The following is a 125,885-nucleotide window of genomic DNA, read 5'->3' on the forward strand; positions in this document are numbered from 1 at the left end:
AGGGAGGGGAGTGACCACCCTGTAAGCTGTAAGAATCCCCCAAGAAAATGTTTGAAGAAAATACATTTTAATTACTGCTCGGCTGGCTGTCTGTCCGTCTTTCTCGATGTCTGGCTGCTACGCTACGTGATGAAAAGTGATGAAAATTGCCCCAGCAATCGACTGCACCCGTGGCGATCATCCATCCATGCGCGCGCGTTAATCAATAAAATTGTGGAACCTCCAAACATCGACAGAAATGCAACCTCAAAGCCAAACCCTCCTCCTCGTCGTCGTCGTCGAGGCGGCTGCTGCTGCATCCAACGGTGCGTATGAAATTGAAAATCCGACCACCATACAAGGCGCCCCCATGGCGCGAGAGGGGAGAGCCACACTCCTGGATGGCCATGGAGATGCGAGATGGGAGATGGGAGATGGAGCCCCTGAACCTTTGATTTATCACTCATATTCGTGCAGGGCCAAGGCAAGGGGTACGCTGGGAGTCGATCACAGTCGGCACAGTCGGCGGAGGCAGGCACTCCACTTGTTTTCGAGTGGATTATTAACTGCGGCATTGATTGATGCCCCCCCCACACACACACGCACACGCACACACACACGCATACACTCCCCGGACACACCTTCGCCTTTGCCTTGGAAGAAGGTCTCTCGGTGTTGGTGTTGGTGTTGGTCTTAGCCTTAGCCTTTGCCACGGTCATGGCCTGTTAATTGAAATATGTTTTGTGTGGCTCTCAGTGGTCTCGCCGGCCTGTGGTCTGTTGTCTGTTGTCTGCTCAGATCAAAGGGGTATCTGCGCTGGCGTTCGAATGATGATTTGATTAATTCGAATCGGAATAGAAGATAAAGATGATGCAGATGGAGTTGCAGATGCAGATACAGATACTCGTACAGATGCTGTCGATGATGGGGATCTTTTTCCTCTGCTTATTTTCTGTAATTAAAACATTTTCGACAAAAACCCCCCAACACAAGCAACAAAATGTTCTGCAACTTTGATGAAGCCTGGACAAAAAAGTGAACAACTTTCGTTTCCTCCTGTGCTCCCCTCTGCTCCCCTCTGCTCCACTCTGCCTCCCTGTGACATTTCGGTTGTGTCAACTTTTTCTGTGTGACGGTGGAAAATAAAACATTAAACAATCATAAAAATAAATACATTTTCCCACACTGAGTGGAAGAGCAACAACAACAGCAACAGCAACAGCAACAACACCATCAACAAATAATAAAAACGAGAAGCAGTCGAGAAACTTTTGTACTACATGGAAATGTCATTCGCATAACAACAGCAGACAGCAGGCAGCAGACAGACAGACAGTGGGAAAGGGTAGAACTTTTGGGGAACAGTGGATACCCTTGAGGTTCCGATATATGATATGTAGTACCCCAATTATGTGTAAACTAACGATTTTCCTTATAAAATAAGCCCGAAATCAAACTATTTAGATGAGGGTTTGAAAAGCCCTAAGCATCTTGTAACTTTGAAGCATTTTTTCCTACAAAAGGCTTAGAAATATTTGGATTTGAATACCAAAAAGAACAATCTATGAGGAGATTTCTTTCAAATATCTTCCAATTAAATAGGTTTCTGGGTAGAAACATTTTTGGTTAAACAGTTTAGCGATCAGATCTTAGGAATTTCGTCTTGTCTATGCCTCAAAATAAAGATGTCTGGTGACTGTCCCTAGAAAAGAGTTCCAAAAAGAGTCCATTAAAGAGTATGCCCTGCTATATCCATTTCTGCATTTCATGAAACACCAGAAATACCCTGTAGAAAGGGTATAGCCGTACCTCCCAGCAGCAGCACCAGCAGCACCAGCAATGATGATGATGATGATGATGGTAATGGGTGATGTGGCGACAACAAACCAAACCAAACGAAACAACGCACAAAGTTTCAATTCTTCCACAGTTCCGTCCATGTGCCCTGCCCCCTGCCCTGCCCCTTTCCCTTTGGCACTTTGGGGTAAAGTTGGTGGCACCTTTTGTGGCAACTCTTTGTTGCTGTTGCTGTTTCTGTTGCTGCCTCTGAGATAACAGGCAACAAAATGTTTGATGTACTTGAAAGTTAATGTTTTGTGGTGTCAACTTTTGCCGGGGTCTCCGTCTCCGTCTCCATCGCCATCGCCGTCTCCATCGCCGTCTCCATCGCCGAGGCTTTTGCCAGCGACTTTTGCAATGGCATGAAGTTCCCTTCGACTTTAATGGAGGGATTTTCTCTAATTTGAGTCTACGAAAATTACCCTTCTTTTTTCCTCATTTTTTGGGCTAATTTTTGTTGTATTTTTTGAGCAAACTTTGACCTTTCACACGCTCCGCTATGCTCTGGCTCTGGCTCTGGCCTGGCTCTGGCGACAACAGATTGCCCCACCTATTACACACTTTTGCTTTCAAGGAATTACAGTGCCCCACAGTGTGCCCCAACAGCAATATCTTTATCAAAAGAACTTTTAGCCGCCACATTTTGGGCCACGAATATATATTTTCCCACGCAAATTAACACTTGACTTTGTTTCCATTTCCATACGATATGCGATGTGCGATATGCGAGGGGGGGCGGGTGCGGGGGGTAGGGGGTACGGAGTCTATTTGCACAAGATGACTTCATTTTCCTTTGGGGCTTTTTTCCTCCTCTCCCACTCCCTCCCCTTTCCCTCCCCTCTCCCCCTCTCTCTCTCTCTCTCTTTAAATATTTTATTATTGTTGACTTTTCTCCGCTCGACTTGTCACCTTCTGCCTTTTTCCCCCCGCCCACGCCCCCGTCCCCGACCCCCCTCTCCTTTTGAAAAAGTACAGAAATTGGTGTCTCATTTGTTTGTTGGAATTTCTGTGGCGGGGCCGTGCCACATGTGGTGTCTCGTGTCATTGTTTCAATTTTTATGTGCTACTACGAATATTGGGTAATACTCACGGCCCATGGGCCATTCAACAGTCACCGTTCATTGTAAGGCAAAGGGAGAGGTGTGATGTGTGGATGATTGGATGATTGGGCCCTGGGAATGCCCACATTCTATGGAGAGAAGAACCCCTCGAGGAGATCTGTTCAAGAGATGCTTGAATGCCTTCTGTCGAGGCAACCAACATTACGATACCCGATATTCGAGGTCTATATGTCATACTATATCCCGTATGTAACACCATGGAATCTCTATCTTTCTAGTCTTGGATCGCTGTGGAATGCACAATCTACTAAATCAACAGCAAGGGAAAGTGAAAATCAGGTAAGCAATGGATGGACGAGGGAGGGGGGAGGATAACACTTACTCATTCTATCTGCACGGCCATAAACAAGCTGCCTCTTGCCACCAATGATGCTGCACGGCAGATAAGCAAGTGCAGTGGCGCTAACAGGATCATAAATTCATGCGATATAAATCTGTGAGTAAATTCTGAACAGGAGAGAGAGGAGTGAGAGTCAGTTGTGAGCAGCAGAAGGAGTCGAAAGGTGTGCCAAGCCCCCTGTGTGCGTGTGTGTCCCTTTTTTGTGTCGTTTTCGAGGGCCAGGGCGAGTGGCTATAAACACACGTCGAAGAATTTTGAATTACTTTCGTTTTTATCGCCAGTTTTCATAATTTACACGCGAGCTGCCTAGAGAATGAGCCACCGCCTGCACAGTGCTCTCTCCCAGATTGAGTTGGACAAAAAGAAACGTAGATGACTTCATCATAAATTCACCTGTCGTTTTGGTCGATAGCCGGACGGACCTCTGCTTCCGTTGCCCAACATTGTCCCTTCCTCGGGTCCGGTCCGGTCCGATCCGGCCATGTATCTCTATCTAGAAGTAGGTGCTGACTGGTGGGAAAAATCCCTTACTTTACGATACACATATCCTATGGGTGTGTGTGTGTGTGTGTGTGTCCTCTCCCTCTCTCTCTCACTGTCTCTTGGGAGGAAATTTATGAATTTCGTTTGCGTGGCAAGTGCGCGAATATTTCGTGGAATTCCTCTCGAGAGTCGAGTCTGGAATCTCGAGTCTAGAGTCTCGCGTCCCGAGTGTGGGAGGGATACATTGTCGCGACATTCGAATTGAAATTTCATTAGTTTTACGATGCCTCATGCCCCTGGACAACCTTCGGGCTGGCATCGATGTACAGTACGTTCGTCTGGGGTTTACGACGCGTTCCGTGGAATTCTACGGCGGGAGAACTCTAGTCGGAATGAATTATGGAAAGCGATTTACATTGCTCTTGCTCATATTTTATTGTTGTTAATGTTTTCATTTGGTTTTCTCCTCTGGCGTTTTCTTATTTGGCGAATCCATGAATTATGGATTTGGTTGCACCAAAGGACAAAAAGAGGAGAGAAATTTGCTTCCATTGTTGAAATACTGTGTGTATTCTGGGCTGTCCATGGATTCAAATGGTTCGAATGAACCCTAGATGATTCCAGCAAGAAATGAATGGATTTTCTTGAGGGATTCTAAAGGAAAAAGCACTCGAATTTGTCTTTGATAAATCTATATGAAATCTAGTCCTGCCACTGCCAGAGGGCATCGTTTTATTGAACTACTTTTGACCTCTTCCGTGGAGCCATAAAAAAGCCAGGAATCTCCTTCGCCGCTCGAATGCAATAAAAATGTATCAAAAGCTGAACAGATGGAGAGAGGGGGAGAGAGCATGGGGCAAGTGACATTAGTGTGCTGGAGGAGAGAAGAGACACAGACACAGAGACAGAGACAGTGAGAGAGACAGCGAGAGAGATTGTTATATTCTTAACAATATTCCGGATATTTATGACCTTATGCCCCCGTCCTCGTCACCGTCCCCGTCCCCCTAGTGTCCAACGGGGCAAATGGAGCGTGTCCCGTGCCCCATTTTCCGAATGTTTGAATGCTTGAATGCTGAATGCTGAATGCGTGAAAAATGTTGCGAAAAATTTTAATGCGCTCGCTGCGGGGCGACAAATGGCAGGAATGGAAATGCGGGAAATGGAAATGGAGATGCAGTTGCAGATGCTCGCTGGGAAATGGAAATGGAAAATGGCAATGGAAAATGAACAAAATGGAAAAGATGACAAATGATTATGGAGCATAATAAATTTCAGCGCTGATTGAGCGAAATGCAGAGACTGCAGCTGCAAAATAAAATGCAGGAAAATGTGGCACCAGGCGATAGGTTGGGTTGCCTGCCCCACTGGGGCCGCCATCCGCATCCATTAATGAAGCTAATTTGCAGCACAAATCCTCGCTCGGTAGCTGCCTGAAGCCTCCAATCGTTCCTTCAAATCCAATTTCAAAAGTCGACAAAGCAAACAGACAAGTCGGAGACACAGACGGAGACGGAGACACAAACGGAGATGGAGACAGAGACAGAGAGAAATAGAGATTGAGGGTAAAGTTGATCCTGGTTCAGGGCACTGCTTATGGCCGACACGAGTGTCATCCACTGCTCCTATCATATCTCAATCCAGGAGGGAGGGCAGGGCAGGGCAGGGCATCTTCCTATCATATTTTCAAGCCAAGGGGAGGCTCGCCTCCTGGCAAATGGCTGAGAAATTGCCGAGAAAGCAACTTTATTGTCTCCTGCAGTCGAATCCCCATATCACATGCTTTCCCTCCCCCTCCCCCTCCACGTCCCCCTCTCTCGATGACCGAATCGAGTGTCTCATCTGTGCTCAAGAAGTTGGAATTTGTTTTCTTCGAGTGCTTTTGCCCCAGCCATTGGAAGTATGAGTGCCAGTCGAAGTGGCAGTGCAACTGCAGGTTGAGTCCTTCGTCTTTGCTCTTTTATTTGCCTCTGATTGGGTACAGTGCCCGACAAAAGTTTGTCATTTGTATTGGCTGAGCTCCATTTCCCCCTCTGTGCACTGTGCACTGGGGACTGGGGACTCTCTTTTGTCTACACTTTCCTCATATCGTTTCTGCTTTTGTCTCTTGTTGGTCTCCTTTTGTCTCGCTGTCTGACATCAGAGAAGCAATAAGCTCCGCTGGACATGAGGACTCGATTCGTTTATTGAAAATATTATATGATGTCCAAGGGAGAGAGGGAAACGGGTAGGTTTCGAGTAGAGAATATTCATATATTCTCAGAAGTTTACGCTTAAGGAAATCTATCAAAAGAAGCCTCATATTCCGCTTCCAGAGCCCTCTTCTAGGAATCTTTCCCTTTTTGGGCATTCTACTCTCAGGACTAAGTAGCTCTTAAATTTAAACCTACCATCTCCATGGATGTCTCTTGAACTTCAACCTTTCGTCACCTTTGTTCGCCTCCGTTCGCAAGTGCAACAGTAATTGAGGCCATTTTAATGATAGAAGCCCCATTGCCATTGCATGGCCATTGCATTTTCCAACAGGAAGACGCCACCCGCCCATCGAGCGCACTGTTTCCAACAGGAAAACAGCCATTCAACAGCCACCAAAGTATTTCGAAAAGGAAAAGCTTGCTGGGAAAACCTGCAAGGAAATGTACTGTGTTTTTTTTTTCCGGAAAGGAAAACCCACCCGCTACGAAATGTCACATTTAATATGCATTTTTATGCATTTCTTTCAATTAAATTGCACTTGATTCCCATTTAAAAGGGTGCCCGTGCAAACGGAAATGTGCATCGACACGCGATACGGTGATCAAAGCCCCCCCACTTTCCATACCCCCCCTGTCTATATACTCATGAGAAACCAGACAAGGACTCGCTCACTCGTTCTCGCTCTTTCTCTGGCGTCCCGCGCCCGTGTGTTGGCCTTTAAAGTCGTAATTAGGAGTACAGTGGGAGCCTGCCTCCTTTATTTGAAAAGTGCCTGGTGCTCATTGCGTGGGCGTGGCCCTGCAATTAGAATCCGCCAGCCCCACGCCCCACGCACCACGCCCCGCTCCCCACCCCACCACAATTGTTGGCATGTGCGAAATGCGGAATATAGAGATTCGTTTACCTTTCGCGGAGGCGTAGGAGACGGAGGCGGTTGCAAGTGCGGTTTAGCGTTTAGCTTTTCAGAGATACTAGATGCCACACAGAACACGGAACACACAGTGCCACACACGCAGTGATGCCGGTTGCAATCTGTACAGAGGATATAGGGATTCCGTAACTATTTCAATGTTATCCTGTAGCAACATACCACTGCACTGCACTGTGTGTGTGTGCATGCAAATTCCGCGTACTCATTGGCTCTTTGTGCCCCTTATCGCTGCACACACTCGCCACTCGCCACTCGAATCATTCCCTCTCGCTACACACACTCGTATCTCGTATCTCGTATCTCGCATCTCGCATCTCGTTTCTTTGCCCCGTTTTGTGGTTTAGAGCAAAGCGGAGCAGAGCGCTTTGTTCTCACCTCACACAACATTTCACATTTCGCATTCGCATTGTTCCGTCGCGTATCAGAGCTTTGTATCTTTAACAGAATTGCCAAGCCGCAGAGTGCGGAAAACGCTTGTAATCCGAGACGCGTTCGAGGCGAGGCGAGGCGCGGCGAGGCGGCTGATTAGACCCCGGAGCTGCCTCAAACAACCGCAGAGCCCCACTGAAAGTCCTCGACAATTGAATGGAAATTCGGGATTCGCAATCGCTTAAATATTTATTCAAGAGGAGAGGACGTGAGTGAGTCTTGCATTTGCATTTGGGCGTATTATTTTCTTACAATTTTCCACACAATTAGACGGCGAGCAAAATGCAAATCCTCCACACATGCAGCAGCAGGACCAGGACCAGGACCCCTAAGACTGCCTTAAGCCACACTGCCTGGAGTCGTTGAAGGAGAAGCTGTTGGAGATGGAGATGGAGAAGTGCCTTAATGCCTCTGTAAATTGTGCTTGCAGTTTGGAGTTTGAAAGGCAAAAGATACATTTGTATCTGTGGGGCTTAAGTAGCTCGACAGTTGCCTCTCGCACTCCCTCCGCAAACTCACTTGAGAATGAAAACCTATTTCACTTGCCAGAAACTTGTTACCGAAAGACATGCAGGAAGGCAGGAACGGATGGAACGGAAGGAAGGGAAGGAACGAGAGGAAGGCTGTCTGGCAGTCAGACGTGTGGAAAACTTTTCGCCGAATTTTATATTTATTTGCCCTACTTCTTGGGTGGGATCTTTCGACGTAGAGGAGGGGCTGGATGGATGGGGTGTAGGCGTGTAGGCGTGCCGCCTCCTGTGGAATAGGCATTTTCATCGAGGAGCGGCGAAGGCCTCATCATCATCATACTCGTAAAAAAAAACAGGAAGAGACGGCAAAAGTTTTTCAATTTTTGCAACAACTTTAGCCGGAGACAAGACCATCCAACGGAGTACGTACGCCTCCTGGTCCCGCCTCCTGTGTTGCATGCCTTTTAGAGGATACGATACGACAGGAGAGGATGGTAATAGGGATCCCATCCCCACTGTCCGGGGTAGGTGTAGGAGTTGTGTAAACATTTGTAGTTTACTTTCAGTTGGCAGGGCGGCTCGTAAAATCTGCACGCTTTCGAGGGGGGGACGCATTTCTGGCAACCCTCTCGTAACTCAGACCCAAAACCCCCAGACCCCACCCCCACACCGCCTCCGACACTGACACCGACTGCGACCTGATCTGATCTGACCCCCAGGTCGACATATCCTCCCAACTCTCGCTCCACGAAAGTTTGGGGTTTGTTTTCCCAATTGAATTAGAAAATTATACCAAAAGTTATTTGGGATTAAAGAAGGAAGAAGGTTAGGGCTAGGGATAGCGGAATTAGTTAATGTAGTAGAAAATTACTTGAAGGATAAAGTAGGATTCGGGAATAAACACACAGTTTATACCTTTTTGTCGAAATTAAAAGAAAACTTTGGCAATAACTTTGACAGAACCATTGAAATGAATGCGATTCGATCAGAAAGGGAATGAACGAAACGAGGAACAGAAAGAAGGAATGAAAGAGGAAGGAACAACCAGTCGGAGTGTTGTGTGTCAGGAGTCTCACGTGCCGCGACACCACGATACTCGGTACTCTCTCCCGAAGAGAGCTGGCGCCGGACAGAGAGCGAGAATAGTGGTGGTTCGCTTCATTAGCGTACAGCACTGAGGCGGAACCCACTCTTAACCGGTAAACCGCACTGGGAGAGAAACTATATAAAGATTATAAAGGCTATAAAGATATATATTCTTTTAGAGAGATCATCATAAATATTCCTCACATTCTACTCTTATATATACTCTTTTTCGGTTCATCGGAAACAGAACCAACACGATAATTATCAACACGATTATTATCGACACGATTATTATCCACATGCTTATCATCCACATGATTATTATCGACATGCTTATCATCAACATGCTTAGTATCCACATGCTTGATATGAACATGCTTGACATTAACATGCTTAGCATCCACATGCTTATCCTCAACATGCGTGGCATCAACATGCTTAGCATCCACATGCTTATCCTCAACATGCTTCATATCAACATGCTTAGCATCCACATGCTTAGCATCCACATGCTTGATATCAACATGCTTATCATCAACAAGATCATCATCATTATCATCGACAGCATCAGAAGAGTCTTCGGTCTCCGATACATCACTGTAGTCCCAGTACAGGCTCGGTGGATTGCACAGAATGCAGTGGCTATTCGAGTCGATGAAACACCTTTGGCAATAGACTCCTCTGCAATTGGGCGTCTCACAATAGATATGATCCATTCTGAAAGATCGAGAAGAAGGTCAGAATGATCGGAAAGATCACAGATGGATGGAATAAAAGACTTACGTGGTCAAGGCTTTGGTGCAGATAACGCATGTTTTGCAAATAAAAGACGAAGGACAACCGCTAAGGCACCTGAAAATGATTTCAAACTGCTAGCGAGAGCGATCAGAGATATTCTAGAGATGAAAACCCACCAGATCTTTAGAGAACTAAGCCAAGAGAGATACATAAATTGATTGCCGTCTGAATAGAGATACAAGGAACGAGCTCTGCGTCGGGAATTCTTAAGAAAAGTCACTGGGGATAAGAGATGATAGAAGATCTATGTATACTCGATAGACAGATGGATAGATCTCTGCACTCACTTCTCTCTTCCGTTATGCGATGATGCAAGTGCCTGACTCTTCGATATGCATCGATTGGATAAAAACGGGCCATGACCCAATGTCGCACTCGAAGGCTGTAGGGCTCCCAGATTAGGAGAAGCCAGGCCAGGACACAGAGCACCAATACCTCGTAGTAGCGGAATATATTCGGCTCTCCTGGCACTGGCAGACACTTTTCCGTCCCCACATCCAAGTTCTTGGCATAGGGCTCGAAGGCACGGACCAGGGATCGGAGTATATCTCCGATCAATCCACCCTTGGTGATCACAATTCTCGTGTAGGCAGGAGCTTAAGGGCATAGATATAGGAATGGTCAGTACATCTACGAATATCTTAGCCTAAACTCACGTTTGAGACCCGCCGTTTGGTGTGCGTGATGGGACATCATGGACAGCATTGTATAAAGACAGTAGTCCACGAAACATATCAGAAAAAGCTGCATGCCAGTGATAAACAAGAAGAGTATGGAACGTGTCATTATCTGGAGCTCTTCAGGCAGCAAACGGAGGGAAGTTATCTGCGGGAAAAATACTAACAGATAACCTTTGAATGGAAGCCAAGATGTGGAGCACACCTTCACAAATTTGATGTTTTCGACCGAACGCAGTGGAAGAACCCCGAATGGCTCACTCCTCCTGTCGTAGACGTAGAAGGCGTGCGTTATATACACGTTGTTGAAGTCGTGGTTTCCCAGATACAGCATTCGAAAGTAAATGGATCGCAGGATGACAGTAAACACGAGGATGAAAACCACCAGATCGAGGCACACAAAGAATAGGATAAACGCACGCCTCTGGGCCTCCAAGGTTCTGCCGATCTCGTGCTCGAGTATCACATCGCTGTCCCTTCCCAAGGAGTCATTCGTTCCATTTATCTTTTGCTTGCCTACGAAGGTAATGCTCACCTCAAAAATTTTTCGAATATTGATGAAACTCTGCTTCGAACCTGAGAGAAACGAGTAGGATGAATCATCACTCAAAGGAGGCCAGACCTACGTTGAAAGATCTCTTCAAAGATCTCGTGATGCAGCTGGACATTGCGCTCAAAAAAGCTGGCCATTGGCTTGAGATTCTCGCAGAACCAAACAAAACGATCTTTGACATTGCACTCCTTCCGCTTGGCCCCGAATTTGGTTTGGCAATCGTGGGTGCTGACGGATCCTGCCCCAAGGCAGCGATCATACGGTGTGCCCATCTGCTGCTCAAAGGTGCCCTGCTGTAGGCGCAACCACTCGCCACAGGACTTGAAATTGGCATCTGAAAAGTGATTACATTACATTACCATCGAAAAGCGTTGGAAGCAAGATTCACCTACGAATCTCAGCGATTGGTTCCTCCAGATGCTTCAAGACCTTATCCAGACTCTCCATGATCCTTCGCACCTCCGTGATGGTCCCCTGAACAGAGTGCTCTACGATATTGATGGGCTGCCCCATGATATCCTGCATGGGAGTGAGGGCCTGCCGCAAACGGCTCTGGCCGCAGGAGATACTGTGGCCCATGATGTCGATATTTCGAATGATGTTCATCACGGGTCCAGTGCCTGCCACAAAAAAGGCCAATGCTATGAGAAGAGCTCGTCCTCGATGGCTGCCCAAAGTGGGAAAGATCAATGCCACAACGCATCTGGGAAAGATATTGGAGATCGGGAGTAGCTTTGGGATAACGGATACCGTGGATAAATACCTCGCTGCTCGACTGTATCCAAGGATCATCATCAAAAGGAACAGGAGGACAATGAGCAGCCACTTCTCGGTGAGGTCCAGACTGGCTCGCCGCGGATGCTGATAGTACCAGATAAGCACCAGGAGAATGCCCAGCACATAGCCCGCAATCATATAGAGCGTAATTTTATCCCGACGATCCCAGCCAGAAACCGAAAAGCTGTCCCTTGAGGGATAGTGTTCGGGGACTTGTTCCTCCGACTCCGGATGCAGTTGATAGATGGCAGCCTCTCCGTCGGTGCTAGAAGTCCGTAGATTCCATTTTGTCTCCTGTTTTATGTCTTCATCGTTTTCCGGGTCTTCTCCTTCAACGTGCACTCTCTTTGAGGCCATACGCTCCCGATGCAGTGTCTTTCGAGGCATCGACTTGCTCGAGCCCCTATAGTAACTCCAATACTTCTTTCTCTCACGTGTGTCACGGCCGCGAGTGTCTCGAGTATCATCTTCAGAATTACTCATTATTAAGAGAGATAGAAAGAAATGTATATTTCTATGTGAGAAAAGAGACTTGAAAGTCACAGAAAGCTAAAGCTAAATGGGGAGGGGGGGAAAAAAATGAAGAAAGGTCTTTGGAAAACAGATTTTTTCATACAACGAATTGAGAATCGTCTAAGAAATTCGATTGTTCCAATTTCAAACTTAATTCAATAAATCAATAATTCCTTTAAGTCATCCAAAATGGGACTTGATTGGAATGAGTGTTGTTAACACATTTTTAGCTAGGTGTATTTCTATCTAAATTGAACCTATAGAATATACTTCGCTCACCTACGCCGGAGGGCGCACACTGCACGAGGAAGAGTGTGAGAGAGAGAATGATTAGGCGCGTGGAAAGGGGTAGGCGTAGCCACTGCAATTTCATTTGTTCCATCTGACTATAGTAATAATCGCATCGAATTCAGATTAGGCAATCTGGTAGATATGCTCATTCTCAATGATTCTGCGTTTTGTGTTGTCCAAATTTCCAAATTGCGGATGCCACAGATTTGCGTCTTTTGTGAGACGTGAGAGAGGTGTGATGTCCCTGTGATATCTGGGTACAAAAAGCGGAAAAAAAGAAACCTTTCACAGTTTCCCATACCGGGAATTGAACCCGGGCCTCCCGGGTGAGAGCCGGGTATCCTAACCACTAGACAATATGGGATATGGAAAGTGCTCACGTCAAATGCCTTGATAATTCCAGTGGAATATGGGGATCTGTCAGACATTCAAGCTGTGGGAGGAGGAGACTACAGTCATTAATATATATGTTTATATGTTTCTTCCGTTTCGTTAGTCTAAGAACAGATTTTTGGGTCCTTTTCCGACTCAAAAGTTATTTGATCTGATTAATCTGGATAAACTGGATCAACGAAGCGCAACGAATGTATAGTAATGGCTGTCAACATTCAATTTGCAGAGACCGACCCCCCCATCGCATATTCAGATTTACTATAATGATGGGGTCAACTTTATATAACCTTTTGTCGGAATTCGAAATTAATTAAAAACCATTCAACACTCGGCAACGCATCGGAGCGCAGAGCAATGCAACGCATCATTCGGGCAGCTGCAGGAGGCTCCACGCGGAGGAGTCGGACAGCTGCAGTGGCCTCTCGCCACCGAGAATGAAGGGGGAGCGGGTGGGGGAATGGAGCACCATAATCATCAATTATTCGCACAATTACCGCAAACAAATAAATATTCTTAATTTATTGTGTTTTTCGATTCGAACGAACGGCACTGGCAGTGGCAGTGGCAGCAGCAGCGCCAACAGACGAAAAATCGGCTACGAAAAATAATATTAAAAATAAATTTTCGGCAGCAGACGAGAACTTTGGGGGATACACTCGTACTGCTGTTGTTGTTGTTGTTGTTGTTGTTGTTGATTTGGGGGATACGATATATGTACTTATGAATGTATGTATGTCGGTAAACTGGCCTGAAAATCGTGTGAGGATTGAGTAGATTGATGTTTATAAATTCTGACTGTTGTCTGCTGGCTGCTATCCCCCCTGCCTGTCTGTTCGTCTGTCCGCCTGTCTCTATGTCTGTCTGTTGGTCGTCTGTGAGTGTCATGCAATAAATTTCATAGATGCATTTGGTAATTTCAATTTGTTTTAATGTGTCGCGTTGTCTATTCTATATATCGCGCTCTGGGTCTGATGTTTCGCCCGTGTAGACACATATAATTTGAGGTTTATTGGCCGTGCTGTGGATGGCTCTGGTTGGTGTTTGCTATTTTTGGCCCACGGCCTCGTGGGATGTGTCGCGGCTGATGGTGCTGATGCTGCCCCAAAAGCAATTGTCGCTGCTTATCAGACGGGGGGAGAGGAGCACCGTTTGCGGCACAGCTTTTGAACTTTTCCCCCAAGGGTGGTGGAAATGTATCCATCCTCTGCTGCAGAAGCAGCAGCAGCAGCAGCAGCTTGTTAAACATCCATAAACTTGCGTTTATAGTGAAAGTTTGAGGGAAACTTAAGGGAGGGAAAGTTTATTGGGAGCCTGCAAGAAGAACTTTTCCCTAAAAGAGACCATAAATCAATTTCGCTTTCGATGCCTCGAAATGGGGACAAACATTTCCTGCATTCCTCTGCACAGGAAGCCGTGGGCTTAGTCCCCGTGGCGCCACCATTCGTTTTCAGGGATTACCAAAGAGGATTACCCATCATCCGTCCATCCGTTCCATCATATGTAATTAATAAAGTGTCATACCATGGTGTCTGTATCTGTATCTGTATCTATGCCTTTCCCTAAGCTCTGCTCTTTCTTTCGTGTTTTTTGGGGACTTTATTTCAACATAAAACATACATTTCTGTGGCAATGTCTTCTTTTCTGGTAGGAGGGGAGGGGGGTCACAGTCACATGTACCAGCCATAAAATAATGTTATTTTCTGTTTCTGTTCCGCCTCTAACGATGTTGTCATCAGCCGGCAAAGCTCTCACCTTTCTTTCCACCGGTAATCGTCGTTTAGAGACCGCTTTTTCCCACCTCCTTTCGCTCATTCATTCTTTCTTTTGGATCTCCATGGGTGTCCCCAACGAAATTTGTCGTTTGAATGGTTTCCGCAATGAAGCGACAAAACTGACAGCCCCAGTGCAGCATTTCCACGAAAATTCCACGCTCATAAAGTGACCGCGCGCGCATGGCCATGGAATGGTGTATGGTCTATAGAGTAGGGTCTATGGTCTATGGTCTATGGTCTATGGTGTATGGTGGAAAAATCATCATTGTCGTCGTTGCCTAACCTTTTCACGTTTTTCGGCGGGAACTTCCTCCTCTTTCAGGCAGAGGGGGCAGGCAATGCAACTGGTTTTTCATTTTCGGTTCATTCTCGCCGCAGACTTCATTTCTTTTCATTAGCGGCCCCCCCCCCCCCCCCCATCTGGGGGGCAGGGGCAGGGGCAGGCCAAAGGCCATAAAAATGTAACCATTTACTAGGCTACGCGTAAAATGTTCTCCTCGTAACTCTCGCTCGCTCTCTCCCGTTCCCCGGTAGGGCTTAAAGTATGTGGACTACCTACCAACTTACTTGATTGCTCTTTTACTATGTAATATATGTGTTACTGGCACAGACCGACGGACAGACAGACAGACAGACAGACAGACAGTTGGACGGACATCGGCACTTTATTAATGAAAAGCGCAAAAGTTCTTTCTATTTTTTCCAACTCCTCCCCGCCCTCCCGCCGCTCCCTCGTTTCGGTTTCCCACATCGTGCGTGTGGCCCACATTGGGGTCATGCCACAGATGGAGAGACAGAAAGAGAGAGAGACAGAGATTTGTTAACTGAAAGTGAACGGTGGTAAGGTTTCTGCAATCTGCGCAAATTAAATGCTCTGGACATTGGGCATTACCCCGAGAGAGGGCACGACGGATATGAGGAAAGTTTTGGTCTGTCCCAAAAAAGTTCACTAATTAAAGAGGCTACTCTCGTGTCGAATGGTTTGAGATGTTTGAGATTGTTCTGGATGGGTCCACCAGTCCACCAGAGTATCACGAAAGCATCATCGAGAGTGCGCGAAGCGAGTGCTCAGGGGTCGGGCCCCCTAATAACCAGCTTAAGGCCTGAAACTGAAACTAAGCCCAGTTCAAAGGCTTTGAAATCGATTTCTATACTGCGGAAATGGTAGCCATATGTTAAAGCTTATTTGAAAAGATCACCCCTTGGGGAAAAGATGATGGGTGGAAGTCTCCATGGCAATATGTTGAAGCATATAGGGATTGATTGGATATAGCCTTGGAACAAATATAAGATCAAAGTTTAACTAGTTTTGACCTCTTAGAGGTAGGTCTACTCTAGTGCGAAAGGCTGAAGAGCAATCCTCCTTCTAAGAGAATGAATTTTCTCCTGTGGCACCAGATCCTCTTTTCTCCTATTGTATCCGTACCCTCCATCTACTGTTTGCTTATAGAGATTGCTCCCTCCTCCTTCTCCTTCTCCCTTCCTATTTCCACACAAATTCGAGTTAATTTTCCCGCTTTGTTTACACTGGCAGCATTGGGGCCCTCAGCCGAAGATAAACCCAACATAAAACTGCACAACTCATAAAAAAGAACTCGCCCCCGCACCGAGCCATAGATCGCACGGCCCCCCCGCCGAATGGGGCGGGGTGCCCCTTGAGGGGCGAATGCAATGAAAATTAGAAGCAGAAGAGAACGAAAATCATAACTGAAAATCAAAGAAACAAAAGAAACACACTCGGGAGACACCCACCAGAGGGAGAAGAGATAGATTTGTTGCTTCTCTGGCGACGGGGCTCTGACAAGTCGTTGGCATCGCATCTCTGTGGCGCATGTTAATTATGCTACCTATACACCCGATCCCCATCCCCGGTCGGGAGACAGCTGTCAAGATGTGGGCCGTGGCCAGCGATGGAAAGACCTTGACTCTTGCGCTTGGAAGATCTTTCGGATACGATTTATACAATTTTTTGATTCATGGCGTCTGCCCGCGACACTTTTTGTGGCTATCTTTGGCTCTCGATTCAGAAATTGAATTCATTTCGTAGGCAAAGCATGTTGCCATATATGTCGCCCCCGCCCCCGCCACACCTCCCCACCCCACCCTCTAACCCGTCAATGCCAGAATTTCGAATCGAACTTTGATGAAAAAAAGAGAGAAAAAAATTTAAATTCAATCAGCAATTTGCATAAATTTGTGCAGAGTTGCCAAGAAGCTGCTTAAACGCTTTATATGGTGGGATTAGCCATCAACCCACGACGACGCCGACGACGCCGACGACGACGACGACCCCAGAGAGCCCCAAAGTCCCAAGCGAAACCCAAGCGACGGCGAATCCGTTATGGATGGGGGGGCCGCTGACCCAAAGTGTGGCAGCTAATGGGACAGACAAGTGACAGAATGGCTAAGTGAGTGACTGACTGAGTGAATGAATGACTGAAAGACTGCTGCGTGGGCCACCTCCACCTCCACCTCCTCCCGACGATTGACTGACGATTGAACGAACGGCGCGTCGTCCAGCGATAGGCTACTATCGAATGACACAGCAACAGCAACAGCAACAGCAGACCCCAATGGTCCCCAGTGGTTCCCAAACATTTGCAAATTGTCCACTAAAATAGCTCGTCGAAAATCGTGGGGGGTGGGGGGTGCAGGTTGTGGAAACGTCAGAGGTGGGGCGCTAGGAATCGCATCTGTCTGTAAAAGATCGTACGATTTTGTATATCTAAAACAAGATTCCTTAGTGCATTATACAAGAGGGAACATTGAAAATACTCTATAGTCGGATTTGGATATTCTCAGAGTTACAAAATTCCATCATTAATTCAGAGTAAAGGACGGTAGGGGATACGAGACACTGGAGATCTAAGAATAAGACCTCTAAGATGGCAAGAGTACTTGGGAAAGCACCCTTCTGTACCCTGCCATCCCATCTCCTCTGTTGGGACTCCCTTTCGAAGCGAACAGCTGCTCGAAGCATCATGCCCCATTGTCCCATTGTCCAGGGTATCTCCTCATATAAATATCGCCAACTGTGGTGCCCACCGTCCGATGGCTTCTATTTTGGTTCTGATTCATTCACTCGACTCGTCGTTCAATGATCGGCTGATCCGCTGCCGTCGTCGTTCTTTTTGTTTTCCGCTAAATTTAAATGCCCCAAACATCCTTAACGACACTGCCCCACACTGCTCCCCACAAAGAAGCACCCCTTGGCACCTCCTTGCTCTCTCCTTTGAACTTTTCACAATTCTCGGAATTTATTTTGTATTAATTTTCGCAGCATTAGTTTGTTAATGTTTAAAAGCCGCCATAAAGCTGACAAATATTTTAAGGCAACCCGACAAATTAATGAATTTATGGGACACTTAATCGGTGGACACCGCCCCCGCCCCCGCCACCTGTCTGTGGAGGAGGCGGGAGGAAGGGGACTCTCCCTCCACCCGGTTTTTCCGCTTTCCAACGCCCGTTCTCCTCCGATGCTGCTGTGTGGGCGACATTTTCAATTTGTTTTCTTGAGCCAAAAAAACTAAAGAGCCTCCGCTCCGCTCCGCTCTGCTCTGCTCTGCTCTACCATACCATACTATATATTTTGAAAACAAATGCTCGTATGTTTCTTGGAATTTGTGTGTATTTTTGAATCGGCTGAGATTTGCAAAGTGTTTTGTTTGTTGTCACACATTGAGTGCATGATTTGGATACGGAATGGCGAAAACTATCCTTGGAACAAAAAGGTGCACAGAGCGGCATAGGGAGAGAGGGAGAGAGAGAGAGAGAGAGAGGGAGAGAGGGACTTCCCACGTGGCTAGACGCTGGGTGGCGTCTGCGGCCGACTCCAGCGGCATCCTGGGAAACCGTGTGGGCGTCCAAAGGTGTCTCTGTGTGTAGGGTCTAGGCTTGTCTAGGTCTAGGTTCCGGGCCATGGTCACAGGGGCAGGGTCTCGCCGCATCTCTGCGCCTCTTTCTGCGGCAACTAAATCAGATCCCAGAACCGGCCTGACGACCTGTCCTCCTTGCGAAACTCGTTCCCCCTTTGGGCGCCAGATGCAGTACTCCCTCTGCTCTAGCATTCTGCCATTCTGCCATTCCGCCATTCCGCCATTCGATGGGCAAATTAATTGACTTTAACAGAATGAAGTAAGGAAAACTCCTCCTTGGCTTGTTTTCCTGCTTGTTGCTGTTGTTGACCGCACGCGTTTCCATAAACAAAAACACCAAAAAAACTTGAGGGAAACCAAACCGAAAAACAAACAAAATCGCATGCTGCAGAGGCAGCAGCAGCAGCAGCAGCCGCGACGTGCAACGCGTGGCACCCGCAATGCGTGGCAGCAGCCGCAACTATTCGTGAGTACAGGTGCGGTTTTCCAAGCAGTTTCCTCTAGAGAATCAGGGAATTGGGCTAAAAAGATAGAAATTACTCGATGAATCGTCTGTTTCCTCCAAAGAATGTTCGAAACTCATAACCGCCTATCTGCCTTTCTGTATTGATTTGCAAGAATAAACGATGCCAAGTTCCCTGCTTGGGGGCTCACTCTTCCTTCCTAATTCCGCTCCTGTCCTTGGGCATATCTTTAGCCCCCCGTTCGGGAGAAGAACTCCACCAGCCGTCCGTCTATTTGTTTTCCAAACAAGACTCTCTCTCTCGCAGACAGGCAGGCGGGCAGATGCAGATCCTCCTGCTTTGCCTTGCCCCGTGCCTTCTCCCAGTTCAAGTGCGTTCAATTTTCAATAAATCCATAAAATTTACCCTCCCCCCCCCTCCCTTCACCGACCTGAAAAGCCACAGCGGCCGCCACACAGCCCCAGCACCAGCGACTCCTCCTCCTGCAATGCAATGCTCCATCGACGACCGCAGCCTGTCTGGGGCAACAGTCCATCCAGCATCCACCATCCACCAGTGCATCAGTGCACCATGGCTGCATATTTTGTTTTGGTCTGTGAGGAGTAAACAATGCCCCAATGGGGGCAGAGGCAGCAGCAGCAGCAGCATCTGAGCATGACTCATGCCACAGTGGTGCTGAAAGATACAAAAACTCTTTTATGCGTATTAACTTATCCCCATTTTAGCCGTTCCTTGCCACTGTACTCCGTAGTACTCTGTACTCGGTCGAAGATTGTTTTTGCTGTCGAAGTTGTTGAAGTTTTCTCCACGACTCTGTGCTTTCCCTTACCCCCCCACCAGCCTGTTGTAACCATCGAGAAGACCGTTGCATATTTCGCATCTGTTGATGGTGCTGCTGCTGCTGCTGCTGCTGGTGCTGGTGCTGCGGTTCCTTGTGGAATGACTGTGGCATCATCTGTAACTCATCATTTTCTGAAATATTGCTCTTTTGCATACCTGCAGCAGAACTTAATTCCGATTTATCAGAGAAACAGAAACAGAAACAGCCAACAGACAAGGGCGGAGATATGGGAAGTGGGGAATGGGGAGGGGGGAGTGGGGAGGGGGGAATGCGTGCACTCGTCGTTCGAGTGGGTTTCAATCAACTGACGGACGCCACCGCAGACGTAATTTATTGCCACTTTTCGCAACGATTTTCAATTTTTCGCATTGATGTTTTCCCCCTCCCCCCCCTCACTCTCTCTCTCTCTTGAGACACAAATATATAGAGAAAAAGGAAGATAAATATAGATAGAAGGCGTCACTAATTGATTCCCGGTGGCTGGCTGGCTGGCTGGCTGCCTGCCTGCCTGCCTTGGAACCCTGGGCAATTTGAAAGTTAATTGGTCTCTCGACCAGGTACTCTTTTGGGCACCTTTTTAGTTGCATTTCCCTGGGCCACTTAAGTGTATTTAATTAATGCAATGCCACCGAATCCCAGACCCAGAGAGAGAGGGAGGGAGAGTGGACTTTGTGCCGCATTAGATGCGCATCGAGGGGGAAACAAGCCAGGAGGCGCCTCGCTTTTTGCCGGCCAGCAAAAACCACTTAATCTGCAGCGTGGCTAAAACATTGTGTGTCGTCTGTGGTGGCTTTAGAATCGGAATCAGGCGGGGACCAGGGGCGAAATGGGATGTAGGAAATGGCTAAATGTTGTGCAATTTTCGCCTGTTTTTCCGCGTAGCTCTACAGAGCGAGGGTATGTGGATTCCTGTGCGAAAGAGGTCTGGGCACGTCTCCAAGTCAAAACCATCTTCCATTCCGCGCGAAAGCGCATCCAAGCTTCGTCTAGTGCTCCGTCTCCTGGAAGGGAATCCTGAAGCGTGGGCTGGTTACGCTCTGGAGCAATGTTCTGCCACGGGATGTGCCACAGATGACACCGTCAGTGACTGTGGCTGTGGCTGTGGCAGTGGCAGTGGCAGTGGGTGCAGCCAGGCGGAAGGGGGCTGGAAGTGGACACCTTTTGCTGCCTGGGATTATCCTTTGTTGCGAATCGACAAGCTGGAACATGGAACCGTGGCACCACGGCTGCTTCTTCTTCTTCATCTTCTTCATCTTCTGCTTCCCTGGGCGCTGGTTGTTTCTGCTGTGCTGCTCCACACCCGCACTCGGGTGGCATCACCACGCACTTTATTTCTGTGGCAGCAAACGCAGACTCTCCCGGTCCAGAGGCTTAATTGCAAACATTTCTGCGTTTCATGAGCGGTGTTCAAGTGAACTCTGATTGCTGGCTGGCTGGCTGGCTGGCTGCTTCTCAACGCTGCTGCTCCTGCTCCTGCTGGTCGCCCCCGAAAACTGTTTCCTGCCGCTGCTCCTGCTGCTGCTCCTTCGCCGTCGTGTGGCGTTAATTGGGCAGCAGCAGCAGCAGCAGGCGAAACATTTTTGCCTGCCACTTTGATGCCTTGCCGATGATACTCCAACAACAAGAGCTGCAGCTTCCCCGAAAATTTGCATTTCAAGCAGCCCGCGATTTATGACCCAAGCAGCCAGCCAGCTAAAGAGAGAGAGGAGCCGCTGCACCAGGAGTGGAGTGGAGTGGAGTGAGAGAGAGAGAGATCTGTGACGAATCCAATTATGAGGCGCGCCAGCTGCCAACGGGTGCAACGAGAAGGAGATGGAGAGGGGGAGGGGATTCTTGGGGGCATTCACGGGGTCCCGTCCTCGCTCTGGTGACGGCTGCCATGTGCCCTGATGCGATAATGCGCCATCAAATGGCCATAAATAAAGCGCACAAAGCGGATTAAGCGTTTTGTTAACAGATTTATATTGAACTGAATTATGAGCCCAGGAGTAGGAGCTCCCAGAGGAGCAGGAGCAGGCGAAGGAGCGGCAGAAGGAGCGGTAGATGGGCCCCACAGCTTGTGATTTAACGAGTCCCTTGATGGCAATGAGATCTCGGGATCAATCGAAATTAACGCGATGCCGGAACGGCTATAAGAGCTGCAATAACAGCTTGTTATCCCCTCATCGGGCGGGGAAATCGAGACCCCCAATCGAGACTTGCACTCTGCATTTTCCCCATTTTCCGCTACATTTCCTCGGTGGAAAACTGTCATCTGTCAAGACAAAGTATAGGATATTTCTTACGATTGGTGAGCAGCGAGTGGAGCAGTGGATGCTTAAAAGCTTTCCTTCAATGGAGTAGAAAGAGTTGAGGATGGTTTCTTATGGAGAACACCACTCATACGAGGTATTTCCTGCCTTTTCAAGGGATTTCGGGAGGACTGTGCATCATATCCTGGAAGCCCTGGCCCTACGGAATTTGTTTCATAATTTGCAAAACGAAACGAAAACATTTCTAGTTTACAGTCAATTATTTCTTAATTATGATGCATACACTCGTACGGATTTGTGTTTTACTTTGTTGCAACATTGCCATGCCCCACATGTAACATCATTTCGAACATTGCAAATACTTCGGGTGTCTTGTTGCAGCCCTCCTCCTGCTGCATCTTCATGCTTCAGTTGTTCCAGTGGAGAGCTTGCCACATGTGCCCCAAAGCTAGCCATAGAAATGTGGATTAGAATTGATGGCAGCACCCCCAAAAATATAGCAAATGTCCAACCAGAATTTATGTAGATTTTCCGTTGATAAATTCATGGGAGCGCAGGGGGGGCTGCCAATGCTGCCACTTGCCACAGCTTTTACCCATTCTCTGGACTGGACATGGACAACCGTCAATGCATCAATCGAATGAATATATGTTTCCCTTCCATTTGCTTATCGAATTTAAGTGCTCCCCAAAGGACGACTCTCCGGCGATTGTCCCATTCGGACTAGTGTTTTGTCTATGTTGCACGAGCGAGAGAGAGAGAGAGAGAGAGAGAGAGGATGTGGCAGCAAAGTGCTGCTGTAGTGGCAGGCTGAAACACTTACTTAAAGCCTGGCCAAAAAAAATTACAGCCACCGAAAAGTGAGGCGAATAAAAACAAAAATACTCGTACTCGTACCATCAAAAAAATGCTGTTCAAAATTGCCCCCGAGGGCACAGGCGAATGGCAAATTGAGGCGGCGCGCCGCTGAAGAAGCCGCCGCCGCCTTGCCACAGGAGGAGGATCATCCTCATCAGCAGTTGCCGCAGCAGCAGCAGCAGCGGCCGCAGCAGCAGCAGTCGATGCGATCGACGACGAGTGGCAGCCGCGTGCTCCGGATGGGGCACGAAGGGGGCAGCATCGAATTAAGCAAATTATGGTGGGGCTCCCAATGATCGATCCGAGCTGCATGCCCCCGCCCGCTCTGTCTCCCTGACAGATGCTGCAATTTGCCTTAATGCCCAGGATTATGTTTTGGAAGCAACTCCGAAAGCTGCAAACTGTTGACTCTTTTTTTTTCCTTCCCTTTTTCTGTGTCCACTCGGTCCACGGCGGCTCCACAAATTGGCGCATGTAAATTTTTGGGCTGTGTGCCCCCTGCCCGCATCCTCTCTGTGGATTGTTGGGCAGAGTAAGTGCTGTGTCCTGTTGGTGGGGCATGTGGACTTGTAAGAGGCGTTTGCTAAAGGATAAATAGCTGGAGACTAGAAGCTCTGAGACTCTGAAGGGATCTCCTTCAAGGAGAATAAACCTCTACAGATGGTAGCTCCCGTCAGTATTTGGACAGAGATCTGTTCTCCTTCAATGCAGGACACTTCTCTGGGATTCCTTCTAGGATCATGAGATACTTTCACGGAAGATACGTCCAGTGTCGTCCCTCTTCTTTGCCGATGAAGATCAGATGATCAGAAGATACTTTCTCAGTGGTCTAAAAAGATACTTCCTCTTTACTTTACGCGTTTTGGCAAAACTCCAAGAAAAGATGCCACTTTCGCAGGATTTATTCCCGTTTCCAGGACTTGTATCATCCCATCCGGAAGACACTTTTTCTTTAGGCTCTTCCTCTCCTTCGTAGGGCATTGCCCGTGTCCCTTAAACCTTAAATTCCTTCTCCTGCTTCTGCTTCTGGTTTTGTCATCCCTCCTTCCCCCCCCCCCTCCCCCCTCGCATCCTCGCTTTTTTGCTGTTTCTTTTGCTTTTGCTGACATTTGTGCGCAAAAGCGCTGAAATATTTTTTGAATGCAGATTTTTCACTTAAAATTATTTCAATTACGCCAAAGTGCAGGAGGCAGGCCGCGAAGAAGGAGCCCAGGGATTGACTTTTTTCTGTCTCTCAATGGCAGCTGCTGTGTTGGAAACTGAATTCTGAAGTCCTGAAGTCCGAAGCCAAGTCGATGCCTGATGCCTGATGCTGAGAGGCTGAGAGGATGAGAGGCTGAGAGGCTGACGCTGTTGCAGTTGTCGCTGCTGCTGTCGGAAGGGATCTCTGAACTTCAGCTGCAAGTAGATTAAATGCTGCCACAACCGCAAACAGACAAACTTGGTCAATTATTTTCAACGGCGAACACAAATTATTGATGCAGGAGGCCCATGGACATGGACATGGACATGGACATGGAGCAGTGGACGTGGACCCCTTCGAGGAGCAGTGGGAGAGGCCGAAACCGCAGCCATGGAACCGAAGCGAACCAAAGCGAAGCTCATCAATCTGACGGACGACGTTGTCGTTGAGAAGGAGAGACAATGGGGCTGGCTCTCTGCTCCTCTGGCAAAAGGTCTTCATTAAATTAGTGAAATGAGCATCGTGGTAGAGCAGCAGCAGCAGTGGCAGCGGCAGCAGCGGCAGGAGGATGATGATTCCATGGGCATGAAGCTGCAGCAGAGGCAGCAACAGCAGCCGCATTTAATGTCACAAATATTTGTGTTGTCAACCTGTCAATGGGGGACTTCCATTCGAGATCCATTCGATGATCCGCATCTCTGATTCTGATTCCCCGAAGAATCCAGCAGCTCCAGACCCACAGAGATTTGTGCTAAATTGGATCAACTTTATGGGTGGCTACCGATTGTTGTCGATTGAACCATCAATGTCTCATCAAAATGCCCTGCCCTCCCCTGCCCTGCCCTCACCCTGCCATCCCCTGTCACTCGACAAGTTTTTGGGTGGCTTTTGTCGAATGGGTTGGCTGCGGCAGGGCAGGTATTGCCACCAGCTATTATATTACAGCAACAGCACCAAAAAAAGTTTACAATTTCAGTTTTCGTTGGTCACAAACGAAATCCAAAACCGAAAAACACTGCACTAATTAGGCCACGACACCAACAACAGCACCCAGCACCCAGAACCCATTCGATGGGGCAATACCTCGAACCCAAAACAGAACCGGCACAACCAGAGAAACAATGTCCAAAACCATGGTCTAATTTTCACTGTTTCACTTTGTTCGTAATTCATTTTTGGCGTTGACCAATTCCGCATTTTGCCATTGAAAATGTGCTGGATTATTGCACAAAACCTCGTGCCGGACGGATGTTTTGTGGGCGCTCAAACAAATTCATGGACTGGACTTTTTGGCGCAGTTTCGGCCACAAGGCAGCAAAAGCAGTTGACTTTTTGGCCTGCCACAATTTCTATGGCACTCAAATCGATGCAAGCGTTTGAATACTTACCCTGGCAGCCCTGCTATGGCTTTAGAATTATAATAAAGTACCTGCATTCGTGTAAATGTATGTACTAGAGTCCAGGGTCCTGCTTGAATCCACAGCTATACAGCTCATGCCTCTCGCATAGCATTTGTGTGCTACTTTCTCGCACTCTCTGCCCGCAAATCAAATACAAAAGTGAGCGAGAAAAAAATCCGAAATTTTCGGATCTGACCCCTGCTTCGTTCAGTCCGTTTTGCGCGAGAATGCTAAGACCGAACGAAGCGAATACCGAATCGGTGTAAGTATATACCAAGCAAAAGAGGGCACTTCCCAGCTCATATAAATATATTATTGATCAACATCAAGAGGCAGACTCCTAGCGAAAATCTTAATGTCGAGCCACGTGGGCGTCGACAACTCGGCTCAATCTGGCAGAGAAAAAGGTTCAAAGTTATGTAGCTTAGCAATTTATTGAAGATTTCATTACTGTGTAGTTCATTTGGATATCTTTAGTACATTCTTTCAGTTCTTTCCTCATAAGTTCTTTCGTTAGATAGTATCTATATATCTCCAGCACATTATTTCGATGTATTTAGTTCTTCATTTGTTCATACTTACTACTGGGATATCTCTAGTTCTTCCTTCTGAAATCTTGAAGTTCTTTATTGCTTAACGTTTACCGTCTTTCAAGCTCTGGTTGTCTTTTGGCATTATAACTAAATAGGCAATCGGATGGATGGATGGATGGATGGGATCCACCATCCCAAAATAGAGAGCAAAACCTTCATGCGATCCTTTGGTTTTTCTTTTGGAAAGTCTCTGATGTGAGCCTGGCTCTCCACTCCTTTGGCATTGGCATAAGATACACATGTAAATGTTGTTGTTGTTTTGTTTTCCTTTCGAGGGTCTTAAGTTTAAAGAGTACTTTGAGCAGATATCCGAGAGATACTTAAGGTTCTTTTTGAGCACACACTGTCCTGGGGGAGGGGGAGAGTCTTACCATCTAGTGACTAGAGACTAAAGCATAAGATATGATGTGATGAAGTCTTTTAACCCATTCCCAGGTCGTGGAGCAGGTGCTGCTTGAGCACCTCTCCCTCCTGCTCGGCCAGGAGCTGGGCGGTCACCGTGTTGATCAGATTGAAGGCTATGCCAAAGACACTGAATGCCGACCACACGCCCAGTGCCAGCCAGCGCAGCAGCCGCGGACGCAGGCCCCCGTCCAGCTGCCGGAGGAGCAGCAGACCCACACTCAAGCCGGCCAGGGCGCCCGTCATGTGGGCGATGTAGGAGACAGTGGGGCGCGCCTGCAGCTCCTCGAGGTCTCTGGAATACAGAGCGTAGCCCAGGTCGCAGAAAACTAAAAGAAGCATTAGCCATTGTCAGGGAAAGACCGAAGAAATCTCTTGGAATACTCACCAAACAGAATCACAGCCATCAGCTGCAGGATTCCATGACGCATCTGCTCCAGGTTCAGCAGCACGCTGGCCACCTGGGCAGCCAAGAGAGCATAGACCCCCCCACTGGCGCCCACCAGGTACACCTCAGAGTCGACGACACTGGTGCCCAGGGATCCGGCCAGAACGCCCGCCATGTAGATCACTCCCGTCCGGGCAGAGCCATGCACCATCTCCAGGGGCAGGCCGAAGAGCAGTTGTGTGAGCACATTGAAGCCCAGGTGGAGCCAGCTGGCGTGGAGCAGGGCGTAGCTGAGGAAGCGCCACAGCTGGAGGCGCAGGTCGGGGCGATAGATGAGCACAGAGTCCTCCGGAGGGACCTGACCCACGCACACGAATACAAAAATCTGTAAAGGAGAAAAACGGCACGTTAACTGGTTCATTTCGGGTATCCCGGCTATCCGGGAGCATCTCTATCTGCGGAACCGGAACCAGCAATAAACCCATCAACAAAAACCCACACAGAGAAGAGACACAGAGACACAGAGAGATGGAGAGATGGCGAGGGGGACAGCAACCCCCAAAGGGGCCATGGCACAGACTGCCGCCAGACAGCGACGAGACGTCGCCATCGAATTCCCCTTTTTCCTTGGCTTTCCTTTCCTTTCCATCCACTCCCTGTCTCGGGCTCTGGCTCTGGCTCTGGCTGTGGCTCTCTGGTGGCGGCGACGGCGTCCAGTCGTCTGTGGGCCCTGCCAGACGCGGAAAACAAATCGTAGACGTGTTGGGGTTTTTCGCACGCACACTCGCCCTATCCCTGGCAATCCCTTGCTATCCCCTTTCAGAGTGTCCCCGTCGCCCTTCGCCCGCTCTGGTGCTTCTCGTATATCCTTTAACCGGAAGCCAACTTCCATTTCATTCCCATTCCAACAGAGAAGGGGGCACTCTCCGTGAAGCGTGTGTGTGTGTGGGCCAGTCGGCAATTTGTTTGCCTCAAAAGTCAATTGCTCGACTAGAGCTCTTGGACGTGCGAGCGGAAAAGGGGGACTCCCAGATGGGACACATGATCCAGCAACAGCAGCAGCATCTTTGCTCTGGGGGGGAAGCAACCCTCCTCGTGTAAGCACACGACGTGAGACGTGAGACGTGACTGCGCAAATACCGACCACCGACCACCGACCCGACCCGACCCGACCAGCCATCCATACGCTGACCAGAGTGGACTTCCACTTGCGGAACTTCTTTGCTTCTGGTAAGGAAAGCCCACACCAAACTGATGTTGGATAATGGAAAAATAAATAAACTACCATGGAAGGATGGCTTCTTGCGGCCTAAGCCTTGAAAATGCATGCAAAACATTCTAGTTTCTATATAAATTGGAATGTTGTGGAACACAACACACACAATTTGAAACATTTCAACCCAAGACTGCATCTAAAAATGGGCCTTAAGAAACTTCTGTGGACTTCTGTAGGCAAACACGTGTCGCGCATAATGCAGTAGCACCCCTCGGCTGGTGCCGAGAACCTTTTACAATGATTTGAAACCCCCCCAGAGAACAAGTGCTTGTACACGAAAACATAAGTTGTAATTCAACAAAGGATGTACGAGTAGTATGCCTTTTCCAAGCAATATGTTGGCTATCCCAAGGGTTGCCTCTGCCACACCACAGTGGGTGGGTGAGTGTGTGTGTGTGTGGCAGCAATTAAAGCAAACCACACTCTCCAGAGGAGGGTCCCCCAGTACCCCACTCCCCAGTCCCCAGTCCCCAGTCACGAGTGTGTGTGGCCACAGCAATGTCATGGATTGTGGGGATGCCATGGCAACCTTCCGTCACCCGAAATCGCCCCAAAAAAAGTTACGGCTTTTTATGAGCGGTGCGGCCCTCAATCAACCCTCGGGTCGAGAGTTTAATCGCATTAAAAGCGGCAACAGTGGAGAAATGGTACAGTACGCCCCGCCCGACCCCGCCCGACCCCTCCCGACCCCGCACTCACCTCCAGCAGCGATGCAAGGACAATGAAGCAGGGCGGCGGCCATTTGGTGGCAAGAAGCTGCCTCTCCTTCTGCCTCTCCCTCTCCAGCAATGGTGGCTTCTTTGTTGCTGAAACTGGAACTGGAACTGGGCCTGGGCCTGGGCCTGGGACTGCTGTCGTTGTGCGATGCACTGGATATGGGTGTGGATGTGGATGTGGATGCTGTGGCATCAGCTGGTCACAACAGACGCCCAGCACCAGGCCAGACGAATGCGATGTGGAGGAGGCGGAGGCAGAGGCACAGCCCGTCGGCATCGGCGGCGGCATCTGCACTACGGTGCTGCTGGGCAGCAGCAGCATCTCTCCTCTCCGTTTATTCGAGTGTCTATTTTTGGGGCGTCTGCCTTGTGACGGTGCCCCACTTAGCAGCAGCAGCAGCAGCAGCAGCACCAGCACCGACTGTGGCAGTGGCAGTGGCAGCAGCAGCAGCGGTGGCGGCGTTTGCTGTCATCATGAGATGGTCTCGGAATGCTGTCTGGGCCCCCGGTTTTGGCCTCCTGGAAAGAAATAAAGACACGACACACATGAGTCAGAGTATCAGCAATGGGGCTTACAGTGGGCCAAATTAGCTCAAGGTTGTCTCCTCCGTCGGGCGGTCGGTCCGTCGGTCCGTCGGTCGTTGTGTCCCACTGTCTCGAGGGCCCCCCATCCAATGGGTGCTGCCAGACGACGACGACAACTGCAGCGCATTTCGAGGCGACTCTCGACTCGTCTCGTCTCCGTCTCCGTCTCTCGATTTGGCAGACGACAGCGCCAAAAGGCGGCGCCATCATTCAGGTCTACACCGAGTCCCCCATTTCTTCCATTTCCCTCTCGTTTCAGCACTTTTTAATGGCCCTAGACCTAGACGGCCATAAAAAAGTCAAGAATTTATTTCTCTTTTTATATTTTATTCTTTATTTTTTGCACACACAAGAAATTTATTTCCGCTGCGGCGAAAAGGCAAGCGAAAAGCAGGAAAGGTTAAATGCAACCCTCGAAATGTGCTCAAAAGTTCAGATTAAGATGGAATTTCTCTCACTCTCTCAGCGTAAGAAAAGACAACCCCAAAGCAATAATGAAAGTGTTCCTAATGGAAATCGAATAATGAAAAGCTTATAAAGGAGTCTATATCCAAGATGAAAGCTGGAATCCTCCCCTAACAATGGGAAATCCTCAGTTCTTGGGCCTTCGAATCCCAAGAAATCTACAAAGAGCCAAAGGTTTTCCATTCAAATGTGTCTTAATGGAACCCCATATTCCGTTGGAGATGGATAAAGGATAGATTTTGCTTTAGCAGACCCTTCATTAAGGGTTAATTCCCCTATTCGGCTGCCATAAAGTATCCCAGATCCCTTAGCCTGGCCTCCCCCTTCTGCCTGCCAAAAACTAGTTGTGGTTCCTCCCGAAATCCCTGCAATCTTATTGCAACTAATCCCCATGAAATACTGAGCTCTGGTCGCTGGACTATGTACCGACTAGACAGCCCTAGCACGCAGGACCCTCTCCCCATGTGTGTGTGTGTGTGTGTGTGTGTGTGGTTTAAGCTTGAGTTTCATTTGGCTGTGTTTCCATTTCCAGTTCTGTCTCGGAGTCCAGTCCCATGGCGTGTTCCGTGTCCTGCTTTGTCCTGTCCAGTACTCCGTTCCGTTCTGTGGTGCGCTGTGGTGCTCGCCTGGTAATGAGTTTTAATGGTGATTACCTTTGGCCCAAAAACAACAGGAGCAGCAGCACCAGTCGCAAGTCGAAGGTCCCGTCCTGGGTCCTTTGCAGTGTCCAGTGTCCTGTGTCGTGTCTCTCCCCTTCGACTGCAAACGAGTTCTTCTGCCAAGCGGCGGAAGTGTTTTGTTGCTCTGCCTGGAAGGGGAAGCCCCTTTAATGATCTGCGGCTGGCACACAACCGGTTAATGGTGCCTGCCGCCGCATGCCAAAAACTGTAAAAATATCGACAGGTGTATATCCTTAATGTCCTTCAACATTCGATTCCTGGGGCCAGTAGCTTTTGCCTCTGGTGTGCTCTTCGAAAGTTCTCCTTTGCTGGTGCTGCTGTTGTCCTTGGCACGCAACTTGTTTGTTCGTGCAGGACACTGAAACGCACAATATCCTTGAAAGAAGCACACAACTTCCTCCTGGGCCGAGGTCTCTGCCCTTTCAGCTCACTTCCCCGACCTTTCTTAGCAATATTTCGCTCCTTTCTCCTTTCTTTTGGCCTCTTCCCACGTCCCTCTCTCCTTTGCCCCCTCGCCTCATTTGGCATAAGGCAAAAATCGAAGTTCAACTCGCAGTTGAAGTTGATTATGCAAGGACTCCTTCAACAACCTCCAACCGCCAAGCTGCAAGCTCCTTCCGCCCCCGACCCCGGCCCCAGCCCCGATGTGGCTGCCACACGGCCTGGCCTGCTACTGTTGCCACTTGCCACTTCCCACCTCCCACCGAAACTGCTGCTGCTGTTCTAGTTTCCTTCCTTCGACCGCATTTTGCTGCTGTGTTCAGTGCTCCGAGTTGTGTGCTGTGTTTGCATTGGACAAACATTTCATTTACATAATGCTGACTATTTGTGTTTGCCTTTCGCCCCCATCTTTTTCTTTGAGTTTATTTTTTTTTTTTGTCATATATGTGAGTATTTCCCCAAGTATTCTTTTATTGATTTATGCAGTTCAAATTGCCATGAAACACATTCCAAATTATTTCCAAGAAGTTGTCGGAGCGATTCCCCAGGTGGGGGAGCAGCAGCAACCTCCCGACGCCTCCGCCCCCGCCTCCCCCTCCCCCTCGGGTAACTATTCCCTTCTTTTTTTTTGCAGAAGTTGGCAGGGAAAATGGGAGAAAGACAGAAAACAAATTTAATTACTGAAGCCACAGGGGATCCCCCCAGTAACCAGGAGGGAGTGGGGGGGGCAGAGGGAAAAGCGAGTGAGAGCGAAATGGAAAATATATGTAATTATAGCCCGGCTTAAAAATGCCTTGGGTTGAGAGCAAAAGTTATGTAGAAAGAAAAAAAATGAGTTGGCAGCTCCCTCGGAGCCCCCACAGCCCCCAGAGCCCCCAGAGCCCCCTTGGAACTGCCACGCCAGTGGGCGGTACGGAAAAAAAAGTGAAAGAATACCAAAGAAAGTTACACCAACAAAATGCAACAGCAACAACAGCAAAAACAATGACGAGAAAATTATTATAAAACTATAATTGAAAAATGTTTACTTTTGGTGGGTGGAAAAGTGGGAAAAAAACAAGTGCAATAGGAGGCGGAGAGGTGGAGAGGTGGAGAGGCGTACAGTCAACTCAAAGGTTCACCTACGACTGGCTTTCACTGTGGCAGATGCATGGGAAAGGTTTTCACTTTTTTTTCGCATTATGAAAGATGTACTCGCATGTACGGGATGTATGGATGGATGGATGTACATGGGATGGGAGTAGAGTGCTCCCAAAGAGTCTTTGCTTTGCTCATTTCACAATAAAAATTCCGTCAATTGTGAAACGAATGCGATTAAAAGTCGCGCACGCCATCATCACAGAAAGGCAGAAGAGCAGCGGAGCCGAAGAGCCGAAGAGCAGCAGACGTGGACGGAGGGGCACAGCAAATGGAGCATCGCGATAGGGCATCGAAACTACTTCTCAAGAGACCCGAACCGAACCGACCCCCACGCAGCCCCCAGAGAGAGAGAGAGAGAGCTTCAAAGTTCATTTCCATTTGGATTGCATGTCGGACTGCAAGAGGCAGAGGGAGAGGGAGAGGGAGAGAGACCTGTGGGAAGGAAGCCCTCACTCACTCACTCACTCACTCACTCACTCTTTCAGTCTTTCAGTCTTTCTCTTTGCTTTCAATTTAATTGTAATTTCTTTTGTGTTTATTGCGTTTGCTGCTGTTGTCTGCTGCTTACGTTTTAATTTCATTAACTTGTGTTTACTGTGTGAAACACTTGCCCTTACCCCCGGACCCGGACCCGGACCCGGAACACCAGCCACTGGCCTGCCTGCCACACTGCCACACTGCAACGCCACTCCACTCCACTCCAATCCACTCTTGGACTGAGCGTCCGTCCGTCCACCTCTATGCCATTAAACGCTCCACATAAAACTTAAACCATCAGAGATTGCCTTTGTTGTGCGTCCAATTTCGACAGAAGAACAGAACAACAGAAGAAGAGCTCTTCTGGCCCTGGCACTGACGCTGAACCAGAAGCTGATGCTGATGCTGATTCTGATTCTGAGACTGATTCTGAAACTGTGCTCTTGATGTCGCATTGAGATTTCAGACATTTAGAACAACAAACGGAACGGAATCTCAAGCTTTCAAATTCGTAGGTGGTCTGCCCTGCTCTCCGCACAAAAACAGAAGCGTAAAGCGTAAAATATATAAATAAAATTAAATGATCCGCAGAAAAGAGACGAGAAAAAAAGAAACCTTTGACGGTTTTCCCATACCGGGAATTGAACCCGGGCCTCCCGGGTGAGAGCCGGGTATCCTAACCACTAGACAATATGGGATGTGTTTGAATCGTGTCCAAAAGTCCATTTGAATTTTCATGGAGATCGTTTTTGTTGTGTAATTCAGAGATTCATTTGAGGCGACAGCTAAATTTATCCTCTGATTCATGGATATGCAAAGAGACCGAAGACCGAAGACCGAAGAGACCGGCACTCGGTGACGAATATAAATTACCTATTCGATTGGAATGCATCCACGGAATATGCTCATGTTTATGCAGATTCTGATCAGAGCAAAACCGCAAGAAGCGCGTATACCCTTTCAGTTGTGGCCACTCTTTGGCCCGTTGTGGCCCGTTGTGGCCCGTTGTGGCCCGTTCTGGCCCTGCCTGTCTCCCTGCTTAAGTATTTATGTCTTTTCGTATATTTCTACGACTTCGCGTCAATGCACAAATCAGTTAACGTCCGGCAGACGACAACGGACACTAGATGGACAGTGGATGGACACTGGATGGACAGTGGATGGACAGTGGAGCGGACGGACAGACGGACGGATATATAATCACCTGCAGCGACAAAGACACCACCTGACCGGGGGACCGACCACTGTGTCGTGGAGGTTGTGTGTTCGTGATGTTGCTGTTGTTTCAGCCTAAACAAGTGCACATGAGTATCCATGTTTATTTTACGGTTCAACGATTATTACCAGTTATTGTCTAATGCAACCGTAAAAGGGGCCAGGCCAGCACCCTGCCTCAGACACCGCCGAACCACCGCCAAACAGACAGGAGAACAAGAACCACAAAGCAGAGGGTTATAGACGACAGGGCTTTTAGCCAGACCCAGAGGAGGGGAGAGAGGAGGGGAGGGAGGAGAGAGAAGAGGTGGTAGCCAGACAAACGACAGACAGAGAGACGGTCGGAGGAAGGGAGGAAGGGAGGCAGAGAGGCAGAGAGGTAGGAACGTGGGCATGGAGCCGGGTAATGGACAACTTTTGGCCTGCAGTAGGTGTTGCCTGATTGTCGGTTGCAACAACCACCCGATGGATGGTGCAAGGTCCAACCGTTCATATGAGAGTGTGGTGTAGTTCAGTGCAGTGTAGTGTGGGTTGTTGTGGTCTCTGTCTCTGTTGCTGTTTCTGGCTCTCTGTTCATTTCGCTATCAATATTTCAAACACGTTCCAAAACTTTTGCCTTTTCGGGCAGGAGACAGCGAAAGGGAGGGAGGACGCTGGGGCGGTGGTATAAACGGAAGTTCACACGGAAATATAGGAAAATACAAGAATAATAATAATCGAAAAATAAAAGACAGACAAACATAATGTTCAGAAAAAGCAAAACAGGGCAGGGGGGGGGTAGTGCGAGTGGGAGGGGAGTGTAGGGGGGAAATGAATCACGCAAACCCAAACGATAAACCAACAAAAACAGATCGAATGGGGGCTTAGCTCTGAAGATATATATCCGATAAGGAATGGAGACCAGCGCCAAAATGAAAACGAAAACTAAAAGACAGAAAAGTCAGAAATGTCTGAAATGTGGAATGCCAGAGGGAGGAAATGACGAATATTTTTGGCAGAGATACGCGTACGCGTACCAGAATGGTAGGGTGGTAGGAAGGGAGGAACGGGGGGCAGGGGGGAAGGGCGGAAGGTTGTTTGGAGGCAGACGATGACATATCCAATAAATTAGGCACGCATCCGATTAAAGTGCGTGGTGCCCCCCTACCGCCCCCCCTCCCCACCACAGGCGACGCTGTCTAGACGCGGAAAAGGGAACACTTGCCTTGCCGCAAATTGGAATACTAGATGGATGGATGGATACAAGTGCAAAGATAGACCATCCGTACTCACGTATGGCCAGCAGATGGCATATCTGAGATCACTTGATTTATGCTCGCGCGGAGAATTCCCTGGGAATTCCACTGTTCACTGTTTCGCTGATCTAATAAATATCTATGGAAATTGCAGCACGACCGAACGACTCTCAAGATAATTAACTTCATGCAAAAGATACAAAGATACAAATGGCACACAGCACACAGAGCGGGTCAATCGTTGCTCTCTCTCACCCCCCACCCCCACCCCCCTCCATCCACGGCATTGTATCTTTCTTTCTGTGGTGAAGCAATTTAATGCAAAAGCCATCAATTAACCCGCTTTTATCCGCCAGAAAGAGACAAAAGTATCTCTAGCGACCGTTCGTGGCAGAGATGCAACGATTTGCACGTAGTTCCGTTAGCTAATTGGATGCTGATGGCCGCCGCGGATCTGCCGCCGATTTTCCGCAATGAGGCAAGGAAGCAGGAGGAAGGCAGCAGGCGGCAGCCAGCAGCCAGCGGAAATTGCAGTCGTCGGTGACGTTGACCCAAGGCCAAGGAAGGAAGAAAGGAAGGAAGGAAGGAAGGAATTTGCGGGGCAGAAACAAGAAGAAACAATGAAGAAGTTGAGTGGACACTGGCTGCTTCGCTTGTTTGTTGCCCCATGAATAATTAATTTATGATTGTTCTCATTGTAAATCATAACAATTAATGTGGCTTTAAATGCGCAGCCAGAGGGACGATCCGACGGGGGCCTGGGACCCCCGACATGACCATTGCCAAAGGCGGACATCAAAAGGCAATTATCCAATGGCCCCCGTCCCTCCAGCCATTGCCCCATCTGCAGCAGAGTGTGGCGTGGTGTGGTGTGGGTGGGTGGGGAAAATGTTAATAAGAAACGCAGCAAAAGAAAAGTATTCCAAGGGAGACAGCAAGCCGTTCTCATGGTAATAGAATCGGCAAGCCTTTTGTTCTCACAGACTGTCCAGCAAGGACGGAAGGAAGGAAGGAACTGGAGACAAAAAAACACAAGGAACCCAGAGATGTATATAGTACTCTTTAGAGAGGGTGTTACACATAGTTCTTAGGCAGAAGCTGGCCTGCTTTAAGCCAGAAAAGTAATTGAAATCGAAGGATCATAGAACAGAGAACCTGCTTGGCTCTCTGGGTCTTGTGGAGCTATCTGTCGTATCTGGAGTTTGGAAATATGCATTTATCATTCCGATTTCTCTCGCAGATCGATCTGTAGGCAAGCAAAAAGATTGAGCTACTTTCCACCGCGTTGTGTGCTGCGAAAACAAAGGCTCCATTAATGAGTTCAATAGCTATGGAAAAATCAGTGCAAATGCAGAGATTACCTCTCTCTCTCTATCTCTCCGTTTCTCTGCTGCCTCTTTGGCTGCTGGGGCTCAATGAACTAGAGACTGGAGACCAGAGACCAGAGACCAGAGACTGGATACCAGAGACCAGAGACTTCGCCTTGTACGGTGTACGATTATCACATTTCGATTAGCGACGTCTCCGGCCCCGACTGGGACTGGGAGTCGACTGGGAGCCGACTGACCTGCCAACTGGCGTTCATAACCACATTAGCACCGCTGGCGCTGCCATCGACCCACCAATGACCCACCCAGTTCCAGCCCCCTCTGCACCTGCCACATCTGCCACAGCCGCCACCTGCCTCCTCGGCCCCGTTTCGGGGCGTGCGATCTACATTCACTGCGCGCGGCCCAACAATGTTGTTGCCTTTAGTCAGTGGGCCCGTTCCGCCCCTGGTACGCCTCTTCTTTGAGATGACGGCGCCTACCTGTGGGCCCCCCACCCCTCCCCACACTGCCCCCTGCCCCCCTGCCCCCCTGCCTCGTATCTCGCATCTCGCCTCTTTCCCCACGCTCTTGTGGCGTGGTAATTATTCGCGCTCAGGTGAATACGCGAGTCTGCAAAGCGTAACTTGTAACTTGTAGATACATTCACGTATCTCTTTGCACGCATCTACATATGGGAAAGCCCATGACGAACAAGAGGGGGCAGCTAGAGATGTGCTCGGTGTCGTGAGTCGTTCTCCCATCTCCAGGGGAGGGAATGGAACCATCTCCATCCGAATTGAGAGCACAAAGAGGGCCTCCCATCGTTCGCAGGGGAAGGCACCACGAAAGCACGCCTCACGCTCCCATCTCTGGCTGTGGGGAATGGACAAAAGTTAATCACCGTTGCCGTTTAGCTCACTAAGCTTCTTTGTTGGAGCTCGCGCTGTGGCGCTGTGGCGCTGTGGCAGCGTGGCAGCGTGGCAGCTGGAAGCTGAAGTTGTATCTGCAGTTGTGGAGAGCTGTATCTGTAGCTGTTGCTGGATCGCATAGTTTACATTTTATAAGTTAATTGAGTTAACTGTTCAACGCTCTCCCCACTCTCTCTCCCTGTCTCTGTCTCTGTATCTGTATCTCTCCGCTGGTCATTTGCAGATGCAGATTGGCTGCATATCCGCCAAAGCATCTAGAAGATACAGTGCATTGATCAGCGATTGCTGGCGATCTGCTGCACACATACGTACGCATGTATCTATGGATGGTTCGGTTATTATTTTCCTGGTTATTTAATTACAAATATGGGTGCACCTTTTTTGCCGACTGCCTACCAAATGGCTTGTAAATCTGCTGCATAATTCGTGTTGCGGTTGAACACATTAAAACCCAGAGTACAGCAAAAAAGCAAACTATCTGTGACCAAGAATTAAATGCCTCTTTGTTGTTTAATTGCCAGAATATTTCACATTTCCAACACACACACACACACACACACACACACACACATAGATAATCGCATATACCATAGATACAATACTGTAGATATTGTTTCGTATTTATTCGCGGCGCTTCTCTTGTATCATTTGTGCATTGCATTTCATTTTTTCGGGCTTTTCAGTTTTTCAGATTTACAGATTTTCCTTTTTGTTTTTTTTTCTTTCGCTTTCGCTTTCTGTTTTTTTTTTTTTTTTGGTTTTTTCCACATTCTGGTTTGTGTGTGAAATAATAACCCAAATAACTGCGGATAACTCTTTGTAAACGATTTGTGTATTTGGTTTATCTGCGATTTCCACTTTAATTCATTCATAAATACTAGATGATATGAGGGGGTACAGTGCGGACTGTGATTGTGGGCTCCACAAAGGCATGTTTTAGTTTTGGTTGAGACATGGAATCGATTATTGAACGATTAGGTTGGGAAATAGGTAGGAAATAGATGATATGATGGGGGTACAGGGATTTACCTTTGGTTTAGAAATGGAATCAACTATCGCAAGACTTCAATAATCGATTACTGAACGATTACACTGGGAAATTGTCGATTATATTTAGTTTTTCCTTTGAAGGACTGAATCGAACCTTAAAAAACTTCAATCGTGCTATCTATCAAATAAGCTTTTGTATCGACTTCAATCGATTAACGATGGCCAGCCTATAGCGCGTTTCATCCAAATGAAGCTACAAAACGGATAGCTATTGAGTGCCTTACACCTCCGACACGCACTGCACCTAAACAAGTTTCAATTGAAGTTTATTGAATTATGAAAATTTGTTGACCAGCCCGCCAGCCCGCCAGCCAGCCAGCCAGCTCTCGGATTCACATTTAATGGATGAACAATCTTCATCCGATCCGATCCGAACTGAACCGAACCGAACCGCCTGACAAATATTTGTCACATGAGAAACACTTTCGGGTAAATGCAAAACTTTCCGCAGAACCCGGGCATTGTACAGCAGGGAATACCACCGACAGCCCCCCGCCATCCACCTACCACCTACCACCACCCACCACCCCCAACCACGAGATACGAGATACGAGATATAATGGCCATTCAAATGGCATTCAAATGGTGTCAATAGCTCTGCTACTTTGATAGTTGTCAAAGCAACTTCTACCTTCGTTCGGGATTTGCTGACGTCAAAGTCCGATGTGTGTGACCAAGGGGCTTGGCCCACGCCTCAGACGAAACTCGTTTCGTGGGGGGGCAGGGGGCAGGGAGGGGCCTGGGGGGCACCCCGTGGGCTGTGTCTGTCTGTGTTATCGTTTGCGGATTTCAGGTGTTCCGTTCGCATTGCGTGGGCCCTGACTCACCCAACAAATACATAGATTCAGCGGCGACTGGCGGCCCTGGCTGGGTTCCGTTTCACTTTTTCTGCGATTCTCAGAGATCTCTGCCAAATTTTCTGGGGGGCTGCTGCTGCTGCTGCAATCTCAACAGAATTTGTCGGCTGCCACGGTTTAGTGTCGTTTCACACGTAAGTTGCAGAATGTGTGCCTGTGTGTGCGTGTCTGTGCGTGTGTTTGTTTGCGTATCTGCGAGATGCATTTCGAGGCATTCTTTGGATGTTTGCTTGTTTGTTTGTGGTTTGTGCAGTGCACACTCGCTTTTGTCTGTTTGTTGTTTTTGGGTTGGTACTCTTTCTGTGAGGAGGGTGTTGGGGTTTCGTGGAGGTGCTTGTTCCCAATCCAAAATCAATCTATATCTATCTTTTCTCTTGGTTTTGATTCTCGTCTACTGCAAAGTTCGGAAACCCCATAGAAATCGTTCGAGAACCTGATCTAACTTCTTTCTTTCTGTAACATTGTTGTTCCTTAAGATGATTCAATGAATCTTCGGGATCTTAAGCTTCTTATCATTATAGATAACTCTTCAAAAGTTGAGCCGTATCGGTGTACTGTATCCCCGGGAAATATCATTTGAATAATCGTTCTTTAAGGGTATCTCAAGCTTCGTTTCGTGTTGCCTCAAAAGCTTGACTTTTTCTTGCTTTTCTTTTCTTTGCTTTGCTTTGTTTTGGTTTATCGCTTCGGTGTCTTATCTCACTCTCCCTCCGTCCTCGCCCCCGCCCTCCCCGCCCACCTCGCCCTCTTCTCTTTTGTTTTAGTCGCGCGCACGAAATATTCACCTGAGCCAAGCCACAAAGAGCATTGATGAATGAACCAGCCCCGCCGGATGGTGGAGAGCGGTGAAGGGTAGGAGCGGGGGGGTTGGGGGCAATACCGATAAGCGATGACTGTGTGGCGGCGGCGGCGGCAGTGGAGTTCCCTTGGCGGATCGTCTTGAGGTATTTTGTTGTTGTTGTTCTGCTGCTGGCGTCCGTCTGTCGATTCTTGTGATTCATATTTCGCATTCGGATTTGCACATTGCGCTGGTTAGGCATTTCTTGGCCCAGTCCCCTCTCTCTCCCCCTGCCCCCCTGGCCCCCCCAGTGCGCCCCCTCTTTCCGTAGCGCTCAGACCCCCTACTGGTGGTGATGGTGCTGCTGCTGCTGCTGACTCCCCTGGCATTTCTGTCGTAATTTGCCTCAAGTTTTGTGTTTTGTGTGAAATATTTACGTGTAGACAACATTCCCCCATTTCCTAAGACTAAGGAGAATACCCACAGTCACAGTTACAGATACAGATACAGATACTCGTATCTAGATACGAGTCGGAGTCGCAGTCGTAGTCGTAGTCGTAGTCGTAGTTTTCCTTGGCATTTTTACCCACATTTATTTTGCTGTGCATTTCCGCCTGCCATTTGCCAGAGAGAGCCACAAGCCCCACTGCAGAGCAGCCGCGCCGTGACTCCTTTTTCACCTGTGCACGCGGAAAAAAAACTGAATAGAAAAGAGCCCTCTGAAGGGCGAGGAAGCTCTGGCGGCTCTGGTGGAGACGAACGAATACCCTGGCATTCGAGGAGAAGGTTTTCCCTTGGTCTTGCTACAAATCTGAGTAGATATCATATCAAACTCACGAACTTTTTCTCAGAGACGAAAGAAAGCCGAAGAACCACTTGAGCAGTTCCTAAACGCAGCTCTTTTCCAATCATATGGTTTGATGGGGGGATTTCCCTTCAAGTGCAGACCTTTCTTCATGCTCCTTTCCCCATTTCCTACAGGGTACAGATATGCCAGAGGAAAAAGTGTTTCTTGCGCTATTCATCTCTCTCTCTGCTTTAGTTTTGGCATAAACATTTCCTAAACTTTTATCTAATTCAACGAAAACTGCAGCCAGAAACAGCGACAGGCGGCAGGCGGCAGGCAGCAGGCGGCAGGCAGCAGCGGCATTGCCTTCATCCATTTTGCAAGGTTCGTTCCCAAGACATTTCCACATTTTCCGACTCATTGTTCTTGCTGTTATTTCTGCTGCTGCCTGCCACCGGTGTTGTTGTTGTTGTTGTTGTTGTGTGCTCCATCTTTGAGCTTTTGTTTTTTTCTTATTTATTTTTCTTCATCTTTTTTTTTGTTTTTTTTTCTGCTCAAACTCAGTTCGCATTTTCCGCGTGTTTCAACTTGTTAGGCATTCAACTTTTCACATCGGTGCTCTGCCCCTTCTCCTCTCCTCTCCTCTCCTCTCCTCTCCTCTCCTCTCCTCTCCTCTCCTCTCCTCTCCTGCTGCCTCTTCTCTCTTCTTTCTTCCTCTTTTTTCGTACTTCTTCTCACTATTTCTCTTTAGTTTCCACGAAGGTTTTTCCTTTGGTGTTGCTGTGTTGTGTTTTTTTCGGACTTTGGTTTCGGTTTTGTGCAACACACGCCACTCGCCACTTGCCACTTGCCACTTCAGTCCACGCCACACACACACACACACACACACACACACAGCAACCAATCCATGCACCACGAAATACGCTTTGTTTTGTGTCGCCATGAGACTGAGAGGCGCCTCCAAAAGCGAGAAGGGGTGGCAGCTGCCACCACGGATTATGCAATGCAATGCTCCTCCTCGCTTTTGTTGAATTTATTAAATTTCTTGGGCATAAAATGCACTAATTTATTAGCTCCCCAGCAATCTGCAATCTGTGTATCTGTGTGCTTCCATCTGTATCTCTCTGTGTGTGTGTGTGTGTGTGTGTGCGTGCACCTTGAAGCGAGAAGACAACAGACGACAGACTACAAAACTGCCTTCGAGCCATTGTCTTCTTTTGCTCAAGTTGAAATGTTTCTGAGATTAATGCGAATGGGACGACGACACTCTGACACTAATGAAGGTCAAAGGTGGCCCAGAGAGCGGCTTGATTAGTGGGCTATAGAGTGGGCGGAAAGGGTGGACTGGGCTGGGGGCAGAAGGCAATTTGTTGACAGCTTAAGAATGATTAAATATATAAACTCTTGCCAGAGCCTCCACAAGCCTCTTTGTGTTTTGTGTGTGGAAATGTTGCTGGGAAACAACACAAAGGCCAAGCCCAGCGAGAGCACAAATCATTTGATGGAATCTCAAATTTTCGAATTAAAACCGAAGGAAGTTGTGGGCCAAAAGCGGCGATGGCTGGCCATAAAAGATTCATGGGTTGGATAGCAATAAGGAGTTTATTATTGATTACATTTTTACCATTTTAAATGTAAATAATATGGAAAACTCAGACGTTTTAATGCCAGATGTGTCTTTAATACTAATTCAAATAATTTTGTTGGGTTTTTAGGAAGAAAGAAGGAATAAACCAAAGACGGAGAGCCGAAGAAAGACATTTTTGAAAGGATTTGCATAGATAATACACAGAAATCGATGCAGAAGGTAAGTAAATCTATGGAACACATTTAAAAATACTCCCAAGATTAAAAGAAAGATGCTTGGATTACTCGTGTAAATGCATAAATGTGATATATTTATATAGATCAGATTTTGATGATAATTATCCATCATATGAACGATAGAGAATGCTGTTCTATATATTTGCTGGATAGATTAACCGATATAATGAACGAAAACCATCATAAATACCCAAATGAAACCCACATTTCGGGATTTCTACCACAGATGGATAGCCCTAATAGCATTCGCAGAACCCTTAGTCCATGCGTAACAGATATGTATATCATTTTAAAGATACTTTCTTGATACTTTCCACACTTTTTGTGCCCCTCTCTGCCCTCCTCCTTTGATATAGCTTCATTTTCGTTTAAACCAAACCCAAATACAGAACAAACTTTTGCACTTTCAGGCGAGTATCTCTGCATATGTATCTATGTGTATGTATCTTTCCATAACTTTTCCACTTTCCGCACAAAACACACACAAAACCGAAAAGAAAAGCAACCCAAAAAACGAAAAAAGTAGAAACAAAACTAAACCATTAAGAAATCAGGTCTGTGGGTCTTTTCTTTTTTTCTGGGCCTTTATTATTATTACGAGAATTTCTGTTTCAATTTCGGTTTTTGGCTCTAGAAAACGGCCCTCCGCCCCTCTACCCTTTCGATGGGTGTGTAAAAAAAAGCAAACTTGACATAATTACAAAAAAATATTACACAAAAAACGAATGAGAAATGTATAAAAAAGAGCCCAAAAAAAACGCAAAATGCAATGCGTATGAAATGTTTTAAAAATGCAAACGCATTAATTTTTCATAGTTTTTTCTGTGCAAAAAAAGCTGAAAAAAAGCTCAAGGCAGTGTCACTCCTAGAGACCGAGACCCCCCTCTGATGTCATTGAGTGGCACCATGATTTATCTGTATCTGTATCTGTATCTGTATCTGTAGCTGTAGCTGCAGCTGTATCTGTAGGGGGGTATCTATCTATCTGTGTCTGTGCACTTGTTTGCTGCCCCGTAATCCCATGAATGAATCTGCAGACAAACAAAAAAGAACCAAGAAAAAACTTCAGCGGAACGGAACGGAGCACAAGTCGGAGGGGGTAGGGGGGAAAGTGAATGAATTCGCATCGAGCATCGAATTGAATGGAATACTTTAGTGAATGTTTAAATAAATTTAATCGCAGAGATTTGTGTAAACAAAAGGCCAGCGGAGAGCCGAAGAGCAGCCCAGTTTGAGGATCATTCACTGGCTGTAGCATTCCGGAAAGTGCTAAAAAGATGAATGACCATCTATATTCGGACGATCCACTCGAATGGAGAATCGAATCGGGGAATCGATCCAAAAGTGGGTGCCGTGTGTGGCGCTGCAAAGGCAGCGGCAGCGGCAGCCCACACACAGAATGCGGCTCTGGCTCTGGCTCTCCATCGATCGTTGGCCAGTCAGTCCTTCCTACACGCAGCACACGCACATCCACAGCCAACCATCCAACCAGTAGATACTTTTTGGGTAGAACAAAAGAAACTATAGACAGAGGCAGAGCCACAAGCAGAGGCAGTAGCTGGGGCCAAGAAGTCGCCAGAAGTAGCACTTGTCCGAGATCCGAACAAAAGATAGCGAAATGTGGAGCATGGAGCAGCCCACACGGAGACAAATCACACCAAAAGATCTCCAAAAAGAGGGTGGGAGTGAGCACAGCTATAAGTCTTTGCCATTTTTATTACTTTTTTTTGATAATTAGTAGATTTTCAAATGCATTTTGATTCAGTAAATAAAAAAGAAAAGCACCCCGAAGAGAGATAATTATCTTAAACTCTAAATTTTAAAGTTTGTGTGAAGCATTTTTAGTTGTCTTCCAAAAAAGATTTGAGTTGAAATGTAGTTTTTCCCGCAGAAACAATATGAAATAAAGTTCTGATCTGATTTTGCTCCAATTTTTGATAATAACTAAGGATCTGTTTCAAGCCATCAACATGAATGGGGGAAACACAGTCCAAGGGTATCTGCTCCTCTTTTGATCAAGAATAGCTTGTGGGATCTGCATTCTCTGCTGAACCCCCAGAAACTACATTGCGTATACGCAGTGTGTGGCAGCCATTTTACAGTGAGAGAGAGAAGGAAGCCTTGAGACGGATGCTGGAGCCAAGGGAAATGCAGTTAGCACCCCACCAACCATTTTGGCCAACAACTAAGGCTACAGACTGACAGGCACAGATGTTTTTACAACCCAAATGCCACACAGATGCCGTTGCGCTTCAAAAAGCAGATGCAGATGCAGAGACTCAGATACAGATACAGATACAGTTCAGTTTTCCAGCTTTCGAGTTGAGTTTTTTGGCCAAGTTTTAAGCCAAGGGATTTATTATTGGGTTAGTGAGGGGCCGGGTGGGGGGGTGGTGGGAGGCAGACTCCTCCTACGACTTACCAAAAGGGAAATGTGTTGACTTTTTTGTCGTTGTTGCTGTTGCTGTTTCAGGCCATGCGGGGAAGGATGCTCTTCTCTCCACCCTTCTCTTTCTGCCTCTCTCTCTCTCTCTCTTTGTCAAGGAACTAGTTACTGTGGTCGTAGATCCTGGCCAGCAGTTGCTCTAGCACTCAATTTTTCGGCACAGCCTGGAGGTCCTTTCTGCTTGCTTTCTTCCTTGCTTTTGTATTGCCCTTTCGCCCAATACCGTTAGTCGTTGGTCGCTGGTCGCGTCGACTGCCTTTTGCCGGTTGCCGTTACAAAGTACCGTTCACTACTGAGCCCGTTTTTTATGCGCTCCGATACTTTTATAGATTCGCAATGTGCGCCTTGTGGCAGACTGAGTGCCGTGCCTCTGGGCTGTTGTGGGGCGGCCCGAGGAGGGGGAGGGTGAACAGGGTCTTGTTGCCGTGTTAGTAGTTTTGTTGTTTCGCTTTTTTTCGCTTTTTTTGTTGTTGTTTTCACCCCTTTGTGTTGCAGCAGTTGCCGGCCGGCCACCGCGCGTCCACCGCTCCACTCCCCCCCCCCCCCCCCTGTGTGGCAAGCGGGGGGAGGCAGAGAGAGCCACCAGGTGCACAAGCGCAAACATGTTCGAAGTTCGAATGAAGCACGCGTCGCCGTTGCCAGGCCATTCGTCGTCGTCGCCGTCGTCGTCGTCGTCGTCGCTGCTTTTTTCGTGGCTTTTGGGCTTTGGGCCGCGAAACGGTAAACGTCAAAAAGGAAGCAGAGCTCAAGGAAGGAGGAAGAGACGGAGAGGGAAAGAGATGGCAGCTGTGGAGGAACATCTGCTGTTGCAGGTGCCACTCCTGAGGGCAGGGGACGCAAGTTTCCCTTCAACTGCACTCTTCTTCCACTCTTTCTTCCCTCGCCCTCCGGCCCCCCACCCGTTTTTGCTCACTTTCGATTAACATTTCCCAATCAAAATTCAATCAAATCATTAAAAACTAGACTTAATTTCTGTCTTGGGCGCCAGCATCCAAAAACAACAGAAAAGCGGTTCAATCTTTCCCACAATTTATCAAACAATTATGGCACACAGCACCCTCATATCAGGCGGCTAATCAGGGGAAGACGGGGCACCCCCTCCCCCGGCTGCTCAACTGCCACTTAATGAGGCACACTCGGAATCCCCTTCAGGAATCAGAAGTCTGCAGCCGATTGACAGCGGATTCGCAGTAATTGAGAGCGAATAGGGATTGACGGGAAAGAGCAGGGTATCCCTCCATGGGGTGGGGCATTCCCCATTCCCAGAGGCTCGGGCCTCTATGGTCCATAGTTTTGCATTGAGGCCTCACCTTTGAAGACAGCAGATTCGCAATAGGAGGCGAATAGAACGAGGGAGACGGGGAGAGAGATGCACAGAAGGCGCCCACAGCCCTCATCATCTGTCAGCGGCAGCATCAGCAGAAGAAGGGGCACCCCGGTCACCCCGATCACCCCGATCACCGCGGTAGAGGCAGCAACGTCAGTCCGAAGAGTGTCTCGTCTCCACTGATGGATGCACCTCAAAGAGTAGCAGGCAGAAGGGAGAGGGGCGAGGGGCGAGGGGAGAGGGAGCATGCCGCACCGCAACATATCAAAACGGTGTTTCGATATGTTAACAAGTCGCTGAACAAAAGAGCGAGAGGCAGTCCCAGAAGATCAGATGCAGGGAGTGCAGCGATAGATGTGCAGATAGCCCACATAAATAAGTATCTTGTATCGGGCAGATACATTTCTGACACCCAATAAACAGGGAGAAGGGGAAGGAGAAGGAGCAGGAGCGGCAGCGGCAGCTGAAATTGAAGAGATTCCATTTCATTTGTTAGGGATTTGCTATCTCAGACTGAGATGGGAGATATGGAGGGGATTGTGAGGCAGAGAATCCAGCGCACAAGGGACTTTGAGCCACATTTGATCGGATTGAAATATCAACTATGATTTCATTAGGCAAGGATTGCATTATTTGGGGAATGCTTTCAATCTGAAAGCGAAAGAGACTTGTTTTTGCAAGCCATAAATCCAGTCACCAGATAATTGAATTCCATCCACAAATGTTTTAACCGAAAACTAAAAGAAAAACAGAGATGAAAAGCCGTAAATTGAGGGTGAAACGGCATTGAGGCCAAAAACAAAACAAAAACGAAAACAGATTCTCCCCATAAAAAAGTGCATTGGCTAAAAAGACAATTTTTAAGTGCTTATTGCTTGTTGTTGGATTGCTTTATTTTCGTAGCCATTTCTCACCATTTTCCACTCACATTTTCACTCTCAATATTTGTTGTTGCCGTTTTTCGTGCCGCTTTTTAATTGCCGCCGCGCCGCTGTTCCTCGAAGCACAAAAAAAAAAAGCCAAAGAAAACAGAGCAAAAGAAATCATAAAGCCAAAAATACAACACAACAAATGCAAAAACAAGGTGAAAATATTATATATTGCGCAAAGACACAACAAAAACATAATAGCCAGCAAAAGAAACAAGAAACACAAGCAAAAGCAGAAACAACAAAAGCAACAATGAGATGAGCCCCCTGCAAATCAAACAAAAACAAAACACAAGACGGGAAAAAAGAAAAGGCAAAAGCAAAAAGCAAAAAGCGATTTATGCAAAATGCGGATAAGCCGAACGGCCGGAGAGGGAGTGGGTAGAGGGAGAGGGTAGAGGCTGATGGGTGAGATGAGCGAGAGAGAGAGGGAGAGAGGGGAGAGCGAGGTGGGAGAGATGGCAAAAGGCGATTAGGAGGCGATTTAACGCCGCACGCAAAATGAGATCCAATAAAATGCGATTACGTGGAAGCGAGACAGGGCAGAGGAGGTGGAGACGGAGTGGGCAGCAAGTGGCGTACGGGGGGTGAGGGGGGAAGAGTGAGAGTGTGATTAACAGAGGGAATGAGACGGAATGCAAATCAAAACAGATGTTTGACAAGAGAGAGACAGGAACAGCAGCAGAGGCAAAAGTTTGCGAGCATAAAAACCACAGACAACAATAGCCCCAAAAAGTGCAACAACAACGGACAACAGACAGCAGACAGCAGACAGGCAATGTCCTTCGCCTGATGCTTCTTCCTCTTCTTCTTTCTGTTGTGTTTACTGGCCGCTGCTCGTGCCACAGAAAGGGACAGAGATAGAGCTGACGCAATAACATATCCTTTGAACAGGCACAAAAAGAAGGGAGAAGGAGAGGAAATCAAGGATTTCAGTCAACTAGTTTTTTTTCGGGCCTCACCTGCCGCTGCAGCCTGCTGCCACACGAACACGAGCAAGGAAACGGAGCTGCTGCGGTGCCACACGAGGAAGGGGGACAGGGGGAAGCGATGCCACATGCCGTTGCACGACTCAAATTACGATGCTTCCTTTTTTTTCGCAAAAGACGTAGACGAACTGCTTCCTTTAACTGCTTCCACTGCCGCTTCTTCCTCGATTGCTGTTGCTGTTGCTGTTGCTGTCCGCTCTTTCTACTCTCCTTCCCCCCAGTCATTCTGCTGCTTATAATAATTATTATGACATGCCGCTGCTGCTCCTGCCGCTCGCTTCGACACTGCCTTCCCCTAGTGTCTGCTTCCGTTCCAGAGAGCCAGAGACGGCGAGAGAGAGACTACGACAACACGCTAACCGAAAATATGCATTGACCCAGGAGTGGGGGAGAGTCTGAGTGTGAGAGGGCTGGGGAGGGGGAGGACCGAAGACAGAGGACAGTCTGCTGCAGCTGCGAATGCCGTCCCGCCTCCCCCCTGTGCCAATGTCAATGCGCGATTCATTCTGTAAAACGACGACGACGACGACCGACGCCAAACCGCTTGCCAGCACACACTCCGCATACAAAGCAGGAGGAGTGGAGAAGAAGCAGTGTAAGTAGGCAGGAGTGAAAGAAGCAGTCAAAAGAAGCAGTACGAGCTGTATGGCCCTCTCTTTTTCATTGACTCTCCTCGCCATTCGAAGTTCGAACAGCAGCGCAAGCGGAAAACGGAAAGTGGCTTGTAGTAATTTTATTGAGAAATCCAAAAAGGATAGACGGCGGCAGCAGGAAGGAGGTAAGAAGTGCAGACACAGTGCGGATAGAGAGCGAGCGAGAGAGCGACAGAAGAGAAGAGACATGGACAGAAGCCAATACTGGGGAGGGGGTGCCGAATGGTCGGTTGGGGCCCAAGGAATGCGACGCTTGCCGCATAACAATGCCAATGCAACGCACTGCAAGAACAGAGAAGAGTACGGGTACGAGCACGGGCACGGGCACGGGTACGAGTACTAGTACGTGTATCTTATGTAGTATCCCCGCACAGTGGGACATTTGGAGGCGTCTCTTGCCAACAGTTGCCGAGCTCCACACAACAAAGTTGCCCCAATAAACCAGGGACAGGGGAGGGGCAGTGCCGCGAGGGGCATAGGCAAACAAACAAGACATAAAGAAAACAACAACAGCAAACAGCATCACTCGTCCAACACCTTGCCAAATGAGAGCGTTGGACGGAGAGAGCGCGGGAGCGAGGGAGAGCCGCCAGCCAACATCTGTTCGAACTTGTTCGATGTTGCAGGCCAGCGCAGAACAACAGCTGTTCGAGCATGTTGCGTATAAGAGAGCATATAAGAGCGTGCGCTTGCAGCATGTTGCTTAGAAGAGAATTCGGCAGTTCGACCGAACGGCCTGATGGAGTGGGGGACACCACCGAACCCGCCTGATGATTGTGCACGGAAGTTGGATGTTGGGCGACCAAGACAAGATCATTCATGTTCGATTTTCGTGATGAAATTGCATCTGTTAAGTAAGCAGTGTTTACCGTTGATTCATTGCTTGAATGCTTGAATGAAGGCAAGGGAAGCCCCCCTTTGGCAGGGCTCTCCTTCCTCCGGGGACCCCCTTCGATACCTCTTCCTTCCTTCTGTTCTGGGTGGAGATTCTGTTTTAGGTCTGAGAGCCCATTAATTCAATGTAAACCATTCAAATGAAATCCATTAGAGTTTATATTTCAGCCATAAAACGTTTCGGGCGCCACCTCCACTGTCCTTTCCCCTGTGCGCTCCTCCTGTTCTGCCCCTTGCCCCTGCAACACACACACGCGCATGGGGGGGGGACGGATCCGTAAGTTCCGTCCACAAGGCTCAATTTAAAACCATTCCATGCCTCCGCTTCTGCGACACGTCCAGGGACTGCTCCTTCTGTGCCGCCTGTGCCTCCTGTGCCTCCGCCCTGGCCGAAGCACCACACAATGCCTGGGCTCTCTCCGGGTTTTCCTGCACTTGGGGGGCCCAGCCCAATGGCATTTGGAAAAGCTTATCCCAAAAATATTTGCATAAGATTCAAACTGCAGGCAAGAAAACCGTTTTAGAAGCCCCACTCTTGCCGTGCCCCGCCCACTTATGCCGTGCCATGCTATGCCCCTCTTTACCCCAAATAAAATGCAATTTAGCCTGAAATGAAACAAAATAACAAGCAGAGTGCCAGTGCCAGTGCCACCGCCAGAGCCACCCACTAAGCCATAGTCCTGGGCTCTCATGCCCCAACCTTCCCCTTCGAGTGGATGCCCCAAAAGTTTTGTTCAAGTTTTCGGCAGTCAAATGTGGAGTTCATATTTGGCCAGGAATTACTCTTCATGCATCTCTCTCTCTCTCTCTCTCGCTCTGGCCCCCTCCCCCCTTGCCTAATTGTATGAAAATACTTGGATCCTTTGGTTTCTGGTCGGGGTTCGGGCTCTGCTCCAGACCAAATGGGAATTTAAGCCCCCAAAATAATGTGGAACGAACGCCAAGAAGTCAAATGAAAATCTACTCAAGGTGTTGTCTCTCTCTTTCTCCTTTCCTCCGTGCTCTTCGGACTTTTCCCAGGGAAACAGCCATGGAGAAGGTGATTATTGGAATTAGGAAAATGTCACATTGTGCAATGCTAACGAATCCATGACATCAATGGGGTATTGAGGCGAAAATCAGGAAAAGCATCTCTCGAAAGTAGAGCACAGAACTACAGAGAGGCAGAGAGCCAGAGAGGTAAGCCTCTAGGTCTGTCTAGGTCCCGGGGTGGGGCGGCTTTCCGGGGTGGGGAGAGTGCACCGAAGCATTTGACAGCCCTGTGGCATATGCAGAAATTTACATTTGAATTAAATATTTGACACCAGCAGGCGGTCGACCCGGTCCCGGCTCCCCCTCTGCGGACTCTGCCCCTCTCCGTCTGGTATCCATTGCCAGCTCTGAGTGCCACAAACCGCAATGTCAGACATCTCTCCCCCCCTCTCCCTCTTGCCCTCCCGCTGGGCTCTCGGTTCTCGGCTGCAATTGCTGCAGATTAACTTTATCCCTTTTCCATGGGTGCCGTGCCCCCTTTCCGAATACCCATTGGAGTTCGCTGAGAGTGGAACGAAAAGATGGGGTATGATAGGTCTTCTGGAAGGTGTCTCTGAATCTCTGAAGCCTCGTGCTTATAGGAGCCTTTGGCGGCACTTTTTTGGGTTGAGATTTTCCGATTCCTGAAGTATGTGAGGGAATCTAAGGATTCAAAACTCGAATTGCTTATCCCATTAACTTCTAGATTCAGATTCAGATCTGATCCTTTCTCGCTTCCCCAGGGTATCCCCCAGCTGGTATCCTCCTCCTCTCTCTCTCTCTTTGCTGCTGCATATTCCTTAATTCAGAGAACATAAAGCTGCAAGTTCCTCCGCTCCTCCCTGGCGTCGCCTTCTGTTGGATCCCATTTCAATTTTCGAGTTTTCTTTCATTTTCCATAGTTTTTAATTAAATCAAAATATGTGGCCCTAAAAAGGGCAACACAAGCATGCTCTTATGTGGGCGGGGCGGGGCCTGTAGGTCAAAAAGCAATGGCGAAATCCAGAGCCAGATTTCAGGCAGAGATGGTCAACACGAGAGAGAGAGAGAGAGAGGGAGAAGGCGAGAAGGAGGCAACAGAAGCAGCATCTGCCGACCAAGACTCTGGGGAAACCAGTTCTCAATCGCTGCCCTGTGATTGGAAGACAGCCCGAAAACAGACAGAGAACCTCCGAGAGAGAGAGAGAGAGAGAGAAAGAGACATCATCAGGCTACCTGCTGGGACATGGGCCTCCGCAGAACCACAAACATCATTAATAAAGGTGTCTCAAAAGGAAAGAGCCCTGTGTGAAAGGGTAGTGAAGATCTATCCCTAACCCGAATAAAACTCCACTTCCACTGGCACTGCCACTGGCCCCCCTTCCACTGTTGTCCTAATGGCCAACACTTCCTGGCTAATGAGCCTTAACCGAAGGAAGCGAAAGGAGCGCAAAAGAGTTGATTAATTTGTGGGAACACATCTCCGGGTCTCCTCGTTTCTTGGTCGCTCATTATCGAGGAAAGGAAACCCCTGAGGAGGCCCTGCTATCCACTCTGGAAGCTTGATTCTCTCTCTGATTTCCATGAAAGTTTTCCACTTCCGAATTGCCACCTGCCTTGGAAAAATCTCAGCCTACAGCTGCCTCTTCGAACATCAAAGAAGGCGATATCTTCTCGCTTTCCACACACAAGACGCGCCAGATGATGATTTTCGGGGGACAGGGACAGGGACAGGGACAGCTACAGGGCTGGGGATGGGGAAACACTTGTCGACAGAGAAACAGAGGAACAGCGCACTCGAGGGAGACACACACACACGACAGCCCCTCTGCAGAGAAATGGGCTACGAAAATAGAAAAGTAATAATACGGAACTTATGCTAATAGCGCGTTCCAAAATACCCAAAAGACCCAAAAGAAAACAAACAATATTCAAGAGCGGCAGACAGCAGACAATTCATAAAAAATGTACATTACAGGGCATTTAGGGGAAGTACCTCCCTCCGTGGATGGAAGATGGAGGATGGAGGATGGAGGGGGAACCGATTGAAGGCCACGACCCAAGGGCGCAATAAAAATTAGAGTGCGCAGGCGCAGCCGGAAAACTCGGGGAAAACAGACATTACGAGGGGGGGAACACGGAGGGAGAAACTATTAGAAAGTGGGGAGGGAACCCCAAGCGCAGGGAAGGAAGGAAGGAAGCCGCTGCAAGAGGGGGAGAACCTTTTAAGGACCATCATCAACGCGAGTGTTTGGGGGCGCCGCGAAAGGTGGCAATAGATCATCATCCTGCATGCGTTTTTGGGGGCTGGCTCCAGACCGCGAGATCATAAATCAGTTCATAATTGACTCGCAAGGAAATTCTGAGTAACTTACTTAAGGACTCCACAAAAGATGATCTATTATGAGAGAGAGGGAGAGAGGATGCTGAGCGCCTGAATACGGAGAGATATCAGAGACTAAACGGCCTTAAATGATCTATAGATGGTAATAGTGAAGGTGAAATGACTGGGGACTGGGGAAACGAAAGGAAGAGGAGTATCTGCATATCTGTATCTGTGCAGTCAAAGATCTAAGCGTGCTATAGGTGATGAAGGGAAAGTTTTCCTCTGGAAAGATGGTTACTCATTCCCAGGAGGATTTATTATTTATTATAGTTTTTGGCAGAGTTCATTCATCCCCTGGTAGGCGATAATATTTACTGGGGGATCCGTGGCTGGCAGAGCTTTTGCTTCGGAGCAAAAACCATCGGCAATCGATCTTCATTCACTTAAACACATTCCGCTCTGACCTTTAACCCAATTTTGTTGGTTCACTTATGGCCATGCCTCACTGCATTGCGCCCCCCCTCCCGCCACTGCCCCCTCGGTCGCAGAGGGATTATTGCCCCATGATTCTCCTTTAAATATCTCTCGTTGCATAAACAAAATTCTCCATTCAGCAGCTGCTGCTGCAAATAATGCAGATGTGGGGGGGGATTTTGTTCTAAATCTAAATCGTCTTATTTTCCACTTAGTGGTGCCCCTGCCCCCACAGCAGCGGAGCAGCCATGGCATCTCAATCCCCGCTCCTCTCTCGCTCTCTCTCCTATCGCTAAGTGGAAGGTGAGAGAGCGCCTCTGCTTCTGCCTCTGCCTCTGTAGGGAGCTGTGGCAATTTATTACCTGCCATTTACCCGTTTCCCATTATTAATTGCATTGCCATTAATCAGTTTTACTTGCGCTCAACGAGGCGTATACGCATTTACCCCACGCCTGCCCCGATCCCCGCTTCATGCCACATGCCTCCCAGCCCCAGCACCTTGCGAAGGTATTTTTGAATGAATTGAAACGAAATGCAAATTCTACAAGAAAATAAACAACTTTCGGGCTGGGTAGGGGAAATCTCTAAGACGCGACGACTTTCGTGGGAGAGATGGTGTGGGCCATGGCGTGGCATGTGGCATGGCATGACGAAGGGCAGAAGGGAAACAGAGTGTGAAATCGGAAATGTTTGTCTATCCACCAGCCTTCCCCCCCTGGTTGCATGTGGCAATAAACTGCATCGACAGTTTCCGCTGGCTGTACTCTGGGCTCCGTCCGTGTCCATGTCCGTGTCCTGAAATTACGAAATATATTTATATTCGTTTATCCTAAGTATCCTCTCATCCCCCCGCCACCGCCCAATCCCACTATCCCAATCTGTCTTTTACTCAATAAAACTTTTTGATTTCCGCTCGAATAGAGGGAAAACTTTTTAATGCGGATGTTCTGCCAGCAGCAGACACAGAAAACAGAAAACATCACCAAGGAAAAACAGCAGCAGCAGAAGAGGAAAAACAACAACAACAACAACAACAACAACAATAGCAGCAGCAGCAGCGAAAACCGTTGAACGAAAATCAAATCAAAACCAAATTGAATCCCTATCCGAATCGCAGACCTAGTCCGAGTCCGAGTCCGAGTCCGCGTCCGAATCCCAATCGAATCGAATCGAATCCAAGGCAAAACAAAAGAAACAGAAATTTAAATGTAGGAAAAAGCCATGAGACACGGTCCAAACACCTGCCAAACACCTGCCCCTCGGTTCCATATTCATTTCCATTTTTGTCCCGTTTTCCCCGATTTTCCCGATTTTAATTCAATTGGATTACTTTGCTTTACGGCACTGCAGCACACTCATTCAGCGATGGCGGGGCATGCAGCACTGGCAGGGAATCCCCGAGATTAGGGGGAACAAGTCATTGCCACACACTCGTACGCCCCATGGCGGAGGGGAGGGGAGGGCGATTCGCAGGGACAACAGTTTCACGCTATAAAGAATCTACAGTGAAAATCCACAGACAATTCCACGTGGGGCTTCCTTCTCTGCCATTTGTTGGCGTTTAAGCTGATACGCGATTAATGCACTTTTCAATGCCCCTATGTGGCATGGAGGCATGACGGTAGCTGAGCTTTGTGGCACAAGAACTCGAATCAAACCATGCTCTCAATGCTGTCGTAGCAAATCAGGGAAATTAGTTAATAGATTGAAGGGTATATGCACACTTAAATGAAGGATAGCCAAATAAAAGAAGATTAAACGAATGAATGGAATGGAATAGGTGAATAGCCAAAAGGTTGAATGAATGAATGAATGCATGGAATAGGTGAAGGTTGAATGGTATTGCCTTAAGTCTCATTATATTTATTAGCATTAAGAAACTGTTGGAACTGTTGCCTTGGTATTTCAATTGCATCCAGTGGCATTAAACAAGTTAGAAATGGAAGATAAATATGGGAAAGGGCTAGGAGTACCCTTAGGCTTCTTATAGACACTCGTATGTTCAGCCGCAGGAAGGGAGTAGCAGACCGCATCCTCTCTCTCTCTGCCACCATGAGGAGATCCTTCTGCTGAAGCTGCAGCAGCCCTTCCACAAAAGGTGCTCTAAATGCATTCCACATGAAATGTGCAAAGCTTTCTCATGGAATATAGGAGATCTGGCCCGCAGCATCTGTCCCATAAGGTATGCCACATACCCGATATAGATCTTGCATCCCATGTATCCAATATAGCAACTGCCATTTCAGTCATTAATTTACCCAAAGGCAAGGCGTAGTATTCTCCCGTTAGTGTTTTTCCTTTCTCCAGATAATCGGTGTACATATATACCTCCAAGACTACCCACAAAAGACTGTTGCCATCATTGGTCCACTGTTTTGATTGGGATCTTGTTCCTGGGGTACTGTACAGAGGTCTATCCGTGTTTCATCCACAGCTATGAGTCGCCAAGAAAGTATTCGAACACGCTTTTGAGCAAAGGTGAGCCTTCTCATGTCCCATTCGTTTTTCGAAATATAGCAAAAGTGGTCTTTAGACATCTTGGAGATCTTAGCCATATCTTTACCAATGACTCGGCGATCGCCCAGAACAATTTGGTGAACTTTGGCGATGTTTTCGGCATCCCGGACGTGTCTCATATTCTAGGCTCGTACGTCCAGCAGGCCAATGGGGCAGAGTCCCCAGAGACAGCGTCCATTGCGTGTTGCACTTCAAAAACAAAACACTGATATCGACTTGGCTAACCGATTCTTCACCGATACCTATAGCCTCGATTTGGCACCTCAAAAGACATCGAAATATTTGAACGTATCTCGAATATCTCTGATAAAAGTTTACCCAAGTATCTCTGGCTTTTTATTGATTCATATATGTATTGCACATATCCCTAATCCTGAGTTTCTGTCTACGATTAAACCCGTTCGATAAAAGCCCCGACTTTAATCGCAGAAATAAGCGACCGAAAGCGGGCTATTAACATCCTCAACGATGCCACTTAAGCTTGCAACACGAGACGCCATTGTAGTTCGGGCCATCGGGGGCAGAATAGAGGGCAGCCCAGAGAATAATGGAAGAGGCAGAGAGGCAGGGCAGTGCAGGGCAGGGCAGGGCATCATCGCTCGTGCCAACTCCTCGAGAATTTTTGATAGTAAAAACGGGAGAGAGCGGACAGAGGGAGGGACGGGACGGGATGAGGCAGATGAAACCGAAACCGAAACCCAAAAACAGCGAAGGAAAAACAAAGACAAAGCCATGGGCTATGGGGCATGGGGCACACCGGAAGAAATAGTGGAGAGGATGCTGCTGGATGCTGGATGCTGTTCACGGCAGCTGGAATCTGATAGGAAGCCCACAACGGAGAAGGAGACGGAGCACATCATCTCTCGAGCATATCCGGCAAGTGCTTCATCGAGGATGGAGGGCCACAAAGACAGAGACAGCAAGAGAGAGAGCGAGAGCGACGGAAAGTGTTGACGCTTCCAGCTGCGGGGTTAATAAGCGATATAAGCGATGCGATAACGAGTTGTGGAGAGTGCACTCCCCCCTGGAATGGGGGTGGGGGTGTGGGTGTGGGAGGGGGGGCAGATTAAGCTGATTCCTGGCCGGGAATTACTTGTGGCACTCGAAATGTGCTGCTGCACTTTGTGGCGTCTCCGCTTTCAGCAAGCCCCTGGAACCCTTTGTTTCTGCACTGCTAATGGCTCTGACACGGGGCTGCCACTGATCCTGATTCTGCCACAACTTGTGCTCCCCCCGCCCCCTTTCACTGCCCCTTACCTCCGTTTCGTTGCTGCTGCATGATTAAGTGCAACTTTGGCACAAAACGGTTTCAAATTGGTGGAACACCCAGGCAGCTGCCCCTGCCCCCTGCCCCTGCCCCCTTGTCACACCGCACTCCTTCCCGTCCTGGCTGTCATTAATGAGCTATAAATTTGGCATCCCATCCTCTATTTACTGCCTGTCCTGCCACCTCTGCCAGTCCTGTTGTCCTTACAGGGAAATCCTTTGACTCTGCATCGTCTGCGGCAGGGCCGGGCCTCCTGCAAATTATATTCGGACGCAGATCCATGTGCAAATTTGATCATTTCAATCTGTTTTCCCTGCCCCTGCCCCTGCCCCTGCCCCCAAAAGAAAGGAAATCTGTGGCATGGCATCTGCCAGCAGCACGCGCATCCTTTTTGGGCAGACAAAGGAATAATCGTTGCTCTCTCTCTCTCTCTATCTATCTATCTGTGTATCTTTAGCTCTCTTTCTGTCGTCTATCTGTATCTTTGTGTGTGTGCACACATGTTGTCCCGTCGACAGGAAGCGCACTGATTGAGGGGCACACACTCTCTCGTACGAATGAATATCTCTCCCTCGGGACAGATGTTTCCATTGAGCCATTGAGACATTGAGGACCGAGGACTGAGGACCGAGGACTGAGGACTGAGGAACGCGTGTGCGCCGCAAGCAAAATCGGAAGTGCAGGAGGGATCCTGGGCCCTTGATCCTGGGGGCACCTCCTTTGATCTGTGTTCTGTTTCTGTGCGAGAGGTTAAATATCTACGAAATAGTTTTCGGCTAAAGATTTATGATTATTATTCGTTTGGGCTTCCATTGTTTTGCATCCAATTATGGGGCCAGAGGTTCCTTCCCCTCCCTTTCCTTTCCTGAGTGACAAGTGGGTTCCCGGTTCCCCTCCCTTCTCTCTGAACAAACTCAATTATGGAGCGCCTTTGTTCTGCTCCCCGCTGCCCGTCCCTCCCAGCTGCCTTGCCGCCCCTTCCATTATGTTCAGTGACCTGTTAGACCCTCCGATAAGTCCTGCCACGAGCTGCGAGCCCTGCGAGCCCTGGGGCTGCCGCCTCCCATCACGTAATTAGATTTTAGAGCCAACTCCAGCACTTTCTGATGGTGGTTTTGGTTCTGTTGCAGGTAAACACTACTCCTCTTCTTTTGCCTCTTTCCCTCCATTTTTTCTCTGTTTTTCGGGTGGCAAGTTGCAACACAGTTTCTAATTAGTGCACCGCAAAATATGAGCCTGACCGCACTTTCCCATCCAGAGATAGGAGCCGAGCCAGAGCCGGAGCCACATGACCTCATAAATCCTTAATGCAAAAGGGGCAAGCGGGGTGAGGGGGCTGGAAGGAGCATTAGGATGAACTGAAAGCAGAGGGAGAGAGGGAGCAGCTCTCTGTCTCTCTCTCTCTCTGCGTCTCTCTGCGTCGCTCTGCGTCTCTCGGGTTCAATTAAATTTCGACTTACGAATCAATAAACCAACATTTCCACCACAATTCATTCAACGCTCAAGGATACGACGGGATAGGTATAGGATGGAGGCGAGCAGCAAGGAGCAGCATATGTGTGCACCTGGAGGAAGCAGCAGGGGAGGAGCAGGCTGCCGCCGCGTGTGCAACTCGACACCGGAACAAGTGGCAGCCAGAGGGGAGGCCAGGGAAGTGGCAGCAGCGACAGTGCGGACGCCGACGAGAGCCATCGCCGGGCGAAGCTCTGGAGTGTTCTTTGCAGCCAATTGCCACTGTGCCCTGTACTTCTACGGCCAAATGGAGCGTTGCCTCACGCAGTGAATGGGAAAACATTTGGCGGCTTGCTGGCGGTCCGAGGCACGCGCAAACTGCCGCAGGGGCAACATCAGCAGAAGAAGCGGCAGCAGCAGCAGCAGCAGGAGCAACAACAGCAGCAGCAGTAACCAGGACAATGGACAATGAGCTCGACATCCTGTCTGGTGGGTAAATCGGTAGTGAATCCGAGCAGGAGCAGTGCATTAATTGGTTCAGTGATTTTTTTATGTGAGCGCTTCCACGGGGAAACACAGGGGGAGGGGCAGGCAGCACGGAAGCCACTCTCGAGCGAACCTGTCGACCGCAGGCGCAGGATAATCGAAGTGTTGCAGAGGCAGAGGCAGGAGTAGGAGCAGGGGTAGGGGCGGCAGACGCTGTCACATGTTTGTTGCAGCAAAGATGCAGCTTGGCTGATAAGACCCGGCCGGGCGAAGGATAAGGCAGCAGCCCAAAGCCAGCCACGAGGATATGCGGCGAGCATCGCATCGCATCGCATCGCATCCCATGGCCCAAAACCCATGGCTCGAATCCCAGCTGCCGGCAGGAGAAAGTGGAGAGAGTGAGAGAGGAGAGGTGCAGCACCGGCTAACGAGCGGAAAACACGATATTACAACCCTATAACTCGTGCCCAAGGACCAAGGACTCTCTCTCTGGCACACGCTCCTGCCAGGAGACAGCAGCGGCAGGGGCAGGGGCAGAGGCAGATGCAGGGCAGGGGCAGGGACAGAGGCGGCGGACAAATCTCATTAAAACTGAATCGAAATGGTAATTCGAGTTGTTCACAAACAGATCCCGATGCACACTGCCACACAGTGCCACACAGTGCCACACAGTGCCACATAGTGGCACTGCCACTGCCACACAGCGATTGCGATTGCGATTGCGATTGAGTTTGATAGCGAAACACCGGCAGACGCTCCGCTCCTCCGCTCCTGTCGCCTTTCTCCTTCGATGAGGTCCGTCCCATGTGTGTCCGTGTCCGTGTGTGTGTGTGTGTGTGTGTGTCTGTCCGTATCCTTATTCTTATCCCTATGCACTCCTCCTCCTGCTGCCTTTGGCAAGGACTTTGTTTGCCAAGATGTCTACAAATGGCAGCCGCAGAGCCAGGAGCCAGGAGCCAGGAGCCAAGTGGCATGGGGCAAGGTGTGATTTGGCTGCAGCCATTGTCTCTCGATGAGGATGCTACCGATTTGGATTCCAATTCCGATGCCGATGCCGATGCATGTGTTTGCCTCTCGGTTTCAAATGCGGGCAGGTGGTAAGCGGATAGAGAGACGGAGAGATAGAGAGAGGGGTGGGCGGTGGCAGTGGCATGGAGTGAGTCGATTGCCACTGACAAGAGTCTCATGTCTTCTTGAGCCTAATTGCAATCTAAGTGTTGCCGATGCTGAATGCCTGATAGCAGTCAAGGCTTTGAAACGAGGCCTGGGTTCCGTGGCAAGGATATGCTAGACCATGTCGTGCATCGACACGATTCATGGGGATACTTCAGAGAAAGCCCCTTTTCTTTGAAAGAAATCAATACATGAATAGGTGTTCCATGGATGGATACTCAAAAGATATTCCTGAAATATACATTTCTGAAATGTTAGATCACAGTCGGAAGGATAGGAATACTTTGGATTAATCAGAACTACTCTCAAGTGTGAGACAGGGAAAGAGTCTGTAGCTTTCCAAAAAAGGATTTCTATGATTACACAGATTAAAGATCAAGCAAGCAGTTCAAGTCAATCATTAGGAAAGTAATCAACTCAAAGCAGTTCAAAGCAGTCTAGCAGCGCACAAAAGTAGTGGCAAGGAGTGCAAGTAAATCTTTGAAGAGCAGTTGAAAGAAGTTCAAATAAAACATTCAACGAGGAGGAGGAGTGGGACATTGAAATAAGTTTTCAGGTCTGCCTTCCCAAGCATCGATAATCTGTTGATTTGATTTGCCTACGACATGCATGAGGCATGTGGCATGCGGCATGCGGCATGTCATGTATTTCCATTAACAATTACGAGTGCCTTCCGTAGTAAAACACTCTACACACCACACCGCCGACAGCCACCCTTCGGCATGGCCCTCTGATAGAACCTCTGATTTTGATTATGACATCCTACGGATTAGCAGTGATTATGAAAAATTGCATTTCAATTCGGGACTTTGGTCTGGGAAAAATCAAACAGGAAGTAGACAATAGCCCCGCATGGGCCATCGCTGAGGCATTGATTGAGTGAGTGATTGATCGATGCATAAATTAAATTAAATGCTGCAAGCGAGTGTCGATTTTAATTAGAGCCAAAAGGGAAAGATTATCCGTCAGGGAGGGATGGCACCCGCCCTACCCTCCGCCCCTCTAGATGCCGCCACGTTTTCCGTTTTGCATCTTTCCATCCGAGCCAAATAATTAGCATGCCATTCCTTCTCTTGAGAGGCAGTTCTCCCCTTTCTTTCAGAGCATTTTACACTTTTCCGGCATTCTTTTTATCGCTACTCTAGAATTGATTTTGACACCTGGAAAACTGCAGTGAAAAGTTCTCTCGGCGAAAAACTTTGGCCAGAGAAACTTTCTTCCGTTTTCCTTCCCCTTTTCCCTTTCCCTTTTCATCTCCATTTCCCTCCTTTTCTTATTTTTTTTGTTTTTTTTTTGTTTTGTTGAGAAAGAGAGAGAAATGGATGAGGCACATAACAAAAACAGAATTAAACATAAAGATGCAGGTGGAAAGAGTGGCAAGAGTGGGTAAAAAAGGGGGGTGGAATGGGCAGCAGAGGAAAAGCTGAAAGGGTTTCCATTGCCATTTGAGTAAATAAGTTTTTGTCTCAGAGATTACACGAGTATTACAAGACCTTCTTCTGTTCGACTTTCAGTTCGACTTCGACTTTGACTTGAAGCCGAGTCGAGTCGAGTCGAGGCTGATGGGGAATTATGTGTTGTGGCAGGTGGGAGAAGGGAGGAGGGAGCGGGGGAGCGGGGGAGATGCCACCACCCCCCCTGGTAGCACCCAAGAGAACTATGCCAAAGTGGGGGCCACATGCACTTTCAAATTGATGTTGATGCGGTGGGCGGCTGGGATGCAAAGGGTATGCCTGCCTGCCCGCCGCAATTGATGTGGCAATATTTGCTGCACCTTGTTGGCTTCTCCCTCCATTCCCTTCCACTCTCTTTCTCCCATACTCTGGGGAAACACACGTCGTATGCGCAACTTGTGCAGTTTATTGAAAAACTTGCCTAATTTATGTGAAGAGACAGGCAGCCAGCAGTCCCTCCCCCCCCCCCCTTGCCCACCCCCAAGTTGTCTTGTTCTTTGGCTTCTTGAGGTCTCCACTGTCTCTGCCGTTTCTAACCAACTGACAGGCCAATCAAATTATGCAAAGAATGCGCACTGAATGCCATAAACAATTCCATGGAAAATGAACTTTCACAGTGGGAGAAGGGAGGCAAAGGGAGGAATATGGAGGGGGAGGAAAGGGAAAACCTAAACGCAATTGAGTTAAAAGTGAAGCGAAACAATTTAATTGAGGGAAATTTACCCATTTTCTATTGAAATTGAATGCAAAACGAATTAACAAAGTGATTTACCCTGCCTGGGGTCGTCGTTCCAGCCCAGGGGATGATGAGTGATCCATTTACCGAGTTCCAATGGCAACCAGGACACATCCTGCCATAGACAGGGTCATGGCCAAGCCCAAGTTTTGAAGAAAACGGAAAAATTCAACAGATGTACCGAGCGGGAGCGGAGAGGGCAGGCGGGCAGGCAGTTGCTTGGCTTTCAAAAGAACGCTTAATGGCGCAGTAATCAAAAGTCATTATATCGAAGAAGCATCATCCCGTCCACCGACCAAGGACAACCGACAGGCTGCGAGGTCGATGGGTGGAGGGGTGGAGGGGTCGACTCTGAGCCAAAAACTTCTCTTCACTTAACAAAAGGGAAAATTACGCGTATTATGACCACAAGCAGAGTCGTTCATTCATCGGTGGGGAGGGAGAGGAGGGCGGAGGGGGAAGGGAGGAATCACAGTACACAAAAAGGGGCGCGTCTCCGTTCTCTAATTTGTTTGTCCCGCAAGGAAAAACTGTGTGCAAGGAAAATGTGCCACATCATGGCCATTTGGTCGGTCACTCGTTTTGGGGAGCAGGCAGCAGGCAGCAAGCAGCACCGAGAGCAACAGGGGTTGCCTTTCGGTACGGAATTGCCAGGATAATGGCTCCGCTCAGCTCCGTGGAGGGCAGGGCAACGACTAACCCGCGGATTAGACCAAAATGCACGCACATCCAACGAGACAGAGACATGAGACTGCATGCGTGTATTAGATCCTTGCCACGGATGCCGCGACACGTGCTGCGGCGCACAAGAATCGGGATTATGGGGAGAGGAATTTCCTCAAGAGGGGGGAGTGACATGACCCAAATTTCGATTCTGGCGAAAGGAAATGATGGAGCCATATTCCAATTCCAAGAATTCCCCACCGAAAAGATGATTCCACATAAAGCCATAACTCACTTCGATCAGATCGATTAATAAACCGAGTTCACGGAACGCTCTCGCTGCTCTCTATGCTCCCTGCTCGGCCCAATGAAAAACCCCCAATAAATCGAAAGGAAAGTTCTTGGGAAAATTGATTTGAAATATTATTTCAACAGAAGGTGGAACTTTTTGTAATTAATTTGGCAATCATCGAACAGCATTTGGAGGAAACCACCACCGAACCACTGCCACCGCCGCCACACCACCAGACAGCAGACGGCAGACGGCAGACAGCAGAAAACCCAACCCACTCGAAATCCCCGTGGAATCTAAGAATTACAGTCCATGGCAATGGAAATGGAAATGAATATGGACCTGGATCTGGACGATCATCGACTTCTTCGTCACGGCATCAACTATAGAACATTATTAAGTGATCTTTTGCGGTGTGATGCTTTTGTTTGCTTACCTTTCCGCGATTCGCCGATTGAAATAAACTCTCGTGCAATCCTCCGAAAATAGACCAGACTCTCACTGGATACTGCGAGTGATGCGGTGTGGCTGTTGCCTGGCTGGCACCCACAAGTGCAAATACAATCAAAATATTCGGTGGAGCACACGACCCGGCGAATGACGTCACAGTCACTGTGCACACGGGGGGATGAGGGATGGGGGACGGGGATCGTGGATCGTGGGCGTGCGCCTCTTTTGGTGGTGGCTGGCGCTAACGTCATCAAATGATCATCTATCTATTTATCTATCTATCTTTCGATATATGTATATTTCGTGTGCGTGATCTTGTTTGGGGGTTTTTCGTTGTTGTTGGCTAAACTGCATCACTGTGGGCATCACTGTGGGCATCACTGTGGGCATCATTGAGGCGTCAGTGGCGTCAGTGGCGTCATGGAGACCCCCACAAAACCCATAGATCGCTCAACGAGTCAATGGATCGATGGATCCCTCTGGATGGGATGTCTGTCTCACACTCGCACGCGGTGGGAGGTCGACAGATTCCGATTCCAACGAAATATAATTTCAAGTGCAGAATCGCGATCATTGCCTGGCAATTGATTGACTGGCAAACTTCTTCCCCCATCCCCCATCCCCCGTCCCTCATAACCATACCCCATACCCATTCCCATCCTCTTCTGTGGCTGCTCTTCTTGTGGCTTTATTTATTTGTATTTAACGGGAATTGCGCCTTGTTTTTGCGCCAAACGCCCCCACAACTCACTCCCGACGGTGGCGGTGGCGGTGGCGGTAAAAAAAAAGTGAAAAGTCCAGCAGTCCCAGTCCCAATAGCAGTCCGTGTATGCCCTCAGCACTAAATTCAAGTAAAAGACTAAGAAATACACAGCACATATCTTCTTATCCGGTAATTCCTTTATGGTCTCCTCTCCCGTTTGATGTTCGTTTGGGGGAACTTCTTCGATGGATATATATGCTATAGGTATGTATATTCCGATCTAATGATGAAATAGATTAGATTTTTCTTTGTAGAATTGATGGATAAACACGAACGAGCGTGTTCGTCCTTCCCAAGTGATAGCTGATGTGCGCAGTACAATGCGATCGTTATCCATATTACATGTGGATCCGATTTCCCTATAGAGCCACCCAGTGATGACGGAAGACATCAACGGGTGCTTTTCGGCTGACCTTTTGACCATCCAGAATCGATCGAAGTGATGAGGTGAGGTCTCAGCGCTTCTTCCTGCTCACCTCGGTCCCATTTCGGCCACCAATCGATGCCTCCATCGGTGGCTGGGGATTATTGCTGCCTGATTGTTGATACGCAAAAGTGCCCCCGCCTCCATATCACATGGTAGCCGCATCACCCAACGCTCCTCCATCACTCCTGATTGACGTCCACAAAACTTTATTAAAATCACGTTAATTGGCATTTCGATACTTTCAACAATTTCATAAAATTTAACGCCTATCATGTGTCTGTGTGGCTGGCTTGGACCTCCATTGTTTGTTTTCATAAACAGCGATAACTTATTATTGAATATGTATTTTTGAATTATTAAGTTTTGGCGATTTGGCGATTTGGCCAGGAATTCTCGTGACGCAAGGTAGTAAATTCTCACCATCCCAGCAGTCGATGGCCTGCGAACAAACGATTCCCATATGCATAAGGAACTGACTTGGAATTGTATGGCATCCAAGAGATGCAGTGTAGGTGGACCCTATTCGAGGGAGGAGAAGGAGCTCTCCCCCAAGAGAGGAGCATTTCATTCAGCATTTCGCTCTTGTCTGCCAGCGAGCGAGTGCAAACACACAAATCAATGAATCGAATCTTCGCACCTCGTGCCGTGCCGTACCGTGCAATGACTACAAAAACAAACCACCCAAGTACCTGGATATATGTATGTATATTTTGGAACAAACAGTTCTTTATCATCAGAGATGAATGAATTGGCCCGGTAAATATAAAATAATGGGTGGTTGTAAACTATTAAATCATTCAAACGTTTCTTAAATGGCCTTGTGGTAGCGTCCATGAGTGGGAAATTATCCAAAATTTATGGTACATTTTATTTAAATTGTATATAGGACTTGATCATTTTCAAAAGGGTAGATTTATTTATCATCCAAATTGTTGAGCAGAAAAAAACAGTCTTCAAATTTGAATTGAACTAATTCTGCTACATGGCAACTACATAAACAGAGACACCTGTCGAGAAAAAATACAAGCTGCGCCTATACATGATTTCTACATAAATTCCACGTGAATTTATTGGCGCCACTGTGAGGTTATATTTTGCCAGTTTCATCAATCTATTAAATTTCATTTTCAACGTTATATAGAAATCCGATAAAAGCAAGTATTTAGAATAGGCCAGTCAAGTAGAAAATGTATACATTAATGGCGTAAAATTATCTGGGTTGAGCTTAATGTTCTATATAGCTAGTAATATTCGACGGAATAAAGAATTGAGCAATTGGAACGATGCTACTGTTGTATGAGCAAAAGTGCCTTGTGCGTCTGCCTACAGTGGCTTCAAATGACAGTAAGTCCTGATGTCACAGGGCACTCCCCAAAAACAGCCGCTGTTCCACGGCTATTCCGTGCTTTCCACATTCTTCGCATTTACAGTTAAAGGCGAGCCACAGAGTCTGCAGTTGCGATGCCGAAACGACCAGCGGCACCCTTTGGCGCTGTTGTGGCCCCACCGCACCACGATGGACGAATCCGAGCTACAATCATGGCCGGGAGCTCATATTCGACCAGGAGACGAGACGCCTCTACTGGATGGCAACAAGTGTCGGTACTGGTTGGCAGCTAGGACGACGGGTACTGGAGTGAATGGAGCACCGGGGACATACGGCGGTATCCGACCTGTGGGCCAGATCATTTCACGGCCTCAGTGTCGGGAAATGGTGACATGAATAAGGGCTGCATACCCGCCTCCTGGCGCTGTGACGGCCAAAAGGACTACCCGGACAAGTCGGATGAGGTGGACTGTCCCACATGCCGGATGGATCAGTTCAGCTGCCAGTCCGGCGAGTGCTTCGACATGGCTCTGGTCTGCGATGGTACCACCAACTGTCACAACGGCCACGATGAGGTCGACTTAAGCTAACAATATCCTACCCACCTTCCCACAGCTTTGCATACCGGCCCCCCTACTTTGCAATGGCTGGGAACTGTGCCGATGCATGGCGGCGCATGGCCTGCCTCGGATATCCCTGTGCACCGAGCCAAAGAATCGATCTGTAATGGCTCCATCGAAGAAATTAAATAAGGCAGTAGGCAGTAAGCATAGCCAAAAATAACAGTAAATCATTGCATACTGATATTCTCCTCGCAGGGGAGCCGTCAAGCACTCCCTTTTAAAGACTTTTAAAATGCGATAGAAAACCTGCTGGACATTGCATTTAAGGTGCAACGCGAACAAGCTGCGAATGAAGATGGAGCGAAAAGTCTCTGGACGAGTGTGCCAGGTTTCAACCTACCACAATAATAGCAAGGACAGTTAATTAGAAAATAGGATTCCAAAGGCATGAGCCTGATAGTTTAGCATATTGAATTATCCTTTATCTTTGTTAAGATATTCCATCTTTAACCTTTATACTTTTTAGCGCCAAACAGGCCCCGTGGTTAATCAAATACTTATCTTATCATTGCAGGAAAACCAAACATATGTATTTTTATATTTGGCAGTCGAATCGACCTATCAACTAGCTAACAAGCAAACACTTCAATTGATTGCGATTGCCAAAAATATTTGCCCACAAAAGTGTATTGTATGGCTGTAAAAATAAATAGATAATAACAAATAAAAGTACTATTTTTCAGAAGAGATGGAGCCGTTCAACGGCAACCTGTGGCTCGGAGAGAGTATCCACAAGCGGCTGAGCTCTCTGCTTCTCTCCAGAGTAATCGATTTTTCCACTCGGCAAAGCCCAGCGGAACGCGACGGAGCGACCCCCAACGGAATGGAACGGAACAAAACGTGTGGAGAGACATGCACAGCGAGAGAGAGAGAGAGAAAGAGAACGAGAGGGAGAGCAGCTGGTGGAGCTGCGGGTCGGGTTGTTGGGGCTTTATCAAAAGCAAACCAAAACATTCTGAAACTGAACGCGAGCGCAGTTTGTTGTGAATCCATTTGCGTGCCGTAGTCGCCTTGCCTGGGTCGTAATTACGTGGTCAGCTGAGCCCCGAGTCTCAGTGCCGCCTCCATCTAGTCTGTGGCCCCCAATCCCCAAAAAAACAAAACAATATAAAATACTTAATAATTGCGTTGGGAAATGTGCGGCTAAATGGCAACGTAATCAACGTGCAACGGCAGCCAAAAACAAACGTCTAAATAATAGTAGAAAGTTTTTTTTATTGTTAAGCAAAGCTCTAGCTCTGCTCTGCTCCGCGAAGCAGCTGCCAAAAATCGAAATAGCCAAAGCATCCATCCACCGGACGGACTCCATCACTTCCACGACTTGCGTTTTTGCGTGTGAAACCGAGAAAAAGAAATTCGCGCTTTTGCCTTTCGTCTGCCCCCTTCTCCGTCACTTTTTTGCATGTGTGTTGGTGTGCTGCTGCTGTGTATCTGTGCGAAGAGCAATCCAGTCGATAAACTCCCCATCAACCCATAAAAGATACGCAACAATATTAGTAGGAGAAATAACAATAACCGTAACAAAATCATGTCCGGCCCATTGCCCGAAATCAGCGCCGAACAGCGCGCCACACTGGAACAGGTGAGAGGAATAACGGGATCCGAGCTAACTATCTATCTATCTATGTATCTTTTGGGGAAGAAGATGTAGCACTCATCTCTTGGGGGAAGATAAGAATGATGTATTTGTTGTTGATTTAAGATAAAATTCCAGGGGAGGGGAGACTTTTGCAATCGAATGCGAGGCATAGAAGATTGTAGATATTTAGATCAAAGAGACTTTCCAACGATCCCCATGTATTGGTGCCCCACTATACACTTGTGTGTATGTATGTATGTATGTATCTGTGGAATAATTTAGATATTCCCATTCGGCCAATGATGTGTGTGCGTGGCACACACACCTCACTGACTAGAATAATTTCGAGTCTAGGGAATAATTTAGTAGTTCTACCTACACTTATGATGTAAGACCACTTGATTGATTATGTTCTAGATTGCGTAGAATAGCCAGTGGAGCGTGATAACAGCCCTATGGAAATTAGCCTGCGTTTTGCATGACTTCCTCTTCGATTTACTGCCTAATCTGACCGTTCTTGCCCCACTGTGGCAATACGAGTAGAGTAGCCGCCACAACAGCAGCAGCAGAAACAGCAACAGCAACAGCAACAACTTGTTCTGGCCATTGCTCCGATGTGGAGGTGGGGTCTGGTCTGCAGTTGCACATGTGTCGACTCATGAGTTCTTGGCGGCTGGCTGCCTGGCTGCCGGGCTGCCTGGCTGGCACATGAAAACAGCTTGCGAAATCGAAATGGAAACCGCTGTTGCTGTTGTTGTTGTTGTTGTTGTTGTTGTTGTGGTTGTTGTTGACAAGTAAACGACGACCCAGAATACAATTTGAATAGCATAGCCCCAAAAGTGGGTAAAATGCATCGAACCGGTTGCCAGCCGCAGCAGCTGGAGCTTCTATATCGCTTCTTTCGGGGCATGCCCCTGCTGCCAGAACCGTTTCCCAGATCAAACCTCTGCCCTCTTATAATTGCTTTGAGTGCGATTGTCATTTGTCATGGCGCAGTGACGGCGATTATAGGCTTTATAAATAAACATGAGTTGTCGAATCATCAAATATACAGATGTACATATGTATGTACAATATATATGAACAGCTAAGTGGAGAGCAATAATCCAGAACGACAGCTCATCCCCTTGCAACCGGAGTGAACCTTAAACCCCCGCCGACCCTCTTATCGCACAGCCTCAGCCTCAGATATATATATATATATTTTGATGCGTTATGCATAAACCAGCAGAGCAACAGGTTTCATCCGACTAGAAAACGAACACAAAAGAAGAGAAACTTTATGGAGAGTTATGAGAAGTGGAAGCCACGGGAGGAGAGATCTCTCATTAAATCCCTCATTGACTTATCCTGAAGCGTTAAGCGTTGAATTCAAAGGCAAACAACAGTCGCTGCATTCGCGATTTGCCAATCGGCGATCGCTTATAGACATTATTCATGTTGATTCATCAATTATTCATGGGCTCCGTTTCGCCCTAGACATGCCAAATATAGAGTCCACTTTCGATGGCTTATCGAACGAAATGTTTACCTGATGGCGCTGCTGCTGCTGCTGCTCCAAAACTGAGTCAAAGTCAGAGGCAGAAGCAGAAGCAGAAGCAGGAGAACAAAGCGCAGTACCCGATAGGCAAGTACAAGAGCCCCAACTGGCCCGTCTGCTGGCTGCTGACTGCTGGCTGCTGACTGTTGACTGTTTAGATATGAGGAAGTCAAGACAAACCGCACAGAATTCGACGCTAATGAAAAACTAAGCTAGCCATCACCCGGGGGCCAGTCGGACAGTCGGCCAGTTGGCCATTCCGCGCACCACTACAGCCTTCTCCACAAATAATAATAAAAGCCAAACAACCAGGTTTTTAGTTGCTCTACGAAAAGCGAAAACCCACAAATAAAAGAAGCGGTTAGCGGTTAGCGGTTAGCGGACGGACGCAAGACGGCCTCGTTATTGAATTTCAAGTGGTTTGGCCCAGAGCCAGAGCCCGAGCCCGAGCCGAGCTTGAATTGGGATGGGGAAGGGGAGGCGGACAGGGACGGGGATTAGGTGGGAATGAATCAGCTATTACTAAACCAGCCAGACACGAGTCAGTTTAACAATTATAAATTGTGTTAAATATGCACTGAGCGAATGCAAATCGAAGTACGTGATTGGAGTATCAAGACAATCAGATTTGTATGTGTCGAGTCAACAAGGAAAACCTGTAAGTAGAATCGAGTAGAATGCGGGCCTCATTTAAATTTCGCATGAACTTTTGTTAGCAAACAGCCAATGTGCCATTCGGACAAGGCCAACACAAATTAACAGCAATTAATGCAGCAAAGGCCAACATTCGTTTAGGTGGCTTTTTAGACCACAATAAAACTTATCGCCTGCGATGGAGATAGGAAAAGCCCCGATTAAACTTCATTGAACTGCTGCACCCAGTCCCAGTCTCTTGCAAGGCCTTCGACAAGCCAATCAATACAGAAATGCCATGGATTTGGATTTTGCTAGATTACACATGCAGGTGTCTGCGCGAGCTTGTTGTTGAGAAGGCGGCCAGCACGGAAATAGAACAAAATCCATTTGTAGGGCAGGAGAAAAGAGAAACATCTATTTTTGTAGTGCTGGCATTCCCAGGGAATTGTCAATCCCATATTGTCTAGTGGTTAGGATACCCGGCTCTCACCCGGGAGGCCCGGGTTCAATTCCCGGTATGGGAAAACCGTCAAAGGTTTCTTTTTTTTCGCTGAGCAAGGACCTTGCCAAGAGAAGCTCCTTTTGATGTGCGGAACCTGATTATATTCTAATTTTAGGGATAGAAAATAGAGAAACAAATTTTTTGTAATGATAGAATCAATCCCACACTTTTTAGTCCTTGATGAGAAAAAGGAACAAGCAAAACGAAACTTAATGGTCCTCACTCAGGACATCGAAGAACCTCGACCATAGGATTGTAGGTTTGGATCGCAAAAGCGGAACCAAGAATTTTCCAAGTCGGAAGAGCAATACCCAAAGTGATAGCACTTACAACTTTAAAATGGAGAAAAATACCAGTATTGTCCTACAAGACGGGCAGATTTACTGCACAAGACCTCTCCATCGCGGGACGACGAAACACACCCATATTGGCCAACAAATAGCGGAGAAAACTATATACATATGTATTACGAGAAGGCAAATATAATAAATATATATTATAATTAATTATAATATTAATAATAATACAAAATAAATGAAAATTGTAAAAAGATTGGATTTTTACTGTGTACATATGTACATCATGGCAAACTCTCGGGCTGGGCGGATGGGTGTTTGATTTTCCTTGAGGCCAAAAGGTCGGGGATATTCTCGCGATCACGAAAATGTTTGGCTCGTCCAGATCGGACGATTTGTTTAAAAATGTATTATAAAATAGCCTTGGGAGACATTCTCCCGATTACGAGGAGGCGCGGCACGCCCTGATCGGACATCAAACGGACTATTTGCGAGGATGTAACCATCTAGATTTTTAACAAAAACATGTCAATCGATAGGCAGGACTCTCCCGATCACAAAAAGGCATGCCACGCCCAGATCGGCCCATAAACAGTCGAGATATAGCGTACAGATGAAACCAGTATTTCCACGATGTGCAAATTCCAATCTTTGGAAGGCTATATCTCGGGCAAATAGAGCCAGATCGGTGAAGGACCTAGTCTCCCAGGATCGAGAGGATCCAGACAGTCGAACGGCATCAAAATCTCGACTTTGAAAATGAGGCCGATTTTTGGCAAATTTAATGATGGTTACATCATGATTTTTGCCGAAAATCGTGAGGACATGGATGTCCTTTTTTCTGATGCCAATCGATTGGCAGGACTCTTCCGATCACAAAAAGGCATGCCACGCCCTGATCGGCCCATAAACAGTCGAGATATAGCCAAAGAAAAAATGACAATTAAGGCCGACGTGAAGAGCGAAAACAAAGAAATTTCCAATCGAAGTACCAGGCGAACAGAAATCAGCAGAAAGCAACTTTAGCAAATGAAAAAACTGGTGCATACTTTTGGGGGCATGCAAATTTTTCCAAAAAAACCCAGCTACCTTCTGCTGATTTCTGTTCGCCTGGTATCCCAGGTCTGAAATTCTCGTTTTTGGCCATTTCCGCGGACGCAATTTGAGGGTTGTTGTTGTACCCGCAACTCCTTTATTTGTGGACCGATCCCGGCGAGCGACGGCTTCCTGTGACCGGAACAAAATCCTTGATTTTATGGAGTCCTTATCAAGGATCAGGGATCAAGGATATCTCCTCTTGTCATATACATCTTGTTTTCTCCGTTATTTGGGGCCAGAACGGGACGTTCGATGGCTTCCTTCGATTGGAAAAATATCCTTGATCCTTGCATAAGGACTACAACATCCCCAAGGATCAAGGATATTTTCCCAGTCGTAAATATTTCCGTTTCTTGTCTATTTGTGATTGCAAAATATCCTTGATGAAGTCCTTTATCAAGGATCAAGGATATTTTTCCCAGATTTCCCAGATAGAAAAAAACAAAGCATAAATTGTTGATAAAGTTTTTATTATATTCAAGGAGAATAACAGATAGGACTCCATATTTTGTATTTTATTCATCCTGTATGAGACCTGATTCCTGATCCTCTTATCGTTTCCTCCTATTACAGTTCCGCAAGCAGATGGACGATGCTCTCGTCGACACCCACGATGATTACTTCCTACTGCGCTGGCTGAGAGGTGAGTTTGCCCAAGAGAATCCTTGTTAGAGATGCTTGCTTACCATCCAAAACTCTCTCCCGAACAGCTCGCAAATGGAACCTGGAGGCAGCAGAGAAAATGCTGAGAGCTGTAAGCACAAAAATATGGCTTTCTTACTTCAATTCGATTGTTATAATTATAATTACTATTACTTACATCTGTGCAGAGTCTGAAGACGCGGGCCATGTGGAATGTGGACAACATCGACAAGTGGGATCCTCCCAAGGCACTGAAGGAGTATTTGCCGTATGGCCTGATAGGCTACGACAACGAAGGATCTCCATGTAGGTGCCTGTTTTTAATCTATGTAAAGCTAGCTGAAGCTGAGGCCTCTCGCTTTCTCCTTTCAGTGCTGGTTTGTCCCTTTTACAACTTTGACATCTGGGGCATGATGCACTGCGTCACACGCTTCGAGTTCCAAAAGTATCTGGTTCTGCTCATCGAACGATTCATGAAGACCGCCTACGAGCAGAGCCTGGATCACGGCTGGAAGGCCCGTCAGCTGGTGGTGTTCTTCGACATGCAGGACGTGAATCTGAAGCAATATGCCTGGCGTCCGGCGGCGGAGTGTGTCATCTCCTCGGTGAAGCAGTACGAGGCCAACTTCCCGGAGCTGCTCAAGATGTGCTACATCATCAATGCGCCGAAACTCTTTTCCGTGGCCTTCAACATAGTGAAAAAGTTCCTGGACGAGAACACCACCAGCAAGATCGTCATCTACAAGTCGGGCGTGGACAAGTGGCAGCAGCAGCTCTTCTCGCACGTGAATCCCAAAGTGTTCCCCAAGGCGTGGGGCGGCGAACTGGTCGACAAACTGGGAGACCCGCAGTGCAAGTCGATGATGGTCTGGGGCGGCAAGCTGCCCGAGGATCTCTTCATCGACCAGAACAGCCAGCAGAGTGACAAGGACTTCACCGACACGCAGGTGCCCAAGGGGGACAAGCTGAAGCTGCACTTCAAAGTCAATCTGGAAGAACAAAAGATACTTTCTTGGGAATTCCGGACCATCGACTACGACATCAAGTTCGGCATCTACAGTGTGGACGAGAAGTCGGGCGAGAAGCGAAGCGAGGTGCCCTTGGGCACAGTCTACTCCAACGAAATGGACGAGATTGGCTACATCTCCACGCGACCCAACACCACCTGTGAGTAGCTGACTGTTCCTTGACCTGACAACCCCAAGGTTCTCTAACCCAGACCCTTCCTTCTTTTCTGTCCAGACACTGTTGTCTTTGACAACTCTGCCAGCTATCTGCGCGGCAAGAAGCTCCGCTACTGGGTCGACCTCGTCTCGGACGAGGAGGAGGGCATCACAGAGCTGACCAACCAAATGGACAACACACAGCTAGCGGCACAGCAGTAGTTGGGCAGTCGGTCCGACCAGCAACTAAGCCAAATACAATGGGATCAGATAGATATACACACTATCCATATGTATACACACACATATGTATATATAGCAACAATAACTAACCTCGGGTGCATCAAAGTCACGAATCACTTGCTAGAGATCTCCTCCTGCCTCCCAGCTACCTCTCCTCTGGCAGTCGGGCGGATGGCAGCGTCTGGCGAAGCTGTAGAAAACCATGTGATACAATCATTAGTAACGAAGAAACACAACTGCGACTCACACTTACCACTTACAACAAACATATAGTTAGTACTTGATTATTTGATTACTTAGCCGCACTCTGTATTGTTTAAACGGACCGTCTTGGATGTCGGTAGGCAGCACAATAAACTGTAACCACAATATGTATGCATCTCTTTTATTGGGAATCTGTCCCCCACCCCCTCCAAGGTGGGGCTCAAAACGGGGTTTACAAATAAAAAAAAACACGATTGGCAACCTTTTCTCGATTGGTATCAACATTTCCGTTCGCTCGCAGGAATCTCCAGACATCAAGGACACCCTTGTGCCTTGTGCGTACGCAGATCTTCCTGGGAGCAGCCCGGGAAATAAATATTATTTTGCGATGTGTATAAACAGTTTCTCGTGCCACTTTACAAATATCAACTATAGTTTTAGGGGTAAATGTTTGTTTTGCCGGGAGTGCAGAGTGCACGCGTAGTGATTGAGTAGTGGTCGCTCTTTCTGGGTATAAAAAAAAAACGTTTGTCGAATAAATAGATGTGCAGATGGGGGATCGATCGGGTTGGTCGCCGTTTCTGGTGCCTGCTCACTGCATGAGTGAGGAGGTGCGGCGCTTACGCCTTCATCACTGCGGGCCGCCGGGATTCGGACCAAGCTGTGGGTAGCCGCCAGGGCCAACCTGTCCTTGGGGCCCCACCTGCGGCTGCAGCTGCTGCATTGGCATCATGGGATTCGGACTGGAGCCGACCACGCCGATGCCAACGCCCACACCGACGCCGACACCCACTGGCGGTCCAATGGCCTGGTTGGGCGGCGGCTGGGGCATGTCCGTGGCCAGCTGCAGGTTGGTCAGCAGATCCGTGATTGCCGGGAAGAGCGAGCACTGGTTCTGCTGCGAATTGAACTCGGAAAAGCGGCGCAGGAGTGTGCTGGCCGCCGTCATCATGGGGGAGGGCACCTGCTCCCTGCGCTCGGCCATTTGGGTGAGGTTCATGGTGATGTCGTAGACGATGGGCAGCACCAGCGAGGGGCTGTCCTTCCAGTCCTTGCCGTTGAACGGGATCTTGGTGATCTGCAGGAAGAACAGGATCTTCATCCTGCCCAACACCACGCAGGCGTTTCCGCTGGGCACAATGGGCACCGCCGACGGCGGCATTCGCATGCACATCTGCACCGTCCACTTGAGCTGATCCCCGCCAAACTCTGGCTTCAGCTCCAGTCGCATGATCTGCACGAAGTCCTTGAGCACTTGGGCGGGCAGATTCAGCAGCCGGCAGATGCTGTGCAGCGAGTTCGGACGATAGGGCGGCGCCGCCACTCGGGTGTCGAAGTACTGCTCTATCACCAGGAGATCGTCGGGACTCAGCTGGAATGTGGGCTTGTCGGGCGGCGGCGGCAGTTGGGTGATCTTCAGGTGCAGCGTCTGCATGTGCATCTGGTTGAGCATCACCTGGCACTGCAGTCCGTCCACCTTGAACAGCACCACTCCCGGCTCCGTGGAGTTGAGGGCCGTCAGGGACTCCTCGTTCTGGATGTTGCGATGCAGCTGCCGGCGCATGTAGACGCAGCCGAGGAACCGCTCCAGGGGGCTCATGTCCGTCACATTGATATCCTTGTTCGGGTGCGGGCTGGGCCGGCACAGCGTCTCCAGGGCCTCGTGGGTGAGCAGAGTGGGCACGGCACCAGCCCAGGGGCGGTTAAGGGTGCCTCTCGATCCTCCACGATCGGGCCCACCTGTCACTACGCTGCCTCCAGTGCTCTTGTGCTCCGGACTCTGGCCGGGCCGTGGCGAGGGACGGGGCATGCTAGGGGATCCGGGCCATTGGTTGTTCGCCGGCGACATGGCTGTGAAGGGCGAGTCCTGGTGGCTCTGCATGTACAGCGTATTGGGACCGGGACTGTGCACCATGTGGGGACTCGGCTGCGGATTCAGTGGCGACGAAGGCATCAGTCCGCCCGGCGACGGGTGCGGCATATGCGGAGCCGGCGGCGAGGTTAAGTTAAAGTTTCCATGACTCTGCGCTGCCCCTCCTCCGCCCGCACTCGGATGGGGGCTGGCTGGCGTGTGAGGATTCGAGCTGGAGGGCGGAGTGTGCGGCGCCGGGAACCGCAGTCCACTGTCCCTCGGCGACTGGGGTCCACGCATGCCAGCGCCCAGGAATGGCGACGAACCGCCTGCACTCACACCCGTCACACTGCTGGGCCCGCCATAGTTATCCTCCATGCCAATCGGTGACAGCGGATTGTCGTCTTCGTGGGGCGCTCGTCCCCGGTACGCGGCCGACTCGTCCACGTACTTGGACAAGAACGCCTTCAGCCCCTGTATGGGCGTGAACTCCTCAATTACGTTCCGCTCGAAGCGACTGCTGGCTCCATCACGAATCGACACGAGACGGTTGGCCCGGAAGCGCAGCTCCAGGCAGTACACGGCCTGGTAGGTCAAACGCATGAGGCAGGGCGACTGGGCCAGCATGCAGAACGAGAGCACGGGCACCTGTGGGCGCTGCAGAGGAAAACACACCGAATGAGTGATGAATCAGCTACAGTACAGAAATAAGTGACGTGACTCACGGGAATCCCCAGGAAGGGCAGCACTGGGAGCTTGGCAATGGAGCTCATGGGGTTGTAGGTCTCGTGCAGGATTTGCGCGATCTGCGTGAGGCTGTGCTGCTGGTTCAGATGCTGCGCCAACTGGTCCCGCATCATCGAGTGGGCATTCACCGCAGACATGCCGCCCACGAAGGTCAGGCGGAAGCCATGCGACTGCACGGACCAGTAGATATTGCAGCTGACCTCCTTCTTCGGGCCATATCCCAGCAGAAGATTCATGTAGCTGTAGGACTTGACCACCAGCATGTCACACAGCGCGAGGCGTTCTAGAGGGGGAGAACAATAGGCGGTTACTCAAGGGAACCATCTGCGAACGATCCCTCAGACTACTCACTGTTCCTCAGCTGCTCCGCAAAGTCATAGACCAGCGTGTAGAGGTACACGATCTTGGACCAGTCGTTAAGCAGTTCCTCGACTGTCTTCGAGAAATCGTGATTGGCCTGCTCGTAGGTTAGGTAAACGGTGCGCCGGCTGCCCTGCTCCTTCGGATGGCAGCTCTGCAGCGGGGTGCTGTAGAAGACGAACTCCACCACCCAAATCCTCACTTGGCTGTTCTTGTTCGTCTGCGAGCGCACCGAAATCGAGAGTACACGCCGCATCAGATCGTCCCACACATGAGGCTCGATCCTGGGGAAAGCCGAGGAGCCGCTCGGCGGCTGAGGCTTGGTCTCGCCGGCAGCAGCACCAGCACCAGCAGAAGCAGCAGCACCCGCAGCAGCACCAGCAGCAGAAGCAGCTCCCTGCTGGGGCTGTTGGCCCGCAGCTGTGGCCGATTTGCCTGGCTGTGGCAGCGCCAGAATCTTCAGCACCAACGAGGTGGCATTTGCCTCCACCTGCAGGCCGCTGTGCGGAATATTGTGCTTGGACAGGGTTTGGGCCAGATTCATAAACGGTATCTTCTCATCGCACATGGCCACCACGTGCGCCAGTTCGGGTATGAAGTACGCGGGAAATATTGTCTTTTGCTGCTTGGCTGGGGGCGCTAGAATATCGCCAGTAGATTTGCGTTTGTGTGGAGACACCTCCGCTGCAAGGATATGGAAATGCTGTTAGTAAATCAAGGGCCGGTTGCAGTCCCTCTGGGGGTTGCAGCTGCTCACCATCCACCTCAGTGCCGGGCCCATGGGTGGCCACAAATGTATCGAACTCGATGAGACGCATCAGTTTGGTGAAGAATTTCGGGATATCCGATGGCGGCTGAGCCACCACGGACACCAGTTGCTTGGCAGAATCATCTATAACGTCGGCCTCATCCTTCTGGAAGGCCACAAAGCCCAAGTGGAATGTGTATTCCATTTCGTTTGCCATCGTTGACTTCTCCTTCAGCTGAACCACCTGTAAGAGCGAGAGGAGCGAGGCTTTTAGATGTGATTAAAGGCGCATGGACCTGGCTTACCAGAATAATATTGGGATGCCTGTGCAGCTTCACGTATATCTTGTGGCGGCCCTGCTGCAGCAGCTCCTGCTCGGGCTGGGTGAGGAAAGTCAGCGTATCGGTGGCCGTGGCCGGCAGATGCTGCAGCGTCTTCTCGCACCGACGATGCGTGATCCAGTAGCGCAGCTCCGAGAGCAGCGACGGCAGCTTGCTCCGATCACCGTTCAAGGCTTCCTGCATCTCGTCCGTGATCGGACAGTCCAAGTGCTTGGGCACGTGGCAGCGGAACATGCCCGTGTGCGTGTCGATGGTAATGTGGATTTGCTCCGCTCGCAGGCAGGGCGAGAGGACGGGCACAGTGAGAATGGCTGGCGTGCCCTGAAGGTTGACTAAAATGGAGATCAGATCAGGAATCAGGGATCAGGGTTGCTTCTTTCGCTGACGCGGAAACCCCCAAACATTTACACTCACAATCAACATCCTTAAGGAAGGCCTGGAACTCCAGCTTCAGGTCACTCAGCCTGGACACGGATCGGATGTAGACCGTGTGCACAATCAGCCGCTCCATCGACAGATGCTCGGACCGCACAGCGCGATCGGCCACTTCCGCCGACTCCTTGGCTCCCAGCGATGGCACATGAACCACGGCCAGCGGACGGCCAATCTCACTGGGATCCGACTGAACAGTGAGACGATAGCCCAGCTCCGATTTCAGGTCCCGCCAGTAGGAGACGGTCAACTTAACGCCTGGCACATACTCCTCCACAGTGATGTTGTTGTCGTCTAGACGCTCGTAGTTCAGGCGGAGCGTTTGGGTGTAGAGCACCTCCAGCTGCAGCGACTGGCAGAAATAGTGCAGGCAATTGTATACCTCGCTCAGGGCATTGGGATTCTCCACCAGACGAGCTTGGATTAGCTGATGGATGTAGTTCACTTGCAGTGGATGGACAAGGGATTTGCCATCTACAGGGGGGAAGAAGTTACAGAAACGCAAGGTAAACGAAACGGATTGAAGAGCCTACCTCCCGTCTCTTTGTCCTCCACGAGTACATCGATGTCCAGCAGACGCCAAGGAACATTCTGGCTATCGCCCATAACCGTAAGGGCCACACTGAACTCGTGCTTCACCTCGAAGGTGACACGTCCGTTCTTGATTCGGAATTCCCGCATCTGCGGCAACAGTTTGCCCGTGACCAGGCGATGCTGAATCACCTGATTGAGGCGCAGCAGGGTCTGCTTCTTCTCTGCCGGCGTGATGGCATCCGCGGGCACAATCCGTTCGCGAATGCAGGTCGGCAAGCGGTTGTAGGTGCCAGTTGTGAGCACCTCAACGGCAGCGGGAATGTGAAAGTTGGGTAAGCGGGCGCGCACCAGCGTCTCCCGCGACATGCGGGCCAGCATGTCGGCCGTCTCCACGAACAGCATGTTCTGTTTGTCCAGGAAACTCATAATCTGCGACGATTTGTCCACTTTGGAGACCGAGTTGCCCCACTTGACCAGCGCATTGAGGCGGGTGAACAAGTGCCGTGTGCGGGCTGCATAATTGTAGATTTCAATCTTGCGCTCCATATCAGTTTTTCTTGGTAGCCTGCATTCAAAACAATTCACTCTAAGCACCCATTTCACCTCTCGCATCCTTTTCCGTTTCAATACTTACAGTTCGGCCAGCACCGTCAATTCGTGGTAGGTGCGTTGGATGATGAAATCGATCAGCATCGACATGGACATGGTGTTGATGCGGGGTCCGCCCTCCTGGCCAGCTGGCAAGTAGCCACCAACGCCGGACATTTGCTCCAGGGGCAGCGGTGTCGGCGCCATGTTGTGCCTCTTGTTGCCCTGAATGTGTTTTTTTCTGGCTTTATTGCCCTTTGCAATATGTTTTTCCTATTGCTTTCAGTTCCAATTACTGTTATTCATATTTTTATGCACTTTTCCAATTGTTTGGGACACTTTTTTAACAACTTTTCGCGAGAATTCAACAATTTTCGGCTTCTATTTAGTGTGACCGCGGCCTTATCGATGAAATATACCGTCCGACCCGCAGAAATATAACAAAATATACCGTCTCATTGTAAAAATATACCGTAAATATACTGACGAATTCAAGTTCTATATTCCTCGACTTGTATGTTCCGTGGAATATTACTAGCTATCTAGATCTCTCAGCAATGCCCACATAAATTTATCCAATTAATGAATATATTTTCTACTTGACTGGCTCACTTTAAATACTTGACTTTGATGTTTTTTGCCGCAATTTTGGATCCTCAACAACAATATAGAGTCTCGTGAGATGAACAACCGTTCTTAGCCCACTAAAGCCCCCTCTATTTAAATAGTTAAACTACTTGAGGTAAATGGCGGAATATATTAACGATTGTGATTTCTTCTTGTAGATTCATGCCATCTTTCCTCTGAACTTAAAAAAAACCCACTTTATCTTTCACCTGAACTGCGCTAACATTATTCAACTTTCATTATTTTCGGTGGAAAATTGAAATACCCTTTTGGCTTATAATAGGTTAATCGTTCTCCGGCAAGTATTGGAAACCATATATCTAAAATTTGATGTTCCGTCGAATATTATTAGCTATATAGAACATTTAGTAATGCCCACATAGTTTTATACGATTGATGAATCTATTTCCTACATGACTAGCTAAATTTAAGTTTTCATCTTTATTGCAGTGCTTATAAAATAAGGTTTAAGCAAAGGTGTGTGAGCTAAGCTAGACATGGTGGCATGAAAATCAGTGTGACCTCGGACTTAGCGATAAAATATACGGTCTGACCCTCAGAAATATACCAATGAATAATGGAAACTATCGATTGCATCACGTGATTATCTGTATCGATTACTTTAGGCGCAAAATCAAATTATTTAAACGCAAACTGAAAGAATATTACAACAATTATTTTAATTAATTTAGGCAATTGTAAAATTAAAATTAAAGGAATAATTAAGAGAAAAAAGGTAGATCTGGTCAACAAATTGTTACCTGTAGTATTTATTATGATAGTATGTACAAGTTCTGCAGGTTAATAACTCTTCAATTCGCTGACATGGCCAATTATAGATGGGAAAGTTCATTGACCAAAGCAAGTTTTCCATTACCATCCAAGTGATGATTTCTGTTTTAGTTTTCCTCATGTTTTCCGCTGTTAAAAATAAAGAAAACAACAACATTTCCGCTTTTGTTTCTTTGAATTTTGACACGGTTGATGTTTCGCTTCCATTGCACTCTTCACTCGAGCTCCGAGCCGTCAATAAACAGCCACTGCCGCCACTTGAGGCACATGCCACGCACCCACCACCTCTCTACCTCTCCACCCCTCCGCACCCTCCTCAACCAGGCAGGCCCTTGCCAAGTGGCAGCCACCTACGGAATCGAATCGGTAGCCGCTTCACTTGCTCTTCAAAAGTTCAAATTTAGCAGCGCCGTGGACTTGGATTTGGATATGCAGTTTGGAGTTTGAACCTCCCCTACGTGAGTGTGCGCTCGTCGTCGCCTGTGCGCTTTGCTCTCCATGCATCCGCAACTCCCCTAATCCGAATCCGATTCGGAATGAGAATCAGAATCAGCAGAGAGTCAGTGCTAGTTCCCCCATCCGTCCAGCCGTCCATCCGTCCAACCGTCCATCCGTCGGTTGTTGTCAGCCTCTGTATAAATAGAACTTTATGATCTTGCTGCACGCCGCGGCACGATCCAAACTTCAGCTGCAACTCTGCAGCAGCAGCAGCAACAGCAGCAGCTCTGATTCCTCGCACAGGAATTACACACATATCCGGCCTGGCAGGGGCAGCCGTGTCAGGTGCTGCCCCTCCAGTACGAAAGAGAGAGAGAGAGAGATCCATCCATCCAACCATTCATCCATCCGCTTTAACCCTTGAGACTTGTGCGAGTCAAAGGAATGGAATTCCTGTAAACAGGATGCTGCATTGAATTTGGAGAATTGGGTGATGAAGTCGCACGTTGCGATATAAGTTATAGCCATAGCCGCCTCGTCTCGTCTCGCCACTCGAGTAATCGCAAGAGATCTGAGATCTGAGGTCTCCACTCAAGTGGAGTCGAGTCGTTGGCTCGTGGCACAATTCCCGAATTTCCGAATTCCCGAATTCACAGATTTCTCAGATTATCGTTGAATTTATGGAACCGCAACATGATCATCAGGCTTCAATTAACAATCAATTATAAAATTATTTACAAAACAACAAACGAAGAAATTGTTGGGGAGAAAAATATGTATATACCCGTGCGTGCATGCAGAAGATTTCCCTCTTTTCTTTCTTCATTTCGCCTGGCTGTTGAATTTCGCATTAACGCTGATTCCGCCTTATTTATTATCTGTGTAAATAATTGGAGAACCTCCCGTCCGTCTGGAATTTACGGATGTGGTTGTCGATTCTTCGATGTGGGAATGGGAAGGGAATCGGGATGGGAGTGGGAATGGGAATGGGGCTAAGAATGGTGGCCAAATACTTGTACTTTTACTTGTACTTGTACCCTGGTTGCATTTTACCTACGCAAAGAAACGATCCACCCAATGCGATGCGATGCCGCAGCAACAGCAACAGCAACAGAAACAGCAGCAGAGAAACAGTTAAAAATAAAGATCCAGGGGCACTTAATAAACGGAGCACAGACGGGAAGATGGAGCTGCCTTGCCGCATGGGAGATCGGACGGACGGGACGATGCAATTGCGCAGCAAGTGAGGAGAGAGTAGAGTGGAGTGGAGTGGTGCCATAGCCAGAGCCAAAGCCACGGCCGGGTAGCGGTGGGAGGTGACGGTGGCCTGGCTGGAATCAGGACGAAAATAGATTTATGGCCGCCAGTCGACGTCGTCGTCGTCGTCGTCGTCGTCGGTCTCCAGAATGGTCTCTCGCTCTGGGTGAGGCCTCGCCTGTCTCGGGGCTTAGTTCTTGTCTGATGGGGGCTGCTGATCAGATCTTCCCTGAGGTTGAATCTTGGATGGGGATGGAGATGGGGAGGGGGGTTCTATACTCGTGGTATGGGACACTTCCTTCCTTTGTCCCAGTCTCTGTTTCTCTTTCTCTCTCTTTCTCCGCCTGTCGCGGCCTTTCTTCTCTTATTAATTGCCGTGATTAAAGTCGACGCTGCTGCCACAAAGTGTCTTTAGCACATGTCACACATTGGTCTACCTCCCGCCCCCCCATACCATCCCATCCCCCTACCCAGTGGCATTTCCTTGGTCCAAAGCTTTCTCTCTGATGCATGGCACTGGCCCATCTTGACCTTACCATTCAAATTGCATTTCCATGTTGGCGCCAGACATCATCCATTCTCCTGCCTCCCCCGTTGTCTTTCCCTGCCACACCCTTGGTGTGCTGCTGCTGCCTCAGCTGCTGGGATTTCCTTTGTCTTTCGATCGGTGCGTGGGCTGCAACTTGTGAAGTGTGAAAATCCCAAAAGAAGTGCGAAAAAACGCACTGCAAAGGGGATGAGAATGGGGATGGGGATGGGATGGTCTGATCCGTAAATCTTTTGTCCAACATCAAAAACCAATTTAAACCAGAACCAAAAGTCCCCGAAGCACACACATAAATCATATCGAATATAGAATATAGAAAATATACCAACCATAAATATATCCGAACCAATAACCAACCCCAACCCAAACCCCGACCCCTACCTCCCACCACCTGACGGGGCGACATTAAGTTCATTACGCCGGAAAAGCCGACAGCGAAAGAGAGACAGAGAGAGAGAGACAGAGAAGAGAAGAAGAGAGGCATAGAACAGGCGACAACACCTGTGTGGAATTCGTTTTCCTTCAAAGGCCAGCCAGGGGGAGGGATGGAATAACAGAAGAAGAGAGCGAGAATGGCAGAGGGAGTGGTTAGGGGGTGGGTGGAATGGGGTACAGGTGAGCGGAATCTATTTTGGATGCCCGCCGAAAGCACAAACAAATGCCAAATTGCATTTCACTGCGTCACACGGAAAAAACAAGAGAGGAAAAGCCGAGGAGCCGGCAACAGCGTAAAAACTGCCCAACCACGAAGCCATAGAGAGAGAGAGAGAGAGAGAGAGAGCGAGAGAGATCAGCATGGGGGCTGCCGCCAAAGGGAAAGACACACACTCTATGAGTATTTTGACACTGGTTAGGAAGATAATTCTGCGCAGTGGTCCTGCTGCCTGCCCTGCACTTAAAAAAAAAAAACAGTTTTTCCATTTTCAGCAATCAGTGGGAGAGGTGCCGTCCCGTGCCGGAGCCAGAGCCAGTGCCGTAGAGAGCAAAGAGAGCAGAGGAGAGGAGGCATAAGGAAAACATTACTCGTATTTTCGATTTATTTATAAACCGCACACCGCACACACTTGTTCCGATCTTCTCCGATCTCTCCTCTGCCGATCCGAGCGTCGTTCTCCCCGAGTTCTCTCTACACTCCGACGATCCTCGGGTGGCGGCAGCGGCGGTGGCGGCGGCGGCGAACAGCTGCTGGCTGTCGTCCACGTCTCCCTCGGATCGTACGGCACACGATCACGATGTAAAAACTGTAAGTGGTGTTCCGTTGAAGATTCAGTTCTTCCTGGGATCTCGTTGCGTTGCGATCGCCTTTTTTTTTGGACAGCGGACTGCCAGTACCGTCTGCACCGTCTGTACCGTTTGTACCGTTTGTTCAACCGTTCGATAGCTTTGACACTTGGCGAGGATCATCGAGCTTCAGAGCATCGATCGATCAGCACCCTCCCACCAGAGCACCAGAACACCAGAGCACCCTCCATACCACACACCACACGCCGCCCCACACACACAAATCCGAGCGAACACTTGGCTTGTGATGAAATTTGAAATTCGTGAAAATCTCGAGAAGAACGAGAGGAACAGTGAAACGCGTGTCGCTATATAGTCGTATGTGAACACGGATTCCGATATCTGTGTCTGTGTGTAATATATTATTGATTTGGCATCGACATCTGAATCATCAGCCACCTATAACCACCGCCGACGAGAGACACCGAAAGACGAGGGACAAGAGACGAGACGAGAAGCGGAATCTGCTTCCCAGAGATCCCACCCGATCTATTCGAAAAAACTGCGTGTGGGGTGAGTTGGCAAAAAATTACGATTACTTTTTGGTAGAAAGAAAGTGAAAGGCCCTTCGAGGCAGGGGGCCTTCTTCTAATAGATGTGTAGCATTTTCCCCCGTGTTTTTTCTTTCTTTGTTTTTGCACCTTTTGGATTACACAATACAATTCGGCGAGAGAATGCATAACATAACTATAATTTTTCGCCAGGAAACAGAGACACCCCAAATCGAAGACAAAAATCTGTTTGGCAAATTGGGCCAAAAGATTCGCGTGAATGCAAAACAGTCAAAAGACTGGCAGTGCGCAGACCCCTTCCCACTGTCCATCCCATCCCATCCCATCCCAACCCATTCCGATCCTATACGATACGATACGATCTACCCATACGATACGAAACGACCACACTTGTTAAATTAATATTATTATTTCTTTTGATATTTTGACATTTACGTGAGAAATGTTTGCATTGGCAATGAGCTTCTATGGGGCTGCTTCGGGTTCGGCCTCTTGTGCCGCTAATTCTGCGGACGCGATTCTGCGGATGGGATGCTCTTCTTCTGAAAAATGAAGTCTCTTTCGCCCAGAAAGAAAGAAAAGCGAAGTGACAGCTTAGAACGGGGAAATGGGTGCCATTCTACAGAGATATGTGCCTATAGGTATATGTGTCTGGTGATATCTGGTAATCATGCCATTGTCTAGAGGCTGCAAAGTGCGTTGTTCAAGACCGGGGGGAGAACTGCGTAGATCTTGGAACCACAACAACTAATTTGGTCGAAAGCTATACATATATGTAGGGGTGTACTATAAAATAGGGGGAATTATCGCAAATGATTTACAGGTGATTCTAGAGCTTCCTCCTTCGTCGCGATCGATCCTTTGTGTCCTTTCCTTGTTTATATCGCCGTAAACAATCCATCGAGAACTGCAGTTTGAGGCAACGATTGATGAGGGCCCGACGCCGCCAGCACCGCCGCCACCGCCTCTGGCATAAACATTCCCTGCACCGTCCCTGCCCCCTTGGTATTCCAATCCAAACAATTCGGTCGAAACGCAGCGGGATTGGAGGGGGAATGCGAATGGGAATGGGATCCTCGGATCGGTCATCTGTGTGGCATTGACTCTTGAGGCAGTGCCAGAGAGACTGGCGCTGAGATTTGTTTATTATCCATTTGCATTTTCAAGTTTGAACTAAAATGTAAACTACAATATTCCCGAGCAACACAACGTCTCTCAACCCTTGTCCATCTGTGGTCCCTGTGGGCCCTAGGAAAGGTGTCTATTAATAGAGATCCATGGGAGAAGAGGAAGAGACGTGTACGCCGTACGGCCACCATCAGCATCAGCATCAGCATCGCCATCAGCAGCGTTGTTAAGGCCACTGAGGCCACCTCCACCTCGTTGAACGTCTCTGCACCATTGTTGCAGTCCAGAATTTCTCTCTTTGGCTTTTGTGTACATTAACAGGACTTTGAACTTTCCTCCCATTGGCAATGAATGGACGGACACGGGGCTACAGACACGGCCACAGACAGAAGGACAGAAAGACGGACAGACGGACGGAGAGGCCATGCAGTGTGCGCCTCGATTTGCGCAGATCTCTTCTGCATCGGTGGGAATGGAAAAAACCATACGAAATGGAACACACGGTTGTTCTTCGGCATTGCCTGGGTCAATGTGTGTGGGGGGCGGAGGGGGGAGGTGCATTATGGTGACTCAATTGGAGTGCTAAGAAGATCTTTGGGGATCCCATCATTGCAAGGAGTGTCCGTGTCCGTGCCCGTGCCTGTGCCCCCCGTGTACTTCCTGCTCGTGTCATCTGCGATTACCAATCTGCGATCTGCAATCGCTGCACGGTGCTGCCCGAGGAATTATTAATTAACGGCCTGTCACAGAAACATGCGACATTTCGTTTGCCTCAACATCAACGATTCTGACATCGAAAATATGGCACAGGCCACCAGACCACCAGACCACAGATCGCTTAGGGGGAGAGCAGAGACCAGAGACCAAAGACCGAAAGAAGGCAGCAGCACTTGTCAGCTGTTCCTCGGCGATTTCTTTAGAGGAATGTTCACGAACGTACAAGTTCTCCCCAATCACACATTCATATTTCTTGAGTGGCACACCGTTCGGTGTTCGATGGAATATCGAGGGTATAGAAAATGACGTGATTAGGTAGAACATTCTATACACATATGTGCTATGTGCTGTGTGCTGTGTGTGTGAGTGTCGGTGGCAGGCAACCACCTGGGAAGAGTGTGGACGAGGAGAGGGATATATGAATAAATGGGCCGCAAATTGGCAAGACACAACTTATGGGATGTCTGGCCCGGCCCACGCACAACACCGCAGAGCACAACGCAACACCCCACCCCAGGGGGGCACGTTGAAGGGGTTTTCCATGGAAAACCACCTTCGCAACGAGAATTCTGTTTAATTGCCGCCAACATTTTGATGTACTCCGCGGTGGCAAAAAAGCAAAAATGAACGCGAGCGAATTGGCAGCTAAGAATGCTCAACAGGTTGCAAAAGTCTGGCGGGCTGGGGGTTTGGCAGATGTTTAGCCATAGGATCACCCACACCCACGCCCCACTACCTCAAATCACGCGGCCCGGGGCTGGGGCCTGGGGCCTGGGAGGGGGCCTGAGACGCGCGTTCTATAGAAAAAGCAAACAAAACGCCGCAAAAGCAGCAAAGCAACCGCTTTATTGCACATGACCTCGTCTTCAGAGCTCATTGAATGAATCGATGATTATTTAGACGATTAGTCGGTGGTGGCTGAAAGGAGAAAAGCTTTCGCCATGGATAAACAAATGATCAAGTGCTATGGGATGGATATACACAACGAATTGATGGCCTTTCCACGCAAAGATATCGAGGCGGAGATCTATGAGTATCTGGGTTATGACTACAGTGAACCCTGCCTTATAGATGGGAGCCCACCTGACGCTGTGTTGCGCCAATTACGTGCGAGATTAATCAATGCCACGACAACATGAACAAATTAAGCGCATTCATTTCGACATAAATTTATATCACATGCGAGTAGCGAAGAAGAGCCCCAGCCCCCTCCATCCGTATATATGAAACATACAAAGATGCAGAACTACAAAAACGTAGAGCCGTAGAACCCGTAGAACCCGTAGAGCCAACAAGTGCCAGCAGAATGCAATGCCGGCCATGCTCTGACGTTAATCATACGCCCCGTGTGCCAACCAACCCCATCTTCAGTGCCCATTCCCCCGATCCCCCGATCCCCCGATCCTCCGATCCCCATTCGCACGACGCTGATGCTGATGATGATGCTGATGATGATGATGATGATGCAGACGACTTTGGCTCACATCGTGGCCGTGTGGCCTCTCGGTCCACGTCCTTAATTATAAATTGATGAATCTTCAAATAAACAAACAAGAATTATGGCGCTTACCGGTACAGAGAGACAGAGAGAGGGAGAGGGCGATCCATGGCCCAAGGGGGTTTCTGATAGGAGGAGAGTGATGGATGCATCTGCCCGTGGACGGTCTGTGGATGCCACACATTTATAATGTCTTTCCCATAGATTCCACTGATACATCTGCAAATACATAAGTATATATGTATTTGTATTTGTATTTGTATGTAGCACTCACTCGCGTTGTCGTTGTCGTTGGTCAATTGGGTGGGAATGACGCATGTGGTTCGCATTTAGCAGGTTGTCTCGTCTCGTCTTAGCCAGTGCCATTTCGATTTCCACTGCCATTTCATCATAGAAATTCCCTCGTTTCTTTGCAGACACCATTTCATCGTCATGACGAAGGACCAGCAGGCCACTCCCATACCCGAGGAGCTGTACAATCTCACACAGCTGGCGGAGGTCACGCTGGCAGCGGGTCCCCTGATCACGGACGGCGAGGTTAAGCCCCACTTCTATGCCTGTTCGTCGGACGATGACTCCAATTACTACAGCCACAAGGTGTTCGATCGCAGGAAACTGCGGCGCTGCACCATCTCCGACTCGAACTCCTGCACCAGCAGCAGCAGCAGCAGCCACAGCAGCCACAGCCACCAATCCGGGGAGCCCCAGGAGCAGGAGCGGCACGATCATCAGGAGCAGGCCACGGAGGACGAGCACATCTGTCCCGAGTGCGGCAAGAAGTATTCCACATCCTCGAATCTGGCGCGCCATAGACAAACCCATAGGTAGGGGACGACAGAGAACCGAAAAGATCTCAAAAGAGAACCCAAACTAATCTTGAATCCTTTCGAAGGTCAATTATGGACAAGAAGGCACGCCATTGCCCCTTCTGCGAGAAGGTGTACGTGTCGATGCCCGCCTACTCGATGCACGTGCGCACCCACAGCCAGGGCTGCGAGTGCCACCACTGCGGCAAGTGCTTCTCCCGCCCCTGGCTGCTGCAGGGCCACATCCGCACCCACACCGGGGAGAAGCCCTTCAAGTGCAGCGTCTGCAGCAAGGCCTTTGCGGACAAGTCCAACCTTCGGGCCCACATCCAGACGCACTCGAACACCAAGCCGCACTCGTGCTCCCGCTGCGGCAAGGCCTTCGCCCTGAAATCGTATCTGTACAAGCACGAGGAGTCCTCCTGCATGAAGAACCGCAGCAGCGGCGGTGGCAGCGGCAGTGGCAGCGGCAGCGGCACAGGGCGACCCCCTGCATCGCCCAAGCGGCAGCAGGAGGGCGGCTCCAGCTGTGGCTCCAGTTCGGGCTCGATTTCGGGCTCCCCCTCGACGGTGACAACGACCGCCCCTCCGGACTCGGCCAAGTCGACGCTGGCCAATAAGCTGCTGCAGAAAGAGAAGGAGCGGCGGCAGGCGGCACTGGCATACCAGAGCTCTTCCTCCTCCTACCCGTTGGGCGACAACGAGCACTTCAAGCGGACCAATGTGATCCAGCCGACGGCTCTGGCCCATCCGAGTGTGCTCTACCAAACGATGCATCCGCTGCACTACCACTATCACGTACCCAACCCACCGCCCCCCACAGAGGGCGGTGCGGCAGGCACCGGGGCACAGGAGCAGCCGGTCGACTTTTCGCCAAAGAACAACTTCACGCACTCGGCCAAGACAAGTCCCTTTGAGCTCACGGGCAACTATGCGATGGTGGCATAGTCCCAGGGCAGGGACCACATGCAGAATATATCCAAGCAAAAGACACCAGAGAGAACGAAAGAACTTCAGAATCGAGGATAGCAAAACCCCCACAAAGCACCCACCCTGCACCACCCAGAGTCCAAGTCCAAGTCCAAGTCCAAGGCCATTTTCTTACTGTAGTCAACGAATATGTGATAAAAAAACAAAAATGCAAAAGAGCTAAAGTACCATTTAGAGAGTAGATGATTCCAAAGAGAGAGCACTAGCTGATCCACGAGACAGATCACTCCAAAATAGAGCGAGACAGAGCGAGAGAGAGAGAGAGAGAGAGAGCGCAAAGGAAGAGGAGCAGAGGAAGTTATACACACGATATAGATATCTAGACAGGGATCGATCCGATGGCCCCTCTAAGGCCGCGATCGTTTGATCTTCACTTAGTTGTAATGAGACTTCTTTAGAGACTTGCCAAGAACAACGACAAACCACCAATGTAACCAGTATTTTTTTGATAGCACATACAATACGATCGATCGATTGGTCGATCGTTCGATCAGCATATATGTAGATCCAGAGATCGTCCCCGCTCACCCGATCGTCGACACCCACAGCAAAGCTAATTTTATACACACACACACACATTTCTTCTCACTTAGAATTATGATTTTACAAGATACAACATAGACACACACGCACACATAAACACTGAAAAGTATACATAGTTAACCTTATTAATCATTTCGCTTTAAGGCATTGAGGATGGGGCTTCCTGCTTCCCGCACGGAAGTCGGTCCAAAACGAGAGATATCTAGTCTTTATCTTTAAATTCGGCGCACATCTTGTGGGTCTCCTCCACATGTGTGCGGCACTTTATTTTAAGCACTCTTACGGCCGCATGTGGTGCAATAATTGACATAACTATAACACTAATTAGCCCCTGACACACACCCCTACCCCTAGCTATACATCTATACATCTGAAGACCTATAGATCTATAGATCTATACACATATCGCATATTATTTTGTAGCACTTTACACATTACGAGTAGTTATCGTCGAGCATATTTAGAGGGACACGAGAAGCACACTGCATTTTCTATACTCAACCCAACTCCACCTACGACTCGAACCTACAGCTAATCGCACCAAAGATATCGTACATACATACACCTACTCTATAGAGTGCACCTGCATATACCTTGGTGCACACACATTATATATTCGTACTTAACATATACACCCTATATCTAGATCTTAAAATTGTATTATAGATTTGCACATTTATTCGAATTAAACGAGAGATCCAACGATCCCTGAGAAATGAACACAAGAGTTTTTCTATGGATATCCATCCAATAATTTCAACAATTTCGTCAATATTTTACGAAAGAACTTCAAAATGTAGGGGAATCCAAATTCTTGTGGTTGATTGCTGTTTAATGTTAACATTTTATTAAATTTTTAACGAAACATGAAGATTTGGAATACAATTAGTGTGTGGACTGTGGGCTGCGGATCGAAACACTCGATCTACGTGTATGGTCGTGTGTATGCCACCACACCCCAGTGTTAATAACTATGCGGCTGCCAAGCCTTCAAAAACAATAACAAATAATTAAAAATTTGGTTCCCAAAGGTGCTTAGATATTAGACCATATGGATTTTGAAGAATCCATTAAGGTGGGTCTCTGAATGGGGCCGCCGCAGCGAACCACCAGATCCTCGAACGTCTTGTTGTGTAGGAAGCAGACCAGAATGGCAGTCATGTTGTCGCCTCCAACCTCGGTAATGTTGAAGTCGGTGGCCAGGCAGCTGTTCAGCAGCTCCTCGCAAATGCACTCCGGGGTCATGCCCGCGGCGAGGTGCTTTCGCACAAAGTCACACACCTCCTGATTGGACATCACATCCCAGATGCCATCGCAGGCGAGGACCACGAACTCCCAGTCCTCTGTGAGGTCGACCACCTCCACATCGGGATAGGCGGTGACGATCTGCTGCTCCGGTGGCATGTACATGTTACGCTTGTACATGCAGTCGCCAAAGGCCCGAGAGAGGGCCAGAATGCCATTGACGCGATTGAGCTCGATAAAACCACCGCCGGCCAGGATGCGGCTAGTCTCCAAATCGTGTTGTGGCTTGTGGTCCCAGGAAAGGGCGTGAACCTTGCCCCCAATGCTGGCAATGGCCCGCGAGTCCCCAGCATTGGCACAGTAGAGACGCTGCTCCTTGATCAGTACTACCACAGCGGTTGAGCCCGCTGTCTGCTGCTGCCAGGATCCATTCTGCATGATCTCTTTGTCAAGGTCCAGGAACCCGCGCCTCAAAGCCAGCTCCACGTCGTTGTCAAAGTACTCCCGTCGCTTGGTAATGAACTGGTGCAGATGAAGACTTACATATTTGGCCACTGAAGCACCGCCATGTCCATCGTATACCCCGAAGAAGGAGGCAGTGGGGTCCTGTGGCAGCGAGAGGATGATGGTGTCGGCGTCCTCCATTTCAGTGCGCCAGCCCTGCATGCTGCTGGATCCCACGCGGAAGAGACTGTTCTCGTACTCGGCCGAGTTCTTGGTGGTCACCGGCTGCGACAGTGTCTGCCCCATTATGTACTTCAGAAAGGGACAAGCCATTACACATCCCGGACTTTCTGTACTACGATGGATTCTATACTCACTTGCTGCTATCCTTTGTTCTGACTCGAAAATGTTTAACCAAAGTAGAGATGTTTTATCGGTGTACTTTTTGGGACTGCTATACAAATGGGTCTGGTCTGGTCTGGTCTGGTCTGTAGTATTTACCTGACTGAATCGGCAGGCGAAGCATACTATTCAAAGGGAATGAAAGAAATCAAAGCTATGGCTTCTATGTTCAATAATATTTTTAGGTTTTTCAAATGCTCAAGTAAGGGTTTTGAACTCGAAAAAATCGGCACCTAAGGCGAACCGAATGATTGTGGAGAAATATGGTGAGGTCAAGATTTTTTGGAGTGACTAAAACGAAATGAAGCTAAACGTTGTGAGTTGCAGCTACATACGTCTGCGACTCTTTTTTTTATACCCAATACTCAGTCAGCGCGGCTCCCCTCCGCCTGAGAGAGCACACAGTGCACGACGAAGAGTGTATGCGAGAAAGGGAATGAGTGAGCGCGTGGAAGGCCTTGAGTAGATACTGCAAATTAATTTGTTCCTTCTGGATATAGTAATAATCCGATCTTATCCAGATTTCTTAATCTGTTAGATATGGTCATTCTCTATGATTCTGCATTTTTAGTTTTTCCGTATCTTTAAAATGTTGGATGCCACAGAATACACTTGTAACATTGCGATATCACAAAAATTAGAGACAAGGCATTTTCCAGGCGGAATCCGCAAGCTGATCAAAAAGATGGGAGGAATTGGTGACTAACGATGGAACACATTTATGTACTTGAAAGAAAAAATGCATAACCATTTTTCGAAGACATATCTCTCCTCGACCGATTTGTATGAATTTTTCTTATATTTAGTAGGTATGGGATAAGGTTTTTAACTAATTTTGCTCTTCCTATCACGATTTTTGGGCCGTCGAACGAATAAAGCAAGAAACATGCGAAATATTACAGCAGAAAAAACAAATTCACGAATCCAACAAGATAACGAAAATGTGCGTGTGAGCATGTCGCAATTGGGTGAATCTCAGTCACAAAAGGCACGAGATAAACGAAATCAACAAACAAAGACTAAAACAGACACAACGCTTATCTTCTTCGTCTCGCATCCAAGTAAGAACCAGACATTGAATATGTCGCTCATCGGAAAGTTCTGACTTGTGCTATGGACACACACATTGTCATGCGCTCGATTTCAAGTCAAATGGACTTATTAGGAATAGTGCAGCTACTTATAATTGAGACAAGATTATTGATTCTTGCTCATCGGCACGGATCCAGATTCGACCCTGTTCCTGAAGTTCATTCGCTCATTCAATTCATGATTCCACAACATCTTTCGCAGCAACTGAAATAGTTCTCAGTACTGCGGCAAATGGTTTGCTAGTATATTATATAGTCGTTCTACACATATACACCATATCGCATATAGATTTGCACAGAGATCCCTGAGAAATGAACACAAAAAGTGTTTCAAAATGTAGTGGAACTCGAATTCTTGAGGATGATAGTTGATTGCTGGTTAATTTTAACATTTTATTACATTTTTAACGAAACACCTGACAAATTTGGAATAAAATAAATGTGTGGACTGTGGGCTGTGGGCTGCGGATCGAAATACTCGATCTGCTATCGTGCGTATCACGTGTGTATGTCACCACACCCTAGTGTTAATAACTGTGCGGCTACCAAACCTCCAAAAACAATAACAAATAATTAATAATTCCTAATTTGGCGCCCAAAGGTGCTTAGATGTCAGACCATATGGATTTTGAAGAATCCATTACGGTGGGGCTCTGATTGGTGCCGCCGCAGCGAACCACCAGATCCTCGAACGTCTTGTTGTGTAGGAAGCAGACCAGAATGGCAGTCATGTTGTCACCTCCAACCTCGGTAATGTTGAAGTCGGTGGCCAGGCAGCTGTTCAACAACTCCTCGCAAATGCACTCCGGGGTCATGCCCGCTGCGAGGCGCTTTCGCACAAAGTCACACACCTCCTGATTGGACATCACATCCCAGATGCCATCGCAGGCGAGGACCACGAACTCCCAGTCCTCTGTGAGGTCGGCCACCTCCACATCGGGATAGGCGGTGACGATCTGCTGCTCCGGTGGCATGTGCATGTTCCGCTTGTACATGCAGTCGCCAAAGGCCCGAGAGAGGGCCAGAGAGCCATTGACGCGATTGAACTCGATGAAACCACCGCCGGCCAGGATGCGGCTTCTCTCCTCTTCGTTTTGTGGCTTGTGGTCCCAGGAAAGGGCGCGAACCTTGCCCCCAATGCTGGCAATGGCCCGCGAGTCCCCAGCATTGGCACAGTAGAGACGCTGCTCCTTGATCAGCACCACCACGGCAGTGGAGCCGGCTATCTGCTGCTGCCAGGATCCATTCTGTATGATCTCCTTGTCAAAATCAAGGAACCCACTCTTCAAGGCCCCCACCACGGCGTTGTCAAAGTACTCTCGTCGCTTGGTAATGAACTGGTGCAGATGAAGTCCGGCAAATTTGGCCACTGCAGCACCGCCATGTCCATCGTATACCCCGAAGAAGGAGGCAGTGGGGTCCTCCGGCAGCGAGAGGATGATGGTGTCGGCGTCCTCCATTTCGGTGCGCCAGCCCTGCATGCTGCTGGATCCCACGCGGAAGACACTGTTCTCGCAATCAACCGTGTTCTTGGTGGTCACCGGCTTCGACAGTGTCTGCCCCATTATGTACTTCAGAAAGGAAGAAGCCATTACACAACCCGGAGCATCATTTGCGATCTCTGCTACAATGGATTCTATACTCACTGGTTTTCTAGTGTTAGTTGTCCTTTTTTCTGAGTCGAAAATCGTTAGCCAAAGAAAAGATTTTTTGTACTTTTTGCGACTGCGGTCTGTAGTATTTGGCAGACTGAATCGGCAGGCCAGGAATAATTTTCACAGGGCTATGGCTTTTAATGAAAAGCCTACTATGCCCTAAGCCTCAGCATTAATTATTATTTAGAAGAAGAGTTTGGGCAGGACCTACCTTTGGAGAATCGAAGAATTCTTGGCTACTCAAAGTAGCTCCCTCTCTCTCTCTCTTTATGGGAATAAGTGAAGAAGTTGGACATCGAGGAATATATGTACTCTGGAAATAAAACAACAGACGTTCTATATAACTAATACAATTTACGGAATTTAGGGGAAAAATACGAAGTGTTCGTATACAAAATTTTGTAAAGAGGACTTTCAATATTTGAGGATGCTTAAGGAGAAGCTCCTCCCCTTTGTCCTTGGTTAGTGCCTTGGCGCTTGCTTTGACTTACCCCCCTTTTTCCCATTGAATAAAAAAGGCTTTCTAATTTTGTTTTGATAATTTTGTGTTTTGTATTTGTTTGTTATTTCTTTGGTTTCTTTTTTTGCTTTGTTTTTCTTTTCTTTTGTATTAATTTTTTTTTATATAAGTTTTTTCCCCTTTTTTTGATAGCGTTTGTTTTCATATACACAAATACATATACATATATATAGTATATATATATATAGTATATATTTTGTTGATATACACTTATCGTGTATGTATGTATATATATTCTTGTTCATTTAATATATAGACATTGATTTGTAATTGGTTTTTGTTGCGGTTGCTTTTTGCTGTTGCTGTTGCTTTTTGCTCTTTGCTGTAGATTACTACACGTTGTTTATCCTTTTAGGCATATGTACGAGAGTATGTTATTTATCATAATTTGTTGTACGGCTATGCATCCGTATCTATGTTTGTGTGTTTGTGTGTGTGTGTGTATCTGTGGCTGTGTCTATGTCTGTGTCTCCCTCTGGTTGTGTCTCTGTGTGATGCTTAGATATAGGCATTTCTACATTCACAATTCTTAATTAAGTAATCCATTTCCTGGTTGTATATATTTCTCTTTAAAGTGTAAAGACACTAAATTTCACAATGTTCGATTTGTTTTTCTCTATTTCACTACAAAAAAGAGACAAGAGCCCCCTCCCACAGAAAACCCCTCGTGTGTGTATTTTTTGGGAGGGGAGGAGGGATATTTCCAAGCCCAGAATCAGCCGAAAATCAATTGGAGGGGAACTCGAATTCCCCAATCCATACCCATTCCCATTCCCATTCCCATTCCCATACCCATACCCATAACCCCCCGGGGGACAAAAGTTTTGTTCGGTTAGTGGTTGTATCTTCTATGTTTTGAATGTTCTATGTGTTTTTTGTTTTTGTTTGTTTATTTGTGTCTTTGAGTATGTAAATAATTTACGAAAATGTCTGGTTTATATATATATATATATATATATCGATCGTATGTATACATATATAATATCTATATAGATATAGACGTATTATAAAATCTCTAAACAGCCATAAAAGTCAAAAGTTCTTATCATATCTATCAATTATCTAGACGCGTTTACACTTTACTTCCACTCTACTAAGTTTGACGACGACGACTCGTTTTAACTGGAGCTTACATCTGGAGTTTATTATCTCTATCTTTGAAATCGGAACTCGATTGTTATAGGTTTGCTTATCTGTTGGTTTGGGAAGGAGGGAACTATACATAAATACAAATGTTGCGGCTCATTGCTTCGATTTTTGTTTGGTTTGGTTTGGTTTGGTTTTGTTTGGGTTTCTTTGGTCTCGATACAATCATTCCTCTACGATTACTTGTATTCGACAAATTAGCTGGCCTTCTCTGATCCAAAGGTACGCATATCTGATTACGACACAGACACATATATATGTATATAGTACATATACACATATTCGTGTATATATATGTATATAGTATTTTGATTCGCATAAAACTAAACGCTAATATCGATAGCCTTATCAATTACAATGCTAAATGTATCGGTGTGCTTGGTTTTTGATATAAGTTTTTTGAATTTCATGTTCATTTCCGTTTTCCTTATGCCTAAAAAAGAGATGGACACCAAGCAAAAACATTCAGTACACATTCATAGGGATACGAGTAGAATACGAAAAACTTTGATTGAAGTACGATTAGAGTTGTGTTGTGGTTGAGTTGGAGTCGTGTGGAGGGAGGTTGGTGAATATTTGTTGAGTAGATGGTGATTTCTGGGTGAATTGTTGATCCACTATTGGTGTATTGTTGATGAAGTGTTGGTGATTCGTTGGTGAGTTTCCCGATTGGTTGGCAATACAACTTTCAAGTTCTCCCATCCATTCGTTGGAGATCCATCAATCGTATGCGCAGAATCTAGAACCCTGACAAAATCAACGCTTCCTAATGTGATAAATATGTGTGTCCAGGAGCGTATGTATGTACGAATATGACTTGGTGCCCACGAAAAGGAAATCCTATATACTTTCATAATATCCATGAATGTATGTATGTTTCAGTGTGGGTTTAAAAGTGAGTGTTTCTGTGTGCGATCTTTGATTACCCGTCTTTGGTTTACTTTCGAATGCCGCCAAGCCATTGCTGCCCTCTACTCGCTATGGTATATGCTATACATATCCTGTCGTTTTATGAGTAGAGATCTACCACTAATCGATTTCGTATATAAAAATATTTAAATTCTTTTAATCTGAAACTGCGCAATCCAATGTCCAATCGCTACCATCGCTACAAGTACATCTATATATGCATCTTATGTATGTATGTATGTATATCGTAGCAAATCCCATAAAAGTGCTCTCTCTCTGATCGATCTATTAAAACATATACATGTAGTAGATATTGTTTCGATTACGTTTTGCATCACCTACGATGCAAGGAATCTTTGCAATCCAACTATTGCTATCCGCGTCCAACGTCCTATAACTTTTCTCGATTTCTGCCGTTTTTTGTTTCGAAATCAGCAAAAGGTACAATCATCATTTTAAATTCAATATCTTTACCGATTAGCCGTAATATATGTGTGTGTATATGTATATATATGCATGTATGCTTGTCTTGTATATGTCGTCTATGAGTATCATCTCAGCTCTAGCTGCTAGTTATCATATATCCGTGTATATATGTATGTATGTATATATAACGTATGTATGTATATTTTTTTGGTTTTTTTTCGTTTTCTTCTGTTTTTAGGTAGGAAATATGCTAGTCTTATAAATTTCACACATCAACATTTTCGGTTATCGTTTACGATTTCGGTTTCGGTTTTCGGGGTCTCCTTTTCGTTTTGTTAGGAAATAATTTTGTATTTAATAAAATATATATGTGTATATACTATATATATCCATAGACTTATCCATTTGCTATATGTGTACGTGTATATGTACGTGTATTTGTTGAGTGTTGTGTTTTGTTGTGTCTGTTTATTAAAAAACATCTAATTTCAATCCGAACCACAATATTTTTAAGAGAGTTTTTTGGAGAAAGTTCTTCAAGTGAAGGAAAACGAAGATTACATATATCATATCATATCGTATCATATAATATCATCATACATGTATGTACGTATGTACATTATTACTGTATGTATATTACTGGTAGATTAAACCTAATTAAGAAGCTTACATATATATATCTTTAAAGCAGTATGCTATAAGGAGAAGGGCCCCTGCTATTCGATTCTGCTGCTGTCCTGAAGTGCAGCCAATCCAGCATTCGTTCAGTTCAGGTTCAGCGCTTGACCGAAACGAAACTCTAATTATGGACGGGTTATTATCAATCTTGTTTGTCAAAAACATCGTCGTACTCCGTCGTACAATTCGTAGCTGATAAATCTGTTTGTTCTTTGATTTCCAGTTCGGTTGTTCCTCTATCTTTAAGTTTAAGATTACTTTTATTGATTTCCATTGTTCTCTGTGTTCTGGTAAATGCAAAACCAAAAATACGAGTACTATTACTTTGCAATAAAAGCTCATCAATTGTTGGTCAATCAAGCAACTTCGTGGGGCCATTGGGAGGTTGTTCTTCGGGGGGTGTTGGTGTGCGAAATCAATCTATATAATCTGCAGAAACCTGGTTGGTCTTTCAACTAAATCCTAAATCAGCTGAAGCTTTCGACTAAAACTAAACCTTAGCCTAAACCTAAATTGTTTGCACAATTGCTTTGTTTTGATTTTGGTTTGGGTTTTGTTGGTTGGTTGTTTTTGGGCTTTTGCTATCGATAGTATTGCACAATATTACGATTAATTGTTATTATATTTCTGTTTTTTTTTTTTGCTAAACATTAAGATTTACTCCATTTGTAATTTGGTGGGATATATGTTGTATTTGTGGTTCATCATTCAATCATTATCATCATCATCATCATCATTATCTTCTGGTGTTCTTCAAAAGAAAGCATGCAAAAAAAGGATAAGAGGATAATTCGAGAAAATAAAAAATAAAACCAAAAACAGGGATTCCATAATTGCGTTATCGAATATCGGTTTATATATGTATTTTGTGGTAGGACATAGGTATTTATATAATTCTGGTAATAGTAAGTAAATATTTATATATATATATTCATATGGTTGATGTTCCATTATGCACTATACATACATATGTACGCATGGGCCATTGTGGACCACAGAAAACATCAGGCAAAAGAAACGACACACAAACAAAGTACAAGTTAAGGATAAAAGTAAAAGTAAAGGTAAAGGTAAAAGTAAAATTAAATTTTAAGTGTAAGTGTAAAATGTTAAAATAGTCAGATAAAGGCAACTCATCCTATCAATCCAGATTATGATTACAAACACAAGTACATAAGAAATATTGTAGTAAACACCGTTAAGCATTAGCTTTAGCTTTATATATGTATACATATACATATATATGTATATATATATATATATCATATCGTAATCGTAATCGTATTCGTATCGTTATAGTTACACATCATTTTCTACTGCTATCTCTTCATGCTGTTTGTTTGTTTTTTCTGTTGCTGGAAATCGAAAGGACGACGAGTACAAATATTAAGGCTACACGTTAAAACATTTTCGCATTTCGCATTTCTATATAATATACGTATATTTAGTGTGTTTAGAGTGTTTTGTGGATGTGGGTATCCTTCTCTTCCTATATTCCTATATCGTTTGCTCTTTTACACGTCAAATTGCTCTCACAGTGGGCCACAAAAGTCTGCAGCTGTCTCGTGTACGAGTGTGAGTTTTTTGTTAAATTTAAATTGAATTTGTTTTTGTTTTTTTTTTTGTTTGTTTGTTGTTGTTTAAATGTAAATTTAATTTTGTTTTCGTTAATTTTAAATGTAATTTTGTTATAAATTTAATTTGTTTTGTTGTTTGTAAGTCTATTAACGTTTCGTTTTTGTTACATTTAAAGCGTTCTTGATTTGTTTTTTCTTTTGTTTTCTTTTGTTTTGTTTTATTTTAATTCGTTTTTCATTTTTTTGTTGCTGCTCCTAAAACATTGAGTAGAAAGTGAAAAGTTGTTCCATTACAGATGCAGATACATTATTTAATTGTAAGATATACACATATAATATGAACAATATATGAACGTTTCAAACACACACCGACAGGAAAAAAGTGCAGGACGAAAAAACACAGAATCGACAAAACTTTTCGCTCTCTCTCTGCGAATGGGGGATACAGCACAAGTGTTTACGTTTACGTTTATTGTTACTTCTATTCCGTTAATATATAGGTATTTGTATTTATATTTATAGTTTGAATGGTCCATAAAATTTCTATAAAAAAAAACTCATCCTATCCCGTATCCGTATATCCGTATATCTATGGATGCTGCTTCGCTTCTGATCATTCGTTTTTCGGTTTTACAATTCAAGTATTTTTAATTTTTAATTGTTTGGTTTTTGTGTTGGTTTTCTTCTCGTTTTATTGTTTATGACAATTGTTAGCTGCTTGTTTGCCGTTTATTGTTTATCGTTTATTGTTTTTATACACAAAATATATATATGCATTGTATATACCACATCTAGATCTATAGTATGTACTTATGTATTTGTATGTACTCGTATATATTCACAACACTAACGTTTTCTTAATTATCGCCGCTACACAATGCTAATTACTCGTAAATGTTCCTTCTTTCGTTTAATTATAAACTACAAAAAGTTCTCTCTGTGTTTTTTTTGTCTTGTTAAAAAGTTGGTTTAAAAAACGATTGGTTTGTTTTTGTTTTTGTTTATGTTTTTGCTTTTACTTTGTTTTGTTTTGTTGTTCTGTTAACGCTATTGAATCCTGCACACTAATTAGTTAACATATATTGATGCATATCGCTAGATAGATATTTTTACGTTTGTTGTATTCATAATTTGTAGTTTAATTTCTAGACGATGACGACGACTGGCAAAACGCTCCTTTCCTCCTTTCCTCCATCTCCCTCCTACTATAACTCCTCCTCCTACATATATCTTTATCGTTATATTTATCTTTATCAATTTCTTTGCTTTTTGTTAAAAACTACATCACAATAATTATATGCTAGATCCTTTCAATCGGAGTTTTACCTCTCTATCCCTCTAATCCCGAAAATGGTGCTGAACTAGAAGGGACGAAGGGTGGTTTTATGGGGGCTTGCGGGTTGCGGGCTGCGGTTAACTGTATCTTTTGTAACTGTATCTTCTGTATGTATCTTATATAGGAAGTGCCACCCTCGCTAAGGGAACGAAAAAAAATATATATATAAATTTGCACACGCAACGACACGTTTAAGTTTAGGTCTAACTACAAAATACTTTAGGAAACCTATTTAACAAGATTTTTAGGTGTACAATAGTTTATATATCATATACATATATCTATATCTATATAGTGTATAGTGTATAGTGTATAGTGTATAGGTTTTAGTGGGTGTATGCATGTATGGGTGTAAAGTAAGCCGGTTTTGTACATATCAAAATTGCGTGCTATATTTACACAAAGTTCTACCCAAACATACGGTTGATCCTCTGCCATTTTGCGGCAACAAAACCCAATTATTACTTGGGATTCAGGTTTTAAGTTTACGAAAGAAACATTCATTTTTCAAGAACAAATTAAAGAGCCTAAAAAGGTTAATCGATTATTGCTAGATTGCTTGTTGTTTTTTATTTGTTATTTGTTGTTTTTTGTTGTTTGTTTGGTTTTTGTACTTTAGTAAAACTTTTCCCATAAGTTCTTCCACTACATAATTTCAAAGGTCTTTGCTTGTAGGGTGTGGGGGTTTTGGGGCTGGCGCTGAGTGCTAAAAAAAAAACATAGTTAAAAGAAGAACGAAACTCTTCTTCGGTTGCCGAAGCATTAGAACGCTAGTTCTGAATGTTACGTGCGGGTCTTTAAGACAGAAAGGCCAAACCAACCGAGTGGCGCTGCCGCATGACACGCAACACGTATACAAATGCTGCTAATCTAATCAAGAATATGCCTTACTGTATGCCTGCTAGCCAGATGTTTTCTTCTCTGCTTTTCAACAATATATAAAAAAAAAAAACTGGGGCTTAAAAACTAATAAGGGTTTTCGACATTCAATCCAAAGACCTGCTAAAAGCGCTCTGATGCGTCCGATGCTCAGTTCTTAAAATGTACAAAAAAAAAATAAAACTTCAATCCATGAAAGTGCTCTTTCGCGCTCTAGTGTTAGAGATACTCTTCTCGTATTTATATATCGATATATACAATTGTTCCTATAATTATTTGTGGGTTTAACTTAATTTAGAATCGTTATTTGTTAATCGTATTTTGTATTTTTGCATATTTGTTGCGGTTATTTCTATGAGTGTGTTTCACGAGTGTGTATAAAAAAAAATGTCGCATTCATTGCCATCCTTACTCCTGCTCCTGCTCCTGCTCCTACTCCTATATTTCCTTCTACTTCTATCAGCTAGGTTTATCTTCGATCCTAGGGTCTATTTAGTTATTCTTGCTTTGCTTTGTTGTTTGCTAGTAAGGTTTTTGCGGTATTTCTTATTTACTTGTTAATCTACAATTTTTTTGAATTACTTTCTTCTTGTTTTTGTTTGTTTTGTTTTTCGTTCTTGTTGCTTTGTGTAAAAGGCAAATTGCATTAAATTTATATTGTTTGTTTGTTGCTTTTTGTTGTTGTTGGTGTTGGTGTTAATGTTGGTGTTGCATTAGTGGCTGCTACTGCTACTGCTGCTGTTGCTTATTATTTTTGCTCTCGTCTCGTGTTCGCATTTCGTTTTTGAGGTACTTTCTAAGAGTCTAAGGAATTACTAAGCTTTTTGTTTGTTAGTGTCGCTGGCGTGCCATTAAATTGTTTGTTTGTTGTTGTTGTTGTTGTTTGATATTGTAGTATTCATAATTATAGTATTACATATGCATATGTATATAATGTATGTATAATATATGTAGAGAATATTTTGATGTATCAATAAAATACAATACACAACACACATAGAGAATGAAACGCTTTCGTTTTGTAGAAGAGGAAAAAACAACAATCTGCATATACAGATAAAAACTACACACACACACATATACATATATATATGTCCGCATATATACCCATATATATACTATATATATATATAGAGAGAGAGAGAAGAAAGTGAAGCTATGGGCTCTACGCACGTCTTACACTTGCAAGCGTGTAAGACTGCTTCTCCGCTTTACATTTACAATTATGATATTATAGAACATAATACAACTGAATAATCGTAAGGGCTAGTCCAACGATGTGGAGTCTGCTGTATTCCAAATCCAAATCCTCTTCCAGTTGAAACAAATATCTCTTTCATATCCAAAGAAAACGAATGAGCTGGCGACGAGACGATGCTCTCAATGCTTGCGGCGTGATGTTCTGCAAAATATGTTGAATGCCGCTGAAGATGTTGATGCTGTTGCTGTTGCCGCTGCTGCGGCTGCTGCTGTTGTTATTGCCTCAGAAAAAGACGCTTCTGATGATGTGGCTGTGGCAGCAACTGAAGATGTGACTGAGGCTGCTGCTGATGCCTCTCTTGATGTGATAGACTCCTCGCTACCCGCCTGCAGCATACTGCTGTTGTGTTGTATAATCGTCTGCTGCATCAGTAGCATAAACCACCAGCACTGTGTCAACTGTAGCTGCTGCTGCTGCTGCTGCTCCTGTTGCTGTAGCTCATGGCTTGGGTCATCCACTCCTTCCTCAACCGAGGCCACAAACGATCTGCGAATGAATAAGGATACGAAAATTGAGTAAAGAACGTTCCCCTCCACGGTGCTCCGACAATCTCAATGGTTTGAACGCCTTTTAATTGTGCCGGCATTTTCGACTCACTCGAGCGCTGAATCATTCAAATGAGTTTTCTTGAGCTCAGATCGTGATGGTGGTGATTCGCTGTGTGCTGGTGGTGTCACATCTCCCTCTCTCTCTCTCGTTCTCGTTCTCGTTCTCGATTTCGTGTCGTCTCGTCTCGCCTAACCCTCTGTTCGTTCGTGTCACCCACTTTCGTGGCTCCCTACTCAGCCCCATACCATATGTTGGTGGGCGCGAAGTGCGCCGCATGCTTGCCGGCGGCAGCTACCTGGGCAGGACTGAGTGGTCCGAATTGGCTGTACTGCGTGGGTATCTGGATGTGGGCCGGCAACGGATGCGACGGTATCACCTAAAAGTAGCAGGGAAATCCCCCATTAGCATCCCTCGGCATCTATTTCGCCCCCAGCAGCAAGAGCCACTGGCACTCACCTGACGGCTGCTGCTGTTGTGCGCCGGTGGTGGGGCCACCACTGCTCTGTTGGCGTACGCGTAGCTGGGCGCCGCCTGCGACACAAACACCGTGGGACGGCGATAGATGTCGCCCTGCGCATAGATGTCCGTCTGCAGCATGGCCGCCGCTGCCGTGGACGAGGGCGAGCCGCCCAGCGGTGTCCCAGCCTGATGATGATGATGGCTGTGGCTGCTGTGGTGGTGATGCGGCGCAGCCGGCGGCTGGGAGGCCACACTGCCTGGCGGCGGCTGCGATGGCTGGCGGTAGACCTGAGGTGCCCCCCAGGAGGGCGGTCCCACAGCGGCTGCCGCCGCGGCAGCTGCAGCTGCGGCCGCTGCAGTCGCAGCGCTAATCGACGATGAAGACGACGACGAACTGCTCTTCGAGTGGGCCAGGGGCGGCGCCACAGCGGGTGCCACATAGCTAATGGGCGCAGCCGAGGGCGCCTCTCGCTTCGGATGCGCCAGCGGCGGTGCAGCAGAGGAGGATGTGGGCGCCCACGAGGAGCGCTTCGTGTCCAACTGCTGCTGTTGCTGCTGCTGCTGTGGGACGTATTCCGGATAGAACTCAGCCGGCTCCTGCTTTGGCGGAATGTGCGGCAGACTGGCGGATGGCTGCGGCTGCTGCACCTGCACCTGCTGCTGCGGCTGGTAGTTGCACTCGCTTTGGGCCATCGCTAGGATGCGTTTCTTTTGCGATTGCCCCGGCTCGTACTTGATGTTCGGCTGCGGCTGCTGTTGCACTTGCTGCTGCTGCTGCTGTTGCTGCTGCTGTGGCTGCGGCTGATAGTGTGGCTGCTGCTGCTGTGGCGGCGGCTGGTGTTGTTGTTGTTGTTGTTGTTGCTGCTGCTGCTGATGGTGATGCTTGGGGCTCCCTGCGGCAATGGCTGCCGCGGCTGCTGCGTGATGGCGTCGACGTGCGTCCTCCGGATCGTGTTCACCTACGGTTACGCATGGAATTACTAGCTGGACGTGCGATGACTTATGGCTGCGACTGAGATGCTGAGGCTGAGACGTAGAGACGGATAGGGGTAGGGGTAGGGGTAGGGGCACGGGTAGTGGGACAGGGGCAAGGAGAGCAGAGGCAGAGGCAGAAGAGGAGTGGGAGGAAGCAGCAGAGGATTGGGATTGGGACTGGGACTGGGACTGGGACTGCGGCTGGGATTGACTATGATGGCTATGATGATGATGGTGGTGATGGTGGTGCAGATGCTGTGGCTGTGGCTGTTGCTGCTGTAGCGATGGCTGATGATTGGAAGTGGAAGCAGAATTGGAGGAGGATGATGTCGATGATTGATAGTGTGAATGCGGCGGCGGCGGCGGCGGCTGCTGTTGCTGCTGCTGCTGCGGCTGATGCTGTTGTTGTTGCTGCAGATGCTGCTGCTGCAGATGCTGAGGCTGCGGCTGCGGCAGAGTCAAAGGAGCTTGTGGCAGAGTCAAAGGCTGTGGCTGTGGCTGAGGCTGGGGCTGGGGCTGAGGCAGAACGTGAAGCACAGGCAGTGGCTGTTGCTGTTGCTGTTGCGAGCATGAGGCGGCTGTGGCCATATCAAGGGCTGTCGCTGTCGCTGTGGCTGTTGCTGCTGCTGCTGCGGCTGCTGCTGCACCAATCCCGAATCCCGCATTTCCATTTCCATTTCCACTTCCATTCGAATGCGGCTGATTATTATGATGGTGGTGGTGGTGGTGGCTGTTATGATGAGGATTGCTACTGTTGCTACTGTGGTGGCTACTGCTATTACTGCTATTACTACCCTTACTGCCGCTGCCGCTGCCACTGCCACTGCCACTGGCACTCCCACCGCTGCCACTGCTGCCGCTCCCCAATCTGTTCGACGAGGAGGCGGAGGAGCTTGTTGCAGTGGAGCCTGGTGGCATGTGGCCGGAGCTGGAGCTGATGTTATTTGCGCTGTGGCTGTGGCTGTGGTGGTTTTGGTGGCTGTGGTGGCTATGGTGGTTTTGTTGGTTGTTGTTCTGGGCATTACCATAATTGATCGATTGCTGCTGCTGCTGCTGCTGCTGCTGCTGCTGTTGCTGCTGCTGTTGCACGTTGCTCTGGTTGCTGCTCCTCTGGCAATGCAGTGGCACAGAGGATTGCTGCTGCTGCTGCTGCTGCATCAGACTGCTGCTCGTCTGGGACTGGGCATGCGCCCGCTGCTTCACTGGCGCCGCTGTTGTTGCCCCATTGTCCCCGCCCTCGTCCTCGCTGTCCGAAATGGTGATCACTGCCGTCGGTGAGGGCGTATCATGGATGGTGATCGTCGGCTGTTGCTTCACATGCGACTGCTGCTGCTGCTGTGGATGCGGATGTGGATGCGGATGCGGATGCTGTTGCTGCTGCTGCGGCTGGTGCTGCTGCTGCTGCGGATGTGGGGCGTGCGACGGCGGCTGCTGGTAGCCTCCATTCGCCTGACAATTGCTCACAATATGATGGCCGCCCGACGAGGCGCTATACGGCTGCTGCACATGCGCCACTGGGGCGCCATGATGGTGGTGCGATCCCCCCGAGCTGCTGGGAATATCTGCAAGAGAGGAACGGAGTCACAGGGTGTTATTCCACCGGTTTTTGGTCGCTTAGGGGCTCTGCACTCACTGCTCGCCGAGGCTCCCCCACCGGATGAGGCCAGCACCGAGCCGCCCGCGCCGCTGCCGCCACTGCCGTAGTTGCCGCCGTAATTGCAGTTGTGATGCGTGTGGTACTGCGGCGACACGTGGGCCGTTCGCTGGTAGCGCTGCTGGTGCGGCGGCGAGCTCTCCTTCACGCGCTTCTTCACTGGCGACAGCTGCTGGTGCTCCTTCTTCTCATGACGCGGCACGCGATAAGAGTTGCCCTTGCTGCAGAGGAAAGAGAAGAAGATGCTTAGGGGCACAATATTTGGCGTAGATCTGTCGGAGATCTGGCGGGGAATACTCACGCTAAATGATGAGCCGGCGATTCCTTTTTGAGATCGTTGCGTGGCAAATTGAGATGATGCTTGGGATAGATCTCCTCCACGTTGAAGAGCGGCGTCGAGTCGACAATCAGCGAGTGGGCGGGCGCCTGCTGCGGCCACGAGGGCACCAGGGCCATCTGTCGCCCGGTCTGGGGCCAGGCCACACCACTCGCCTGCACGCGGTTCGTCAGCAGCATCCTCTGGCCCGAGGTGGGCTCCACCATCGACACTGGCACCGGCACGTTCACGTACTGCTGCGGCGGCACCTGCAGGGGCGGCTGCATGGTGGCACTGCCCACCACCACGTGCTTCGTGGGACTGGCCATCGCCTGGTACGACGGCGGACAGAGGATGTTCGACACCAACTGATGCTGGAAGCTGTCGGTGCGCGCCTGCGGATACTGGCGCGCCACACTGCGGCCGTTGTAGATCTGGTAGAGGCCCTCGTAGGCCAGGGGCCGGCCGTCCCGCACGAGGCGCTGCACTTGGCTGGTCAGCTGGTTGTTGATCGTAAATGTCATGTTCTCGGTGCTGCTGGGCACGAAATTGGTGACCAACGTCGAAGCAGGTTGTACGCTGGACAAGAGCAGAGGAAAAGAGACAGGGAATCAATCAATCAGAGGGAGATGGAGATAGAGGTCTTCAGAGGCATTCTCTTACGTGTGGAAATCGCCGCGACGACACACTTCCATCATCTGGACAGAGGCCTTCACGTTGTTGCAATACACATAGTCGACGAGGTGCGTGAGGCGCGTGAACGAATGGTTGAGCGCCTCTGCGGGGGTGAGGCGTCGCTCCTGGTCGATCGTCAGCATGCGCTTGAGGAGATCTATGAACTCCCGCCGATCGGTTTTCTCGGCCAGCAGCTGGCCGCCCTCCAGGTCCGTGGGCACATTCACCTGTCCGATGTCGTCCAGGCAGTTGAAGATGTACTTCCTCGCCTCCTTGCTCTTCGTGTTGGTCTCCGCCTCGTGCTCCTCGGTGGTCTTGAGGCGCCAGAACGGGTACGTCGAGTCCACGTCGCGGTAGAAGAACTTCGAGGTCTTCGAGGCGCTGTTCAGCATGTGCTCCGTGGGCAGCCCCTGCGTCTGCGAGATGTACCTGATCTGGTCGAACTCCGAGCTGCCGGGGTACAGGGGCCAGCCCAGGAAGAGCTCGGCCACCACACAGCCCAGCGACCACATGTCGATGGCCTCGCAGAACGGCAGCCCCAGGATGATCTCCGGGGCGCGATAGTAGCGCGACTGCAGATACGTGTTGCACACAGTTTTGCTCACATGCGAGGCGCTCCCGAAGTCGATCACCTTCACGCGGTACGGCTGCCGCACGGGATCGACGAGCATTATGTTCTCGGGCTTCAGATCGGCATGAATCAGACCCAATTGCTTGAGCTTCAACAGGGCCGTCAGTACCTGCGAACGGGGGCAAGGGAGAGCGCATGGTCAATGACTGATTTACGATTGATTTCGTTTGCCTTACCTGCTCCAAAATGGGTCTTATGTACTTCAAAGGCAGCGGCGAGAACTTGTTCTGCTTGAGGAAGTCGTACAGGTTCTGCTCGAGCATCTCGAACACCAGACACGTGTGGTTCTTGTGCTGGAAGCACTCGAAGGCACGCACAAAGTTGAACTCGTCGGCATTCTCCTGGCTCAGACGCGACAGAATGGAGACCTCGATCTGCCCCTGGCGGGCGTACGACGGATGGTTCTTCAGGATCTTGATAGCGACGATCTCGGAGGTGCCGCGCTTCCAGCATTTGACCACCTGACCGAAGGTGCCACGTCCCAAGAACTCGAGGACCTGCAACGAACGACAAGTGATTAGGGATCTTTCCTCGAGGATCTTCCATGAGACCTACCTCATACTCCGCCGAAAGCGAATACAGGACCTCGTGCTGCACCAACTGATAGTCGCCGTCGGCCCCGCTGCTCGACCTCTTGCTGGGGGGCTGCGTATTGGCATGGCCCCCCGATGTGGCAACCTTTGTGTGCGCCGTCTTGAGGCTGTTGCTGTGGTGTGGCACCTGCTGCTGCTGCTGCTGATCCTGCTGCTGCTGCTGCACTGCTGTCGGGCCGTGGCTGATGTTGTACGAGTCCACGCAGCCGCAATCGCAATCTGAAATGGCAGAGGACACACCAAGAAGTCAGTTTCGGGACTGCCATCGAATGCCGGAAGCCTAGACACGATCCTACCTCTCCGCAAGAACCTTCTAAGCAGAAAGGATATCATTTTGTCTTTTCGAATTTACTTCCCGTTCTATGATTTTGTAAAATTTTCGATTTGTTTCTGACTTTGTGAAAACTCTCCTGATTTTTCAGGCAATTTCCGCACCTGGCAGTAGTCTCAAAGCAACTGAGAGCCACATTCCCATTCCCATTCCCATTCCCAGACATAGGCGTATATCGAATATATCGAATATATATACGTTTATTCCTATATAATGCACTCGCACTCAGCGGACATCGGACAACATTCGCATTCGCGACTTGTCAACGCGCAACAAAGAAAGAGGAAGCCGCAGCCATTTAATGGGGTGATTGGGGCGGCGGGGTGGGCGGGGTGGTCCTCCCCCACCCATTGCTTTGGCGCTGAGTGGCAATGAGGAAGGATCCCCGCGGATCCCCTGTTTATTTACCCTTGACAAAGAGGCGGAGATGGCCAATGATGGGCGGATTCCAGCCGGACCCGTGGTTCTCTCCGTAAATCGGAATCTTTACGAGTCGGTACATTATTTTTGGTTTTTTCGTTTTTCGCTTTTTCGTTATCGTACTGCTTTTTCAAAATTTACTTTCGAATTGAAACGATAGATGTCTACTTTCCAAGGGGTAGCAGAATATTTGTTGAAGGAAAATTCTACGGGTTCTTCGACTTGGGAAAGGGTTTCCGAAGCCCCCCTTGAGGGGCAACGGTGGAAACGTTTCTTCGGGGGTGTTTCCCGTTCAAATATTCATCGACTCTTTTTGAATATTTGAAAAGCTGCGAAGAACATTCCAAAGGGCGTACGAATACACTGATTACAAAGGAGGTCTCTTCGAACTTTGAGCTGCACGACGGGGAGGAGGCCAGGAGTCCCTAAGTCCCTGAGAGGGTTTCCATAACACCCATACATTGGGGATATTTCTGTCATATTTCCGGCTATTCATTCAGTCATTCGGACATTAAATTATTCATTCATGTGGTGATGGAAATGGCTAAATTTAGAATCGGTTAACTAGCCCCATTCCCAAGGCAACCACTCACCGCTGCCTCCCCGCCACCCCCCCCGGCCACACTCGATCCATCCTTTTGCTTGACCGACTTCCAGGATTCGCATAACTTAATTAATTTGCGTCAAAGGACATTTGATACGAAGGCAAAAGGCATTAAAATAGCCCCCTACACAGGCCCCACACACAATGGTTGAGGTCTGTGCGGTTTCTGCACAAGGAGCGCACATGGGGGAGGGTAAGGGGGAGAGGAGGGGAAACACGTAGGGAAATAGGAGAGCCACACACACAGGCAGGGAGGGTAGGGGCACCTACTGCGAGAGGCCCAGGGCTGGCCACCGTTGGGTTCCGTTGGGCAGAGGAGGGAGCCCACGCACCGATGTCGGCCAATTACAGGATATACTATATGCTATATGCTGTATAAACTATATGCCACACCATAAAGAGGACAACGGACTGGATTGGTTCGCGTGGGCGTAGTGCGGGGAAAACCCAGAGCTGAAAGGCAATCAAAACTAAAATTAAGGACACACGCGATGCGATGTTGGAGGCAGTAACAGGAGCAGGAGGAGCAGGCTGAATAGCAGGGAAGCAGGGGGACTGGGGGAGACGGAGGAGCGACGCTGGACATTGGCTCGACTGCGAGGGACGACATTTGATGTGCTTGGTGGAGGTTTATGGCAGGAAAGGAGACCACCAGGAGCAGGCAGGATGTGGGCACGGACAGTAAATGAAATGAAAAACTAAATGCAATAAATTATGCAAAATGTGCGGTGGAAAATGTTAGAGGGGGGAGGGGGGGAGCGAGGAAAATCGAAACTGAAACACAAATTGAAAGGCGACTTGCTAGTGGCGAGTGGCGACTGTGGATGTGGATATGGAGGTCATACCTGACGGCAAAGTCAACGCGAAGGTCAAACCAGAGTTCGGGGAGAAGGTCACACAGAGTTCGAAAAGGGGAGGGAGTGTAAGAGCGAGAGCGAGGGAGAGAGCGAAAGCCTGCTGCAAGGTCATCCAATCATCCGCCCAATCGGCAGCACCACACTTTATGGGGCAGCATCCTCGCATCCGGGCAAGGACTTCTTGCACAACGACGCATCACGTGGCACAGCTGCTGCAGCTGAAGGAGCCCTTCCCCCGTCCGCCTGCCACTGCCTCGTGCCTCTGCTGCAGCAACAAGTTACATGAATGCCACACACAGCACAAAAGTTTGGCATAATTATTATCCCGCCTGCCGACTGCCGCCTGCCGCCTCCCGCCACGTTGCCGTTACGCTGCGCACGTTGCACAACACTGCATTGGGGCATGTGGCACGGGGGCACGGGGACACGGGGCCACAATAGAGAAGCCAATTTCGTTTACACAAATCTCAGCCACAGAGCCACAGCCACAGCCACAGCGGAGTGCTGCTGCTGCTGCGGCGCCAAACAAAGCTGCAACGTGACGCAGTTTTTAGCTAACAAAATGAATCCGTATTCGAATTCAAATCTGCCGCTGGCTCTGCACTCCGCCGCTCCGGCGTTGCATAAAAGATTACCGTAACTGTAAATGGAAACGCACGAGGCGGCGCCTGCTCTCGAACGACTGCCCCTTGCGGCACGAGGCGTTGGATTAAAGTCCCGATCAGGGAATTCCCAGAAATTAATTTCCTTTCAATACTTTCGAACAGCACGTGGAGGCTCTCGGGGGATCCAGTGGAGTGCCCTTAAGCTTTCGAGATCTTAAAAGTTTCCCAACAAAAGGGGACCCTAGAAATGTAGGCTCCTTGAGAGATAGAACCCATGCACATTCCAGGAAATATCTTGGAGATATCCCACATCCCATAGATCGTAATGCATGGATTTCCCAAGAACTTCTGCTGGAAAAGATTTCCAGGAAAACCATGGAACGATGTAGGTGCTATAACCCCTTTGGGGTCTCTCTCTCTATCCCTCCCTCTCGCACACGTGGTCTTTGTTATCGCACTGTTATCGCCCTGTTATCGCTAAGACCCCCTCGTGTTATCGGTTAAGTGGTCGATCGCAAAACAAATTCATTGGGGAATTGCGGCGTCTTACGAGGGGAAGAGGGCAGAGAGCAGAGCTGATAAATGTTGGAAGGGCGGACGGCACCCCTGTGCTGGATCGGGGCTCCGCCGCACAATGGCTTGGCGTTCACAGATTGTTTGCCGTACGGGTAATTGCAGTAATCATATTGCAACAATTGCTGTATCAAGCTATGGCTATGGCTATGCGGATTGAAGGCAATTAAAGCCCAATCCCAGTGCACACGATCCCCCCCTCCCCCCCTTGTGGCGCCCTCTTCCTCTGGTGCCACGTGTTTGTGGTCATTACTCAATTTTCGATTACGAAACAGAGAACCGAGAACAGAAAACAGAGATGATATTGTGGTATATTAACGATGGTTAGGGATGTAAATGATATCGTAGTAGCTCTGAATATCTTCTGACGGTAGCTTGGAGGCTTTTTTAGGGTAGTACTCCCCGGTACCCCCCCTGTACCACTGTACATCCCATTGATGGTTAACCGAAGCCCCTCCCAAAATATTTCCATAACCAAAAATGCAAATTTGTAGCTCTTTTCTTTCCTGTTTCTTTTTTTTTTTACCACAAACCAAAAAAAGTGCAGTTTAAACCCCACGGAACGGAACAACGGAAGTGGGAACAAAGCCAACAAAAACAACTACAACAACAAATTATGTTTTTGTTCAAAAGAGAGACTCGAAAAAATACCAAATACTCGTACATTTTCTCTTTTTTTTTATTATTTTCAAAACGGAAGCGGAAAGGCGCTAAATGAAAAAAGCAAAGAAAAACAAGGTACAAAAAAAAATAAAACAAATTACAATAAGTGAATAGATAGCATGGGAAAGAGAGAGAGGGGAAGAGCGAAGGCATGGAGAGAAGTAAAGGGAGCAAGACAGAGAGAGAGTAGCCAGAGGGACGGAGAGGAGTATGCTGATGGGATGAAAGGCGGGAGAGCCGGAGCGGTGGATACCGATATACCGATACACCGGTAGAGAGTGTGTTCGAGAGCATACCATACAAAATCAACAGGTTAGTTGGGTTCGTGTAGTCGATTCAACCTGCAGTCCGGGGTTCGGGGTTCGGGGTCTGGAGCTGGGGTCTGGGGTCCGGTATCTGGTGTCTCGGGGTTCGGGGTCTGGGGTCTGGAGTCCGGGCTCTCGCTGCTGCAGTGCGTCGCCGCATATTAAATGCGCTGATTAATCGAGGCAAACAATAAACAAGGGACAGGGCGACAGACAGACAGACAGACAGGAGACGGAGACAGGAGACAGGCGAAAGAGAGACGGAGAACCAGAGGTGAAAAGAAAAAGACACAACAGAGAGGGAGATGGAAATGGAGAGGTAAAAACGGGGGCAAGACACAAGGAATGTTGTTGCTGAGCCACAGAGACATAATGGGGCACACAGGAGGCGGGGTGGGTGGAGCAGGGGGTTGTATAAATATTTGTCGCTGCCGCAATGAGAGCAATGCACGGGCAAGCATTTCCACTTGTCAACGCACCTGACGATGGAGGCAACAAACAACAACAACAACAGCAACAACAGTAGCAGCAGAGGTACAAGAAAAAAAATGCAGCAGCAGCCAAACACGAACATTCGTGCACACACACACACAGGCACACACACACAAGGTATATTACCCAGAGGGGTGGGGCAGAGTCTCTCAGTGAGCTTTGAGACTGGGACACAGGCCTTTCCTTTCCCTCTAACATACCCTGCGCCTGCACATTGCACACGAAAACAAGTTCCAAAAGCAAAGAACAAGCAGAGCCGTCAATTGCTCGGCGACCCCTCTCCCCCCCTCGTTCTCTATCTCTATTCTACCTCTCTGCCGTACTCTCTCTCTCTCTCTCTATCTGTCCCTCTCTCTGGCACGTCCATACAATCTTGCAGAAATGGGAGCAGCAGCAGGCGGCACGGCAGAACGTGCAAGAACAACGGAGAAAGTTTGCGCTCAGCCAAGAAAAAGAAAAACAAGAAGAAGAAGAAGATGGCGAGGCAGCGGTAGAGGCAAAGCAATTACAGCAGCTTTCATTCTTCTGCCGCTGTCTGGCCTCCGCCTGCACCTCCCCCTCCTCCTCCTCCACCTCCACCTCCTGCTTCGTGTCATTATGATCAACATTTTTGTTGCATATTCAAACATTTGCATACAGCGCTCCTCTCTGCCCACACTGCTCCTCGTCATTCCAGGATCAAGTTATATTAAAAAAAGGTACGCCTGTCCACTGCTTGGCATACAAATCAGTTTTATCTTCATTCAGAGAGGGAGAGAGAACAGAGAACAGATGGAAAACCAAGTAGGAAACCTCACCCTCTTCTCAACACACCTTGCGGTTGGCAGAACTTGTTAACCCAAGGAGCGCTCGGCAGAAGCCAGCCACAGCTCAGCCTCTCAAAGATCCATAAAAGATTGAGACCGAGACTCCACTCACAAAATGCCAAAAATGGCACTCGTGCAACAAATTGCAAACAGCATGTTGCAAGATGAAGCCAAGAAAACTAAAATAAAAATAACACAAAACTGTCGCCATTTGCCTTTCTAAAAAAGAGAAGGAGAAGAATGCTAACACAAAACCCACATGAAATGCATGTTTTTTTTTTTTTGTACTTTCACAAATAAAAAAACAAACTAAAAAACAAATGAAATAAATACGAAACCAGTTCAGAAAAAAAACTTATTCAAAAAAATAGATGTATCAAGTGGCAAATGAGAGGAGGAGGGTATAAAGATGCCAGAAAAAAAGAGATCTCTATGCATCAACACAATCCACAAAGAAATTTAAGAGCTGAAAGATCATCGAGGTACTTGGTGAATGCCGTGCCTTCCTGGGGCTTGGACTTGGCCAAGATCCGGGCAGATCGGAGACTTCAAGGGGCTGTAAATAGACTTTGATCTGCCTCGAAGCGAAGCCCTTTCGCTGTGTCCATCAGAAAGTATGCCCTTTAGGCCTTCGATTACCCCTCTGCTCCTTGTGGAACATCCTTCAATGCTTTGGATGATTAACATTTCAGGTTCTCCCACTTAATCGATAGACGGATGGATAGATATGCACGAGTAGTCCTCTATAGAGAGGCACGTTATACTGGTTCTTCCTACGAGTACTCCTATGATCAGAACCCCCCCTCCCCCGATCGAATACGAATGGTTCTTCCAATGCCGCTTTACAAATGTGGCCTAATGTTGCATAGCCTCCTTCCACATGCAACATGTTGCTGGAGAAAACATGATTTAAATTTTGCAAATCGGAAGTTCGCGTTTTGCCCATTTTCCATGCTTGGCCAAATGGAAAATGCAATAAATCAAATGCAACAGCAACAACAATGCCGCTTGAATGCATTTCTTGTTTAGAGCAACAAAAAAGACAACAAAAACTTTGGCAAAAAGAGTTCAGAGCTTGGCAACAATATGGCAGGGCAGCAAGCAGTGCGCCATGTTTAGATTTGTTGCTGCACTTGTTGTTGTTGCTTTAATTGTTTCTCTGCCTCCAGTGCTGCCTGCGCTGCTGCTTTGTTGTTTTAATTTTTGTAATTGCATTGCACACTTGATTGCATGCAAGAGACGTTGCGACGTCGACGTCAACATCCACAGCAGCAGCAGAGACATCGCCAGTTGCCTGCAATGACGCCAATAAACAACCAGCGCCCCAGCGACAACAACAACAACAACAGCAATAACAATAACAACTACAACGCCCCCTAGCGATCTCTCTTGCTGGCTGGCTGGCTGGCTGGCTGGATCTCTCTCTCTCGCTCTCCCGCGATGTTCTCTCTTTTAAGTACTGCCTAAACGAGGCATCAAATGCAGCGCAGTTTGTGTGTGTATTTTGGGTTCCTCTCAGTCCACATTACTTGCGTAATTAATCGCTATAGAAAGGGTTTTTCCTGCACATTCCTGCTATATAACAAGCCCCTTGTTTATGAAGTGCTTAGGCAATATACTCGGGTTTCTTTCAGAGAGAGAGAGAGAGAGAGAGAGAGAGAGAGAGAGAGAGAGAGAGCTCCCAGCTTCACCGCAGCACAATCCGCAGATTCAATTACAGCCAACAGCAAAACAAAAAACAATCAAAAAGATGGCCTTTAAAGAGTTTCGTTTTGTTTTTTTTCTTTGCACTTTAACAATAAATAGGCGTCGTCGACGGTGGCGGCAGCAGAGTGAAATTTCCAAATGCAATTTAAATTTAAATTGCACGGATCTACGGCAGCATGATTTTAGGAGAGTTTTCCAAAGCAGAAAAGCAACACGAAGCAGGAGGGGAAAAACCGAACATAAATGAGGTAAAAGCAGCATTCACCCACACTCCTACGGCCTCCTCCTCCCCCCTCTCTCTCGCACTCTCCCTCTCTCTCTCTCTGTCTCTCTGGCTCACCCACACACGACACCGTGTATGGTGCTAGCTCTTTCCCACAGCCAGACAGACAGTGGAACGTATGTGGATGTGGATTATTGGACTGTGTGAAAGCTTTTGAATGCCGACAACTGCCACCCGCTACAATGCTCCCCTGCCTCCCCGCTTTCTCCCTCCCTCCCACTGCACAAACGATCCACTTTGAGCATTCATTTTGATCTCTTTTTTTTTCTTTTTTGGTGGCTTTTCTCTGGCTCTTTCGGTTAAATGTTGCATGTAGTTGACAAGACGACAGGCGGCGGCGGCGGCAGCAACAAAAATCATTTCAAATTAAATGTAATTCATGGCAAATGCGAAAAAACCCCAACGAAAATAACACAAAATTAAAGGGAAATTTGTGCACCGTAAAATTTTCTTTGGGTGAAAGTTTTTCAGTTGTTTATTTTTTTTTTTTGGCTCTTCACAAAGATAAGATCAGACATTTGAAATAAAGTGAATTGCCATTGCCAAAAGCGCTCGAAATTCGAATTGAATTGAATTGAATAATGAATGAGTGCTTTTCGGGGACGTGCAAGAAAAAACAGAATCATGGGTGGATCTCAATGGAGGTTCAAGGGAGATCCAATGGAAGAACCTTCGAAAGAGAGACCTTCTTTCACTTCAAGAAAGATTCAATTAAATATAAAGCAATAAATGCCCAATGATGTGAAAGATTCTAGATCTTGATTGGTTCTCAGTTTCGGAGTTTGGAGGCTCTTTCTGAGGTTGCAAGGCCCATCCAGATCGTATGCTAACTTAACCTTAAACGATCGTTATGCGATCCTTTTCCCCAAGTACTTTCTTTGAACTCGTGTGTGTTCAAGTCTGTTGCCCAGAGGGGTACGGTGCGGTGCGACGGGCTACTGTTCACTGTTCACTGTTCTCACATTCCACATTCCACATTCGAGTCATGTACTGCGACAATAGACTTCTCTGGCAAATCTTTAGCATTGTAATTGAGAATTCTTTGCTGGCTTTTTCTATAGTTTTTTCATAGCGAGACGACTTTATATCGAAGTAAACAAAATGCTGACGACCGCTTAGAGGTCGCTTGGTTCCGTCTGTGACAGAGAGAGAGAATGACAACAACCAAAGCAGCGACGGAAAGAACACAAACGTGGTGTGGAAACGTTGATACCCTTTCTGATCGCGAATTGATTGTTTCTATATAGATTTACATTCCTCTTGGCTGGGATTATTTCCGATTTAATTTCAGAATCGAAAGATTCCTAGAAACGCTATCGAGGGTACCCTTTTCTCTGGTATTAAAGGGTATGGGAGCAAACAGCATACATAACTCTAGCAGCGAGCGGCGACGACAGTGACGGCAGCAGCGTCGACGTCCTTCAAGCGAGCATTAGAAGCGTAACGAAGCGCCGCGGCCGGTAGTCGGCAGCGACGTCAACTGCAATGACCTAAAGTAACCCACAAGGAGAGGGAGAGGGAGAGGGGGAGGGAGGGGCAGAGGGAGAGGAGGAGTGGATAAGGCTAACAGCAGCAAACAAGCGGGCGAGCGAGAGAGACGGCCAAAGAAGAGTATTGCACAATGCACTAGCGGCAAGAGGGTGTGCGGTGCAGTGCGGAGTGGTAGCCGACAGCCGACGGAAATGGGCGCTTAAAGTGGGCGTGCCTAGGTGTGTGTGTGTGTGTGTATGTGTGTGCAAGAGTGGGTGAAAAACAACTTTAGAACAAAAACTAATAAAAAAAAGAACCAAGAAAGAGGTGAGCTATGAACGTTGCCAAGGCAAAAGGGTGGGGGGTGGGGGGACGTGGGGAGGTCTTATGGGTGAATTATACAATATTCCCACATATTCCAGGGTATTTTTATAACTGACAAGACCAGCGAAGCGGAGCTAACTTCAATTGAGGTCAAAAGCACTTGATGGACAGGAGCAGGGAAAGAGAGAGGGAGAGGGAGAGAAGGACGGAGGGCGGGCGGTGGGGATCGCAACACATGTCCATTGCAGGCGATAGCAAAGTAGCCTCGAGGACAAGCCACAATAAAACGAAGGTAAGGCGGTTCGAAAGAGAGAGAGAGAGGACGGCAGCATAAAATGCGTTCCAGAGTTCCAGAGAGCGGAAAATAGAGTGGACTGGAGTGAACTTTTTCGTTTTATAACTTGCTTGAGACGAGACTTGAACAAGAACAACTACAAACATAAATAGCATCCGAGCAAACCAGGCCTCTCTGCCTCTCTCTCTCCCTCTCTTTGTGTGTCGCGCTCTCCCAGCGTCACGTCAGACAAACCAAACAGCATCTCCCCCCACTCCCTGCGCTTTGCCCACACTCTAACAAGTCGTCATAATCATCGTCGTCATCATCGTCATCATCATCATCATCGAGTGAACTGGAACAACGACACTTTGTTGGTTGGACGACGACAACAACAACAACAACACATCTGACGCATGCGAGCGCAAAGAAGAATGGGAAAACACACACACTAGCGCGCACACACAAAAACTGCATTAGCAGTGGACGAGAACTATTACGGTTAATCACTTACACTGCTTGCATGTGCCAAACGCTTGCTCTAATGAAATGAATTAAATAAGAGCAGATTCGTTTGGGGAAAGAAATAAAATTTATAATTAGTTTGCTGGAAGTTTGCTCAAAATCGTTCACTTTTTCGTGACTCTGTCCAGACTGAGGAACAGCTTCGCTGCTTTGGTTTTGGCATGCCTTCAGCATTGGGCGAGCCACATGGCACTCAATCATTCACTCTTGCATAATTTGATGTGTCTTGCCTACTTGATTATTCATCGTTTTCCTTTGACTCTGCTTTTTTCTATTTCATATTTCTCGAGTCCAGCACGGATCCTTTTTCTTTCTTTTTGCGCCATGAGGGATCATTAACGGCGCCGTGCCCCGTGCGCCTCCTCCCCGGCCTCTCACGGCCGTTCCAAAGTTCAGGCCAATCCCACAGTCCCACAGACTTTTTCGGGTTCGTTCCCAGCAGACCCGAAAAAACCTCAAACGATTTCAAATTTCAGTTTCCAATGTAATTTAAATGCAAATACAAAACTGCCTAAAGAAGGAAGCGAAACGAAACGAAGCGAGAAGAAAGGAAAGGAAAGGAGAAGCCAAAAGCAAATGAAGACAGCGACTGGCAGGCAGGCGGCAGGCAGGCGACGGAGTAAAGGAAATTAAGCAAAAAAGGGAAAGCGTGTCAATTTGATTGAAAACACACAAAATAAACGCAAAAATAATGATAAAAGACACACGTAAATGAACAGCAAATTGCAGGAAGGGGGGGAAGGGCGCGGGTAGGGCGAGGGTGGAACGAAAGGAAAAGCCAAGCGCGGAGCTGCAAATGAGAAATCACGAATTCAGCGATTTTGCAGCCACCACTGCATAAAGCAGAAGCAAAACCGAAACCAATGCAAATTCAGAGATACAAAAAAAAAAAAAAAAAAAGCAAAAGCAAAAGAAAAAACTGCAATGCAAAAGCAAAGGCAAACGTGGAATGGAGCAATGGGCAATGCAATTTAAATGAAAACAAAACTTTAAGATTATTGATTCGCATTCCATTGATTTGCTCTCCCTCTCTTCCCCTCTCTCTCTCTCTGTCTCTCTCGCTCTGGCGCTCGTGTCTCTTTCTGCTGTTCACAATTGAAATCGCATTAAGCGCAAAGACGGGTGCTAGGGGGGGGTGGTGGAGGGTTGCAGAAGCAAAAGCAGAAATTCGACTTTGTCCCCGACAGAAAAATCTCGGTCAAAAGCGACAGACGAAGAGGCAGAGAGCAGAGAGGCAGAGAAGCGGCAGAGATGCGATGCAGCAGCAAAAGCAATTGGAAAATATTTTTCAGTCTCTTGTAATGGAATTTCTTATTTGTGCAGAATTTTCTTCTCAAATCTCAAATGCATTCTTTTCTTTTGGGCTGTCTGTCAAGGGGCGGGGGGGTGTAGTGGGGGGTGCTCTTTCGTTATGAATTAGCGGCCCCATCACAATGGGTACCGCGGATAAGAAATGATGAGTTTACTCAAAGGAGAATAATATCTCGACTTTGGAAGCGATAAAAAACACTATTCGCTGGGTTTTTCCAACATTTTCTTTGGTAAAAACCTTCTCCCCTGCAAATATGATGAAATCACATACAGTTTTCCCTCCATTTTCGTGTATTTAGAGTATAAAACCAGCTCTATGATTATCCATCATCGGCTTCTACTAATCCTTTCTTCTCTTCATTTCTCATTCACATTTGGCTCTTCTACATCTTCCATTCATAATCTACATCATTATCTGCCCAAATCGTTCTCTTCGTCTCCTTCCCCCTCCTTCTTCAATACCGTAATTCATGAGCATGTTGCAATATTTGCTATTTGTGTTGAAATTTGTCATTCTTATTGTTGTTGCTGTTGTTGTTTGCTTTTGCTGCTGCGGTTTAAGATGATGACGATAATGATGAGAAGAGTGCATGTCCGAGAGTGGGAGTGGGAGAGTGCAATGACATTACCATACACAACATCTGCCACCCGTTATGGGTCCATCCTCTCTCCGTCTCTCTCTGTCTCTGGCTAGCCCACTCCTCCCCTTCCACACGTAGGTGTGCAAATGTAAGCATGTACCACCCCCGCTATGGTTCTCTCTCTCTCTGTCTCTCTCTCAGCCAACAAAGTGCGAAGAGCTTTTAACGGTTGCTGTTACGGTTTTGCGGTTCCCTTTTTTTTGGTTACTTTTCGCACTTTAGGAAAGGGCAGATGCCAGAAAGAGATAGCAAGAGAATGCTAAATGCATTCCCCTTATAAGGTGCTGATAAGAGTCATAACTGGTGGGGGGCGGGGAGGGGTATGGGGGTCATTCGATTATTACTTTTGCAGCTGTGAATGATAACGGAAATAAAGCCATGCTCGATTCCTTATCTGCTGCGAAATGTTCGATAATGCGAGGAGTCGGGCTGTATTCCTGTTCCTGCCATGAGAGGGCGGGAAGGGGGGGGCTCTCGAACGACATGAATTATTTACGCTGCTAATGGGCCAAGCCTCATTCTTGCACCCAATGCAGTCCTCTGACCCACTGTTGACCCCCCTTTCACCCTTTGCCCCTCCTCTCCCTCTCTCTCCCCTTCGATGGAATGGAAAAACAATCCAATTTCTGGCTCGTGTATCTGTTTTTTTTCCCCCTGCTGAATATTATAAAATATGCAGCCAGTCGATGCAATGGAAATTATTTCACTAAAAACAACACGTTGTTTTCCGCATAGAAGGGAGTGAGGGGGGGAGGGGATTAATATCGATTAATGACACGAATAGGTACATATATCTTTATTCCCATCGATTCCCATTCATTTCTTCTATTTTCTAGCACTCTCGAATCTATCGAATGATTTGCCATGAATACAATCCAAGGGTACAAAAACATTCCATTATTAATGGGGAAACCGAAGGAGCATCGCGACGTATGCGCAATGTGTGGGGAATGTCGAAAATATTACTCATACGCCAGGGTGAGCAGAACAACGCATAAAACGCACGAAATGTGTTTCATTTCAGGCAACAGAGCGCCATTAAAAGCTAACCACAGGGAGAACAGAGCGAGCAAGAGAGGGGGGAGAGGAGGAGGGGGGAGGGGAGGAGGAAACATGCAAGTAACAGCAGGAGGCAGGGGGTGGGAGGGGGGAGGGAGGAGGCACCGACACCGAACAACAAAACGCAACATTTAATGTTACGAGCCGCAAAAACGCGAAAAGAAAAACAAGTTCAAAGACCCGAAATATAACAGAAGATCCCCCAACCCCTCCTCCCCGCTGTACCTATAAAAGTGGGCGTGTAACTTCCCCCCAGCCCCCACACACACACACACACAGAGACGGAAAATAGTTCAACGGAAATGAAAACTTCAAGTCCGAAAACGAATTTGAAGGAAATTTGGGATTGGGATTGGGAATGGAATTATGTATAAGCAGATGGCACGATAGGCGAAAAGGAGGCAGAAGGAGAAGGAGTAAGGGGGGAGAAGGAAGAGAGAGGACTACCCTAATAGAGAACCCTAATAATAAGCCTGAGAAATTGAGTGGCCGCCAATCAAAACGCCATAAAAAAGAAAGCAAACAAAATTTGAGGGAAAAAAATGCTAAATAAATGTGAAAAATTCCTCAAAAAATTAACATAAAAATGGAACAAAAGTTGAGCAAAAAGAAACAACTTACAGATATGCCAGATGAGGGATAAGGAATGCAGGGAGCAGCCGACGGGCAGGAGGAGTGGAGACAGGATCTCAAGGAGCGGCGGCACTCACGAGAGAGAAAATTCCTCAAGAACCAGACAAAACAAGAGGCGGGGGAGTGGGGATGGGGCACAGGAAGAGGAAGAAGAGGAAGCACAAGGAGAAATAAAAGAAAAACAGACGGGGAAAAACCCAAACAAAAAAATGAACACAAACTTTTGAGCTGTGTTTGTCGATGGAGGAAAAACTCTCAATGACATTGGTGTAGGTTAAGGGCAGGGGCCACAGAATGGGGCACGGAATGGGGGGGAGCTGGGGGTGGTGTGGCGTTGTGGCTATGGCAGAGCCAGACTATGACTGTGCTGACATCATGGTCTATAAGCCCTTTTTGGGGGGTGGAACCGCAGGCGCACAGGGAGGGGGACAGGGAGGGGGAGGTTTATGTTGCAACATTTCACTTCACCGAATGTCCAATGACTAATAGAAGCAGATGAGTAAGAGGCAGAGCAAAGGCACAGACAAAAACAAAAACAGAAAGCCATAAACGGGGCATAAAACACGGCAAAAGCGAGTCTTTTCGGGGATACCCTTCCCTTTGCGATTCGGGG

At 47.8% G+C, this 125,885-nt stretch overlaps 8 protein-coding genes and 3 non-coding genes across 11 annotated transcripts; 3 read left to right on the forward strand and 8 right to left on the reverse strand.

Annotated features, from left to right (window-relative positions):
• Positions 1-8,980: 8,980 nt before the first annotated feature.
• On the reverse strand, positions 8,981-12,066 carry LOC6599548 (DC-STAMP domain-containing protein 2). The gene is made up of 10 exons (XM_026993605.1): positions 11,666-12,066; positions 11,295-11,605; positions 10,976-11,236; positions 10,555-10,925; positions 10,329-10,497; positions 9,960-10,268; positions 9,789-9,837; positions 9,658-9,726; positions 9,098-9,591; positions 8,981-8,997 (listed from the first exon to the last, which is right to left on the reverse strand). The coding sequence occupies exons 1-10, from the start codon at positions 12,064-12,066 to the stop codon at positions 8,981-8,983; spliced, it is 2,451 nt and encodes an 816-aa protein (XP_026849406.1).
• A 709-nt stretch (positions 12,067-12,775) lies between these two features.
• Trnae-cuc lies at positions 12,776-12,847 on the reverse strand. Its single transcript has one exon. It is a non-coding gene; the product is annotated as a tRNA-Glu (tRNA).
• A 13,089-nt stretch (positions 12,848-25,936) lies between these two features.
• On the reverse strand, positions 25,937-29,321 carry LOC6599552 (protein rhomboid). Its single transcript, XM_002024625.2, has 3 exons — positions 28,880-29,321; positions 26,905-27,289; positions 25,937-26,845 (listed from the first exon to the last, which is right to left on the reverse strand). The coding sequence occupies exons 1-3, from the start codon at positions 29,216-29,218 to the stop codon at positions 26,535-26,537; spliced, it is 1,035 nt and encodes a 344-aa protein (XP_002024661.1). The 5' UTR covers positions 29,219-29,321; the 3' UTR covers positions 25,937-26,534.
• A 3,989-nt stretch (positions 29,322-33,310) lies between these two features.
• On the reverse strand, positions 33,311-33,382 carry Trnae-cuc. The gene has a single exon. It is a non-coding gene; the product is annotated as a tRNA-Glu (tRNA).
• A 34,923-nt stretch (positions 33,383-68,305) lies between these two features.
• LOC6599555 (SEC14-like protein 2) lies at positions 68,306-75,397 on the forward strand. The gene is made up of 6 exons (XM_026993635.1): positions 68,306-68,909; positions 73,552-73,621; positions 73,689-73,732; positions 73,809-73,926; positions 73,993-74,787; positions 74,863-75,397. The coding sequence occupies exons 1-6, from the start codon at positions 68,856-68,858 to the stop codon at positions 75,003-75,005; spliced, it is 1,224 nt and encodes a 407-aa protein (XP_026849436.1). The 5' UTR covers positions 68,306-68,855; the 3' UTR covers positions 75,006-75,397.
• Trnae-cuc lies at positions 71,535-71,606 on the forward strand. The gene has a single exon. It is a non-coding gene; the product is annotated as a tRNA-Glu (tRNA).
• LOC6599557 (mediator of RNA polymerase II transcription subunit 14) lies at positions 75,398-81,156 on the reverse strand. Its single transcript, XM_002024628.2, has 8 exons — positions 80,879-81,156; positions 80,244-80,809; positions 79,693-80,184; positions 79,243-79,610; positions 78,947-79,181; positions 78,181-78,873; positions 77,808-78,112; positions 75,398-77,739 (listed from the first exon to the last, which is right to left on the reverse strand). The coding sequence occupies exons 1-8, from the start codon at positions 81,037-81,039 to the stop codon at positions 75,862-75,864; spliced, it is 4,698 nt and encodes a 1,565-aa protein (XP_002024664.2). The 5' UTR covers positions 81,040-81,156; the 3' UTR covers positions 75,398-75,861.
• A 4,633-nt stretch (positions 81,157-85,789) lies between these two features.
• LOC6599559 (zinc finger and SCAN domain-containing protein 2) lies at positions 85,790-92,688 on the forward strand. The gene is made up of 3 exons (XM_026993608.1): positions 85,790-86,287; positions 90,046-90,453; positions 90,522-92,688. Exons 2-3 carry the CDS (start codon positions 90,062-90,064, stop codon positions 91,381-91,383), a joined length of 1,254 nt encoding a protein of 417 aa, XP_026849409.1. The 5' UTR covers positions 85,790-86,287; positions 90,046-90,061; the 3' UTR covers positions 91,384-92,688.
• A 100-nt stretch (positions 92,689-92,788) lies between these two features.
• LOC6599560 (probable protein phosphatase 2C T23F11.1) lies at positions 92,789-94,170 on the reverse strand. The gene is made up of 2 exons (XM_002024631.2): positions 94,035-94,170; positions 92,789-93,969 (listed from the first exon to the last, which is right to left on the reverse strand). Exon 2 carries the CDS (start codon positions 93,961-93,963, stop codon positions 93,004-93,006), a length of 960 nt encoding a protein of 319 aa, XP_002024667.1. The 5' UTR covers positions 93,964-93,969; positions 94,035-94,170; the 3' UTR covers positions 92,789-93,003.
• Positions 94,171-95,530: 1,360 nt separating this feature from the next.
• On the reverse strand, positions 95,531-96,943 carry LOC6599561 (probable protein phosphatase 2C T23F11.1). Its single transcript, XM_002024632.2, has 2 exons — positions 96,797-96,943; positions 95,531-96,721 (listed from the first exon to the last, which is right to left on the reverse strand). The coding sequence occupies exon 2, from the start codon at positions 96,713-96,715 to the stop codon at positions 95,756-95,758; it is 960 nt and encodes a 319-aa protein (XP_002024668.1). The 5' UTR covers positions 96,716-96,721; positions 96,797-96,943; the 3' UTR covers positions 95,531-95,755.
• Positions 96,944-105,249: 8,306 nt separating this feature from the next.
• On the reverse strand, positions 105,250-111,258 carry LOC6599563 (homeodomain-interacting protein kinase 2). Its single transcript, XM_026993592.1, has 8 exons — positions 110,973-111,258; positions 110,154-110,905; positions 109,476-110,069; positions 109,154-109,395; positions 108,546-109,082; positions 106,543-107,504; positions 106,135-106,462; positions 105,250-106,023 (listed from the first exon to the last, which is right to left on the reverse strand). The coding sequence occupies exons 1-7, from the start codon at positions 111,057-111,059 to the stop codon at positions 106,316-106,318; spliced, it is 3,321 nt and encodes a 1,106-aa protein (XP_026849393.1). The 5' UTR covers positions 111,060-111,258; the 3' UTR covers positions 105,250-106,023; positions 106,135-106,315.
• Positions 111,259-125,885: the final 14,627 nt, after the last annotated feature.

Source organism: Drosophila persimilis, unplaced genomic scaffold, assembly GCF_003286085.1.
Source record: "Drosophila persimilis strain 14011-0111.01,24,50 unplaced genomic scaffold, DperRS2 tig00000863-arrow-arrow-pilon, whole genome shotgun sequence".
NCBI classification, from domain to species: Eukaryota; Metazoa; Arthropoda; class Insecta; order Diptera; family Drosophilidae; genus Drosophila; species Drosophila persimilis.

Bases quoted from the DNA above. Each gene is read 5' to 3' on its own strand.
- LOC6599560 (XM_002024631.2), bottom strand. From the start codon at position 93,963: ATGGGGCAGACACTGTCGCAGCCGGTGACCACCAAGAACTCGGCCGAG.
- LOC6599552 (XM_002024625.2), bottom strand. From the start codon at position 29,218: ATGCTGCTGCTGCCCAGCAGCACCGTAGTGCAGATGCCGCCGCCGATG. The intron at 27,290-28,879 runs GTGAGTGCGGGG...TCTCCTTTACAG, and splicing joins TCCTTGCATCGCTGCTGGAG to ATTTTTGTATTCGTGTGCGT. The intron at 26,846-26,904 runs GTGAGTATTCCA...TGCTTCTTTTAG, and splicing joins GATGGCTGTGATTCTGTTTG to TTTTCTGCGACCTGGGCTAC.
- LOC6599561 (XM_002024632.2), bottom strand. From the start codon at position 96,715: ATGGGGCAGACACTGTCGAAGCCGGTGACCACCAAGAACACGGTTGAT.
- LOC6599557 (XM_002024628.2), bottom strand. From the start codon at position 81,039: ATGGCGCCGACACCGCTGCCCCTGGAGCAAATGTCCGGCGTTGGTGGC. The intron at 79,182-79,242 runs GTAAGCCAGGTC...TCGCTCTTACAG, and splicing joins GGCATCCCAATATTATTCTG to GTGGTTCAGCTGAAGGAGAA. The intron at 78,113-78,180 runs GTGAGTAGTCTG...CTCCCCCTCTAG, and splicing joins TGCGGAGCAGCTGAGGAACA to AACGCCTCGCGCTGTGTGAC.
- LOC6599555 (XM_026993635.1), top strand. From the start codon at position 68,856: ATGTCCGGCCCATTGCCCGAAATCAGCGCCGAACAGCGCGCCACACTG. The intron at 73,622-73,688 runs GTGAGTTTGCCC...TCTCCCGAACAG, and splicing joins CCTACTGCGCTGGCTGAGAG to CTCGCAAATGGAACCTGGAG. The intron at 73,733-73,808 runs GTAAGCACAAAA...ACATCTGTGCAG, and splicing joins CAGAGAAAATGCTGAGAGCT to AGTCTGAAGACGCGGGCCAT.
- LOC6599563 (XM_026993592.1), bottom strand. From the start codon at position 111,059: ATGCTCGAGCAGAACCTGTACGACTTCCTCAAGCAGAACAAGTTCTCG. The intron at 110,070-110,153 runs GTAAGAGAATGC...GCTCTTGTCCAG, and splicing joins CGTCGCGGCGATTTCCACAC to CGTACAACCTGCTTCGACGT. The intron at 107,505-108,545 runs GTAATGCCCAGA...GCGTAACCGTAG, and splicing joins GCAGCAATCGATCAATTATG to GTGAACACGATCCGGAGGAC.
- LOC6599548 (XM_026993605.1), bottom strand. From the start codon at position 12,066: ATGCCTCGAAAGACACTGCATCGGGAGCGTATGGCCTCAAAGAGAGTG. The intron at 10,498-10,554 runs GTGTGCTCCACA...TTTTTCCCGCAG, and splicing joins AAAACATCAAATTTGTGAAG to ATAACTTCCCTCCGTTTGCT. The intron at 10,269-10,328 runs GTGAGTTTAGGC...TATGCCCTTAAG, and splicing joins CCAAACGGCGGGTCTCAAAC to CTCCTGCCTACACGAGAATT.
- LOC6599559 (XM_026993608.1), top strand. From the start codon at position 90,062: ATGACGAAGGACCAGCAGGCCACTCCCATACCCGAGGAGCTGTACAAT. The intron at 90,454-90,521 runs GTAGGGGACGAC...ATCCTTTCGAAG, and splicing joins CGCCATAGACAAACCCATAG to GTCAATTATGGACAAGAAGG.